At 35.5% G+C, this 144179-nt stretch overlaps 2 protein-coding genes, 1 non-coding gene and 1 pseudogene across 5 annotated transcripts; 3 read left to right on the top strand and 1 right to left on the bottom strand.

Annotated features, from left to right (window-relative positions):
- The first annotated feature begins 31671 nt into the window (after window positions 1-31671).
- LOC131176121 (small nucleolar RNA R71) lies at window positions 31672-31778 on the top strand. The gene has a single exon (XR_009146249.1). It is a non-coding gene; the product is annotated as a small nucleolar RNA R71 (small nucleolar RNA).
- Window positions 31779-63716: 31938 nt separating this feature from the next.
- Window positions 63717-75891, top strand: LOC110655840 (protein root UVB sensitive 1, chloroplastic). 3 transcript variants are annotated; one of them, XM_058140480.1, is made up of 8 exons: window positions 63717-63840; window positions 63951-64752; window positions 64860-65135; window positions 71577-71633; window positions 71828-72026; window positions 74066-74181; window positions 74293-74493; window positions 75227-75891. In XM_058140480.1, the coding sequence occupies exons 2-8, from the start codon at window positions 63973-63975 to the stop codon at window positions 75509-75511; spliced, it is 1914 nt and encodes a 637-aa protein (XP_057996463.1). In that variant the 5' UTR covers window positions 63717-63840; window positions 63951-63972; the 3' UTR covers window positions 75512-75891. The 3 variants fall into 3 exon arrangements, with proteins under 3 accessions (XP_057996463.1, XP_021668001.2, XP_021668003.2); XM_021812309.2 differs by having other exon boundaries at window positions 63724-64752; window positions 75227-75523; window positions 75605-75891; XM_021812311.2 differs by having other exon boundaries at window positions 63725-64752; window positions 74314-74493.
- Window positions 75892-76563: 672 nt separating this feature from the next.
- Window positions 76564-109887, bottom strand: LOC110655839 (CLP protease regulatory subunit CLPX3, mitochondrial). The gene is made up of 15 exons (XM_021812301.2): window positions 108844-109887; window positions 108153-108214; window positions 94692-94789; window positions 94460-94539; window positions 94026-94076; window positions 93242-93316; window positions 93073-93150; window positions 80911-80967; window positions 78794-78864; window positions 78579-78678; window positions 78295-78399; window positions 77624-77686; window positions 77429-77551; window positions 77151-77309; window positions 76564-76715 (listed from the first exon to the last, which is right to left on the bottom strand). Exons 1-15 carry the CDS (start codon window positions 109834-109836, stop codon window positions 76641-76643), a joined length of 2190 nt encoding a protein of 729 aa, XP_021667993.2. The 5' UTR covers window positions 109837-109887; the 3' UTR covers window positions 76564-76640.
- A 2483-nt stretch (window positions 109888-112370) lies between these two features.
- Window positions 112371-112940, top strand: LOC110655789 (cyclin-dependent kinase B1-1-like; annotated as a pseudogene).
- The last annotated feature ends 31239 nt before the right edge of the window (window positions 112941-144179 follow it).

Here is a 144179-nt window from a genome sequence, read left to right as displayed (position 1 = left end):
ACTTGTGCAAGTTGTTTGACTTGCTTATGGTCATTTCTGGGCTTTGGTGTCTTCATAAGACTTGTAGGTATGGGTCTTAACTATTCATGGTTAAAATTTCAGGTCAATTGGACCTGTTTTGAGTGAGTTATGGCCTAAACACTCACTGCTGCCCAATTGGTCATTTTTCAGGTCCTAATTGCACCTAATCCGAATTGGTCATTTTCTTAGGTCACCTTGCAAGCAGAATTTTGGTATGTTTTCTCAATGAAAGTTGGCACATTTTGTGCCTAGTTCCACCTCCAATTGGTCTCATACCAATTGAGGTTACACATTTAAACTTATTGGCTAAAATGTACACTGCCCTTGGTTACTTTGCTTAACACACATCAATTACACACATTTACCTTGCAATTTGTTTACTTCTCTACCAATCTGTTTTGGTACATTACCAAAAGCATATTCTACTTTACACTAACATTACTTTGGGCAGATTACAATTACCCTCAACACACCAAATATAATTCACATTTACAAGTTCTAAGTACCATTACATTCACACCTAACCATTACAAATCTTACATACACTTTACAATATCAATCTCCATACATATCCATCAATCCTTCTAGGTCAATATTCTGCCTACACTTCCATGAATACATACATTTACTCAAGTGTTCCCAAGCTGCCGAAAATTGTCCTTCAACATCAAAGTGCCCTACAATTTACCAATTCCCATCCAAGTGCATAAATCACCATATATATGTGAAATAATTCACTAGGATATTAAATCACCAAGATCAACATTATTTCTCATCAATTATATGCATAATAAATCATTAAATGTGTGACCCCATGGCTGTCCAAAAATGGCTATCTCAATAACTATTTAAACTTTAAAATTTCCTTCACCAAACTAACACCCATTACATGAACATAAAGTTTAACAAAGGAATTCTCAAAAATGTAAACTTACCTTTGATTGTAACTTGCTAAACCTTCACCAAACTTCTCAAATTTGGTATCAATATCTTCCTTGTGATGTGTAGACCATTTTTGATGAAGGAACTGAAGTGATTAGAAGTGAAATGAGTGGTTAGATGAGCTTGCATGAAAAATGGCCATGGTGGTTCCCATTTTCTTCAATTCGGCAATGTTTATGAAATGAGGAAGATGAACATTCTGATGGGTTTAGTGGACTTACATCAGCCACATTTTATGTTTAATTTAATCCTTTAGTGGTCCACTTACTCATTTAATTATATAATAATGCTTAAATGTGTTATTTACACATTTTTCACTCCATTTTTGGCTATTTACTTTATGTACCACCAAATTAATTTTTTATTTTATTTTCTAAGTGTAATATTATTTATTTTTAATGGAAATTTAGGTCAAAAGACACTTCGGGATGTCAAATGACCATAATGCCTGCTCAGTGGCATTCAGATTTTTCGGTATTACCGGGTTTTATCTGTTTTTCGATTTCTCACTTTTCTTTGTACTAATTATTTAATTTTTCTTTAATCTTTCTAATGAGATTTATACTTTAATAAGGGTCTATTTATGTCCTAAAAATGTTTTCCAGGGTTCCCCGCAGTCCAGGGCTAGTCAACGGTCCACGCCGTGACTTCCCGGTGCGGTCACCCATCACTAAGTTTCCCGGTTCACTTACTTGGTTACATTTCTTTGCTATGATTTTTCCTTTGTTTTTCTTGTATTTTCTTTTCTTGTATTTCATTATTTTATGTCTTCTCACTCATATCGAAGTGTAGTTCTAGGCATCCTAGCTGTCCGGACAACACTGGTCACCGGAACAGTAGAACGCACTACCAAACTTAGGGGTGTTACAATTCTCCCCCCCTTAAAATAAATTTCGTCCACGAAATTTTACTCAATAGCCATCTTACAATAGTCATATGTTTATTCTCTCCTTTCTATACGATTGTATAATCTTCTTTTCCTCAAATTTGTATAAGACTTTTAACAATCTAATACAACGTTTAATTTGTTTGTATAACACCAATCTCCTCTTACTATTGTGCTGTCTAATATTTCAGTTCATGTTCCTTCTTGAATGACCCTTGAGGTCATGTTAGAATGATTTATCTAGTCGTTAGTCCTCTGACCATTCTAGTCAATAGTCTTCCTCATTTGTAATATTTCTTTGTTATATATGAATCAACTGTTCAAATCTCTACTTCCATAACTCTTTTTATCTGTCAATATTCTATAACTTACTTCCTTTTGTACTGAACTATAACCTTTCGATATTCTAACTTTTGGAGTTTTAGATCCCTAAGTAGGATTTTCAACTTAATTCCATCAATAAAATTATGTCCTGGCATAACTATACCAAAACAGATGCCGTTGGCAACTATTCTCATCTAGGTGTACTATCGGGTAGTACGTAGCTCTACACAATAATCTCAAGTCGATCAGAATCTGCGACTACAAGATAAACATCAAGAACATTGCATAGTTACTACGATACATCCCAATAGATCAAACTTTGCTATCTTTTATTCTTTTTGAATTCACTGATATTCGAATCTTATTCTGATTACAATATCCATTAACAATTTCTAACAGTAACCTCCTTGCCCTCATCTAGAGCAATTCCATTACTGCATCTTACTTTTACGTCCTCTTGCCTTACATTAAGTAGGCTCACCAATTAGCTTTATAATTTATGGTGTGTTAGAAAATACTTTTCGCCGATAAACTCTTTCAAAACTAATTTCACTTATTATCACAATCCTTATCTCAAGGACTAATCACTAATGCATCAAAATTTATTCCCTTGTAAAGGAATAACAACATAACATGTAGTTCTAATACAAACATAAAAGTATGCAAACTCCAGGTCAAACAATACATATATATATCTTAGTTGCTAATTGAGAAAGTACCAGCAATGATGTCAAAAGTCTCGATCTCTTTTACGTCAGTATAGCATATACTCTAGTTGAAGCATCACCTGCTTTTGGCTGATTCACGATGAGTCGACTTCTAGGTGTACTACCCTACCTCTACCTTTGCCTCTACTAAGCGATGGTGAACTATTTGGGGTAGAAACTTGGGTTGATCCCTTTGGTGTAGTAAATGATCGAACGACTGGATTTACACAATCCCTAGCAAAATGACCAGTCTCTCCACAGTTAAAGCATGCTCCTACGGCTCTATAACATAGCCCACTATGTGGTTTACCACAAGTTTCACAAAGTCGATCTGACAGCGCATTTCTGGGTTTCTATTGAGTTTGCTGATCGGATCGAGGAGGGTTCTGTACAAAAGATCCATCTCTAACGTACTTCTTACTATCTCTGTCGTATCCCCCAAAGTTTTTCCTCTTTCGGTGGGACCACTAGAACTCTGTTCTCTTGACTTTCCCTCTTTTACGCCTCTCCGATTTCTTTTTCTCAGGGGCCACTTCAGATTCAATTCTTTGTAATTCTAGTGCTTGAGAAATAAGTTCAGAGAAGTTGTTATGTTTGAATCCGACCTCTTGTAATCTGAGACTAAGCTTCAAGTCGGTTTCAAACCTCTTACATCTCTCCTGCTTGGTAGAAAGTAGACTTCTTGCATAATGGCTTAGGCGGAGAATTCCTTTCATACTCACCACCGATCCGCCTGCTTTTGGACATAGGAATTCTTGCAGCTTCTGGTCTACATAAGCATCGGGGACATATTTTTGCCTGAGTTCCCTGAGGAAGTCATTCCATGTTAGCACTGTAGGTTCTACCAGACTGTGGGGAATGGTTTTCCACCAGTCATAAGCATCCCCCTGTAGCAAAGATACTGAGTATTCAAATCTAAGCTCCTCTGTGCAGTGCAGTTTCTTGAATACCCTATCCATCCTCTCTAACCATTGTTCTGCCTCTAGAGGATCTACTGTCCCCTTGAACTCTGTAGCCCCATATTTCATCAATTTATCATACTGCCTTGCAGAAGACTGTGGTTGTACCACTGGTGTCTGTATTGGGACTTGAGTAGGCACATTACCAGCCATTTGTTGGGACATTGCAGCCATCTGCTTTGAACCGAGCAGAAAGCTGCATCTTGTAAGGCTGTGTCTTTGAACCACTAACATTATGTACGGCTGGGGCATCCCTTTGCACCTCAGCCTCTATAGATTGATCGACTAAACGATCACCCTCTTCCATAGTCAATGCGAGGATTCTAGACCTCCTGTACAATAATACAAGGAGATTTCCTCCCGTTAGTGCATATTTATAATGTAATGTACTGTATGTATCAAACAATGATATTGAGCAGTTGTACTGTGAAGAAAGAATATTCAAATAACAAGTGAAAACAGAATTTAAAAACTTTGCTCTGATACCACTAAAACATGTCACACCCTACCCCTCTGTAAGGCATGACATGATCCCGTAGTATACCTGATGAATTACCAACTCCGTCTACTGATAACCCATTAAATACACTACAAGGGATTTTAAAAACTTTTCTTACTTCTTTTACAGTGGTGAGCACTATTTACAGGTGTTAAAGACTTTGGTGAATCAAGTGAAACAACTAACTCATTTGATTTTTTGGAATATCTCAGTAAAATTTTGGCAAGGTGCCATTTGTATTTTGGACAAAGCAGTTCTTGAAAACTCGTAAAAAGCACTTCAAAAATTTTCCAAATCTCAACTCCAATACATTTCTCAACACAACAATTTATCAACTCAATTCCATAGAAATTTTTCAAAGTCTGAGATAAGGAAATATAATACAAATTTTTACAAGTCAAATAACTCATAATTAATTTACAACTTCAAGGTACAATTTGAATTTACAACTGCTCAAAACCAAAAACAAAATGTACATACAGTGTCATACATTACAGTACAAAATGCAAAATATTGGTATACTCATTATACCAGGTAATCCCTCACTGGATGTATTAGCAGCCTAGTCTGCTGCTCTGCTCTCTACTGCGACAATAATAAAGCTATCATTTGAGACAATGTCTCAGTGGTGCACAACATTAACCAAATACAATTTTAATTCACAATTCATAAATCATATCAATAGTGGATACTTAAAACCATAGTTAAATTCAAGACAATGAATGTCATAAGGAATTTAAACTCCAATTCACAAATTATCAAAATTCATAATAACACAATTTAGTCAAATAGTTTAAGAATACCGTATTGCCAATTCATACACAATTTGATCAAAATACTTAATAACACAGTGTTGCCGATCAATATCACAATTTAAGCCAGGACACAATTTTTCCACACATGCCGTGTTGTACACCACGACAAGACATACTCACCCCAATAATCGAAATCAATGAGGGAGGAAGCTAGCTATCTAATGAGTACTCATCCATACTCACCTCGGTGGGAAGTCAAAGAGGGGGAACATAATCATACTCACCCTGCATCGATAAGTCAAAGAGGGAGGAATAATCACACTCACCCCATTAATGGAGGAGGAACATAATATCCGTGTCATGCCAATTGTGAGTCAAAACAATTCCAAACATTTTATTCAAATGATCTGTAAGAATCCAATAAATTTCCAAAGTTATAATTTCATTCACAAAATGGCAACACAATTCGTAATTCACTTCAATTTCCACAAAAACCATTTACAGTGCTTTTCAATCAATAAGTATCCATCAATATCATTCAAACAATTTTTCACAGTTTCAAACCATTCACAATGTTTTTCAATCAATAAGTGTCCATCAAACACATTTCCACGATTTAAAACAATAACATACAAATAGTCAATATTTATTTCAATTGAAAAATTCAAGAGAAATAGTTGTTGTGCATAAACACAATTTAAAACAATAATGTACAATAGTCATAATTCATTTCAATTGAAAATTTCAAAAGAAATAGCCGTTGTACACAAACCTCTGATATTTGTCTCCTGGTCTTGACTCAGTATTTCTTTCCCTTTTGCTGAGTCCTTGTTAACTGAGAAACACAATTTGAAGTGTTTCAGTACCAAATTAAACTGTCTCTATCGATGGTGTTTGGTAAATAATGCACTGAACTCAATTATTCACTTAATCACCTAATATACCGACCCTCGTTGTGTTTTAGGTAAATTAGGTTTTAGTGTCGTTAATATGTCACATTCGATAGGGTTTTAGGTTTGGTACGTTTTACCAAAGTCATTTCCTTGTTTAGTGCATTTTAATGCAAATTGCTGGATTCCAGGACACTGGTTTGACCTAGCCGGACGATCTAGTTCCCTCGGTTTTCGGGTTTTGGTCAAAACTACAAACTTGTAGATCTATGTCTTATTGCACGCGGGGCAAAATTTCAGGTCAATCCGAGTTAAGTAGACCAAGTTATGGTCATTATACTATTGCTGGTCAATTGGTATCAAATTAGGTCAATTTGGTCAACTTTGGTTCGGCCAGTTTTTGGACCCGAACTTGTGCAAGTTGTTTGACTTGCTTATGGTCATTTCTGGGCTTTGGTGTCTTCATAAGACTTGTAGGTATGGGTCTTAACTATTCATGGTTAAAATTTCAGGTCAATTGGACCTGTTTTATGTGAGTTATGGTCTAAACACTTACTGCTGCCCAATTGGTCATTTTTCAGGTCCTAATTGCACCTAATCCGAATTGGTCATTTTCTTAGGTCACCTTGCAAGCAGAATTTTGGTATGTTTTCTCAATGAAAGTTGGCACATTTTGTGCCTAGTTCCACCTCCAATTGGTCTCATACCAATTGAGGTTACACATTTAAACTTATTGGCTAAAATGTACACTGCCCTTGGTTACTTTGCTTAACACACATCAATTACACACATTTACCTTGCAATTTGTTTACTTCTCTACCAATCTGTTTTGGTACATTACCAAAAGCATATTCTACTTTACACTAACATTACTTTGGGCAGATTACAATTACCCTCAAAACACCAAATATAATTCACATTTACAAGTTCTAAGTACCATTACATTCACACCTAACCATTACAAATCTTACATACACTTTACAATATCAATCTCCATACATATCCATCAATCCTTCTAGGTCAATATTCTGCCTACACTTCCATGAATACATACATTTACTCAAGTGTTCCCAAGCTGCCGAAAATTGTCCTTCAACATCAAAGTGCCCTACAATTTACCAATTCCCATCCAAGTGCATAAATCACCATATATATGTGAAATAATTCACTAGGATATTAAATCACCAAGATCAACATTATTTCTCATCAATTATATGCATAATAAATCATTAAATGCGTGACCCCATGGCTGTCCAAAAATGGCTATCTCAATAACTATTTAAACTTTAAAATTTCCTTCACCAAACTAACACCCATTACATGAACTTAAAGTTTAACAAAGGAATTCTCAAAAATGTAAACTTGCCTTTGATTGTAACTTGCTAAACCTTCACCAAACTTCTCAAATTTGGTATCAATATCTTCCTTGTGATGTGTAGACCATTTTTGATGAAGGAACTCAAGTGATTAGAAGTGAAATGAGTGGTTAGATGAGCTTGCATGAAAAATGGCCATGGTGGTTCCCATTTTCTTCAATTCGGCAATGTTTATGAAATGAGGAAGATGAACATTCTGATGGGTTTAGTGGACTTACATCAGCCACATTTTATGTTTAATTTAATCCTTTAGTGGTCCACTTACTCATTTAATTATATAATAATGCTTAAATGTGTTATTTACACATTTTTCACTCCATTTTTGGCTATTTACTTTATGTACCACCAAATTAATTTTTTATTTTATTTTCTAAGTGTAATATTATTTATTTTTAATGGACATTTAGGTCAAAAGACACTTCGGGATGTCAAATGACCATAATGCCCCTGTTCAGGTGGCATTCCCGATTTTTCGGTATTACCGGGTTTTGTCTGTTTTTCGATTTCTCACTTTTCTTTGTACTAATTATTTAATTTTTCTTTAATCTTTCTAATGAGATTTATACTTCAATAAGGGTCTATTTATGTCCTAAAAATGTTTTCCAGGGTTCCCCGCAGTCCAGGGCTAGTCAACGGTCCACGCCGTGACTTCCCGGTGCGGTCACCCATCGCTAAGTTTCCCGGTTCACTTACTTGGTTACATTTCTTTGCTATGATTTTTCCTTTGTTTTTCTTGTATTTTCTTTTCTTGTATTTCATTATTTTATGTCTTCTCACTCATATCGAAGTGCAGTTCTAGGCATCCTAGCTGTCCGGACAACACTGGTCACCGGAACAGTAGAACGCACTACCAAACTTAGGGGTGTTACACAGCAAGTGTAAGTGATATTGAAGTATGATTATGTTGAAGTGTATGTGCAATATTGACATTGAGATATGTTGAATTTGGGTGGATGTAAATGTTGAAGTTTAATGGTGTATTGTGTGCCTTGTGCACTTGAGTATTATGCCCAGAATTCTTGCTGGAATTGTGTACAATATATATAGAAGTGCCATGATTAAATGTTGAAGTATTGGGAGGAGGAGGATTGTCAAAATTGGAAGTGTGATGTTCAAATGCAGGTTGTGTATGTTGGCAGCACCTAAATCAAGTCATAAGTGCAAAACTGTGAACCCAATTGGTATGAGGCCAATATGGGGTGAAACTAGACACTAAATAGGCCAACTTTCATGTAGAAATGTTGCCAAAATTCTGCCTAGAAACTGACCTTAAAAAGTGATCAAATCCGGATTAGTGCATTTAAGGCCTGAAAACTAACCATTTGGGCAGCAGTTAGTTTTTAGGCCATAACTCACTGAAAACAGGTCCAATTGACCTGAAATTTTGACCATGAATAGTTAAGACCTATATCTACAAGTCATATGAAGACACCCAAGCCCAGAAATGACCATAAGCAAGTCAAAAAGCTTGCACAATTTCGGGTCCAAAAACTGGCCGAACCTAAAATGACCTAAAGTGACCAATTTTGATACATTCTGTCCAGCTTTAGTAAATTGACCATATCTTGGTCTACACAACTCAGAATGACCTGAAATTTTGCCCCGTGTGTAATAAGACATAGACCTACAAGTTTGTAGTTTGGATCGAAACCCGAAAATTGAGGGAACCAGGTCATCCGGCTAGGTCAAAATAGTACACCGAAATCCAGTAAATTGCAATAAAATGCAATACACTTGGAAATGAAATTGGCAACATATACCAACACTAAAGGGCTATAAAATGTGACATATTGATAACATTAGAATTGACTCACGTAGAGTGCATCAAGGGTCAACATTATAGGTTGACTAATGAAATGAACTGAAGGGAATAGTACCAAGAGAAATAGGACCTTAAGCTAGACAAATCTATCACAGAAAAATTGAGAAATTAACCAAATTTTGCACCAAAGGTGCAATCTGTCCAGCTTTAGTAAATTGACCATATCTTGGTCTATACAACTCAGAATGACCTGAAATTTTGCCCTGCGTGTAATAAGACATAGAGCTACAATTTTGCTTCTTTGACCAGAAGCTAAAAACCAAGGGAAATAGGACTTTAAGCTAGACCAATCTAGCATACTAAAATCGAAAATTGGTAATTACATAAAATGATGCTTGAAGTGATTTGGCAATGAATGCCAACTTGTGGAAAAGGGTAAATTGCCTTATATTGACAACATATTGAATTGTAAATTGTGACATGTTGATGTTAGAATTAACCTATCCATGATGCATAAAAAGGTCAATAATTTTATTGACCAGTGAAAGGCATAAAGATGTATAAACCCTATGAATAAAGAATTAAATATGTAATATTTTAATATGCCCTAATTTGCCTAGTTGACTAGTTTGGATAGGTTGGCATGCCAATAGGATTCTGACAGCTGTTCTGTAAATGACTTTACGTCATACTGTATTTTATGGCTTATTATGCCATACTATGATTTTAATAGCCTATGGCTATACAGATTGTGTTATTGTACTCGGCTTAATGCCTGATTGATTATATGGCTTTTTAGCCACACTATTTGCACACCGGGAGATACTTTGTGACCGATGGTGTGACGGCCCGAGGTACTAGGTACCCAGTGCTAGTATATCCGTTTATCCAGTCTGGCCAGTGTATAGGCTACACGGGCAGTCAATTAAAATATTATTCAATTCTAGCAATTAAGTTAAGTTAAGTATAATGAAATTTCAGTATAATTAAATTAAGTATTGAATGAATGAGTAAAAGAGATTAGCAAAAGAAACATGACAAAAATATAAATTATAGAACCGTAGAGACTTGAAATACAATACAGTTAGAATAATTTGTATACTTGGTAGTATTACTGAAAAGTTATAAACTAAGCACTTCCAAAGAGGAACAAACTAGTATATGAGATCGTTGATGCTAGAAATACCATACCAAATTAAATTGATTCCTGAGTATCTGAATTATGATTTATTTCTTTCTTTATTTGTATATATTATTTCTTGTTATACTATTGCACCACTAAGCAGAAATGCTTAGCGCGATGGAATTGCTTCCTCGCACAGGTACTAAAGGTAAAACCAGAGACTGTCGACTGAGATTTTTGGAGTCCAAATCTGCAGAAGTGTCATAAGGGTTCAAGATTGTCACCTCCTCAGCAATGCATGTAGATAGGGCTCATTTTATACATGTTATGTATATTGTTCATTCCTAGCACATTGTAAATTATTTGTATATCTTGTACAAAATAAACTCATGTAATTAACCTATGAATTATGGAAGCTACTCAAAGTAAGTATTTTAATATGTTAATTGAATTTGAGTTATAATGAGATTGTACTTGTGAATATTGAGATGTTGAAAATCTGATGAGATTTCTGAGAAATCTGGATACTGTATTGAGATACATTATGTTTGAAAAATTTTGAGACTATTAAGTTTGAGAAATTGAGTATATATTGAAATTATTTTTGGCAGGTTCAGAAGAACTGTTAGTCCAAATTACAGTCAGCACGTTGTCGGATTATCGTTAAAATTTTTGAAATTTCCAAATTAGTTAGATTTTGATAAAAGTAAAAATAGCCTAAACCTTAAATAAAGTTTTTGAATAAATAAATCAAGAACTATAATGAAATCAGATAAGATCAGGTGCTCCGGCACGCAGTGTAGCACGCCTTGCTCGGCTACACTGTAGACGGGTGAGGGGTGTTACAGAAGAGGTATACATTATGGGAGACTCACAACTGGTCATTAAATAGCTAACTGGAGAATACAAGTGTAGCAGTGGCAGCTTTTTCCTTGCCCATTATTTTATTGCTATTGTACAAATTTTGGACTATTTCAAGGAAGTTTTGCTCACACATGTGCCAAGGGAAGCCAACTAGGAAGCTAATGAGTTGGCTCAACTTGCTTCTAGCTTGAGAATGTCCTAGGAGCTGACACACAAGATGATTCTAGTAAGAAAGAAGAAACATCGTTCCATAGAAGAAAGAGGTATGCTCATTGATTTATTTAATACTGACCTGGTTGTTACAGATGACTGGAAATCCTTGTTAAAGAGGTACCTAGAGTCTCCATTAGTTAAAGTACCCCATCGTATCAAAATCCATGCTATAAATTATTTGTTGCTTATAGGTAAATTTTTACGGAAGGGCTTTGATGGCTTATTGCTCAGGTGCCTTAGTTCTCCTAAAGCTATGAGAGTGATGCAGCAAGTGCATGAAGGGATCTATGGTGCGCACTAGGCAAGTATCAAGATGAGATGGCTCATTAGGAGACACTGCTATTATTGGCCAAAGATCCTCAAAGACTTCATAACTTATGCAAAGGGTTGCTAGCAATGCCAAAGATATGATGTAGTGAAGAGGATATCAACTAAAGAGATGCACCCTATCCTGAAGCCATGGCCATTTAGAGGTTGGGCTATCGACCTCATAAGTAAAATTCATCCACCATCTTCAATGGGCCATACTTTCATTATTGTTGCTATAGACTACTTCACCTAGTAGGTAGAAGCAATACCTGTAAAGAAAGTGGAACAAAGTGACATGATTTAGTTCATCCATACTATGCCTAAGCCAATGGGTAAGTAGAAGCATCCAACAAGGTCTTGATTGGCATCTTGGAGAAGATGATTGACTGAAACCAAAGAGAGTGGCACCTACTCTTATTAGAGACCTTATGGGCATATACAACCTCTGAGAGGGATGTAACACAAATAAGCCCTTTTCCCTTAACTTATGGGCATGATGCAGTACTCCTAATGGAGGTAGTAGTTCCTTACTTAGAGTCTCTTTGCAAAATGGCCTTACTCTAAATGAATACACTCAGGCTATGGCCATGGAGTTAGAAGACTTGGATAAAGGTTGGATGTAGGCATTCAATCACATGGGTGCACAGAAGAAGAAAATATCAAGGTTCTACAATAATAAAAAAATAAAGAGGCAAAATTTTCAACAAAGAGACCTAGTCTGGAAGACTGTGTTAATTATTGGTGCCAAAGACATGCAGTTTGGTAAATGGTTTCCAAACTAGGAAGGTCCTTCCCAAGTGCATCAGGTACTCAGACGTAATGCTTATTGGTTGGCAAGTCTTACAAAAGAATCACATAAGAAGTTAATCAATGGCAAGTACTTGAAGAAATATTTTCTTACTATGCGGGAAATGAAAAACAAACAAATAGAAGAAAATAATTAGGGCCAACTCACGACCTTATCAAAAGCCAACACCATAGCTAGCGTAAGATTCATGTGTAGACAATGTAATTGAAGCCGACATAATGGCTAGATATTCAATGTAATCACATGAAGATAAGATAGGCTTTGTAATCAAGGTTGGCTTTTGGGCCACTTGCATCACATATAAATAAATAAGGCTAACACATGGCTTATTATTCATAGCATAACTGTCAAAATTAGTGATATCATAAAAAAAAAATAAATGTACTATAACTATAATTAGTACACTAGTTCATAAAACCAAGAATCAAATAACGCTGAGAAAGATATGCCACACAGTGTGCCGGAACACCAAATCTTAACTCATTGATATTTATCATTTCAAAATTTATTTATTTATGGGTCACTAAGTGAAACTTATGAAATTGATATCATTTACATTATTTATTGAAATTTTAAATTTATTGAAGGTTCTGAAGATTTTTCAGAAAATCCGGCAAAGTGTCGACTAAAAATGGAGAAAACAGTTCTTCGGAACCTGTGGAAAACGCTTCCAAATATTTTTCCAATCATTCACAAGTCCAAATAATCAATATTATCTCAATATTTCTCAACAATTTTCATTCATTCAATCCATATTATAAATAATTTAATTTGAACTCTTATGAAGGCAATACTTAATTTTCATTAATTTACAATATAAAATGATACAAGAGTTTATAATTTACATGATAACATAAAGACCTAAATACAAAATACAATTTACAAAAATACAAAAAAGAATCTTAGTGCCCTACCAAAATACATTGCGGATGAAAGGTGACACAGGACACTGGCAGATCTGACTCTCACCCAGTCTGAGGTCTACTGGGCTCACACTCCGTGTCTCCTGTACCTATGCATGGCAAAAGCAACGCGCTAAGCAATACTGCTTAGTGGTGCCAATAATAAAATAACTAGAATGAAATAAACATGCAGAGTGTATACTGACATTTTATACAGATTGAGTTTTTGGCAATTATTTGTAGTAATCTGATACTTTTTATATTAATTATTTGATTAAAATTTGGTAAGATATATTTTGATTGCCCAAGTAACCTATACTAGTTGACTGGACTGGATAAACGGGTAAACTGGCACTGGGTACCAAGTACCTCGGGCCGTCATACCATCGGTCACATTGTGTCTCTCGGTGTGTAACAGAACAACTAATAAGTTGTAATAATTATGAGGCATGAAACCAAGTATAGTAATCTCAATCAAAATAGCCAAAGGCTATTATATCGCAGAATGGCACATAAGGCTATAAAACACAGAATGGCATGAAGCCATATGCAGTACTGCTAACAGAACCCTATTAGCATGCCAACCTATCCAAACCAATTATTCTAGGCATACTAGGGCATTTTACATAGTTAATGATTTAATTATTTATTTTTGTAATGTAGAGGTCACTATTCACTTGAGTATTTTGGTTCACAAAAGTGTTGGCATTGGTTGCCAATCAATAATTAAAACCAATAGGAAATAAATCAAAAATTTTAGTCTTGGGTGCTAGAGTTCACTATTCCATTAGGCAATTCTACAATGAGAATTTTGTAACGGCCCGACCCACTAGTGATATTGTCCTCTCTGGGCCGAAGCCCTCATGGTTTTAAAACGCGTTACTAGGAGTTACGAACAGCCAACTTTATAAACCCAGCATCTCTCCCGTGTTTTACCGATGTGGGATTTGCCTAGGGTGTTACAATCCACCCCCCTTATGGGACTCAGCGTCCTCGCTGAGGTTTGCCCCACCATCGCCCAAGGTTGCACGCAAAGCGGCTCTTATACCACTAAAACATGTCACACCTTATCCCTTGTAAGGCATGACATATTTCCGTAGCATACCTAATAAATCACCGAACTCCACCTACCGATAACCCATTAGTTATGCTACAAAGGATTTTAAAACAAACCATAGCTTTTTATCTTATCAATTCTTTTGCGGAAAACTATATGAGAATAGTTGAAATTCCATGTAAACATTCATTGGAAATAATGATAAACTAAATATTACAAAAGTTACATTTTTATAAGTCTCAAAGTAAAATGCAAAATAGTTACAAACTCAAAATGTGATAGCAATGCAATGCTTTTAAATACAAACCGCTCAATGTCCGTACATCCATGCATATAGGTGTAAAATACATCAAAAGGAAATTACAGGGGTATAACTACAATATATACCCACAAACAATACCAAAATGCTGCTTTCAAGTCTCTCACTCGGCAGCCTTCTCGTTTCCCTTACCTGCGACAGCATAAAGAAGCTATCGCTGAGTATATCACTCAGTGGTGCACAACTAATAACTTTAAAACTTAAGGTAAAACACAATTTGTCAAAGCATAATAAATCACATTTTTCTTAAGCATGAAAACTTCACAATAGTTCTAAGTTCATAAGAGCCATTTATTGGAATAACATTTCAAATGAGAAATCATACTTCATAAATCACAATTCACAAAGCATTAGTGTTGCCAACATCAACACGCAGTTCAGGCCATGACACAAAATTTCACGATCAGTGCCGTGTTGTACACCACGACAAAGTAATCTCAACCTCACTAACCGTTATTAATGAGGGAAGGGCTAGCTAGTTAATGAGTACTCATGTAGTCTTACCCCACTAACCATTATTAATGGGAGATATAATCAATATCAGTTATAAAACCCCAAGTAGCCGTTACTACTGGGGAGTTCCAAAGGGACTGTCATGCTAACTGTGGTTTCAAAATAACTTTCAAGAGTTTCTAAATCAATAATCACGTTTGCAAAACAATAACATATTCAAATCATCATAAAACCCATAAAAGGGATGGCAACACACAAATTCCTCAAATACAAGAGAAAAACATACCTCATTCAAAATAAACTCATTTCAAATCAAACTCATTCAAATAAACTCATTCAAATCAATTTACGAAGCTAAAACAAAGAAAAAGGTTAGTTGTGCACAAACCTTCAATAATTCTCCTTCCTTGTTACCTACTTCTCCTTGTCCGTTCCAACTTCTTTTTCTGCTAAAAATACACAAATAGAATACCTCAATACCAATCTCAATTGCTACCAAGAACTCATTACATGCATGTCTAATGCATCCCAAGTTAGCTTTGAAAATTTTAGAATATTTTGGTTTTGGGACAGCTTGGTGCCCCAATTTTTGAACCCAATTTGTACCTAGTTTTGATCATAATTTGGTGAGGTGTTCTTCATGAAAATTGTTCATTTAGGTCTTAACTTTATTTTCCTTTTTTAATCACCTAATTCGGATCTGTGTAGCTCAAGTTATATCTAAAACACAATTACTGTTCACGTCACTGTTCATGTTGCAGATTTAGTTCTGGCAGATTTATCAATCCAACTTCATTCAGCAATTTGATCAAGTTAAGTCCATAATTTGGTCTAATGTTCTTCATATGAAATGTTCTTCATAGGAAATGTTCTACTATGTCTTAGGTTTCCATCGGTTCAAGAATCGCCAAAATTGAAATTTTCTAGAGAGAGTTATAGCCTTGCAAAGTTTACTGTTCATTTGGTCAATTTTAGGTGCCCAGATTCTGGCAGATTCGGTGACCCAAATTCGTTCCGCAATTTGATTGAGTTAAGTTCATAATTTGGCCTAACATTCTTCATATGAAATGTTCTAATATATCTTAGGTTTACATCGGTTTAAGAATCACGTAAATTAGTGTTTTCTAGAGAGAGTTATGGCTGTTTAAACTTTACTGTTCGCGTTCATAATTCTGCAGGTTCCAGAATTTTATCTCCCATTTCAAGGCTCATTTCGGGTAGCTTAAGGTCATTTTCGGGGCAAGATATCTTCATGAAAATTCTAGCCCTATGTCTTAAGTTTCATTTCCAATTGGTTTCATAACAATTGGAGTTGTGTAGCTTAAGTTATGGGCTTCCAAACACACTGATATCAGTGTGCAAAATTTTGCCTTAAGTTCAATTTTTCATTTCTTCAATTGCTTCCATTAACCAACATCAATTCACATTTAATTCACCCAAAATGACTTTAATTTAGCATTGACACATCAATGGCACTTCCTAGCACAAACCCCACAATTTTTAAACACCAAAGTTTGTAATTTTCCCTAATCCTACCATTTCATTACTTCCATTCATCAACCCAATGTCAATTCAAACTAAATAAACCTCAAATGATCATAATTTAAGACTACACACACCAACTTCACTCTCTAGTATCAAAACCCAATTTCCCCATGAACCCTAATCTTCCATAATTCAATTTATGCAATCCCATGAAATCTTACTACTTCTAATTATGCATACTACTTCACTTTAACTTAGATTTATCATCAATTTAACTAAAAATACATCAAACCCTAATTTTTCTCCCATTTGGCCAAAACCCTAGTTTATGTTCCATACATGTTTTCTTTCATTTTCTTATGAAATTTCATCATAAATTAACTTCATTCCAAGTTTATACAACTAATCTAATATGAAAAGAAACTTACCTCTTGTTGATTTCTTTCCAACTTCACTTTTCTTCCAATTCTTATTCTCCTTGCTTTTAATCTCTCAATCAAAGATCTCTTTGATGTTTTCTTTTAGTGGGCTATGGAATTTATGAAGGGAATTTAAGGGAATTAAAACTTGGGAGGGGAAATCAATGAGGGGAAGAAGTGGAAGAAGAAGAGAAAAAGAGAGAGAGGAAGAGAGAGGAGAGGGTGGTGGCATCTTATGAAAAAAAAAGAAATGAAGAAGACAATTGTCTTCTTATTTATATATATATATATATATATATATATATATATATATATTTATCCCCAAAATTAGTTTATTAAAATTATAAATTTTAATTGTGTCATAAGGATAATTAAACTTAAATTTTTATTCCTTTTTTTTTTTTTACATTTACACTTAATTTTTCCTTTTAATTAAATAATTAAATTTAACTATCAAAAGCCCATAAGTCTTTTATTTTAATTTTGTCATAATGGAAATGAAAGTTTAAGTTTTCATTTCATAAATTTTCCCTTATATATTTTTACTTGAATTTTTCTTCAATTTTTACCCCATAATTCAATTTATTAATTTCATTTAATTTAATTGACATTTTGGTCAAAAGTCAACTCTTGAGGTGAATTGACCAAAATGCCCCTCATCGGGTCATAATCCTTCTTTTTATAATACGCGATGAGTCCTTAGCTTTTTTGTTCACTAGAATTTTTATTGTGTCTATCTCAATTAATTTTCTATTTATTTTTTGTCCTCAAGGTGTCTTTGAATAGTATTAGTCACGGACCAAAAATGGTACTATTCATAACTCGGAGGTTCGGGTGTTACAAATTTTGCCAAATGTTCTTAATCAAAGTTGTTCCTTTATGTGTCTTATTTAATTCTCTTTTCGAATCACTCCATTTGAAATTTTCTAGCTAAAGTTATGCTAATTTATTTAGGACTGGCCGGATTGGCATCTACCCAAAATTTTTAAGCAAAAATGGTTCTGGCAATTTTGATACCCTGACTTTGGTTAGCAATTCAGATGGGTTATGGTCAGAATTTAGTTTGGTGTTCTTCATGAAAGTTGTTCTAAATTGTCTAAGCTTTTCATTGATATAAATTTCAGGTCAATTGGACATTTCTACACCGAGTTATGACCATTTGAACAAAAACTGTTCATTTGGTCATTTTGCCCAGGCAGAATGAATGGTACCAGGATTTGGTCAATTTTTAGGTTAATCTATTGTGATTTTCTGAGTAGGGTTCCTTCATCAAAGTTATGCCATTATGTATCTAATTTCATGTCCAATTGGCCCTGCACCAATTGAACCTACACAACTCCAGTTATAGCTGTCCAAATCTACTGGACTCACACCTAGTCCTGCAGGTCACACTAGGCAGCATACCTAACTTCAATTTCCATAGCACAAATCCCTTCATTTCCTAATCACACATAGCCAAATGGTCACTAATTGACCATTAGAACTTCCTTTCACCAATACATGAGCAAAATCTCAAATTTATGCCTAAGCCCTAACTCTATCATTTCAATTCTTCAAACACATACAATCAATGGATCAATTCATACTCCTAATGATGCATATACAAAGTTTAAAGGATTAATTGACACTAACCTTTGTTGGAGAGTTTCCCTAGATTACAAAACTTCTTGATTTTTCTTTCTTTTTGCTGCCTCAAGCTTGCTCTAGTTGGAAGGAGGAGTTTTAGTGAAAGGAGCAAGTGATTTTGGGGGGGTGTTTATAAAGAAAATTTAGAAAGAAGGAAAGTCATCAATGGAGATAAGAGAGAGAGAGGAATTCGATTGAAGAAGGAAGAGAGAAGATAGAAGATTTTTCTTTTTATTTTTACCCCATTTAACTCTTTTTAAATTGATTTCATAATGCTTGTTATAATTTGATTGGTGGAGCCCTTTTAATCACATAATTCTTATGCAATAAATCCATTTATTTCTTTTTTTTCTTCTTTCTATTCATTTTTAATTAAATATTTAATAATATTTATTCACATTTTATGTCATATAATTTATTTACTTAATTGGACAAGTTGGTCAAAAATCATCTCTGAAGACGAAATGACCAAAATGCCCTCCGTTTGGCTTAACGAGCTAAAATCGTGTGTACCGATCGATTTAATTTTCCCTGTGTTTTCTTAATAATTTATTGTCATTGAAACCTCAATAATCCTTCCTTGAAATCCCAAAAATTATTTCACAGGGTTTCCCCCAGGTCTAGGGTTGCTAACGGCCTTCACCGTCACTCCCGTTAGGGTTACTCATCGCTGGGGCTACGGCTCATTTAACCTTAGTGCATTTCATTTCTAAAAATTTTCCTTAATTTTTTTTTATCATTATTTGATTTATTTATAACTCCTCACTCTAGTCTAATTATAATTCCAGATATTCTAGCTACCTGGACCGACATTGGTTATCGGAACAGTAGAACGTACGGACTAGCTAAAGTGAGGATGTTACAGCTCTTTCTCTCTAATAAAAATTTTGTCCTCGAAATTTACCTGATGCAAACAGTTGAGGAAACTGCTACCTTATCATCTCTTCACTTTTCTAAGTTGCCTCCTTGGTATTATGGTGCCTCCAAAGCACTTTCACCAGTGGAATTTGTTTATTTCTCACTTCCTTCACTTCCCAAGCTAGGATCCGTATGGGTTCTTCTGCATATGTTAAGTCCGGTTGAATTTCAATCTCTTCCATGGAGATAACATGTGAAGGGTCTGAAGGGTATCTTCTTAGCATAGACACATGGAACACATTGTGGATTTTATCCAGCTCTGGCGGTAAGGCTAGTCGATAGGCCACTGGTCCCACACGTTCAATGACTTCATATGGGCCAATGAACCTATGGCTTAACTTAAACTTTCTTCCAAACCTCAGTACCTTCTTTTACGGTGAGACTTTGAGAAACACTTTGTCGCTAACTGCATACTCTATCTCTTTTCTCTTCAAGTAGGCATAAGATTTTTGTCTATCTGAGGCAACCTTCAAATTAGCTTTGATTAACTTTACTTTCTCCTCAGTCTGTTTCACCAGGTCTGGTCCTACCAGCTTATCTTCGCCCAATTCAGTCCAACACACTAGGGTTCTACACTTCCTCCCATACAGTGCTTCATACGGGGCTATTTGGATGCTAGCTTGATAGCTATTGTTATATGCAAATTCTGCCAGTGGGAGGTATCTATCCCAACTCCCCTCAAACTCAATGACACAACTCATCAGCATATCCTCAAGGACCTATCACATAATTCACGTTGTTACTATCATTTCAATTTATTATTTGTAAGAATTCAATTAGTTTTTAGGTTTACCTGGATTACTCGTTCCAACTGTCCATCCGTCTGAGGATGAAAAGCCGTGCCAAAGTGGAGTTGTGTGCCCAAGGCTTCTTGCAACTTCTTCCAAAATCTCAATGTAAACCTTGGGTCTCGATCAGATATTATGGAAAGTGGGATTCCATGCAGTCTAACTATCTCACTGAGATACAATTCTGCTAGCTTCTCCAATGAGTAGTCAGTCCTAACTGGCAGAAAATATGCTGACTTCGTCAATCTATCCACTATCACCCACATTGCATCATGCTTCTTCTGGGTGAAAGGTAGACCACTGACAAAATCCATAGTAACCTAGTCCCATTTCCATTCAAGTATGCTTATAGGCTGTAGCAATCCTGATGAAACTTGATGTTCTGCTTTAACTTGCTGACATGTCAAGCACCTAGTAACATAGTCAGCTATATCCTTCTTCATACCAGGCCACCAATAATGAGGCTTTAGATCATTATACATTTTTTGGCTTCCCGGGTGCATAGCATAAACACTGGTGTGTGCTTCTTTCAGAATACTAGTCTTCAATTCCCCATCATCTGGTACACACACTCTTCTTTTGTAGTACAGACACCTATCGGTTTTAACCTCATAATCAGTTTCTTTCTCCTCTGAGATTTTACCCATAATAGCCATTAATTTTTCATCTACCTTCTGCCCATCTTATATCTGCTGTAGCAGGTTTGGCCTCACTTGTAACTCAGCCAAAATAGTTCCATCTTGAGCTAACGACAAACAGGCATTTAGTGATCTTAAAGCTATGATGGACTTTCTGCTCAAGGCATCAGCAACTACATTTGCCTTCCCAGGATGATAGTCTATCACACAATCATAGTCCTTTAAGAACTCAATCCATCGCCTCTGTCTAAGGTTGAGCTCCTACTGGGTTGGCAAGTATTTTAGACTTTTGTGGTATGTATAGATGTAGCACTTTTCACCATACAAATAATGCCTCCATATCTTCAGTGCGAAGATAATTGCTGCTAGCTCTAGATCATGAGTAGGGTAGTTCTGTTCATGTGGCCTTAACTGCCTAGAAACATAGGTGACCACTTTTCCCTCTTGCATCAAAACACACCCTAATCCATTATGTGAGGCATCACTATAGATCACGAAGTCCTTTCCCAACACCGGCTATGTTAACACTGGTGCCTCTGTCAACATAGCCTTCAGCCTCTCAAAACTGGCTTGACACTTGTCGTTCTAACCAAATTTCACATTCTTTTGTAATAACTTGGTCATTGGAGCAACTATGAGAGAGAACCCCTTCACAAATCTTCTATAATATTGTTTGCCTGGTTTTACAACCCCGCAAGTGCATGGATCGCTAACAAGTATTGTTCCCACAAGGATTTTTTTTGTTGAGCAAGTACCAATCTACACAGCAATTTTGACTGTCTAGGCTTTCGAATGTTTAGGGAGTGAAGTTGTTAACTTTAAACACTAGAATGGTAAACTTAAAATGAAGTAATCTATTTTTGGAACAATTCTGGAGTTAAGATTTCACACTTGAATCTTATTAGGGATGTTATCTCATTTATTTACTAAATTGAGGATCATTTTCCTTAATGGAAATTAGCCCTAAGTTATCTTAAATCCTCTCTCAAGGCATCTAGGGTGTATTTTAATTAATTCAAACCCTACTTTCGTGGCTATCAAATTAACTAAAATCCTTTAAGACCTTTGACCAATTTTTAGGTTCCATAAAAGTATCAGCCTATGTCTAGGTCAGAATTCCTAGGTTCAAGATCTTGATTTTCTAATGTTAATCTTCACCTTTCAGTCCTTCAATCAACATCTATAATCATGTCTAAGTGGGTACCATCACATAGCATGCATTAGGATCACAAGAAATTAAATCAAGAAATGAATCTCAAATCCAGTAAATAAAACCTAATGTTCATCCATAATAATAATTACAAGCATTACTCTCCTAAATCCAGAATAAGGAAACTACTCACTCATGGTGAGTTCAGCAAAAATCATGATAAAAAGTAAAGACAGTAAAAAGAAAACCATGTAAAGAAATAAAGCAATAGAAATCTGTCTAGGGAGATGAAACGAAGGAACCGAAGATAGTTTGTAGCTTTGATCTTGTGGAGCTTCAGCTGGAAAACTTCTTTTGGTACTGATGCAGAGCACGACAGCAGCAGCCTTCAGCAACACTCTCGATGATCGTCCCTTTTTTCACCCCCACCTTTTGATGTTTTCTTTTCTATTTATATTAGTTGCTCTAGGGTTAGGTTGCTTTGAGTCCAAAGGGCCTTAGGAGTCTCGTTTTTATCCGAAAATAGGAGGGAAATTCAAGTTATAAAACTGGCTGCAACATAGTACACGGCCTGTGTGTCACTACATGGGTCCAGCAAAATAGGGCCGTGTAACTTGCTGGAGGAGAATCGTGCAATCTTGTTTTGGCACAGAAAGTTACACAGGTCTGTGCCAACTGCATGGGCCTGATTACACGACCCGTGTACTTGTGTTTCTCATCGATTCTCTTGGCTTTCTTCTGGCACACGGGTCTAGGGCTTGGTTTATACGACCCTTGTACTTTGTATCAGCAGTAATTCTCTGTCTCTTGACTCCTCTAAGCTTTTCTTGCACTCCTATACTTCTGTAGCTTCACCCAAACACCTGAAATGATGCAAAAAACATGGAATTAAGGGCTTTATAATAGAAATTACTAAAACTATTGAAATCAACTATTATGTATGAAAATGCTTGCCTAAATGCTATGAAATAGTATGCAAATGTGCTTAAAAACATCTATACAATTCAAGTATATCAAATACCCCCAAACTCAAACTTTTGCTTGTCCTCAAGTAAAGCAAAACTCTATTTCAAAACACATTTTCGGGGATACTTAGGAATACAACCATCGATTTAATAAGCATAGAATTGAACTTCTCAAACCTTCATACCAATTTCCCTCTTTCAAGGCATAAGGGTTCTAATAGCTACCTGTTTGGAACTTCACCTCGTTTCATGGTGTTTCGACTAATTATTCTTCTACACAAGACCATTAATAAGCCACAAACAACCTGATTTATCGGGATAGAATTAAGAAACACTAACTCCCCCAAATCTGCCTCTTTCGTGAGTAATTGAGATGAAGTATTTCAACTCCAACTCCATAGGCATATCTCAATTTTCTATCTCCACTAATGTAGCATGTGCTTTTTCAAAAGATCAAAAGGTCTTTAAAAGGGTTCTAATGGGGTTAGAGGGATAAACTTGGTTGCTAATGAAAAAGTTTTTAGGGAATGCAAATATGAGGATAGCATGTATGCATAAAATCCAAGTATACTGAGTTTGTTTCTACATATTTTGCATGGAGAGGAAAGGCTTTTGGCTTTTTATATTGCCAAGCATGCTTCCATGATACTTATCTTGAGACTTCTTTTCTTTTGCCTTTTTGTCCTCTCCCCCAAACTCATTGCTTTTGCTGAGTTGGAAAGGTAAATTTTTCTTTAGTTTCAATTGCACACTCGCATTCTTTCTTAAGTTCCACATCCTCTCTTCATTTTCTTTATGCATTTTTCTTCCTCAAAAGGGTATGGTAGGTGTTTAGGTTAGGGGCTAGGTAAATAACATGGGTAATCAATAAATTTCAAGGGATGAACATAGGCTTCAAGTTGGCTATAAGGGATATACATTTTAATTAGAGGTGGCTAAGGCTTAGTGAGGCTATATCAAAGAATGCCTTAATCATTTCTTCATCAAGCATATGCTAGGATTTCACCTTGATAGGTCCAAGAGATATGTTCTAGAGCTAGTGAGGCAATTTTTAAGTTTGCTAGTGTTTTAAAAATTGTTCTCCTAATTTTACAAGTTCAATGTGATAAATTAATTGTTATGAAGAGGTTTAACTAGTCTAGTTCCATTAAAGAGATTAGTTTCTTCACAAACAACATGTTAGAATCCCTTTTTGCCTATCTAGATACTTTTATTCCTCTATCCTGTGGAGTCCAATTGTTAGCTTACTAAAAATTTGGTTATAGTGCTAAGTTTCACAATTTAAAATCCAAAAATTTTCAAAAATTCTCGAAAATTTTGATACACAAGAATAATGTAGCTGAATTTAAACAATGCAATGATGTGCATGTAATGATATGCAAGTGCAAATGTATTCCCCCAAACTCAAATTAGACATTGTCCTCAATGTTAATATAATGTGCAAAATCAGAGCAAACGTACAAAAATTTTAAGGAAGTATATTATTTATTAAGCATGGCAAATTTTTGAACATGAAGCAAATAAAAAAGACCTATGGTTGCAAGTTAGGACTAGGGCATGTAAGATATTACAATAAAGATCCTATCCTATAGTCCTAGCTCTAAAAGGCCTCTGATGATGATGATGGTGATGCTGGTGATCCTTGCTCCTCTTCCTCCTCATCCTCTTTATCTAGTTTGTCCATTAGCATGTACAGCTTATTGTGTGCTTCTTGGAGGCTGTCCTCGATAGCTCGCATCCTGCCGTATATTGTGGTCTCCATGCATTACAGGTATGCGAGGACCGGATCTGTCGGTGGTGGTGTGTATGGGGGCACTTGAACAGGGGACTCTTCGAACATCCGCCCTTGCCCTTCTTCTTGAGGCTGTGAAGTCTCACCAGGTCCTTCTCTTGCCTCGCCTCTCTGAGAGATGGTGTTTCCTTTGGCATCCACCAAGTAGCATTTGTTGCCTACCTTCTTACATATCCCCATGGATATGCAGATAGTTTGATCAATTCTCGATGTTCTAGTAACAAAGCGCAGTCTGTGATGTCCTGGAACGAAGCCGAAGTGGAGGGCAATGGTTGTGACAAGGCCTCCAAGCACAATATGCCCGGTAGACTGATGGCAAAGGCATCGGAGATGGTTGCACAAGAAGAAGCTGGTGTTGCACTGCTGTCCAGTTACCATGCACCACAAAAGAAGAGCTTGTTAGCTTTGACAACCCTAAGGCTATCTCCACGGCCCATGATAGTGTGGGCCGCGAACTGATGCATATATCGCAGTGCTGGCTCTATGTTCAGTGTAATGGAATCCCAGAAGTTGATGTTGTTGTACAGCATACGGTTCCTTGGGATCTCTTGGTGGCTGGCGCTGTCAAAGCCAAAGATGGCATTGAACTCGTCTATGTTCATTACCCGGTCGACACCAAGGAGGTGAAACTCAATCCTGTCCCTGTCCTCTCTGTCGATAGGCCATAGGGTGGCCTTGAAACTACCCAAAAATTCCATCGTGGTGTCTTTGTAGGCTGGGAATTGGAGCTGGGTGAACCTTGTCCACCTAATGCTGTCAAGTAGCCCATTGATTTCATCTTGCAACCCGATTTGCTCCAAAAATGGAAAATCCATGTATTTGGTGGAGGATATTTTTCGAGCATGAAGTCAGGTGCACATTACTTTATGGGCATCATCTCGAAATCCCCAAGGAATAGAGATTTCGGGTTGTAGAGTAGGTTATGGCTGTGGTTACAGTAGAGGAGGAGCTTATTGAGATGGTTGGGGAGTGGCTACCCTCGTTCTTGGGCGTTGGGTTGGAGGCTGGGGTGGAGAAGGTGAAGATTCTCCTCTTTGCCTTGAAGAAGAGCAGATCCTTCTCGCAGATCTCTTCTCAGGAGCCATGGATGAGTTTTTGGGAAGGAGAAAAATAGGATTTTTGGTGAAAGGAGATGAGATTTGAGAGGTTTTTATAGGTTAGGAAGGGAGGAGATGAAGAGTTTTGTGTTTATGAAGGGTTTTAATGCTAGGGGTTCATTTAAAGAGCTGTTAGGACTCTTCATTTCGCACATTTTGCACCCCAGGAGTCACGTCTGCGATGAAATACATGGGTCGTGTATCACTACACGGGTCCCGACATGTAGGGCCGTGTAAATTTCTGTCCGAAATTTTTGAAATCTGTCGTAGTACACGGCCGTGTAAATGAGCTCTGGGACCTGTGTAACTTTCTGTTTCTCGAGTTTCTTTACTGGATTTGTTACATGGCCAATGTAAAATACAAGGAGCCCCGTGTAACCTTCTATCTCTTAGTTATTCTGCTAGAGGTATTACATGGTCTGTGTAAATTGGGCTATGGACCCGTGTAATTTTCTGTCTCCCGAAGGGTTGAGATTGCATGAAATTTATGGATTTTCAAAACGTTACACGGGGCATGTAAAACTAGTACATGGCCCGTGTAATTTTCTGATTTTTCAAATCTTTGGCAAATGAAAAGTTTTATCATCACAACACATGAAATGGATGTAAAGCTGAGTAATAGAGCTACTTCCCTGGTTTTCTCCAAATTCCCTTTTGTGGTTTTGACTTGGTGATTCCTTCCCTCTCTTGATCTCTAGTTCCCTTTCCAAGAAATTCCTACAAATTGAAATGCTAATGAGTATAAAATAAAAATTCAATATGGAAAAGGAAAAGAAAAGGAAAGTTTAGAAAAATTTTGGGTTGCCTCCCAAAAAGCGCTTGTTTATAGTCTTTAGCTGGACTTTGCTTGTTTATGGTCTGTCTGTAGGAGGATTGAGAGTGCAATTGACTCCGTTTCTATGGTTCTCCCTGAAAGTAAGGCTTCAACCTCTACCCATTGACCTTGAATACACCTGAGGTTTCGCTCTATACCTCTACTGCTCCATGTGGGAAGACTTGGATGAACTTGAAAGGTCCTGACCATCTTGATTTCAGCTTCCCCAGAAAGAGTTTCAATCTAGAGTTGAATAAGAGTACAATATCTCTTTCTTTTATCTCTTTCCTTGCTATGCGTCTGTCATGCCATCTTTTGGTTTTATCCTTGAAGATTTTGGCATTTTCGAATGCATCCTGTTGGATTTCTTCCAACTCATTCAATTGTAAGAGCCTTTTCTCACCAGCAGCTTTGAGGTCGAAGTTTAAGATCTGAATTGCCCAGTAAGCTTTATGCTCAAGTTCAATAGGGAGATGACATGATTTTCCATAAACCAGGCAGAATGGTGTTGTGCCAATTAGGGTTTTATATGTAGTGTGATATGCCTAAAGTGCATCATCTAATTTCATGCACCAGTCCTTCCTGGATCTATTTACAGTTTTCTCCAGAATCTACTTCAGTTCCCTGTTTGAGATTTCTACTTGACCGCTGGTTTGAGGATGATAAGATGTGGCCACCTTATGAGTCACTCCATACTTTTTCAGTAGTGTTTTGAATTGTTGGTTGCAGAAGTGACTTCCTCCATCACTGATTATTGCTCGTGGTGTGCCAAATCTTGTGAAAATGTTTTTCTTAAGGAACCTTATGACCACTCTAGCATCGTTGGTTGGTGTCACAATTGCATCTACCCATTTTGACACATAATCAACTCCAACCAGAATATACTTGTTTCCATGGGAAGCGGGAAATGGGCCCATGAAGTCTATTCCCCATGCATCAAACAATTCTATCTCAAGTATACCATGCAGTGGCATTTCATTCCTCCTTGAATTGTTACCTGTTCTTTGGCATTGATTACAACATAGCACAAAGGATCTTACATCCTTAAACAAATATCGCTAGTAAAACCCTGCTTGTAAAATTTTTGCTGTTGTTATTGAGGTGCCAAAATGTCCTCCATATAGTGATGAATGGCAGTGATAAATGACACTTTCCATATCTTCCTCCGGTATGCATCTTCTTATCAAACCATCATTACATCTCTTATACAATAGAGGTTCCTCCCATAAGTAATATCTTACATCATGTAAGAATTTCTTCCTTTGCTGGTAAGTCATGTTTGGAGGCAGTATCCTGCATATAAGAAAATTAACAAAATTAGCGTACCATGGAGCCTTGGAGAATGCAAGTAATTGCTCATCAAGAAATGAATCATCAATTAGCAAATCTTTGAAGTCCTCTATGTACTCCAATTTTAGTCTGGAAAGATGGTTAGCTACTATATTTTCGAATCCCTTTTTGTCCTTTATTTTAAGGTCAAATTCTTGTAGGAGTAGGATCCATCGAATCAGCCTTGGTTTTGCTTCTTTTTTGTTCAAAAGGTATCAGATTGTAGCATGATCTGTAAATACAATGACTTTTGACCCAATGAGGTAAGATCTGAACTTGTCCATTGCAAACACCACTACTAGGAATTCCTTCTCTGTGGTGGCATAATTGATTTGCGCATCATCTAATGTCTTGCTAGCATAATAAATAGCATGGAGCTTTTTATCCTTTCTTTGTCCGAGCACTGCTCCAACTACAAAGTCACTCGCGTCGTACATCACTTCAAATGGTAGCTCCCAATTTGGTGGCTGCATTATTAGTGCTGCTATCAAGGCTTCTTTGATCCTGTTAAAGGAAACAAGGCAATTTTCATCAAAATCAAAGGGAACATCTTGACTTAACAACTTAGTAAGTGGTTTAGCTATTTTGGAAAAGTCCTTGATAAATCTTCTGTAGAATCCTGCATATCCCAAAAAGCTTCGCACTCCCTTGACTGATGTTGGTGGTGGCATGTTTTCAATGATCTCAATTTTTACTTCAATTCCTCTTTCTGATATCAAATGTCCCAGAACTATGCCTTCCCTTACCATGAAGTGGCATTTTTCCCAATTTAGGACCAGGTTTGATTCTTCACATCTTAGCAACACCTTAGATAAATTAGCTAGGCAATCATCAAAAGTAGTTCCATAAATGGAAAAATCATCCATAAAAACTTCCATGATATCTTCAATATAATCAGAAAAGATAGCCATCATGCATCTTTGAAAGGTAGCAGGGGCATTACAAAAACCAAAAGGCATTCTCCTATATGCAAATGTTTTATAGGGACAAGTGAATGTTGTCTTTTCTTGGTCTTTTGGGTGAATAGGAATTTGAAAGAATCCAGAATACCCATCTAGATAACAAAAATAGGAGTGTTTTATCAATCTTTCTAACATTTGGTCAATTAAGGGAGAGGGAAATGGTCTTTTCTGGTGGCACTGTTCAATTTTCTATAGTCTATGCAAATTTGCCAACCAGTGACTACTCTAGTAAGGATTAGTTCATTGCTTACATTTTGGATAACAGTTGTCCCACCTTTATTAGGAACTACATGTACTGGACTAACGCATTTACTATCAGAGATTGGGTATATGATACCTGCATCTAATAGTTTTAAAATTTCTTTCTTGATTACTTCTTTCATGTTTGGGTTAAGTCTTCTTTGGTGTTCGATTGTGGGTTTACTGTTTTCTTCCATGGGTATCCTATGCATGCAAATCGAAGGATTGATTCCCTTCAGGTCTTCTATCTTATATCCTATGGCTTTGCTATGGATACTAAGTTCTCTTAGTAATTTTTTCTCTTCTAACTTAGACAGGCTAGCATTGATTATAACAGGATATTTAGAATTTGAGTCCAGAAATGCATACATTAGTGAGGAGGGGAGAGGTTTAAGCTCTACCTGTTTGGCATTTTCCTGGAGCTTACCTTCGGTTTGTTCCTCCTTTAACTCCTCCATCTCGAAAGCTTTAGCTAATGGTAGGGGTGGATGAGCTGCTAACTATTGTACACAGGCTATTATTTCTATATTTTCATCATCCACTATGTGGCTGTGCATAATACATGCTTCAAAAGGATCATTAGGATGTGTCTCATGAAATTCCTTTTCAACATATTCGTCAATTGTGTTAACTTTGAAGCATTCATTAGGTTCAAATTTGTGTTTCATCGTGTCAAACTAGTTGAACTCCACTTCTTCTTCTCCTACTTTGAGAGTTAGTTGCCCATTTTTGATGTCTATGATAGCTCCGGCGGTTGCCAAGAATGGTCTTCCTAAGATGATAGGAATTTTAACATCTTCTCCATCTCAAGGACAACAAAGTCCACTGGAATGAAGAATTTGCCTACTTTGATAGGAATGCTCTCCAGTATTCCTACAGGATATTTAATAGATCTATCAGCCAATTGCAATGAGATTGTTATGGATTTTAGTTCCCCGATCTCCAGCTTTTTACATATTGATAAAGGCATTAAACTGACGCTTGTCTCAAGATCACAGAGAGCCTTATTTATTTTCTTGTCACCAATGAGGCAAGGTATGGAGAAGCTTCCTAGATCTTTCAATTTTGGATGTAGTTTGTTTTGCAGTATGGCACTACATTCCTCTGTTAAAGCTACTGTTCCATAGTCTTCTAGCTTTCTCTTCTTTGACAGAATTTCCTTAAGAAATTTGGCATAGGATGGCATCTGAGAAAATGCTTCAGTGAAGGGGATGTTGATGTAAAGCTTCTGTAAAACTTCTAAAAACCTCTCAAACTGCTTATCTAATTTGGCTTTCTAAAATCTCTGAGGAAAAGGTAGGGGAGGCTGGTATGGTTTTGGTAATTTCTTTGTCTTCCTTGCTTCCTATTCCTGATCTTTCTTAGCTTCTTCCTCCTTTTTCTCTGCTTGGTCTTTAGATTTTTCTATGGTTCCCTCTGTTGGTTCTACCTCTGGTTGTACTAGAGTTCTCCCACTCCTCAGTGTAACTGCCTTACAATGCTCCCTTGGGTTCATTTTTGGTTGGCTAGGCAGTTTGCCAGCAGCCTTACTTGAAGAGCTTGCTTGTTGAGCGATTTGATTTTCTAGCATCTTGTTGTGAGTAGCAAGTTGGTCCACTCTGGAAGTCAGCAGTTTAATCAATTCAGTTTGTTGTTGTTGAGCTACTAGGAACCCTTCCATCATAGTTTCCATAGTCATTTTCGATTCAGGTTGTTGGTGCTGGAGAGGTAGTGGTGGCTGTGCAAAGTTTTGACCTCTGTTCTGAAATCCAAGGGGTGCTGGTGGTTTGTACCCTTATTGCTTGTTTATTGGCTGGTTCTGCTGATTGGACCATGAGAAATTTGGGTGGTTCCTCCATCTAGGGTTATAAGTATTTGAATATGGATTGTTGGGCTGCCTCTGGTTAAAGTTTCCTCCATTATTCACATAGTTCATCTGTTCTGAGGAGGGTTCATTAAAATTGTTCTATTCTGAACTCATGTATCCTCCTCCATAGCTGTCTTTAGGTTGACTGTTTGTACCGACTGCATTGGCTTGCATCTTTTCGATTTTCCTTGTGAGATGATCAAATTGACCATTTATCATGCTTAGGGCATCTACTTCTAGTACCCCTGTAGTTTTCCTTGCATTTCCTCTTTCATTTGACCACTCATAATTATGGTATGCAACCCTTTCTAGAAGTTCAAGTGCTTGTTGCACTGTTTTCTCCATTAGATCACCTTCTACAGCTAAATCAACTGTGCTCCTTGTAGAGGGTAGTAACCCATTATAGAAATTTTGCACTAATAGCCAATCTTCTATACCATGGTGTGGACATTCCCTCTGTAGGTCTTTGTATCTTTCCCATGCATCATAGAGTGATTCTCCTTCCTTTTGTCTGAAGGTGTTGAGCTCAAGCCTCAGTTTTACAGTATTTGCAAGTGGAAAATATCTTGCTAAAAAAGCTTGAGAGAGATTCTTTCAAGTAGTGAACGTTCCAGCTGGTTGAGAAAGTAACCATTTCCTTGCTCTGTCCCGAAGGGAGAATGGAAATGCTCTGAGTCTTATTGCTTGATCAGACACTCCATTCATCTTGAATGTATCACATAGGGCAAGAAAGCATTGGAGCTGGTAGTGTGGGTTTTCTGTAGGCAAACCTGCAAACTGGGTTTATTGAATCATTTAGAGCCGTGCTAGTTTTAATTCAAAGTTATTGGTTTCCACTGTGGGTCTAGTGACACTGGGCTGAAATCCTTAGACAGATGGAGCTCCGTAATCTCTCAAGAGTCTTGGTCTGTCATTATTATCGCCCATGGTTGGAATTTCAGGATCTCCTTGACCGTGCTCTTGATGTTTCCTTTCCCTTCTGATGGCTTTCAGAGTTCTGTCTATCTCCGGATCACAGTCCAATATTTCTTCTTCTGGCCTTGTTCTGGTCATATACCAGATTGAGCATCTAAGAGAAAAGAAGAAAAATATAACCAGTAAAATAAAATTATATAATAAATATAATTGCCTAAATCAGCTTAATTGCCTATCGCTTGATATCACTATAGCCAAAGGATCCCCGACAATGACGCCAAAAACTTATTTGCCTAGTTTTACAACCCTGCAAGTGCACGAATCGCTAACAAGTAATAATGTGATAAGTAGAGTATCGTTCCCACGAGGATTTTTTTTTTTAGCAAGTACCAATCTACACAGCAATTTTGACTGTCTAGGCTTTCGAATGTTTAGGGAGTGAAGTTGTTAACTTTAAATACTAGAATGGTAAACTTAAAATGAAGTAATCTATTTTTGGAATAATTATGGAGTTAAGATTTCACACTTGAATCTTATTAGGGATGTTATCTCATTTATTTATTAAATTGAGGATCATTTTCCTTTATGAAAATTAGCCCTAAGTTATCCTAAATCCTCTCTCAAGGCATCTAGGGTGTATTTTAATTAATTCAAACCCTAGTTTCATGGCAATCAAATTAATTAAAATCCTTTAAGACCTTTGACTAATTTTTAGGTTCCACAAAGGTATCAGCCTATGTCTAGGTCAGAATTCCTAAGTTCGAAAAACAAATCTCAAATCCGGTAAATAAAATCTAATGTTCATCCATAATAATAATTACAAGCATTACTCTCCTAAATCCAGAATAAGGAAACTACTCACTCATGGTGAGTTCAGCAAACATCATGATAAAAAGTAAAGACAGTAAAAAGAAAACCATGTAAAGAAATAAAGTAAGAGAAATCTGTCTAGGGAGATGAAACGAAGGAACAGAAGATAGTTAGTAGCTTTGATCTTGTGGAGCTTCAGTTGGAAAACTTCTTTTGGTACTGATGCAGAGCACGATAGCAGCAGCCTTCAGCAACACTCCCAACGACCGTCCCTCTTTTCACCCCCACCTTTTGATTATTCGCAGGGTTTGCAGAATAATCCTCAAATGTTCATCGTGTTCTTCCCTGGTCTTGGAATACACCAGGATGTCATCAATGAAGACCACTATAAACCGATCTAGATATGGATGGAAGATACATTTCATAAGGTCCATGAATGCTGCTGGTGCATTTGTTAGCCCAAATGGCATCACTAAGAATTCATAGTGCCCATACCGAGTTCTAAATGCAGTTTTAGGCACATCTACATCCTTTACCCTCAGATCATACCCTGATCTGAGATTAATTTTTGAAAATACACTGGCTCCCTTCGACTGATCAAATAGATCGTCAATTCTGGGCAACGAATATTCATTTTTCACAGTTACTTTGTTCAATTGCCGGTAATTAATGCACAATCTTAAGGTCCCATCCTTCTTTTTCACAAACAGCACTGGAGCTCCCCATGGTGACACACTGGGGTGTATGAATCCCTTATCCAGTAACTCCTGCAACTGGATTTTCAGCTCTTTCAATTTAGTGGGTGCCATTCTATAAGGAGCAATAGAAATTGGTGTTGCACCCGGCATTACCTCAATAGCAAATTTGACTTCCCTTTCTGGTGGCAAACTAGGCAATTCTTTAGGAAACACATCTGGGAAGTCTCTTACTTTGGGTATATCACACAGGTCTGGCTTAGCCTACCTAGTATCAACCACGTGTGCTAGGTAGGCTTAACAGCCTTTTCTCATCAATTTTTTTGCAACTGTGGCTGAAATGACATTGGATAGGAAATCTGTCCTTTCACTTACGACTGTGATCTCAATACCCTCAGGAGTTTTCAATGAAATCCTCTTCAATCTATAGTCCACTATTGCCTGATGACTTGACAACCATTCTATTCCCAAAATCACGTCAAACTCGTGGAAGGGCAATTCAATTAGGTCTACCGAGAATTCATACCCTTGAATCCTCAACGGGCAACCTTTATACACCTTATTCACTACCACACTGTGGCCTAATGGATTAGTGACTAGAATGTCTTGGTCACTTTCCTCTACTGAGATTCCCCTCTCTACGGGTAGCTTAATGTAGATATATGAATGGGTAGATCCTGGATCCACCAATGCATGCACAGGAAAAGTGTAAAGGAAGCACATACTGGGGCATCTTGCTCCTCCTGGGCTCTCACGGCATAAGCTCTGGTAGGTACTCTGGCCTCTGGCATCTCGACTGACTCAGATGCAAGCCTCTGTAATGGACCAGCTGCCTCAGATTTACCGGACTTTCTACCCCTTTGAGGTGCGACGGCAGGCCTATCTGCTTGTGCTGGGGCAACTGTAGCAGTCCTCTTCTGACAGTTTCTAATCTGATGTTCTGTAGACCCACATCATAAGCAAGCACTAGTTACTCGCCAATACTCCCCCTTATGCCACTTCTGCCAGTATGGACAGGCAGAAGATGCTGGGGCTGGTCCCCTGAACACCATCTCTGGAGAGCTGCCCACAGATGGGGTGGACTGGCCTCTCCTCGGTGTGAACTATGGTTTGGGCTCCTGAGACTGACCCTGACCTTGTGGTGTAGGAGGAACCTTAAACTTTTTACTAGGAGCAGAGGATAAACTGGACTGACCTGGACCTCTCTTCTGCTGTCTTTCCCTTCTGTTTTGCTCATTTATTCTGACTCTTTCTACTTTCAATGCAGCATCGACTAATTTGGCAAAATCTGTAATCTCCAATGCTATTATCATGGCCTTAATATTGTCATTTAGCCCTTCTTCAAACCTTCTGCACCTCTCAGCCTCTGTAGGAACTATCTCCCTCCCATATCGGCTTAGTCTGACAAATTCACTCTCATATTCTGCCACTGATAGTTGCCTCTGCCTCAGACTGATAAATTCTCTTCTTCTCTCTTCTTGGTACACCTTACTGACATACTTCTTTCTAAACTCTATGAGAAAAAAATCCCAGGTGATCTAATCTGGCTGTACCTCACTGGATACTATGTCCCACCACTGGTATGCATCATCTTGAAGTAGGGACACAACACCCTCCAGGTTCTGCTCTGGGGTGTAGTGAAGCTGTTTCAGTACTCTTCCAGTTCTATCAAGCCAATTTTCAACTGTCATGGGGTCATCCTCCTTCTTCTCAAAGAAATCTATAGCCCCATGTTTTCGTAGCTTTTCTAGATGGGACTTCTGTGGTGGTGGCAGAGGTTGTGGCTGTGGTTGTGGTGGTGGAATTGCCCCCATCATTTACCGGTAAAATTCAGTCATTTGTTGGAATAACGCAAACTAAGGTTGGGCAGGTGTCACAACTACTGGTGGAGCAGGTTCTCCCCTGCCTCCTGATTCAGCCCTTGGTGGAGCATGACTCTCCACCTCTTCATCAACTGCTTTTTAAGAAACAGGATCCATATCCTAATCAAAATAAGAAAACAAACAAATCTGAATCAGTGTCACCTCAACACTTACATATGTAATGCAATGGTATGCACTCTATCTAGGCCCAGAAATACCTAAACTGATGCTATGATACCACTAAATGTGACAACCCTTATCCGTCTACACTGTAACCGAGCAAGATATGCCACATAGTGTGCCGGAACACCATATCATAACTCATTGATATTTATCATTTCAAAATTTATTTATTTATGGGTCACTAAGTGAAACTTATGAAATTGATATCATTTACATCATTTATTGAAATTTTAAATTTATTAGAGGTTCCGAATATTTTTCAAAAAATCCGGCAGAGTGCCGACTAAAAATGGAGAAAACAGTTCTTCAAAACCTGTGGAAAACACTTTCAAATATTTTTCCAATCATTCTTAAGTCTAAATAATCAATATTATCTCAATATTTCTCAACAATTTTCATTCATTCAATCCATATCATAAATAATTCAATTTGAACTCACTTTTATGAAGGCAATTGTTAATTTTCATTAATTTACAATATAAAATGATACAAGAGTTTATAATTTACATGATAACATAAAAACCTAAATACAAAATACAATTTACAAAAATACAAAAGAGAATCCTAGTGCCCTACCAAAATACACTGCAGATGAAAGGTTACACAGGACACTAACAGATCTGACTCTCACCCATTCTAGGATCTACTGGGCTCACGCTCCGTGTCTCCTGTACCTACGCGTGGCAAAAGCAACGCGCTAAGCGATACTGCTTAGTGGTGCCAATAATAAAATAACTAGAATGAAATAAACATGTAAAGTGTATGCTGACATTTTATGCAGATTGAGTTTCTGGTAATTATTTACAGTAATCTGATACTTTTTATGTTAATTATTTGATTGAAATTCGATAAGATTTATTTTGATTGCCCAAGTAACCTATACTAGTTGACTGGACTAGATAAATGGGTAAAGTGGCACTAGGTACCAAGTACCTCGGGCCGTCACAACATCGGTCACATTATGTCTCCCGGTGTGCAACAAAACAGCTAATAAGCTGTAATAATTATGAGGCATAAAACTAAGTATAGTAATCTCAATCAAAATAGCCAAAGGCTATTATATCACAGAATGGCACATAAGGCAATAAAACACATAATGGCATGAAGTCGTATGCAGTACTACTAACAGAACCCTATTGGCATGCCAACCTATCCAAACCAATTATTCTATGCATACTAGGGCATTTTACACAGTTAATGATTTAATTATTTATTTTTGTAATGTAGAGGTCACTATTCACTTAACTATGTCCACTCAAAGGTTGACTTTTTAATTTATAATAGATTTATTGAATCTAAGTTCACCAAGATACCACATTTTAGTTCACAAAAGTGTTGGCATTGGTTGCCAATCAATACTTAAAACTACTAGGAAATAAACCAAAAATTTCAGTCTTGGGTGCTAGAGTTCACTGTTCCATTAGGCAATTCTACAATGAGAATTTTGCCAAATGTTCTCAATCAAAGTTGTTCCTTTATGTGTCTTCTTTAATTCCCTTTTTGAATCACTCCATTTGGAATTTTCTAGCTCAAGTTATGCTAATTTCTTTAGGACTGGCCGGATTGGCATCTACCCAGAATTTCTGGGCAAAAATGGTTCTGGCAGTTTTGATACCCTGACTTTCGTTAGCAATTCAGATGGGTTATGGTCATAATTTAGTTTGGTGTTCTCCATAAAAGTTGTTCTAAATTGTCTAAGCTTTTTATTGATATAAATTTCAGGTCAATTGGACTTTTCTACACTGAGTTATGACCATTTGAATAAATACTGTTCATTTGGTCATTTTGCCTAGGCAGAATGAATGGTACCCAGATTTGGTCAATTTTTAGATCAGTCTATTGTGATTTTCTAGGCAGGGTTCCCTCATCAAAGTTGTGCCATTATGTATCTAATTTCATGTCCAATTGGCCCTACACCAATTAAACCTACATAACTCTAGTTATAGCTGCCCAAATCTGCTGGACTCACACCTAGTCCTGCAGGTCACACTAGGCAGTCCTAATTTCTTTAGGACTGGCCGGATTGGCATCTACCCAGAATTTCTGGGCAAAAATGGTTCTAGTAGTTTTGATACCCTGATTTTGGTTAGCAATTTAGATGGGTTATGGTCAGAATTTAGTTTAGTGTTCTTAATGAAAGTTATTCTAAATTGTCTAAGCTTTTTATTGATATAAATTTCAGGTCAATTGGACTTTTCTACACTGAGTTATGACCATTTGAACAAACACTGTTCATTTGATCATTTTGCCTAGGCAAAATGTATGGTACTCTTTTTTAGGTCAGTCTATTGTGGTTTTCTAGGCAGGGTTCCTTTACCAAAGTTGTGCCATTATGTATCTAATTTCATGTCCAATTGGCCCTGCACCAATTGAACCTACACAACTCTAGTTATAGCTGACCAAATCTGCTAGACTCACACCCAGTCCTGCAGGTCACACTAGGCAACATACCTAACTTCAATTCCCATGGCAGAAATCACTTCATTTCCTAATCACACATAGCCAAATGGTCACTAATTGACCATTAGAACTTCCTTTCACTAATACATGAGCAAAATCTCAAATTTGTGCCCAAACCCTAACTCTACCATTTCAATTCTTCAAACACATACAATCAATGGATCAATTCATACTCCCAATGATGCATATACAAAGTTTAAAGATTAATTGACATAACCTTTGTTGGAGAGTTTCCCTAGCTTACAAAACTTCTTGATTTTTCTTTCTTTTTGCTGCCTTAAGCTTGCTCTAATTGGAAGGAGGAGTTTTAGTAAAAGGAGCAAGTGATTTTAGGGGGGTGTTTATAAAGAAAATTTAGACAGAAGGAAAGTCATCAATGGAGATAAGAGAGAGAGAGGAATTCGGCTGAAGAAGGAAGAGAGAAGATAGCAGATTTTTCTTTTGATTTTTACCCCATTTAACTCTTTTTAAATTGATTTCATAATGCTTTATTATAATTTGATTGGTGGAGCCCTTTTAATGACATCATTCTTATGCAACAAATCCATTTATTTCTTTTTTTCTCTTCTTTCTATTCATTTTTAATTAAATATTTAATAACATTTATTCACATTTTATGTCATATAATTTATTTACTTAATTGGACAAGTTGGTCAAAAATCATCTTTGAAGACGAAATGACCAAAATACCCTCCGTTTGGCTTAACAAGCTAAAATCATGTGTACTGATCGATTTAATTTTCCTTGTGTTTTCTTAACAATTTATTATCATTGAAACCTCAATAATCCTTCCCTGAAATCCCAAAAATTATTTCACGGGGTTTCCCCCGAGTCTAGGGTTACTAACGGCCTTCACCGTCACTTCTCGTTAGGGTCACTCATCACTGGGGCTACGGCTCATTTAACCTTAGTGCATTTCATTTCTAAAAATTTTCCTTAATTTTTTTTTATCATTATTTGGTTTATTTATAACTCCTCACTCTAGTCTAATTATAATTCTAGATATTCTAGCTGCCCGGACCGACATTGATCACCGAAACAGCAGAACGTGCGGACTAGCTAAAGTGAGGATGTTACACAAATCTTAACCTTTATAGGTGTGGTCAGCTCCCTCAAAGCCTCACCCTCAAATAAGATCACACCCCTATTTATCATGTGATCAACTAACAGCTCATCCTCCAGCCATATGAAGGAAGCCTTCTCTACCTTCAACTCTGTGATCTCTGCCTTCAGGCGAGATATCTACTCCTCTAGGTCAGCCACCTTGCCCCTAATGGCTTTCACTCTATCCTCCCTCCCCCTGGCCTGGACCATGTAAGATTGAGCCTTCTGAACAAGTTTCCTGAAATTACAGTGCCTGGTGGTAAAGGCAGTAATAGAAGCAAAGAGTACTGCAAAAGATTGAATTTTCTCAGCATAGGTAGGCAGGATTTCAGCAATCTGTGTTAAGGCATCTTAGAGCAGTGTGCTTGCTCCAATAATGGTGGACAGAGTAGAAAGCAGTAAAGACTTTTGCTTCTCTGTATGACAACAAAACTCTATAGATAGCAAGTAGCGTAGTTGGTTCTTGGTCATTATGACTATACTATCAGATGGCCTAACTATAAGGTGAACACTGGAGCTGCCAGAGAAATAAGCAAAAAATGAAAATTCAAGATCCTAAAGAGGATTAACTATATCAGCCAAGGGGCTGGCTCTGTAACTTGAAATAGTAGAGCAACTAGGGGTAGAAGAAGTCACAAAGCTGAGGTAGCAAGTACTTACAAAAAGAAAGATAAGTACCAGCATTTCCAAAGTCTACTAACTCCTACACAGGAGAAGTGGGAGAAGGTTAATTTAATGAATAGTAAGTACATACCTCAGGAGAAGTGGGAGAAGGGATATCTCTTAGAGAATCATCATCATTTCCAAAGTCTACTAACTCCTACGCAGCATGATTAGTCTTAGAGGTGGTTGGGCCTTGTACCTCTCATGAGTCCTAAAATGTCCTTTAGAAGAAGCATCACTCATAGAAGATGTGTCAGCTCTTGAAGGTGTCCTTAGGTCAGTATTACTAGTGTAAAAAATTTCTATTGGAACTGTAGGGGGAGCCTGAGGCTTCTAGGCCTTAGGTATGTGATAGCCCTAAGACCTAACAGGAGGAAACAATAAACTTCCCTGCTACTTCTTCTAAGGTAGAGGAGACTTCCTGATTTTGGGCTTGTACCTCTTGGCTGATGCTCTGGTCTTTTTGGATGGAGGAAGCTGTGACTAGGAACTTTTCACTTCCTAGAGGGAGGTGTAGGTCTGGAGGAGGTTGCCTTTTAGGATGTAGCAACGAAAGGAGTAAAGAGAGTACATGGTAGGGAACTTAGAGAAAGTAGCAGAGGTTAGTAAAATAACAAGTATAACAAGATAAAAATAGTAAAACAATAGGTACCTATGGCCAAAGGTCTAACAATGGCATCATAAAACCTAGAGGATAACCAGCTCTAAAAAGTGTGACAAAAAGGGTCAACAGCCTTAATAGAAATCATCTGGCACACATTTTGCGGCTGTTTTGGCCTATAATTATATCGACCCACATCTGTTAGAGATGATAGACTAATTCTACTACCAGTGACTGGGTTAGCACGAATAAGGATGCGAGAGAGAATACCCTGAATGAATCCCAGTTGTTAGCACCAAAGGGAAGGCATGTATAACTCTAGTCCAGGCTTCACTATGCCTAAACGAGTGCCAAAGGAGGTACTAATGTGTAGTTGCCAGATAGCAATGATAGAGGCCTAGTGGCTAATAACATCATCTGTAAAGGTGACTTTAAAATGGATGAGCCAGGTAGGAAGGCCAGTAAACTTAAGGGCCTTAATGTCATTAAAAGGAGTGAAGCCAGAGAACTCAAAGCAGGTAGTTGGACCAAGAACCTTAGTACCTAGTTTTCATCCTAGGGGCAAGCTAGAGAAGCAACCCTTCTATCAAAGACACTATCAATAAGGACTGGTGGAGTGTCTGCCAACTTAGGGAAGTGGGAGAATAGCCATAACTGCCCAATCCAAAAAGCACCATTCACCTTGCTTAGTAGCGCATTTTCTAATACCGTGGTATATAGAGCTCAAAAAATAAAAGATAGTAATATGGTACTAAGGGCACAAGGTTGATCCAGGGTGAGAGAACAAGCTAGTGGTGGGTACTAAACATAGGGGAGCCTAGAAGAGTGGTAGAAGATAAATATGCAAATCAAGCACCAAATGAATAAAGTGTGGTCAAGTTTGCTGAATCTGGTATTATAGTCAATAAAGGCTCCATAAGAAGTGAATCTGTCCAGTTTTTTATATTTAAAAGGCAACTCTGTGAAAGAGCTAGGAACGTCATTACCAATAATAGGTAAGCTTGTTAGGACATTAATATCCTTTAATGTGATAGATAATAGCCCCGTTGGTAAGATTAAAGAGTTGTAGGATCAGGACTATAGCCTCAAGGAGCCAGTTTGTAACCCAGGATAGAAAGTTGGGGCACATCTGGTTAGCTTGATGAAATCATAGATAACAAGAGCTTCTAAGTATGAGAAAAGTGGGGTTGGAATCTATCTATCCATGCTTCCCAACTAGAAGATTACTTTGGTTAGGATTCGATGTCACCTAGACAAGGGAAAGACTATAATTCACTATCAAGAAAGAGCTTTTGGTAGCTCCCTAAAGGGAAAGGAGATAGTGGAATGTCAAGTGAGAGAGCTAGTAGCCCTTGCCATAAGACCCTGCAAGAAAAAAAAGTAAGTAATGCCAAGTACCTGGGTAAAGAATTTGTATTAAATGAGGTAAAATAGTAGAAGAACCTAGTACTTACTGAAAGAGGACTGGAGGGTGGAATAATCTAAGTCCTTCTAGAGTTGGTACCTATAGGTCCCGAGGCACTGGTAAATGCAGATTCTAAGGTGATGGTACCTGGTGAGATGAAAATCAGACAGAGTTTCCTCTATAAAATGGACATCCAGTTCTTTAGGTATGAATTAATTGTCACAATCAACGATAAAAACATAACCTGTAGAAAGTTCACATATACATTATGTTCAAAAATTACCTCTAGTATTTCAAGAAAATAAATTGGTACTGGGCATGGGAAAGGCTGGTGGAGTGTAAACTCGCAAGGCAGTAGAGGTAGCGCTCAACCTAGGAACACTACTACTGATAGGAGAAATCTGTGGTATCATTAGTGGTACCTGCGAAGCTACAGGTACCTATAAAATGATAAGTACCTGGGTACCAGCAATACTTATAAATCAGAAGGAGAGTTTAATGCCATCTGTACAAGCACAAAGGAAATATCAAATGTGCATTCTTAAAACAATAATCAAGTACCAACATGCAAATTCAATATATAGTACTTAACAAATGCAAATAGTATAGACGTACCGAGCAACCTACTGTAACAAGTGCAAGTATCTACAAAATTCTCAAATCCGAGAGCAAGTAACAAAACCCATTCAAGTATCTAACTACTCAATGGCAAGATTAGCACCCAAAGGAATGAATGGTTTATTACCTCAAAAATCGAATTGACCAAAAACCCAAAAGCAATGAAAGAGATTGTCATGCAAAGAAGGAGATTAAATCTAGTAGGTCGGTAACAAGGAACTTTAGTTAATGCCAAAGTTACACCATTGATGATAGGTAGCGATGAAGGTGAGCGTTAGAGCCATCAGAGGAAGTCGAACGTTAAAAGAAATCGATAGCCAAATGGAAATGGCAAGGGAAAGACATATGAGGATGGGACTTCGGACCTTGGCTTGTGCTAGCAGTAAGGAAGATGACTAGCTATTGTCGATAGCGAGAGGCAAATTAGCAAAAAGAAGAGTGATGATCTAACAACATTGAGGTAAATATAATAGGGCGATGGGGGAACGGTGTGCTGATGAGATAAACCAAAATGGGTAGCTAATGAATGACCGATGATCGATGATTATGCAGTTGCACGCTGAAAAAAGCTTGCTAGCAATGAATGGGAGAAAGAAGGAAAGTATGAGTTTGTGAGACAAATAATTTTCTAGTTGATAATCGTAATTAATGAGTTTAAGAGTAGAGAAATAAAGGTAAAGTGAGAGAGAGAGTTTCTTTCAATTGCCATTAATGATATACTATGGGAATCGTGATTTGCAGTAATTAGAATTCTATAGGAAATTGGACTCTTATGGGATTAAGCCAATTTAAATTTTAAATCCCTAGGAAGTCCATAAGAGATTCTGGATTATTTTGAACAATAAAGAGATGATCCAAGTCCTGTTCTTGTCCACCTAGAATGGCTTAAATAGCCAATCCAAGTGAGGGGGCAATTATTTGCGTAAAAATTAATTAATTTTTTTTTAGGTCTAAGAATTAATTAAATTAATTTTTTGTGAAATTAATTTAATTAATTTTATTTTATTAATTTAATTAATTAATTTAATTAATATGTGGCCTAAGATAATTATTAAGTAAATATCTGGGAAGTTACTGGATGATTGTCTGAGAGAAATAAGTTAATAGCAATTCCAAGAGGTACTAAGCAGTTTCTAACTGCTAGTAACAGTGTGATAAGGTGTCTTCCAGAGTCTTTCTAGTATATGCAAGGAAAACTATAAGAGTCAAATATGCAGCAACGTAAAGGGCCCCAACTAACCAATTCAACATTAATAACAAACTTCAGTAGTCTATCTATCTTTAAATTTATCTGTCTTTTAATTTTTCATGCTTTATATTTATTTTTCAAGCCTTGTACTTAATTTCCAGTAATCAATATAATTTTTGTTACTATTACTATTCAATCTAAAGTGAGAATTTTTTATGAAGCTGCGTTCAACCTAATCAAGTTCCCACAATTGTTTGAAAGAAGTTAGAGAAGCACATAACTGATACACTCAGTATCTGGCATGCCCGTATTACCTAAGCTATTAGCCAGCCAAGTTGTTTTCCAAGTAAACAAATATTTTCCTCTTTTCTATTCCCGCTATATTTCTAAGGGTAAGCAGAACTAGATTCAAACTAAAAAAAAAAAAAAAAAAAAAAAAACAAATTAATTTAATTTGAAAATTTGTTTAAGTTTTCTTGATAACTTGGTTCAATTCGGTTTTTTACTTTAAGAAATTTGGTCAATTTGATTTTTTAAAGAAAAAAAATCAATAGAACCAAATTGAATAATTTATTTTTTTAATTAATTATTATTATATCTCAGTTTAGAGTTAAAAATAACAAAAAATATAACTAAAATTGATTACAAAATAAGCCCAAAAAAAAAGGAATTATTCATTGCCTTTTTCGTATTTCTATTTTTTTTGTTAGTAAGGGATTGGGAGAGTGAAGACTTGAACCTGGCTATGCCATGAGAGTAATATACTTTCAACTACTGAATTAAGCTAGGCTATGTAATTTTTCACATTTTTATTAGATAAATTTTCACAACTGTCCTTGTACTTATACGATTGTTAATATTACAGTTCCTTAACTTAAAAATTTAATATAAAACTCTCTTACTTTTAAATTTTGTACAATAAAATTCCTCTGACTTCCAATCACTAGTTTTCAATTAAATATTGACATGGAAAAATCCAACCTAGTGCTTAATCAACATTTCTTTCTCCTCTCTCATGCCACCTGTAACAAAACCATCATTTATCTTTACTAGTTGTAATACCATTATCCTTCAACTTTGTCATTTGTTACATCATTATTGTTTAAAACCACATTCCCATAATTCTATCTAATATAGATATACCATTGAATTTTTAATCTTAATTTGTCTATTAAGCAACATAATTTTTTAATATTTTTTAATTTTGTTAGTATATTTAATTTGTTTACATTTTTTTATTATAAATAAAATATTATTAAAAAAAATAAAGACTAATTAACAATGGTTTCTTTATTTTTTTTCAATGGTTTCTTTATTTTTTTTAACAATATATTATAATAAAAAATGTAAAAAAGTTAAATATACTAGCAAAATTTTAAAAAAAATATTAAAAATATATTGGTTAATAGACAAATTAAGATTAAAAATTTTAATTATGGTATATCTATATTGAACGAGATCATGAGAATATGGTTTTAAACCATGTTACATTGATTATTATGCTACATTAATGTAAAGTTGTGAGATAATGGTATTACAAATGATAAAGTTGAAAGATAATGGTGTTACAAATAACAAAGTTGAACAACAATTGTGTTATAACTAATAAAGTTAAAGGATGGTCTTGTTACACGTAACATGAGAGAGAGAGAGAAGAAAAAAATACTGACTAAACGCAACGTTAGATTTGTCTACGTCAGCATTTAACTGGGAAATTGGTGATTAGATGTTTCAGAGATTTTACAGTGCAAAATTTAAAAGTTGAAAGAGTTTTATGCTATATTTTTAAATTAAAGGATGGTGATATTACAATCATATAAGTCTAGGGATAGTTGCTAAAATTTATCATATTTCTATTAAGATTTATTCATTTCATATTTCTATTAAGTTTTATTGTTTTGTTAATGGCCTAAATCATTCTTTTGCCTAAACATTTTTTCTTTCTTAATAGAATTTTGCCTTTGTAGGTTTGTTGACTTCATTTTGTCAAATGAATTGACATAAAAATTTAAATTGCCACTTTGAATTTTTTTTTATTTTGAAATAATATGTATAAATAAATATTTAAATAATAAAAAGTATAATAAGTCCTACGTTGTAATCATTTGCACCACCCAATAGTAAAAAAAATAAGACATGTGACCATCTTCGGCCAAAGTCAAAAAGGCTATATGATGTATGGTTGAGTGTGAGACTACTTGAGTTCTGAATTTGATGTTAGCAAAGTTAAAAGTTTTTATTGGAATAGGGTACACGCCATTTTTTTTCATTCTCTCGCTTTCCTCTCTCTCTTTTTTCTTTCTAAAATTTTCTTTAAATTCTTGCAAGATTCTGAGTGATTATCAACAGATATTTTTGTATTGGTTATCCTCTTTTACTTTTTTTTTTTCTAATAATTTTTATTGTGTTTTTTCAATAAATTTCAAATTTGCATCATTTTAAAATGAATATGTGTACTTAAATATATTCTTATTAATAGATTTTGAGCTTTTGTTCTTTTCTTTTTATGAGAATCCATTGTTTCTTTTATATTATATAGTTGTTGGGTCTAGTATTTTATTATTTAAGTACGAATGCACTATGAGGTATTGATTTCCTCTCTTTTAGGATATTAAACATTGGTTATTACTAAATTAGACTCATAGAAAGATCTTAAGATTGAACAACGGTATATCACCACCAAATGAAGTATACTTTTCATTAATTGGCTAATTTAAATTATTCATTAACATGATTATTCAAATTAAGATCATTATTATTTTTTATATGAATAATTTATTTATAAAATTGTAATAGAATGAAGTTTTGTACTTTAAATTTATATTGTGTCCTCATTTAATGAATTTTTTTAAAACAAAATTATATTATGTCTTCATTTAGTAAAAACTTTTTTTTAAGCTCTCTGTGGAATAGAGAGAGAAATGAAATAAGGAGAAATTCTTAAATAAATAGCCTATCACGCAATTGTAGATCAAATTAAAAATTAGTTCATGTCATTCATAATTTAAAAATAATTAAACATTAGATTAATATATAAACTAGCTATCAAATTATTTAAAAAAAAAATCTTTTTGCACACCTAAGATTTTATTATGGCATATTGTACTCTGAATCTTTTATTTTTTAAGTTATTGCATTTTTAAATTTTATTTTATAACAACCAATAAATACAATTTGCTTAATTTAATAATGAATATGTCACACCTTACCCCTCTATAAGGCATAACATGATCCCGTAGCATACTTAATGAATTACCGACTTCATCTACTGATAACCCATTAAATACATTACAAGGAATTTTAAAACAATTTTACTTTTTTTTTAAAGGTGGCGAGCACTTTTATCAGGTATTAAAAACTTTTAATTAACGTTTAAAGACTAGGTAAATTTTTTGACAAATTCTATTTTTTCACAAATTTTGTAAAAATTTCGGCAGAGTGCCGGCTGTAATTGAGAAAAACAAAAAAATTTGACATGTAGAAAACACTTTCAAATAGTGCACTTCATCAAATCTCAACCACCAATAATTCAATTCAACACAAATCAACTCAATCTCCACAATTCAGAACAAAATTGTCATCTCAAATATTTCAAATTAATTTATACACATTGCATTCAAAATAAATAATTTACATTCACAATTTAATTTACAGATATAAAAATTCAAAAGATAATATTATTACAATTTACTGTACAACTGCTCAATTTTACATTAATACATATGACACTAAACTATTTACATCAAAATAAACTATAAGGGTATCAACAAATATCCATACAAAAATCTCCAAACTGTGCTCCTCTCTTACTGTAGCAGCTCACTATGCTGCTATACCCTTTTTCCTATCTGCGGCAGCAAAATTAAGCTACCGCTGAATAAATTTTACTCAGTGGTACACAATAAAATTTAAAATACTGTAAATAAAACATGCATTGACAAATCGTAATTCAAACATTTTACAATTATGTTTCACAATTTCAAATCATATTTTAAATATTTCACAATTTAATTTCACAATTTTCAAAACTCATTATAACACAAATTTAGTCAAACAATTTAATAAACACAGTGTTGCCAATCAATAACAAAACTTAGGCCATGACACAAAATTTTCAAACTTTGCAGTGTTGTACACCACGATAATGCAAACTCACCTCTCTAATTGAAATCAATGAGGGTGGTGGCTAGCTAGCTATATGATTACTCATCCAAACTCACCTTAGACTGGCAAGCCAGAGAGGGAGGAATATAATCAAATATCAAACTCAACCCCACAATTGGAGGAGGAACATAGTAAGGGACTGTCATGCCAAGTGTGAATCAAAAACAATTTCAAAATCATAGCATTTAAATATTTCATATAAACAACAAATCACATTTTATCTCAAATTTTTCATTTACAAAGTAGACAACACAATAATTTCCAAATAAAATTCCTCAGTCCAAAACAATTAAAAACTATTCTTATTACATACTAAATCAAATTTCAATAAGAAATACTTAAATAAGTTTATTGTGCACAAACCTCGTACTTAGTCTTTCCTTATTTCACTCCTGTAGATTCCTTTCCTCGAAAAGCCATTTTTCTACTGAAGCACACAATTAAGATGTTTCAATATTTATTCAAATTATATTTAACCATAATTTTAACACTTAAAATTTACATTTAAACTTTACTTATATAATCCCATAAATTGAGTTCTTTGTGTTCTTGACTACGGTGGTTACTATTCATTTGACTATGGAGTCAAAATATTGACTTTTCCATACTAAATAGGTGTACCAATTTTCATTAAACCCACATAACACATTTTGAGTGCCTAATTTGTTAGTCTTGGTTGCCATTTCAATTCCTAGGTCTCCTAAGAAAATTTTCAATTTTTCAGTTTTGATCCCTTATTTTGCACTGTTCCATTGGTCTGGTTACTGTAGGAATTTGGCTAAGTGTCCTTCATCAAAGTTGTTCCTTATTGTCTTATCTTTAATTGCATTTTTAAATCACTCCATTTTGAGTTTTGTAGCCCAAGATATGATTATTTTTCTAAGGCTGGCCGGATTGGTATTACCCAGAATTTCTGGGCACTTTATTAATTCTGGCAGTTTTGGACAATTAAATTTGGGTAGCAAAATGACTTAGTTATGGGCAGAATTTGGGTTGGTGTTCTTCATCAAAGTTGTAGTGCTATATCATACATTTCCAATGCCACAAAAATCAGGTCATTTGGACCTGCCTAGCCAAAGTTATGGCCAAATGAACAAGCACTATTCATTTGATCATTTTTGTACAGTGGCAGTGCACAATATCCGGATTTGACCTAATTGTTCACTATCTAAATGTCATTTTCTAGGCATGGTCTCTAAATAAAAATTGTGTCTTTATGTGTCTAATTTCATTCTCAATTGGCCTCACACCAATTGGATTAGCAAAATCTCAATTTTGGTCCTTGAAAAGGACCTAGGTCAAACTGCCAGATTGGAGCCCCTAACCAATCCGAATTTGACTTTACTTCTATCCATTCAAACACATCTTAATTGGTCCCAATTGACCATTTCTAACCTCAATTAGGGTCAAATACATATACTACCAATTTTTTGTAAATTTTTCCCCAAACCCTAAGTTCCAAGAACCCTAATTTAACCAATTCATTCAATTAATGGAATTAAAGTGCAATTCCCACATCTACACACTTAATTTAACTTCTCTAACACTTTAATTCCATCAAATCCAAGCAATCTCTATTCCCCTTAAGGCTGGCTGAAAATCCCACTTAGTCCTCCCATGATGATTTTGTTTGAATTTAGGTTAAATTCTAAGCTAATTGAACTAAAAACATAAGTATTAAACTAGAATTTTAATTTAAATCACTAACCTCAATCTTTGATTTTCAACCCTTCAATTCTTCCCTTTTCTCCTTTCTTTTTCTTCTTCAATCTTCTTTTCTAGTTGAGATAGTAAGTTTTTTAGGGTTTAGGGTTGGAATTTATGGGACAAACCAAGTTATTCAAGCTTAAAAAGCTTGTTAATAGAGGAAACCATGGAGAGAGAGGGACTTGGGGTTTTGGCCAGCTGGTTGGGGAAGAAAGAGTGAATTTTTTTTTTCATTTTCTTTGTTTTTAAGTCTATTTAAACTTAATTTGACTTGGTCAAAAATTAGGATAATTAAAATCTTATTTTGACATCATATGTGATGTCACTAAAGTGATGTCATAATTCAATTTTTCATTCTTTTTCTTTTTCTTTTATTTTTCTATTCTTCTTTAATTTAATTCTATATTCCAAAATTTTCATTTCTTCAATTTTATTGGACAGTTAGGTCAGGAGTCACCTCTAGGGGTGAATTGACCAATTTGCCCCTCGCCGGTTTGATCCGGTTTGCAAATAATCCGGTATTTCTTCTGAAGTTCTGACCTAATTATTTGACCTACTTATCAGCTCTTTTCTGTGATTTTCTCTTTTCTACTAGGTTCGCAATAGTCCTTAGGACCGCGGCGTCATAATTTCCCGTTCAAAATTAGGGTTATGACTGACCTCGCAGTCATTTCTCGGGAAGGTCACCCATCGCTGTGACCCTCAGCTCATTTAACTTTTTATGCTTTGTATTTCTTACATAGACTTCACTATCTGATAATTACTATTTATTTTCATTCAGGGCTTTTCTAGATGTCTTAAACATAATTCTAATCCTCTTAATTGTCCGGATCGACACCGATCACCAGAACAGTAAATTACACATAACTATGCATATAGGGGTGTTACAATTCTTCCCCCCTTAAAAGAAATTTCATCCGCTAAATTTTTCCCAATATCCATCCTAAAATAATCATACGTTTGTTTTCTCATGTCTTCATATATTTTCATGTAGCTTCATAATCTAAATAATGGTCCATAACACCTTAATTAAATGTATACATTTATTTCTCATTTGCTTCACCTCATGTGCTAAGATCTTTACAAGTTTCCCCATTATACATTGAATTTAAATTCATTTCACTTTTTAGAGGTAAGCGATTCTGTGTGCTAATGAATCCACTCTTTCTAGGACTTTGTGACGTCCTATAGAGTGAGAACTTAGTTTTTCTCCTTTCTATATAATCGTATAATTCTCTTTCCTTTAAGTTTATGTAAGACTTTTAACAATCTAATACAATATTTAATTTATTTGTATAATACTAATCTTCTCTTACTATTGTTCTGTCTAATATTTCAATTCATGTTTCCTTATAGACTGACCATTGTGGTCATATTAGAATTATTTATCTAATCATGGGTCCTTCGACTATTCTAGTCAACAATCTTGCTAATTTTCGTAACATTTCTTTGTTACATCTGAACCAACTATTCAAATTTTTACTTTCATAACTCTTTTATCTATCAATATTCAATAATTTATTGTATTCTAGGAGATATCTCTTGCTAGCAAATTCTTCCAAAACTAATTTCAAAAAGACTAGTCACTAACATATCAAAATTGATTTTTATACAAGGGACAGCAGGAAGGCAAGCAATGCTGGCATTAACATAAAAGTGTGCAAAGCCCGGGTCAACCAATATATATATATATCTTAGTAAAACAAATTGAGAAAATACCAGCAACAATGACAGAAGTCTCATCATTTTTCCTCTACCGCATAGTATATACTCTAGCTGGAGCATTACCTTGTTCTGCCTGATTCATAGTACTCTGACTTCCAGGTGTACTACCCCTACCTCTGTCTCTGCCTCTATTAACTGATGGTTAACTCTTTAGGGTAGAAACTTGGGCTGATCCTTCTGACGTATTAAATGATCCTAAATGGCGTGGACTTATACAATCCTTAGCAAAATGACCAGTCCCTCCACAATTAAAACAAGTTTCTATGGCTCTATAACATACCCTACTATGTGGTTTACCACAAGTTTCACAAAGTCAATTCGACAACGTATTTCTAGGTGTCTGCTAAGTTTGCTGATCGGATAGGGGTGGTTTCTGTCCAGAAGATCTACCTTTACCCGATTCGCGTGAGCTAGATCCTCCAAAATGTTTTCTCTTCCCCGAACTACTTTCTGTAGCTTGACCAGTAGCTTTTTTTGCTTTCTCTTTCTCTTGTGTGTTCTTTTTAATTGACCCTTCCAACTCAATCCTTTCAAGTCCTAAAGCTTGTGAAATCAATTCAGAAAAATTTTGGTGTTGGAACCCCGCCACTTGCATTCTCAAAGTAGGCCTCAACCCGGCCTCAAAACGTTTACATCTGTCTCTAGGAGTGGTAAGCAGGCTTCCTGCATAATGACTCAATCGAGAGAAGTCTCTTTCGTACTCTGCTACTGTTTTATCCTCTTGCTTTAAACTCAAAAACTCTTGTAGTTTCATGTCCACATATGTGTCGGGGACCCATTTTTGCTGAAATTCCCTAAAAAAATCTAACCAGGTGAGGACTGGAGGCTCAACTAAGCTGTGGGGGATGGTTTTCCACCATTCATAAGCATCCCCTTGTAACAAAGAAACAATGTACTCAAACTTTAGTTCTTCTATACAGTATAACTTCTTAAACACCCTTTCCATTCTCTCCAACCATTGCTCAGCTTCTAATGGATTCATAGTTTCCTTAAATTTAGTAGCCCCATACTTTATTAGTTTGTCATGCTGTCTGACTGGAGGTGGTGATTGTGCTACAGGGGCTTGTGTCTGGGCTAGTGTTGGTAGGTTCCCAGCCATTTATTGAAACAACGTAGCCATCTGCTGTGCAAACTGAGCAGGAAACTGCGGTGCTTGAGGAGGAGCTGGAGTGGCTGACCCACTCACATTTTGGAGTGCTGGGGCTTCCTCTTGTGCCTCAACCTCAACAGATTGTTTTATGGAATGATCTCCTTCTTCCATTCCGATTCCAGAAATTTTCTACTTCCTGATAACAAATACAAGGAGGTTGACCTTCATTAGTTCATATTCATGATGTAAATATGTCATATGTATCAATTTAGGACACTTGAGCAGTTGTACTTATCAAAGGAAATATTCACATGCATAGTCAAAATTCATTTCAAACCATGCTATGATACCACTAAAACATGTCACACCTTATCCCTCTATAAGGCATAATATGATCCCGTTGTATACTTAATGAATTACTAACTTCATCTACTGATAACCCATTAAATACACTACAAGGGATTTTAAAACAATTTTACTTCTTTTTGAAGGTGGCGAGCACTTTTAACAAGTATTAAAAACTTTTAATTAACGTTTAAAGACTAAGTAAAAATTTTGATAAACTCTATTTTTTCACAAATTTTGTAAAAATTTCGGTAGAGTGCCGGCTGTAATTGAGAAAAACTAAAAATTTTGACCTGTAGAAAACACTTCCAAATAGTGTACTTCATCAAATCTCAACCACCAATAGCTCAATTCAACACAAATCAACTCAATCTCCACAATTAAGAACAAAATTGTCATTTCAAATATTTCAAATTAATTTATACACATTGCATTCAAAATAAATAATTTGCATTCACAATTTAATTTACAGACATAAAAATCCAAAAGATAATATTATTATAATTTACTATACAACTGTTAAATTTTACATTAATACATATGACACTAAACTATTTACATCAAAATAAACTATAAGGGTATCAATAAATACCCATACAAAAATCTCCAAACTATGCTCCTCTCTTACTGTAGCAGCTCACTCTGCTGCTATGCCCTTTTTCCTATCCGTGACAGCAAAATTAAGCTATCGCTGAGTAAATTTTACTCAGTAGTGCACAATAAAATTTAAAATACTGTAAATAAAACATGCATTGACAAATCGTAATTCAAACATTTTACAATTATGTTTCACAATTTCAAATCATATTTTAAATATTTCACAGTTTCATTTCACAATTTTCAAAACTCATTATAACACAAATTTAGTTAAACAATTTAATAAACACAATGTTGTCAATCAATAACACAACTTAGGCCATGACATAAAATTTCCAAACTTTGCCGTGTTGTACACCACGACAATGCAAACTCACCTCACTAATCGAAATCAATGAGGGAGGTGGCTAGCTAGTTATATGAGTACTCATCTAAACTCACCTTAGACTGGCAAGCCAGAGAGGGAGGAATATAATCAAATGTTAAACTCAACCCAACAATTGGAGGAGGAACATAGTAAGGGACTGTCATCCCAAGTGTGAATCAAAAACAATTTCAAAATCACAATATTTAAATATTTCATACAAACAACGAATCACATTTTATCTCAAAATTTCCATTTACAAAGTAGACAACACAATAATTTCCAAATAAAATTCGTAAAGCCAAAACAATTAAAAACTATTCATAGTATATGCTAAATCAAATTTCAATAAGAAATACTTAAATAAGTTTGTTGTGCACAAACCTCGTAATTAGTCTTTTCTTATTTCACTCTCGTCGATTCCTTTCCTCGGAAGGCCTTTTTTCCACTAAAGCACACAATTAAGATGTTTCAATATTTATTCAAATTATGTTTAACCATAATTTTAACAATTAAAATTTGTATTTAAACTTTACTTATATAATCCCATAAATTGAGTTCTTTGTGTTCTTAATTATGGTGATTACTATTCATTTAACCATGGGGTCAAAATGTTGACTTTTTCACACTAAATAGGTATACCAATTCTCATTACACCCACATACCATATTTTGAATGCCTAATTTGTTGGTCTTGGTTGCCATTTCAATTCCTAGGTCTCCTAAGAAAATTTTCAATTTTTCAATTTTGATCCAATGTCTTGCACTATTCTATTGGTCTAGTTACTGTGGGAATTTGGCTAAGTATCCTTCATCAAAGTTGTTCCTTATTGTCTTATCTTTAATTCCCTTTTTGAATCACTCAATTTGGACTTTTTTAGCCCAAGATATTGTCATTTTTCTAAGGCTGGCCGGATTGGTGTTACTCAGAATTTTCGGACACTTTATTAATTCTGGCAGTTTTGGACAACTAACTTTGGGTAGCAAAATGACTTGGTTATGGGCAGAATTTGGGTTGGTGTTCTTCATAAAAGTTGTAGTGCTATATCATACCTTTCCAATGCCACAAAAATAAGGTCATTTGGACCTACTTAGCCCAAGTTATGGCCAAATGAACAAAAACTGTTCGTTTGGTCATTTTTGTACAGTAGTAGTGCACAATATCTGGATTTGACCTAATTGTTCACTATCTAAATGTCATTTTCTGGGCATGGTCTCTAAATGAAAATTATGTCTTTATGTGTCTAATTTCATTCTCAATTGGCCTCACACCAATTAGGCTAGCAGAATTTTAGTTTTGGTCCCTAAAAAGGACCTAGGTCAAACTGCCAAATTGGGACTCCTAACCAATCCGAATTTGACTTTACTTCTGTCTATTCAAATACTTCTCAATTGGTCTCAATTGACCATTTCTAATCTCAATTAGGGTCAATTACATAAATTACCAATTTTTTTTTAAATTTTCCCCCAAACCCTAAGTGCTAAGAACCCTAATTTAACCAATTCATTCAATTAATGGAATTAAAGTGCAATTCCCACATCTACACACTTAATTCAACTTCTCTAACACTTTAATTCCATCAAATCCAAGCAATCTCTATTCCCCTTAAGGCTGGTTGAAAATCCCACTTAGTCGTCCCATGATGATTTTGTTTGAATTTAGGTTAAATTCTAAGCTAATTGAACTAAAAGCATAAGTATTAAACTAAAATTTTAATTTAAATCACTAACCTCAATCTTTGATTTTCAACCCTTCAATTCTTCCCTTTTCTCCTTTCTTTTTCTTCTTCAATCTTCTTTTCTAGTTGAGATAGTAAGTTTTTGAGGGTTTAGGGTTGGAATTTATGGGACAAAACTAAGTTATTCAAGCTTAAAAAGCTTGTTAATGGAGGAAACCATGGAGAGAGAGGGACTTGGGGTTTTGGCCAGCTGGTTGGGGAAGAAAGAGAGATTTTTTTTTTCATTTTCTTTGTTTTTAAGTCTAATTAAACTTAATTTGACTTGGTCAGAAATTAGGATAGTTAAAATTTTATTTTGACATCATATGTGATGTAACTAAAGTGATGTCATAATTCAATTTTTCATTCTTTTTCTTTTTCCTTTATTTTTCCATTCTTCTTTAATTTAATTCTATATTTTGAAATTTTCATTTCTTTGATTTTATTGGACAGTTAGGTCAGGAGTCACCTCTAGGGGTGAATTGACCAATTTGCCCCTCGCCGGTTTGATCTGGTTTATAAATAATCCGGTATTTCTTCTCCTAACCTAATTATTTGACCTACTTATCAGTTCTTTTCTGTGATTTTCTCTTTTTCACTAGCTTCGCAATAATCCTTAGGACCGCGGCGTCACAATTTCCCATTCAAAATTAGGGTTATGACTGACCTCGTAGTCACTTCCCGGGAAGGTTACCCATCGCTATGACCCTCGACTCATTTAACTTTTTATGCTTTGTATTTCTTACTTAGACTTAACTATGTGATAATTACTATTTATTTTCATTCAAGGCTTTTCTAAATGTCTTAAACATAATTCTAATCCTCTTAATTGTCCGAACCGACACCGATCACCGGAACAGTAAATTACACATAGCGATGCATATAGGGGCATTACAGAATAATTTAATATTTCACATTGTGATTTAATTATTTTTCATTGATGAATTTCAAAACTTATGTATATTAATTATAAAAATAACAATCGTAGAATGTAATATGTCAAAATAAAAATTTAGTGTGTAAAATTTCAAAATAAAATATCATGTGTAAAATATATTTTTTTCCTAATAATTCGGGAGCAATAAGTATTCAATCTTAAAAATTAAATAACATATTTATCCATAATTTAAAATTTTATCTAAAAATAAATTTTGTAAAAGCCTTTTTTTGAATTGTTTAAGTAACTAAAATCTAAATATAAGAAAGCTATTGAATAAAAAGTAAAAAAAAAAATGTCATTTACTAAATACATTTAAAAAAGACTAAATTATTAAAGACTAATTCAAATTTCAAATAAAGAATTAACTTTTAAACATGTTTTTCTTATATGTTTTTCGAAACAAAAGGATAAATTCCTTTTTTTTTTTTTAAGTACAATTGGTTTTGATTGGAATTGAAATTTGAGACGTAATAATTTTAGAGACAACTCAAATATCACTAAATAAAAGTTTATCGGTAAATTACTTTTTAATTTATATATTTCAAAAATCTTTATTGATTAAAAATTTTTTAACATTTGATTCCTTTAAATACTTTAATCTTTCTTTTTATTTTAATTCATCTAATCATTAATGATTAAAAATAAAGTCAAAATACTTTTATGGAAATTAACAATTTCAAGGATGTTTTAAATTTTTTAAAATAGAAAAATGAAACTGTTAATAATTATAAAATTTAGAGACGAAATAATAATTTATTCAAAACTTTGTCTCTTAATTGACTTGGTTAATTGGAGAAATATGATGAAATATATATATATATTGAAAAAATAATTGTAAGGACTTTGATGAAGTTAAATTAAATTTTAAAGAGTTTTTAATCTATTTTATAAAGATAGAGGGATGAATCTGCACTAAATTTTTTTTAAAAAAAAAAAGAAAATTATTTTTTCGTCTCTGAAGTATTGCATAATTAACACTTTTGTCCCTTTATTTTTAAAATCAAATGGTCATGTCTCTAAGATTTCTTGTATCCAAAACTTAGTCCTTCTGTCCATATTTTTGTTAGGTCAAAGGGTAAAATATGGTTAATAGTGAGAGAGACAAGTTTTAACCTCAATATACCATTACCTTACGTAGATAAAAATTGGAAAACACTTAAACCCCTCTAATTTTCTCATGCAATTTCTTCTTTCTCGCCATTTCTTCTCAGACCTTGCCATTTCACATATACTATGAGTGCTTTGGTTGGGTTTTGGAATGGTAAACTGTAAAATATTAATTGCAAAAGTGGGAAAGGGCTAGAGTAAGAATTTCAAAATCTGCAAAAAACTCTAACAAGCCCCTATTATTACTACAGGGAGAATAAGGGTGGCACTTTTATTGCCTGGTGTGAATATAAAGATTCAACAACACCTCAAACTAATGCCACAATGAATACCTCAAAAGGAAGAAATGCATCGCTTGCCCAATTCGTGAATGAGTTGTAAGAGGAGATACCAAATTTAAGGAAGAGATTACGAAGATGAAGAGTGATTTGAAGAAAGTAAAGGAAGAGCGAAGAATTATCACAGAGAAGCTTGATAGGATTGAGATGATTGTAAAGAATTTGAAGACAAGTATTTGGGAGCTGATTATTTTTACTGGTTGTGATAGAAATGAAAATGGCTTAACTATTGTAGTGTTAGTTTTTGTTGTTGTTTCTTTCTTTCTTTCTTTCTTTCTTTCTTTCTTTCTTTTTTTAGGTTGACGTAATGGAGTTGATTTATGCCTACTTGGTTAGGGATGTGATAAAAAGTTACAGAATTACGTTGAATGGATGAACATGCATATTGTGTTGAATGTGAGTTTGTTGTGTGATAAAAGTTAAGGTTGCAAGTGAATAATGAAAGTGCAGGTAGGAGTGTGAAATTAGTCGGTTTGGTTTCAAACTGAACAGACAGAATCAAAAACCAAAATTCAAAAAAAAATTAAGACTGAACCAAACCAAAGTATATGTGATTAGGTTTATCGGTTTGCCCACTTCTCTCTCACAATAACAGAAGTAACACAATCCCTAACAATTCAAAGCTAGAAGGAAAATTTTGTTGCCCATTTTCTCATCTCAACAACATAAATCACTACAAATCACAATTACTTTTTTCTAGATGAATTACAATTACTCTAATTCTTATACAAGTTAAAGAATAGTCTAAGATATCTCCTATAAAAATTAATTTTATTATTTTGGAGTTGAATGCCTATGACAATGAGTATGCACATGCTTTGATAAAAAAATACAAAAATAAAAAATAAAAAATAAAACACACACAAACACGCTCACAAATGAGCATTATAGATGAACCTGAACTCACCAAGCATAATATTGAATATACAATGACTTTAGGGTCATGAATGGCCTTCAAATGAAGTAAGGTATAGAATAAATCAACATTAAACCATAATCAACAAAATAAAACCTGATAATTTTAACAAAATAATACAAAACCCATCTAGTCAAGCAAATTAACAAAACCTATTATTCAAACTTCAAACAAAATCTAATAAATTCAATAATCAACCACAAAGATTTCAACAATCAAATTTCCCCAAAGCAATAATAGTCAATAGAGAAAATAAAGAAAAAGAAGAAGATTTCATATGATAGTTGTGGTGAGGCATCGAGCTTAGGCACATGCAGTAGACAACGGTAATCTGATCTTCGTGAGGTGAGAGATCTAGTGGTTTAGTCTTCGTGAGAAAGGAGATTTGCTTGAATGCTAATGGACGATAACAATGGGTGGGTGTATAGGCTTGAGATCTTTTGAAGGTTGAAGCAAAGGGCTAGTGGATGACAGAACTAAAAGGATGAGAGAAAGGAACTGAAGGCTAGAGAGAACTGAAGGCTAAGTTCTTCTGAGGAACAGAAGATTTGATGAAGTGTAATGGATTGAGTGACAGACATCTGAGAAAAGGAATTGAGAATATGGGCATATATATATATATATATATATATATATATATATATATATATATATATATATCAAGTCTAAACAACATAGCATAAGAGCTCGGTTTGGTTTGGTTTTCTTTAGGTTTTTACTATAATAATCGAACCGAACCAAAACCATTAAAAATTCATAATTGAACCACACCGAGGGATCGAAAAACTGAATTGACTTAATTCAATTTAATTTTTTTGTTACTTCTCAAGCCTAAGTGCAGGTGTTTCTATTGGTAAAGGACGTAAATGTTGTGTTTATTAAAATTTGAAGGACAAAAATGTTGTATTTGTTTAAATTGAAAAGACTAAAGTGTTGTTAAAAACTTGAAGGTGATGAGAGAATGTGGGGATAAATTTTAGTAACTATTCTTGAATTTATATAGTTGTAACACTATAATCCTTCAACTTTAAAATGTAACATAAAACCCCCTTAAACTTTCAAGTTTTACACAGTAAAATCCCTCTGACTTTCAATTACTAATTTTTCAATTAGAAACTAACGTGAACAGCTCCTACATGGTGCTTAGTTAATATTTCTCTCTCCTCTCTTATGCAAAGTGTAAACTTATTCTCTCTACACGTAAAAAATTATTCTATTTACAAAGAGAATAATGATTCAATTTACACATGGCTTGAGAGAGAAAAAAGAAATACTGATTAAGCTTCATATTAGAACTGTCCAGGTCAGCGTCTAACTGAAAAATCGATAATTGGAGTTTAGAGGGATTTTACTGTGTAAAATTTAAAAGTTGATGGGTTTTTATATTACATTTTTAAGTTGAGGGATTATAATGTTACAATTAGATAAGTTCAGGGACAGTTGTCAAAATTTATCCGAGAATGTGGCAAATTGAACTTTTAGTGATTTTGTTTGTGGATTATTCCTACAGGTTTGGACCTGTAGAACAAGAAAGAATATTGGGTGGGTTTGGTTTGGGCAACGTCTCTGATGCTTAAGCAGTTTGGGTAATGAGTAGATTATGGAATTGATTAGAGACAACAATGTACCTGACTGAGGAGGCTTGAGCTCTTTATATAGGCATCGGGTAGACTCATATTTAGATAAGTAGTGTGATAATATTAGATTCCTATTTTAGAGAAAGTCCAACTAGAGTGAGATTAAAAATCTTTAATAAAGTGGGATACTTATCTTCAGTGGATAATGTTTGTATTGGATTAGGATTCGGGTATTTTAGAGTGGTATTATATCACTAGTTCCTCCCTTGAATACGAATCTTTAGATTTAATATCAGATAGTGTGTTAAATAAAAAAAATTTGACCATGTCATAGAGCCTTTTGAGACTTTTTGGGTGAACCATTGCCTTAAATATTTTTGCTAGTGTACTATTGCCTTAAAGGGTAGTAGATTATTGCCTTGAAAATATTGAAGTGGTAAACCTTTGCCTTTATGGTTGGGTAGTCTAAAACCTTAATGTGGCGACTTTCACCATGTTAAGTAGCTTATTTGACACCTTAATGGCAAACTTATGTCTTTGGTCACTTGTTGATGCCTCTTTTGGCGAACTTATGCCTTTTGTGGTTTTCAATGCCTTTTAGGACTTATGCCTTAGATGGTTTGTTGATGCCTCTTTAGACAGACTTTTGCCTTAGGTGGCTTGTCGACACCTTTTGAGATAGACTTATGCCTTGGATGGCTTGTCGATGCCTTTTTGGGTAGACTTTTTTTCCTTATAAGGCTTTGTTTATGCCACTTGCATAGACTTGTGCCTTAAATGGCTTGTCGACGACTCTTTAGGCTGTCTTGGGTGGCCTATAAATGCCTCTTTAAGTGGACTTATACCTTTGATAGCTTGTCAACGCCTCTTTGAATTGATTGAAAATAAGGGCCTTCATATTTAAGGAAGACTTCTAAAGTAACACGTGTCAACGCCTCTTTGAATTGACTGAAAATAAGGGCCTTCATACTTAAGGAAGACTTCTAAAGTAACACTTGTACTATATTGAAATATTTATGCATGCATGTGCATACAAAAATTTAATTTCAATGAAAAGCTAAAGCCTATATCTTTATTCAAGATCAAGGGGGACATTAAAGCAGGAAAATTTACAAGAGTAAACTCTAAAATGAGTGTATATACCCCAATAACTAGTTATTTATCATTAATGATAATATTGGACTAAGTAATTTAAACCAATTAAATTTATATAATTGTTCTCCATTAATTCTAGAACGTAATTTTTAATATTGAAGTAATCACTTAGAAGAGGAATCACAATTTTAGTTCTACAAAATGAATATTGAATAATTTGAATAAAACTAAAATCTAATAATTTTGAAGCAGACAAATGAAGGACCACGAGAGAAATGGAATTTTTAATGTTGTAATTGTACAATAAAATTTATATTAAAAGAATGTTATGGCAATTTTGTAAGATAACTAAAATATGTCATTCTTCACAATCATCATGGTATTATTCTTAAAAATTCAAGGTAGGCAAACCTTTGGTATTTTTGTAAATATTAAGAGAATTCATGGTTACAATCTAAGTGTACAAAGAATGGCGATTTGGTAATCATATGGTGGCATTCTCCGTATGAGGAGGAAAATTAACAACCATTCTTTCATTAAAAGAAAAGGCACACTTTTGGAATTATATCCAAATCAAAGCTTTTCTTTGCAAATTTTTGGCTAATAGTGGTCTGTAATTTTCAAGAAGTCGGAGAGAATGGCAATTCCTTAAATATTGCTAGAAGATTGGCCACTTTGGCAATTCCTTAAATATTGCTAGAAGATTGGCCACTTTTCACCTAGTAAATCGATGGCAAAAATTGTAATTTTTAACAAGACTATAGTTTCATTTACAACAACAAACAATGGCATTTTTTAAGTTCTTAACAAAACCAAAGTCAATTATTTAAGTGAGTGATTGGTGGCAAGGATTGTAATATTATAGCACAAATTTTACAGTGACATAATTGTTGGCACTTGTAGCATGTAATAACGGCACTCCAGTAAATTTTAATAAAGCAAAAGTGAGATCCACTGTGATCAATCGTCTTCTTTGGACACAAATTCATGTAGAACTAATTTCGCTTATACAAAGACCATGCTTATGATTCGTAAACAACTGGACATTGTCGGGCAAGACCACCGCAACCCCTTTCTTAACTAGGGCCATTCAGGTCACAAGGTCCATAATGATTATTCTTGTTTGCTTTTGTTTAAAATTTTTAGCTTTAGACAATTCTGTTGGTCTCGAACAAGAGAGCTCGTATGAAAAGGAAACTGTTTTTCAGAGTCTATTGTTTTGAAATTTTAATCAATTGTTATAGATGCTTAAGATTTATAAAAATCAGACCTTATTTTGGTCCATATATTTTATTTGGATTGCATTTGAATAAGATAGGATAGAGAGAAAGGTGAACCAACAAACCTTGAGATATTTTCAAGAAATTCTTTAGTTGCGACTACCGATAAAGATTTTTAGACTGGGTAGTCACAAACCACAAACCACAAACCATCCACTTTATTCGGTTAATATAAAAAGTATGTGTGAAGGACACAACTTCTTGTGACATTTTCCGACAAAAAACATCACTGATGCTGTTTGTGGATTTTTTTTGTGGGTCTAGACTTGCAAGACAAGAGAGAATACCAAATAAGTTGGGTAACCTTTCCGATGCTTAAAGTAGTATGGGTATTTTATAAATATAGATATTTTTAAATGATCAAAGTGTAATTCTTGGTTTAAAAGATCATTAATAAAAAAAATCTTTTAAAATACTTGATAGTATGAATAATGTAAAAGCATTAAGTAAAAAAATATGATTAAAGATTGAGCATGTCTAAAATATATATATTGAGTATATTATAGAAAACAATGTAGTTGACTGAGAAGGTTTAAGCTCTTTATACAGGCATCGGGTAGACTCCTGTTTAAGCTCTTTATATATGCATTAGGTGGACTCCTGTTTAGATGAAGAATGTGATAATATTAGATTCTTATTTTAGAGAAAGTCTAATTAGAGTGAGGCTCAGAATATTTAATAAGACGGGATACTTATTCTCAGTGAATAGTTCTTGTATTGTATTAGGATTCGGGTATTTTGGAGTGATACTATATCAATTGGGGTTTCTATATTTTAATAGGGGAAATTTTAAAATTTTATTGTCCACCAACGGCTCATAAGGATGAAAAGACTATAATTTGGATGGTAGATTTAATTTTAAAAATAAAAGGACAAAAGTGTTAATTATTATATACTTTAATATGAAAAAGTAAGTTTTTCAAAAAAAAAAAATGAGGGGTGAAAATTTTAATAATAATAAAATATAAGGATTAAAAAGTAAGTTAACCATTAAAAAACTGAGCGAAAACTGAAAGCGTGTTGGCTTTGTCAATTGGTGCTGAGGCTTCAGAATTGAGTTGAAAACGCCTGGCAAGCGCAGCTGCTAGATTTGATGCTCATCTTAAATTGCTTGTAGAGAAGCCTCTTTCTCTCCGTAAGTTCCAACTTTAATCTCTTCAAATACTTATTTTAAGCCTTTCTCTCGTTAATTTCTGCGGAAAAAAAGCAAGACTTACCTTTCTTTGTTGTTATTCCACTAAGAAGAAGGAGGAGAGGAATAGATAAAATGGGTTGCACTTACAGTCCCTTGTTCCTTCAGAGAAGGTGGACATCTACTTCCGTCACCATCAGTCCATCACCAACTATTCTTAACAGTAGCAATAATAATAGAACCTCCCTTATGCCATCATTGACTCTTTTTCGTCTTTGTCCTATGTCAAAAACCCTTCAAACTGATGCTGTGCTTCGCCTCAAGGGATCACTGGAAACTAGTGCCAGTTGTAATAAGGAAATAACAATTACCAGAAGAAACCCCTTGCCTTTCAATTTTCCCTTGGAGAGTGGTGGTGGTGGTTGGAATAATAACAACAATAATGATAACAATAATCCTGTTGATCCATGGTGGTGGAATGATGGTAGTGACTCTTCAGAGAGTCATTTTCCCTTTGTCTGGTTCTTATGTTGCTCTGTGGTTTTCTGGTGTTTTATCCACTTGCACTTGGCTTCTTCAGCACTTGCAAGAACAACTCTCTCTCCAGAGGAAGAAGAAGTTGTCGATTTGAAGGTTTGGGAAATTAAAGGAAGCAAGTGGATCAGGCTCATTCCCGATCTCTTCAAGGCTGAATTTGTCGTTGCTCCATCATCATCAGGACCATCACATGATGATAAATCACCATCATGGTTGAGCGCTGGGGGGAATTTATGGCTACAATGTAAAGCTCTCTTCATTCGCCTTATGCTTCCTGAAGGATTTCCCATCAGCGTTACGCCTGATTACTTGGATTACTCACTTTGGCGGGGCATCCAAGGTGTTGCCAGTCAAATAAGTGGCGTTCTCGCCACCCAGGTATATACCATTCTTAAAATAGTAGCTGTATTTTTCTTTCCATTTATTTCCTTTCACTTGTGGTGCTGCAGTTAATTTTTTTCTTTTGCTTTTTAACACCTAAGTAGGCATTGCTTTATGCTGTTGGATTGGGGAAAGGGGCTATTCCAACTGCAGCTGCCATCAATTGGGTCCTCAAGGATGGAATTGGGTATCTCAGCAAAATCATCTTGTCCAAATATGGGCGCCATTTTGATGTCAATCCTAAAGGATGGAGGTTGTTTGCTGATCTTTTGGAAAATGCTGCCTTTGGATTGGAGATTTTGACTCCTGCTTTTCCTCATCTCTTTGTTTTCATTGGTGCTGCTGCTGGAGCTGGGCGCTCTGCTGCTGCTCTTATCCAGGTATTTCTACCTACAATATCTGGACCTGCCATATAATTACTTTCATGGTAGCCTGTGTTTACCATGAATTTTATACTACTCCTATACTGTGGTTGTAGTTAATCTGGGCATAAGAGAAAGAGAATATTTTGCCAGAAGAAAAGAAGGCAATGCTTTGAATTTTTAACTTTCTGACAGTTGTTCCTTCTGCTTTTTACTCTGCTTTTGGTATATGATTTTGCATATTAAGTGAAATTCCAACTTTTGCCAGCAAAAAACTTTGTTTTGGCTCTTTTTTTCAGCATTCTTATATTATTTTTTTATATCTGAGTTATATGCTTATATGGTAGAGTTTAAGAACACAACAGGAATCAAATTCACAGAATTGATAACAGAACAAATTGCAGCAATGCAATGGCTCTTCTCATTGAATAACTTGCCGTGTTTATACAATGCTCAATAATGAAAATAGTTCATGTTCCTCTCTAGCTGTTCTACCCTTCCCTCCATTCTGGTTTTGTTCATTAGTGGATCTGGCACGGTGGACCAATTTGGTGAATTTTAAGAACATAACAGGAATCAAATTCACAGAATTGATTATAGAACAAATTGCAGCAATGAAATGGCTCTTCTTATTGAATAACTTGCTGTGTTTATACAATGCTTAATATGAAAATAAGAAAAAAGATTACATTCACAAAGGCTCCAGGTTCTTAGACCCAAACAAAGAAAATTTGCCCCAGGAATACTCCCTCTACAAAATTATGCAGACTCCCCCTAATTCTAATGTTCTTCTATTTATACTTTTTCCTCCCATACTTGAAGCACGTGTCCTTTGATCCGTCATTCCCTCTAACCATTTTCTTCATGCCTTCTATTAGCTCAATAATAAGAATCTGCTGTTCCCCACTTTTCCTTCCATCTGCTCTTTTGCTCCTTTGAGAATATGTTACGTATCAAAGGAGGAAGTATAGAATGAATAGTGAGTAGTTAGGAATGTTGAGAGTTAGTGAGGTAGTGAGTTAGCTTGGAGGTATGTTTTGGGGGAATTAGGAGAGAGGTCGTTACTAAAGTTGTTGAGCTGTTGCAAGCTGTTGTAACTTCTCCCAGTAGTAGCTTGGTTACTAAGCTGCTATATAAAGCTCAGTAGCTATTTCTTGTATTTCATTCTGGAACAATAGTCAAGAAATACAGCTCTCTATTCTTCTCTTCTTTCTACCTCTCCTTCTAATCTTTCTCTTCTTTTCTCTTCTAAATTTTCTACAATTCTTTGTTAGGGATTCTTACCCTATCATTTGGTATCAAAGCTTGCCGAGAGGAAATTGAGTGGGTGTTCACTGCATTGTTGTTGCAATTACGACCTGGTCTGTGGTGGTTAGTCCGGAGATGGTTAGGGTTGCGGAATTGGAAGAAAGATTTAGGGTTATACAAGAGAATGTGGATGGAAAATTTAATTCAATAGAGGAAAGATTCAATGGTATAGAGGGAAAATTGGATCGGGCTTCTGCTGATAATGATGCATTAGCGCAGGCCATGAGGGCCTTCATGAGTGTGTGAAATACTCTGAAGTGTATAAAGTTCTTTTGGATCAAAGAATTGGGATTACAAGTTTATTTTTTATTAATAGGGTTGATGCTTGGTTTCACGATTGGAATAAAGGGGCAAATCATACTTGGGAAGAATTTGAGAAGGGATTGTGTGGGAGATTTGGGGATCTTGGATTGGAAGATATTGTAGAGGAATTTATGAAGTTGAGGCAAGAAAATTCTTTAGATGAATGTTTGGATATTTTTGAGGATTAGAATGGAGAGAGTGATGCCTGATTTGGGGGAAGCCTATTTTCTTTCTGGGTTCATGGGAGGTCCTAAAGATGAAATAAGGTTGATGGTGAGGATGTTGAAACCTGCAACTTTGGCAGAGGCAGTAGAAGTAGCTAAATTGCAAGAACAGATGCTAGATACTAAACATTTACTAAGACCTATACCTCTAATTTTGTTTGAAGCACTACCAATTACAGTTACAATTTTGCTTATTCCGATTCCAAAAATTCTCAAGCATACCCTTACCCTCCAAAACCTCCTATTATAGATTCACAAAATAAAACCACCATTTTCATAACTACTGCCAATGAATCTAATTTTATACTGGAAGTTCACCATCTGTTAACCAAAGTATCAATAATTCCAGCTTTTCTAAGCCTGCTACTCAGTCCACTGCTACTACTAAATATCAACCAAAACCTTGTTATAAATGTGGAGATAGTTATTTTCCTGGTCACCAATGCAAACCTAAAACCCTAACAACAGTTCATGTGTGTGAACAGGAGGAAGGAAATGGGGAGGAAGTATGGCATGAGGTACTTGAAGAGATGGAAGAAGTGAATGAGGAAGGGGAATTAATGCTGTTAGTACTTGTTGTAGAGAGTTGTGATGGAGTAGGCACAATTAGAGTGCTGGGGGTTCATAAGAACAAGGAAATAATAATACTAATAGACACTGGCAGCAATAGTAGTTTTATTGACAGAAAATTGGCTGAGGAATTGAATCTAGATTTGGTTCAGACACCTGAAACTGCCATAGCTGTAGTTGATGGTAGGAAACTAAGCTGCAATCATCAGTGTAAGCCTTGTAGTTAGAAAATGCAGTCTTATAAGTTTCAGTTTGGCTTTAGAATTTTGGAATTGGGGAGTTTTGATATGATTTTGGGAGTAGATTGGCTAAAAAGCTTTAATCCAATATTATTTGATTTCAAGGCTTCTAAATTTCTTTTAGAAAGGAAGGGGAAAAAGTGGTATTGCTGGGAGTAGGGAAGGTAGGGTCAACACCTGTTTTATGTTCTGTTGAGAGTTTCTTTCAGAAGAAAAGGATGAATTTCAAGTCCCCACTACTGTATGTACTGAATTCTTCAACAACAGCAGGTGCTTCATCATTTGACATTCAACCTGCAGCTGCAGGAGAAGGGGCCACACTTATCTCTGAGGAGAATGATAAATTGCAGTTACTGTTGCAACAATATAATGAGATATCTCAAGAACCTCATGAGTTGCCACCATTTAGGAGGCATAATCATGCCATTCCTTTGCTACTCCATACTCAGCTAGTTAATATCAGGCCATATAAGTATCGACACTATCAAAAGGCTGAAATTGAGAAGTTGATGGTGAATATGTTGTCTTCCTTAGTCATTCAGCACAGCACCAGTCCATACTCTTCTCCAGTGTTGTTGGTAAAAGAGAAGGATGGGACATGGAGATTCTATATGGGTTAAAGAAGACTAAATGATGTAACTGTAAAAGATAAGTTTCCTATTCCCATTATTGATGACTTGTTGGATAAATTGGATGTGGCTAAATATTTTTCCAAAATTGATTTGAGAGCAGTCTATCACCAAATTAGGATGAATCCTGAATATATTCCTAAAACTGCTTTCAAAACTCATCATGGACACTTTGAATTTAATGTCATGCCTTTTGGACTCACCAATGCCTCTGCTACTTTTCAGGAACCGATGAAACATATCTTTCAGCCTTATCTTAGAAAGTTTGTATTGTTTTTTCTTTTTTTGATGATATTCTGATTTATGGTAAGGATTGGGATTCCCATCTTTTACATTTGGAGGAGGTATTTGAGATAATGCAAGAACAACAATTATATGCAAAATTATCTAAGTGTTCAGTTGGGCAAACAAAGGAAAGTATTTTGGCCATATTATTACTGCAACAGGAGTTTCTACTGATCCTAAGAAGGTGCAGGCTATGTTACAGTGGCCTGTTCCAGTTTCTGTGAAGGAATTGAGGATTTTTTTGTGCTTGACTGGATGCTACAGAAAGTTTGTGAAAGGGTATAATATAATCAGCAAACCATTAATTGACTTGCTTAAAAAAGCCTCTTTTCAGTGGAGTGATGCAGCCCACGAAGCTTTTGACACTTTGCGAAGAGCCATGGTAGAAGCTCTAATTTTGACATTACCAGATTTTAGTTTACCATTTGTCATTGAAATTGATGCAAGTAGTTGGGGAATGGGGGCTGTACTACAGCAACAAGGTCATCCTTGGGCCTACATTTCTAAAACCTTTGGGTCTAGAAGTAAGGCATTGTCTGTGTATAAGATGGAGCTATCAGCCATCACTTTTGCAGTCTCAAAGTGGCGGCATTACTTAGAGCAAGGCCTGTTTTTCATTAAAACTGACCATGAGATTATTAAATATTTGCTTGAGCAAAGGCTACCCACTAATTTGCAGCAGAGGGGAATTTCCATGCTCATGGGTCTTGATTACAAAATTATTTACAGAAAGGGTGTAGAAAATAAAGCTGTTGATGCCCTTTCTAGGAGACCTGATAGGGATGGCAATTCTGCTATTATTTCCTCCTGTGCACTTCAATCTGCCATCCTCCCTACTTGGATGACCAACCTTATCCATAGCTATGATGGTGACTCTAAAGCTATTGCTATAATACAATAGCTCTCTTTGCATAGTTCAACTGCAGATTATCAATCGAAACAAGGGGTCCTTTATTATCATAGCAGACTGTATGTAGGTAGTTTCACTGATTTGAGGCATCACTTGATTGCTTTGTACCATGACAGTCCTTTGGGAAGAGAGGGGGTGGGGTGTTTGTTGGGGGCGCACTCCGGGGTGAATGTAACTTATTTGAGGTTAAAAAGCACTTCTTTTGGCCTAGTATGCTGAAGGGTGTTTTGGGGTGGATTAAACAATGTGATACCTGTGCTAGGTGTAAGGTAGAACATTGTGCCACTTCTGGGTTGCTACAACCTCTACATGCACCAACTCAGACTTGGCAGCATATTTCGATGGATTTTATTGAGCATTTGCCTAAATATAAAGGTAAAGATACAATCTTAGTGGTTGTTTATAGATTCACCAAGTATGGTCACTTTATTCCATTAACCCATCCATATTCTGCTTCTACTGTGGCCAAGCTATTTTTGGATTAGATTTTAAGTTGCATGGAACTCCTCAGTCCATTGTTTCTGACAGAGATAAAATCTTTACTAGTTTGTTTTGGAACGAGTTGTTTAAGTGTTTGGGAACAACACTGGCATTTAGTACAACTTACCATTCTCAATCAGATAGTCAAAATGAAAGACTTAACCAGTGTTTAGAAGGATATTCAAGATAAATGGCCCATTTGAAACCCTCTACTTTGTGTACTTGGCTTCCTCTTGCAGAGTGGTGGTGCGATTCCGCTATTCATAGTGCTATTAAGATGGCACCTTTTGAGGCATTATATGGTTATTCACCATCATTTCTTCCACTAATTGCTGTGGATTCTCCTACTGTTGGGACTGTGGACAGCTTATTGCAGGAAAGGGAGCTACTAGATAAGTTGTTGAGGGAGAATTTATTACTAGCACAGAATAGAATGAAACAGCAGGTGGATAAACAGAGGTCAGAAAGACAATTTGATGTGGGGGAATGGGTATATTTGAAGTTGCAGCCTTACAGACAAGCCTCAGTATCTGTTAGGCACTCCTTGAAGCTGTCTCCGAAGTACCATGCGCCTTATCAAATCATTGCTAAGTATGGTACAGTAGCTTATAAGCTACTACTCCCCCCAACTTCCTCCATACATCTTTTATTCCATGTTTCAATGTTGAAGAAGAAATTGGGGATTAATGTGACTCCATTAGTTGATCTGCCAACTATGAATGAAGAACAAGTGGTTGTGGCACCTGGGCAAGTTCTGCAAACCAGAACCATTAGAGATCAGTAGACTGTGCTGCAAGGGTTGATTAAATGGCAGGACTTACCTTCTGAAGATGCAACTTGGGAAGACCATTCTTTTATACAGGCTCAGTTTCCTGATGCTATACTTTCTTGGGGACAAGAAAGCTCTAAAGGGAGAGGAATTGTTACGTATCAAAGGAGGAAATATAGAAAGAAATAGTGAGTAGTTAGGAATGTTGGGAGTTAGTGAGGTAGTGAGTTAGCTTGGAGGTATGTTTGGCGGGAATTAGGAGGGAGGTGGCTACTAAAGTTGTTAAGCTGTAAAGTTGTTAAGCTGTTGCAAGCTGTTGTAACTTCTCTCATTAGTAGCTTGGTTACTAAGCTGCTATATAAAGCTCAGTAGCTATTTCTTGTACTTCATTCTGGAACAACAATCAAGAAATACAACTCTCTATTCTTCTCTTCTTTCTATCTCTCCTTCTAATCTTTCTCTTCTCTTCTAAACCTTCTATAATTCTCTGTTGGGGATTCTTACCCTAGCACCCGAAATGTGCTTGGGCCAGGTGGGCTTGCTTAACATTCCTATCATTATAGCTTAATAAAAAGTTATGGCATTTGCACATTTGGATATTTTTTTTTTTTTTTTGTTTTTTAAATGTTGTCATTTCCTAAAATGAGATGGTCTGTTTAATATTGCCTGCAATCCTAATACCACTTTCAGTTTTAACCTGATCTCATGATATAGAGTTGCTCAAATTTGACATAATTTTTAGGCTGCTACAAGGAGCTGTTTCTATGCTGGTTTTGCTGCTCAAAGGAACTTTGCTGAGGTATGACAATGTCACTTTGGATTATTTTAATTCTGTAATGCAGTTGCATTTAAGAGAGTACAGGAGTCTCTTGCTTCCTTGGTTGGCACACAGTTGGATTCATGTGTCATACTTCTTAGTTGATGCTTAACATGTTCTCAATTACCTTGATACCCTTCTACGCTGGTCTTTCTAAAAGCAATTATTAATTGTAGGTAATTGCAAAGGGTGAAGCTCAAGGAATGGTGAGCAAGTTTATAGGCATCATGCTTGGTATAGCACTAGCCAATTGCATAGGCTCTTCTACTCCCCTCGCCCTTGCTTCTTTCAGTGTGGTGACATGGATCCACATGTTTTGCAATCTGAAATCTTATCAATCAATTCAACTGAGGACCTTAAACCCCTATCGTGCAAGTAATTGTCCATTCTCTCTTTTATCTTTTTTCCCCAATTGGAGTAGTTTCTTAATAATGTTCTTACTGCTTTGCTAAAAGAAATGAATTATTATAGAAGGAAGTGAAGTAAAATCATAGGCAATAAGTCACTGGCTTGAAAATAAAAACACTTGGACCGTTATGGCTATGACGCAACTGACATGAGAAATTTATTGGTTTTATTTCATTTAGGTCAGGGATGTACAGCACTGTACTTAGACATGTAAATGGATGCACCGGCAATGTAACTTGAATGCCATTATGCTGATAAGCCCTGTCTGGTAACCTAAATGCCTAAGTAGCAATGTTGTTCCTCCAAAAGTACCATCTCAGCTGCTTCCCTTTCTTTAGGTTGTCAGTAAATTTGTTAACTATAGCTTTGTTTTGAAGAATGATTCAAGTAAAAACCTTCTGGGAGAATGTGGTCAGATGGAGTAGAGCAAGTTAATCACTTTTGACAATTTCTATCATACAAAGGACATGGAGAGTGAGGAGGATGTTTCTCAAAGAATTAAGGTAGACTGAATAGAATGGTGAAGTGCAATGAATGTTGTATTTAACAGCAAGGTCATTAAGTTGATGCAGGAATTCTAAAAAACATCAATTTGTTTAGCAATGATGAATGATGGTTGATGAAAAAAACTTTTCAAAAAATGAGTCTGGTAAAGGATAGGGAAGCTGAGATGATGTGTTGAGATATAAGGAATTAAGGATTGGTTGAGAAATGAGTGCATTCATAAAAAAGTGGAAGTGGCATCCATTGAGAATAAATTGTCAGAGTGGGGCATGAGATGGTTTGGCCATTTCTAGTGTTAGACTATTTGATGTACTGATATTGATAATTGAACTCATGCAAGTCATAAAAGAAGATGAGCGGTAAAGTAAAACAAGGGCTGTTCGAATGCTTTTTAGCATTCCCTACACCTTATGGAAAATATAGCTTCAAACTGAATAGTGCAAAGGAAAATGATCTATATAACTAATCTTAATTAGTTTCAGTTGGGTGGCATAGTTGAAGTCACAATTTGATGTACAATATTACTTCATCTCTGCAAGGTTGACCCGAAACGCTGTCTTTTAGCTGCTGATTTCTATTAATTTAAAACAGAACAAGACAGGGTCATTGATGTTTACTTGTTAACATAATTTGAATGTGAGCTCTTCATAATGTTAAAACTTGTCATGTCACAGAGAATACACTGTTGATGTTGTCATTGTCACATATTTATTCAGACCTGGACTGGTCATTATAACTGAAAAAGAAATAGGCTCTAAATACATGTGTATAACTGTGTATATCTTATAAAAAAGTATCATAGAATGTTAAACTAATAATAAATTTGAGAATTTGCATAGTATACATATAAGATTAAATTATTTATTTTTCTTTTTAATCAGCTTTTTAATTCACAATTTAATACAACTATTAAAGCATGAAAAGTGTGTTTCGCTTTATTTTTTAAAATTGAAATCTAGTATCTTGAAAGCTTAAAACAATTAAATATCTTTTATCATCATGAATAAAATTTTAGTTTTAATTTAAAACACTTTTTTTTTAAATGTTCGTTCAGTTAAAATTTACCCTTTCTATTTTATTTTTTGTCGCAATATGTATAAGCAAAGTTGAAAACTATAAATTATTTACTTATAATTATAGTATTTACTGATGATATAGAAAAAGGCAAAATATTGTATTTTAGTTCAAGTAGTTAAGTGTAGTCAGCAAATGATCTCACAGCAATTCTAGGTCAAGTGTTTGGCAGCATTAGGAGTTCCTCTTCTTAATGTCGAGGGTTCAATTGAAAATCTTGCAAACTGTCAAATTCTCATAGATTATTTTATTTTATTTTTTTATTATTGGATGAAATGGTGTCTTCTGAAGCTATTCCATTGCCTTTTCCTACACCAGTTCATCCATTTGAACTCTGACTGGAATATTTTGATTCTCCCTATCCTCATTATTATCATCATAATCATGACATGTAATAGAATACATTTTTTCTTTCATTGTTTTATCAGGTTTAGTTTTTAGTGAATATCTTCTCAGTGGCCAGGCACCTCCGATCAAAGAGGTTAATGATGAGGAACCACTTTTTCCAACTTTGCCATTTCTTAATATAAATTCTATGGACAAAGTGAGTTGCTCTATTTGAGAGTTTCAAGTTACTTTTTCTGATATAATTAATGATGCTTCAGTCCTGAAAAATTACAATTATGTAGATTAAGAGTCATATTTCTTTTCATAGTGCAATGGATCTCTATTTCAGCACCCACAGTCAGCTGTACTATCTTCAGGAGCAAGGGATGCAGCTGCTGAAATTGAGAAGCGGTTGCAGCTTGGCTCAAAGCTTAGTGATATTGTGAAAAACAAGGACGAAGTGCTTGCACTGTTCAATCTGTATAGAGACGAAGGCTACATTTTGACTGAACACAACAGAAGATTCTGTGTAAGTGTGCTACCTCATTATTTTGAATCTAAATTTTTTGCTTGCACTCTCAGAAACAACTGAAGGAGCAGAGTAATACTAAAGGTTAATTGGGTTTCTTTTTATGACCTTTATGCGTTGTTTGTTTCTTTTTTGTCCCACACTCCTTGATTCTTTTGTTTTGTCTCATCCTTATTTTTTCTTGATCTCTTTGATCTTTGTCTGTGATTTCAGTAAAAAAAGGGCCCAAATCATTACTTCAAAAGGCCATTTTACAGGCTTTCTTCGCAATTTTCTTGTTTCCAAGATCATTTCTTAAAATCAAAATTTATTTGTGTTCTTGCAAACTTCACTTTTATGGTCCCCTTCTTCAAATGAGTAAGATCCCATTTAGGTAAAAAATGAAATAGAATGAAAAGCAATTAATCTTTTTGGAGGAACTCTCAGTAATTTGTTTTTTACCTTTTTGTGTGTGTGTGCGTGTATGGTGTTTCTTATGAATGGAGAAGGTGGTGAGTTACCAAAGAAAGCCTGTTGTCAATTAAAGGAGATATGAACACCCAACTTCTGATTCGCATGGCATGCTGGTGTCCAAAGACAATACTATCCATTTAAAACTTAGAAAGCAAATAAAAAAAGGAAGGATTGTTGCGACTTTTGTTGCTTTTATTTGAGAGAGAAGTTTTTAATACAAGGCATTGAGCTTACTAGTGTTTATTGTCTGTTGTATGTTTGAATTATTGGCTGGGATCAGGTAGTGCTTAAAGAAAGTTGTTCAGGACAAGACATGCTCAAGGCACTATTCCAAGTGAATTATTTGTACTGGTTGGAGAGAAATGCAGGACTTGAAGCAAGTGGTACCTCTGCTGATTGCAGAGCAGGGGGAAGGCTACAAATATCTCTAGCATACACACAATGGGAATTCAGCCATGTCAAAAGCGACAGTGTATCAATGGGTTGGGTTACTGACGGACTTGTTGCAAGGCCTTTACCAAACAGGATATGTCCAGGTAATGTGGCCTCCTCAAAAGCAAGCTGAGGAGATGTCAAGGTGAGTTCTATCGTAAAACATAAGCGTGAAAACAGGGAAAGGATTTTTACTTGCTGATTTGTTGGACTACACTTCCTGCAGCAAAATGCTAAACATCACCGATTCTCATACAACTGAACACCGATTCAACCAACTATGATTGAAAAGTTTCAAAAGGATAGGTGAGCAAGGTACTGAACACAGAAGTATATTTTTACAAATTATATTCACATGTCAATCATCAATAGCGAGAGAAGGTCCTTGCAATGTGACTTTTGGTTAGATTTAGTAATTCTAATACTATTTTTATTGCTAAGTGAAATGTTTTTGATGCTGTAATTGAATTTTGAAATAATTACATGAGTATATAGTTCTGATTATTATTGTTATTGTTTTTGTTAGAAGTGTTAAAAATATCGTGTACAATTGAATATAATTGGTTACAAAAGTAACTGTAAAAAAAAACTACTTCAAATAACTTTTACTAACATAAATTGGGAATAAAAATTATACTTAGAACTCGACAAAAGCAGGAGATGATCAAGTACATGTTATGAACTGACTCTCTGCTACTCTGACAATCCATGGCATGATTTTGGGTTAGATTACATTCCAATGATACCTTGATAAAAGTTAAAATATACTGTAAGATGCCTTTACATGTATTTTCCTCTTCATCTTTTATAATATATATACATATATGTATTTACAATCAGGATATTTTTTACTAGCTTTTGAATACCAAGATTAAGCTATCATATCGACTTAGTATATTTAAGATAAATAATTTAAAAAAATGTCCAAGTTACATTTTTTTTTCTCATCCAAAGCTGTATAATTGAATTAACCTCCTCAATGCTCATACTTCTAGAAGAATGTAACTAATTCCCTGACAATTGTGATTCTATTACATCAATTTTTCTTGTATCATTAAATAAAGTAATAAAACATGCAACCTAATGAGCTGATTAAACATATTTGGGCCCGGTTCAGCTTGAAATACATTATTTTATATATTAAAAATTAGTATATATATATATATATATATATATATATATATATATATATATATATATATAGTCAGTATATTTTTACATGTAAAAAATGGAAACAATGACTGACTACTGTATAGTAAATGTTACATGCTTATGGCTCTCGATGATACATCCGATTCAACTTCTTGCAACTCTGCATCAGGAGCCTCAGAATTTTCCTACAAGCATATAAGCATGGGTTAAGTAATTAGCCGCCAAGGAAAATATTGTACACAAAACAACCGGATTAAATTGATCCTACTTATTATCCTTAAAACCAAGCTGATAATTCAACACCAAAATTGCACCTTACAAGTTAATTTGAAGAAAATTCTTGCTTATAACAAGTCTTTATTATCACATATGGACCAAACCAATGATCTTGTTGGATTTTGAATTTTACTTCCCACTTTTGTTTTATTCTAATACAGCCTTTTGAATTTGATTCAAAATGCTGCAATATCATTGGCTCAATTTATTACTCTCTGTAGGCACGAAAATCCTAATTTGATTAAGCATTTGCATAATGATCTGTGAATGACCTCTAATATTTTATTTTATCTTAACATCCAGTTCAAACGAAGTTTATGGACCAAACTATGTATAATATATACCGCTGTTTCCTTCAACTTATATTCTGCAAGGAAACGCTCCAATGCACAATCTCCACAAAGAACTTTCCCACCACATCCAGGAGCATTCACTGAACCTACAGACTCCTCATCAACTACCACTGCATCCACTCTATCACCTCCTGTTTTCACATCAGGAATCTGAAATATGCAAGCAATGAAATGAGTTAATAAATATCTGTGACCAATAGCTTGGTGTTGCCAGTATATCTTTCTTTAAGTTTTACCCCCTCCAATTAAGCTTTGAGAGTCTCGCATACCTCATACATGGCTTCAGTTAGAATACTCTCTAGTATGGCTCTTAAACCCCTAGCACCAGTATTCTTAGCCATTGCCTTTTGGGCAATCAATCTTAGTGCTTTTTCTGTAAAATGTAGCTTCACCTGAAATATAACTTTCAATGCTCAGAGACAGAAGAGAACAAGGAAGGGATACAGAGAGATATAGCATCATACAGTATTCATGCTAAATAATTTCTTGTACTGCTTGCCTAGAGCATTTTTTGGTTCTGTGAGGACCTGTCAACCAAAAATAAGAAAATTATACAAGAGAAGATGTTGTACATGCAAAGTTCTAATTTGTCTGGCTTGCTTACTTTCAAAGTGAAACAGAGAATGAAGCACATAACATGCCCAAGGCATCAGATATAAGATGTAGGCATGCACATGACAGGGTGGGTGTAATCAGGGTCTCCATGTTCTCTAATTGTGGCCAAAAACAAACCATTTCCATTACCATTTAAAATTTGGAGTTTTACAAAGGTCAAATAGATATTAATGACATAAAAAAGTATAACATAAATGGAAAACATGCTCTTAAACTACTACTTTGCACAATGATGAAATCAAAAGTCAATGAGGCTTGTTAAGCAAAGAGGCTGCTAACTAGGTTAATACATTTTTAGGTATGCAATCTAAAAGTTGACATTATTAAGTGCTACATTTACGTATAAATACTAGTCACAGGACTAAATCTCTACAATCAGTTAATGAAGTATCCTCCAATATTCTGAATGACTGGCCCAAGCATTCACAAACAACCCAAATCACACAAGTATTCATATGCAGCCACAAAGACATGATAAGGGAAAAAATCTAACAATTATATCAGTGGAATGAAGTATTACCTGCACAAGTTGGTCCTCGGTGAGAGCTAACAAGCTAACTAATATAGGAAAACGACCAACAAACTCTGGTATAAGGCCATATGCTACAAGATCAGCACTCTCAGCCTGCAATGTATAAAATAACTCTGGTTAGTATATGGAAAGGATTTTCCATCCATAACTTCTTTCCTGCTAAATAGCCAACATGCTTAAATAAGTTCTATTAGGGGAAAAAGGAAGGATATAAAAAGGAGTTGCAAGTTTTAAGTTCCCATTTGACAGAGTTAGACAATCTCCATTCTTACAGATTCAAGCAAAGATGATGTGACTGCAGCATTAGTTACTCCACCTGCTCTCATGTTAGCACGAACAGGTGCTCCAAATCCAATTGAGGAATCTTGCCGTCTGATAAAAATCACAAAAAGTATCAACTTTCAAGTTTATAATGCCCTGAAACACAAATAAGTTATATTTCACAGAATTTCTGATGGTAACATTATTAGAATTTTGAAGAGATTACCTCTCTGAAACGGTCTTATCAAGATCCACGAATGCTCCACCAACTATAAACAGGATATCCTTTGTATCTATCTGCATGATATATGTTCATACATGTAGAAATTCAAAAACAAATTTGCAAATTAACAGAAAACTTAGAATAGCAAATATTTTCATATTATGAAAATGACAATTAAAATTGAAAAGTTTCCTGGTTCCAGGAAATTTCTTTTATGAAATATGAGTTACCAATTAAAAACACACACACAAAAAAAAAATTGTCAACTGAATTATAAACAATGTGGTTTTGGTCTTTTAGACCAAAATTTTCAATTGAAGTAGTTATAGTTACCAAATAATTAGAAGCAAACTAACTAAAGAAAAAAAAAATAATAATAATAACAATAATAATAACTCATCATGAGTGAAATGGGATCACTTGATTTGTCGACTTAGAACACGTTCCTCCTCCTCCTTTTTTCATTCTTTGTATACTAACATTCTTCGATTTTGTGCCGAGCTGAGTGAAATGGGATCACTTGATTTGTCGACTTAGAGCACATTCTCGAGTGATTTGGCACTCGCTATCTAGGTCACGAAAACCATGAAGGTTAAGCGAATCTAGCAACTATGGCCAAACATTCTGACTTAATGTAGTTCTAAATCATTTAACCAGTTGAGCCCAAGTCATAATTATTCTACCACTCCTTGTATTTGTCAACTTGAATTTACTTGTTCTTCCACAACTACACCACCCTAGGTCCACACTCCAAATTGAACATATCCAAACAATCTAGACAACCCTTGAATCATGTTTTCCTTGCAGGGATTATTAAAGTATCAATTTAAGCCAAAAAAATCCAACTTTCATGCTTTTTCAATTTTTATCTAAATCTCTTAATTTGGGTAATTTTACCCACAATCTCAGACTGCAAAATTAGTGTCAATTCTATCCACTAGTCAAAATTGAAATTAAAAAATATTTTAGTATTCAACAAATAAAAAAATAGTTTTGTATTTTTTTTTCTCTCCCTTACTCCCACTCTCTCTCTTCCCGCCCACCCAAAATAAATTAATAAGAAAACCAAACATCCTTATCTTTACTTCACCAATCCATTTGAAGTATCTTAAAAACCCATAAAATCTTAAAAACTAATTTCTATATTTCTAGAGTTCAAAGGAAAACCCCTCTCTTTACTCTTTGCCCTTCCCAAAACCAATCAATTTTCACAAAAAAATGTACTACTCAAACACCTAGTCAAACAATTATGGCCCTCTCTCTAACCCAAAAGCTGAGTTCACCACCTTCCTTCTTGTTGCCACCTCACCCACATCGAAACCCTAGATTATGATTTCTCCAATGATGGCAAGATTGATCACTCCTTCCAGCATGTTTCTCATTTGTAGCTTTATAGTTGGGAAATTCTTTGGTTTACTACAAAGGATATCAGGCATTATTCTGTTGCTATTGTTAATGATTTGTTGGAGAGGTTTAATTCATTTGTTGTTGGTGTTTGGGATGGGTCTACATTGGTGCTAAAACGATTCATTGGGATTATTCTTATGAGATGGGAAGTTAAGGATATTTTAACTAAGCTTATATGGTTATGATATTTTGATAAAATTGAGGATTTATGGTGGGCGGAGGTAGGGTTGTGCACGTATGCTCCTGGTTTTCCCGAAGCGAATGAAAAACGAAATAAAAAAGAATCAAAATTGAAAAATAACCATTAATGTAGGAACTGAATTGTACTGAATCATTGTTATTTTATTATTTCAGTTTGGTTTAGGTTCTTCATTAATAATTGGTTGGACCCATACAAGAACTATATTGAACCGAAGAATCGATTTAGACATATGTTTTCCTATTATTTTTAGATATATTATATAATTTCAATATAATAATATATATTTATATGCAATTAACATTATAATATGTGTGTGTGTGTGTGTGTGTGTGTGTGTGTGTGTGTGTGTGTGTGTGTGTGTGTGCTTGTGTATATATACAATAACAAGCATACATAATTAAAAGATGCATATCTGGAACCCTAAGAACATTAACAAATTAATGATAACTTTCAAAAAGAAGCAATGCTATCATCGCTAAATGAAATCAACAAAATATTTTGGGGTTGTTACCTGTATGTTATCACCTCGAGGATGCTTCCTTGCTCCCTTCTCAGGAACATTCACTATCTGAACAAAAAGAAAACCATACTTTTATCTCACAAGAAAATATCATGAAAACAGTTCTAAAACTAATTCCAAAGAGAAGTTTTCCTCCACAAGAATGGCAATAAACGCTCAAAGGAGCAAGAGAGTACACCAATACACATAATTGCTAAGAAAAGCCAAGGTGTGAAAACTAGCATAAACATGTGAATGTAATTAACACCAAAGGGTGACAATATGTCAATATCTTTGGCCTTACACTTGTACATGAAGAAATTCTTCATAAAAATAATATTTACTAAAAGCACAAATGGCAACAAACTCTTAAAGAAGAAAGAGTAAGAGAATGCACCAATATACATAAGTGCTTAAAAAGGCCAAGTGTTAAGTTTTAGAAAGAGAGAACAAGAAGAAAAAGAAGAAGATAGGAAAGAACATACAAGCTACATCTTTCATTCACTTCACTAGTTTACATAATACATATGCTTCCATATTATATAATTCAAGTTACAAGATATAGTTCCTGTTATGGAAAGTCAATCATTATATTATTTCTGTGTATATTCTGTATTCTGTATTCCTATTTAGGATTTCTTATTTAGGATTTCTTCCTAATTAGTATAACACAATTATAGGAATCAATTGTATATAAATACCCATGTACAGATTAATTGAAATCAATGAGAATCATCTCTTTCTACATCTCTTTCTACATGGTATCAGAGCAGGCCATCTAGGGTGACTATTTGTTCTCACCACCCACCAGAGAGACCTTGGCCGCCAACGCTTCGATTCCGATCAACATTGCGTCGCCTCAATCCCCTCATTCCACCACTGTGTGTCGTTTCGATCCAAAGACACCATTAAAGGACTTCGAGGTTTGGCTCTCGATCCTATTTGGTATTTACTTGTTTTGTGATTTTTGATTATTTTGTTGCTTTGAGAAGTTTGGTTTAGCGTTTTGGTTTGTTTCTTTGTCTCAACAAATGGCGGATAATAAGAATGTTATTTCGATGTGATTCGATGATGACTAAGATCACGGAACACAAACTTAATGGTTCAAATTACAGAGTGGAGTAAGACGTTAGGGTCTATTTGCGTAGCATTGATAAGGATGATCACCTTACTAAAGATCCACCTCGATGATACACAACAAACTTGGCTAAGGAGGACGCTCGGTTGTTTTTGCTTGAACTCGATTCACGGTGAGGTAATTAGTTTAATTAATCACTTTGAATTTGTTAAAGAATTGATGGATTACTTAGATTTTCGATTCGGTAAAGGGAATATCTCCGTATTTATGATGTTTGTAAGGCATTCTACCTTTGAGAAAGAGAATAAGTCTCTCACGGCTTATTTTATGGATTTTAAGCGGGTATATGAGGAACTTAATGTATTGTTGCCTTTTAGTTACGATGTGAAAGTTCAGCAGCCCAATGGGAGCAATCTGTTATGAGTTTTCTTGCAGGCCATCCTTCAGAGAATGAGACTGCTAAATCTCAGATTCTTTACACTTCTGAGATTTCCTCTTAGCAAGAAACATTCACCCGGGTCCTTCGAACAGAAAGTACCCAATCTTCACAACTGCAAGAGTGCTCTTATTAGCGTAATCCAAATGGACAACAGGTAATAGAAGAGGAAGTAGAGGAGGAATTACAGCAATGAAGTAATCGTAATGGAGGCTAGTTCTAATCAGGACTCAAGAGGAGTCATTTGTTATTATTGTCATGAGCCCGCCATACAAAATATAATTGTCCGCACTTCAGAGGAAAAATCAGCGATCACAGATGGCAAATATGGCGTGAGAGGATTCTACGGTATCTTCCTCTGAGAAAACTGTTTTGGTATCTGCAGAAGATTTTGCACAGTTTTCCCAGTATCAGGCATCTCTAAAGCCTACCAGTTCCCCTATTACTGCGATCGCTGAGTCAGGTAAATCCACTACATGCCTTGTGTCTTCCTCATCCAAATGGGTTATTGATTGTGCACAGATCACATGACAGTAATTCTAGTCTTCTATCCGCTTCTAATCCCACTTCCTCTCATTACTTTAGTGATGGTTCTACTTCTTGTGTCATGGGTTCTGAATCGCGAATCCGACTCGTCAATTTCTTTGTCATCCGCTTTGTGTCTACCAAATTTCTCTTTTAATCTACTTCGTTAGTAAACTTACTCGTACCTTAAATTGTTCTATTTCCTTTTTACGATCGGTGTTTGTTTGAGGATCTTACGACGAAGCGATTATTGGTAGAGGGCGTGAGTCGGTGGTCTCTACATTCTGGAAAATCATGTACCGCGTCGCTTGTTTGCTCCAGCCATAACACCTCTTGAAGCTCATTGTAGATTGGGTCATCCTTCTTTGTCTACCATGAAGAAGTTGTGTCCTCGATTTGATCTTTATCGACTAGAATGTGAGTCGTGTCAGTTTGCAAAACATCATCGTTTGCCTTCTGTGTCTAGAGTCAATAAACGGGCTTCATCCCCTTTTGAGTTAGTTCATTCTGATGTTTGGGGTCCTTGTTCTGTTACTTCTAAAACTGGATTTCGTTATTTTGTTACTTTTGTTGATGATTACTCTCGTGTTACCTGGTTATATTTAATGAAGAATCGTTCTGAGTTGTTTTCTATCTTTTGTGCCTTTTGTAATGAAATCAAAACTCAATTTAATATTTCTGTGCGCATATTAAGAAGTGACAATGCTAAAGAATATTTTTCAGCACAATTTCAGTCTTACATGACACAAAATGGCATTCTTCATCAGTCTTCCTGTGTGGATACCCCATCCCAAAATGGCGTGGCCGAAAGAAAAAATCGGCATCTTCTTGAGGTAACTCGTGCTCTTCTTTTTCAGATGAAAGTTCCTAAACACTTTTGGGCGGATGCAGTTTCTACGGCATGTTTTTTGATCAATCGTATGCCGTCTTCTGTCCTTAATGGGGATATTCCTTATACTGCTTTGTTCCCTACAAAATCTTTGTTTCCTGTTGAACCCCGTATTTTTTGTTGTACTTGTTTTGTACGTGATGTTCGTCCATGAGTTACTAAATTGGATCAAAAGTCTCTCAATTGTTTCTTCCTTGGTTACTCCCGTATCAAAAAGGGTACCTGCTTTCTCTCCTACACTTACTCGTTATCTTGTTTCTGCAGATGTCACATTTTTTGAGTCCACTCCATTTTTTTCTCAATCATCTGTGTATGAGAGTCAGGGGGAGGAGGATGATATCTTAATATATACTGCCCAATCAATGTCTAGTCCTCTCTCACAGCCTGTTTCTTCTGTCTCTAGACCTACTCGGCCTCCCGTTGTTCATGTTTATTCCAGGAGATTGGAGATTACTGACTCAGATCCTCCACCAGCTACTTCGTTGGGAGATCACTCATCGATCATGATTCTGATCTAGATTTACCCATTGCTCTTCGTAAAGGTAAACGTTCATGTACTTACCCTATCTCTTCTTTTGTTTCTTATAATCAATTGTCTTCTTGTTCTCGGTGTTTTATTACTTCTTTAGACTGTTCCTATCCCTAATTGTTGGTGAGGCAATGTCTCATCCTGGTGTCTTGCTATGAAAGAAGAAATGGAGGCTTTAGATGCTAATGGTACATGGGAACTGTTGCCTTTGCCTTGGTAAGAAAGCTATTGGTTGCAAATGGGTATTTACTGATGAAAGGTAAATCTGATGGTTACGTGGCTAGGTTAAAAGCACGCCTTGTAGCAAAAGGATATGCTCGGACATATGGGGTTGATTACTCGACACTTTTTCACTGTAGCTAAACTTACTTACATTCGCTTGTTTATCTCTTTTGCAGCTACATATGATTGGCCCCTGCACCAATTTGATATCAAGAATGCTTTCCTTCATGGTGATCTTCATGAGGAGGTGTATATGGAGCAACCACCTGGGTTTGTTGCTCAGGGGGAGTTGGGTAAAGTTTGTAGGCTTCGGAAGTCTCTTTATGGCTTGAAACAAAGTCCTAGGGCCTGGTTTGGGAGATTCAGTGAAACAGTACAGGAATTTGGTATGCAAAAGAGTAAGTGTGATCACTCAGTATTTTATAATCAACTGAGGCTGGTCTAATTCTCGGTAGTCTATGTGGATGACATTATCATCACTGCGAGTGACTCTGCAGTATTTCATCTCTTAAAACCTTCCTCCAAACCAGTTTGACCAAAGACTTGGGATTATTAAAGTATTTTTTGGGTATTGAAGTTATGAGAAGTAAGAAGGGTATTTTCTTGTCTCAAAGAAAATATGTCATCGATCTATTGACAGAGACAGGAAAATTAGGTGCTAAGCCTTGTAGTGCACCAATGACTCCAAATTTACAAATCATAGGGGATAGTGAGTTGTTTGAAGATCCAGAGAGATACAGGAGATTTGTATGAATATTGAACTACCTTTCTGTCACTCGTACTGACATTGATTATGCCGTTAGTGTGGTAAGTCGTTTATGTCTTCCCAACTGTTGCTCATTGGGAAGCCTTGGGACAAATCTTGTGCTATCTGAAGGAGCTCGGAAGAGGTTTGTTATATGGTAATCATGGGCATTTGAATGTTGAATGTTTTTCGATGCCGAATTTGGATCTAAGGTTGATAGGAGGTCAACTCTGGATATTGCGTTTTTGTTGGAGGAAATTTGGTGTCTTGGAAAAGCAAGAAGCGAGTGTAGTTTCTCGATCTAGTGCTGAATCCGAATACGAGCCATGGCACAATCGGTATGTGAGGTAATGTGGATATTTCAATTACTAGATGAGACAGTTTTAAGACCCCCAACTGCGAAATTGTGGTGTGATAATCAAGTGCTCTCCATATTGCTTCTAATCCGGTATTTCATGAGCGGACCAAACATATTGAGATTGATTGTCACTTTGTTCGTGAAAAGATTCAACAACAGATCATCTCAACAGGACATATCAAAACTGGAGAGCAGTTAGGAGATATTTTCACAAAAGCTCTGAATGGAGCTAGGATTGACTACATTTGTAACAAGTTGGGCATGATTAACATCTATGCTCCAACTTGAGGGGGAGTGTTATGGAAAGTCAATCATTATATTATTTCTGTGTATATTCTGTATTCTGTATTCCTATTTAGGATTTCTTATTTAGGATTTCTTCCTAATTAGTATAACACAATTATAGGAATCAATTGTATATAAATACCCATGTACAGATTAATTGAAATCAATGAGAATCATCTCTTTCTACATCTCTTTCTACAGTTCCAAAATTAATTCTAAATCCCTTGAATTATGGAGACAGGCAGGCAACTCATTCCCTAAAATAAGAAGTAATATTCTCTTCAAATTAAGGAAAATCTTATCAATTCTAACACTCCCCTTGGAAGAGATCTTTCTAAAATTATGGAATCAAAGACCCTTTTAAAAAATATATATAAATAAAACAAAAATGCAACTACTATAAATAGAGGGTGGAGTTTCTTTGAAATCAAAAGTGGGCAAAGTGCTAGAGGAGTTCCTCTGATTTGGGCGACTTTGCACTCTAGTGGAAGCAAGTCCAATTAGCAAAGCTCGCCAAAGATGGCGCCACCCGTTTGCGCATTGGGCTTGAAAGAAGAAACGACATGTGAGAACACATGCTTGTTGTTCTGATGACGAGCTTCTGGGTTCAGGCTGCTGGCATGCAGTGCTTCTTCTGGTGTGGTGGGTGAGACAAAAGGGATCCAAAAAATGGATGGGTTAGGTGAGAGACTTTCTTAAGTTTGTCTGTGATTTCATATCTGATTTTTGAAAAACAGAAAAATGAAATAAAGGAAAATAAAACCAGAGAAAGGACTTTAAACCCTAATGTCTGATGAAGGATAAGAAGAGAGCAGGGACTTCAGACCCTAGACTCTGATGAAGGTGAAGAAGAGAGTAGGGAGTTTAACCCTTGGCTCTCAAATCATGAAGAAGGAACAGATGAGTAATAGCTTTGGACTAAAACCCACAACTTTGGGAATCAAACCCACAACTTTGGAACTCAAACCCAGAAAAAGGAAAATAGCTTTTGGGACTCAAACCATAACTTTATGCAGAAGGAGGACACTAAGAAAGGAGAAACCCCGAAATTTTATGTAGGCTTTAATACCACGTTAATTTTTGGAAAGAGAGAACCACAAGAAAGAGAGGAAGGAAAATAAAACCAGAGAAGGGACTTCAAACCTTACAAGCTCTAATGAAGGAGAAGAAGAGAATAGAGACTTCAACCCTTGGCTCTCAAATCACGAAGAAAGAGAAGAAGAAACAGATGATTAATAGCTTGGGATTAAAACTCACAACTTTGGGACTCAAACCCAGAAAAAGGAAAATAGCTTTTGGGACTCAAACCCATAGCTTTATGCAGAAGGAGGACACTAAGAAAGGAGAAACCACCTCCCAAAATTTTATGTAGGCTTTAATACCATGTTAATTTTTAGAAAGAGAGAACAGCAAGAAAGAGAGGAATGAAGGGAGAAAGCACACAAAGACTACCATGCTAATTTTTAGAAAGAGAGAACAACAAGAAAGAGAGGAAGGAAGGGAGAAAAGCACACAAAGACTGCATCTTTCATTCACTTCACTTGTTTTCATAATACATAAGCTTCCATATTATATAATGAAAGATACAAGATATAGTTCCATAAATTACTCCTACATCCCTTGAATTATGGAGACAGTTCATTCCCTAAATTAAGGAGTAATCTTCTCCTTAAATTATGGAAAATCTCATTAATTCTAGCAGCGTGAAAACCAGCATAAAAATATAAATATAATAAAAATATAAATATAATTAACACCAAAGGATTATAGTATGTCAATATTTTGGCCTTGCACTAGTACCTGAAGAAATCCTTCATAAAAATAATTTCCCTACTAAAAGCACAATGTGATAACGACAATCTGTTCCTATATATTTCTTGCCCCTAAATTCTGTAGTTCCAACAGCAATAATTAACAAGGAATGTGAACCATAGATACTGGATTCCTGTTTGTCAATTAAACCCAAAAATTATAATAGGACTCACAATGTGCTTGGGTTAATAAAATTACATAATTCACAAAGGCGTAACCTGTATCTTTATCAAGACTTATATTATACCTTTAAATTGTTACAAGACATTTCCCTTCTAGATGTGCCAACTCAACAATTTGATGTATTGTGTAATTGCAAAGCATATAAATTTCAATTAGAGGATACTATAGTGCAATCATTGCTCCTTCATCATGCATCAATGAAATAACATATCCTTTCTTCAGCTTAACAAAAGACAAAGTTTGATAAGGAAAAACCAACACTAATCAATATCTATATTCATCCATATATATTTAAGCATGGATGTTGACAAAAACATAGTTAAGACAACGAGGTTAAATTTGCAATTTTTATTTATGACTATTTAAGTAACGAAAATTATAATAATGTGTTAATCTAATTTTAAATCATTTAGAGTGATACAAAATAAACTTTCAAAAGTACTAGTGTAATGTTCATCAATATAGTGGAAACGGAAAATCCTGTAAATCTCTATCAGGGGAACTACACGTCAATCATTAATCTGTTTTTATAGATATTTATGCTATTTCATGAATGTTTATGAATAAATATAATTTTCAGTCACGCCATTACCATCATTAATAGTAGAGCAATTCAGCTAGTGAAATTGTTAGACTTGGCCAAAAGATCTCTCCACATCTAACAGATGGTTCAACCTTGAGATTTCATATTTCCTAAGGCTAAGGCTAAACCTTGCCAAAAACAAGCTTGAGCCTAAGCCCAAAAGAGTAAAAAATAAAAAATAAAAAATAAAAAAATGAACACCTCTTCCAATAAGATTCAAATGGAAATTCAAAAAGTTGTCTATTGAACCATTCGACAAGTCAATATGTACATCAATGGAGAATGATTCATAATATAATATATTGACAAACATTGATTGGTATTATTGTTTCTTTTTGTACTTTCATACAAGTCATTATCGACAGAAATTTAATATGAAAATAGAAATTATTGTTAAAATATTAATATTAATATAAATAATTAAATATCTTTTTTTGCTAAAATTCTTATGCAGTTTTTGCAGTCAATACTGCTATGTTTTAACATTGAATTAGAACATCATGTCTTTGATTTACATAGCCAACAAAAAGTTTTAATTGCACCATTTTTCCAATTTCAAGTACTTGATTAAAATTATAAGTCAAGAGACTAAGGGTATATTTGGAACTGTTGTTTGAATTGCAGTTGAGAAAAGTACTACCTTGAATATGTTAATTAAGGACCATTAAAATTTATTTTTAAGTGAAATTTGACATATTTTAGTTATAATAACTTTAAAACAGCTAAATAGAGACTACAAACTACTTTTTCTAACATCTAAAATGGTGATTTTTCCAAAACATTTTTGAGACTCAATTCTAAACAGGCTCTAATTGTGAAAAGTAAAGTTTGAGAATCAAATTTATATTTTCGGCCTATTTGGATGAATAGTTAGAGTTAACAATAGCGTTTGGACTCCTAGTTGCTTGTTCAGAGAATTTTGTAAAATCAACACTAGAAAATCATAATGTTAGCAGATCCAACCATAACTGAAACGCTAAAGTTGGGATTTATAGTTTTTAGCATTTGGGTCTTTAGTTTCAAGTTACCAATAGCTAATTGCACTCGTTAAACCAAACAGATCTTTAATGCCTTCTCATTTAGATCATTGGGATTGTCATCCTTGCCAATAGCAGTCATGGCCACTATCACCATCTTAGTTGCTTCTACCAATTAACTATCACCACCATACAAAAAATAAAAAAACCACCATTGCCACCTATGCCATCACCACCACTAAAAAGAATATCGCTTTGCATTTTTGGTAATAGCAAAGACAGAAATCATATATCTACTATACTGTAGTAGGGATGAGCACTATCCGATTCAAACTGAATTATCGAACCAAAACCACCTTGATTTAGAAATTCGGTTTGGTTTATTCAATAATTCAATTCAGTTCAATTTTACATTTTAAAAGACTCCATTTATTTAGTTTAGTTTGGTTTTTATACTCCAAAAAAAAAATCGTATAAACTGAATTAAATCGTATAATATAATGCACTTTTATTTAAGAGCTTGATAAAAGAGACATATTAAGTTAGGGTTTCATTCTTCTTCCTCTCATTCATGTGTTGTAGCTATCCTCCACTTCCCTTTCTCTCATCATCGCACCTTCCCTTGTTTACTCTTTCCTTTCTCGTCCTCTCACTCATGTGTAGCCGTCATACTCTTATTCCCTTTCTCTCATATTTGCCCCCTTCCCTTGTTTGCTCTGCCCTTCTTTCTCCTCGTTCCTTTCTTCCTTTCGCTATCTTTTTCATGTAGCACTAGAAAGAACAAAGGCAAACAATAAGGGAAAAGAGAACTAATTCTCAAATTGCATTAATCGCAAATAGTTATCATATCAAAGCCTGTTAATAGTAATAGAAACCCTCAGTCCTTTTTATAGAGTTCACAATCCTAGTCAAATTAGGTAACTCTAATTCAAATCTAATTAGGAATACTTAAGAAGATAAACTGAAAAATAATAAGCCTAATAAAAATAAAATTCTTAAACAATAAAAATTCTAAATTTCCTAATTTTATAATGAACATAACTCCTAAATTCTATCTTCCCCTGCTACATTATTATTTGATCCTCTCAAAAGCACTGTATCAATGGCTATGCCTACTTCAACACCTATTGCAAGCTTGACCAGTGGACCTGCGCTCTATGCGGAATCCTTAATGGGCTTTCCTTTTGTACAATTGCCCGTTACTCGCATCCTCAATTTTGCGTCAAGACAATGTCCTTTTTTATTGATCATGAGTTGCCTAATAAGTGATTTTAAAGCTGTGGTCTACAATTTGTTTTGATGTTGGAAGAGTTTTGAGAGAAAATAAGGGAATTTTTCTTTGGTGTTCCAAAACATTGTGTTGGCATGAATTGATTGTTTTTCCTAATTATTATATGACAATGAATTTTGATTTCCTTGCTTCTCCTTATATATTTAGTTCGATAATTGTGGTGACAATCAAACTTCAAATTGGCATTAAATTTTTTGTTAATTGAGGTTCCTGCTTCTTTGCTTCATACGATTCGATTTGATTTCCTGTCCCAGCAATTAGAATTTATGGGGTGAATAACAAATATATCTGAATCGTTACAGAATCTTACGATTCGATAGTGAATTAGGTAAATCAATATAAATCGACCTATTCGGTCGATTCCTTTTCTAAAGGGTTGTTAGACCCTAAAACTTTAAAATTTAAGATTTCTCTTCATTTTTACTACGAAAAGTGCGTATAAAATCTTCCCCTTGCTATTTTTCTTCCACTAACCATTCTTTTCCCACTCCTTTTTTTTTTGGTTAATCTACTCCTGTAACCATACTTGTCAAATTATAATACTCAACTCAAGTCAACTAAACCTTTATCCCAAAACTTTATTAGGGTCGGCTATATGGATTCTCTTTCTCCACTCTAAATGATTTTGGGTTAAATCTATATTTTATATTAATATATTCTAACCTTTTAATTTAACCTAATATCCTTTTTTATTATTTAATTATTTAATCAAATTTAAATAACCGTACAGTCATACGATCGGCCATGTTATATGATAGTGAGTGTTGGGCACTGAAGGAGTCGTATGTATTTAAGATAAGAGTTGTAGAAATGAGAATATTAAGGTGAATGAGTGGTCATACTAGACTAGATAAAATCCGTAATGAGAGTATTAGAGAAAAGGTAAGAGTGATGCCAATTGAGGATAAGTTGAGAGAATGAAGATTGAGATGATTTGATCATGTGAAGCGTAGACATACGGAGGCTCCAGTTAGATAAGTAGAGCACATTAAGTTAGAGGATAGAAAGAAAAGAAGGGGTAGACCTTAACTGACTTGGAGGAGAGTAGTACAACATGACCTAGAAGCATTACACATTTCTGAGAATTTAACCCAAAATCGTTTAGAATGGAGAAAGAGAATCTATATAGCTGACCCCAAATTCTTGGGATAAATGCTTAGTTGAGTTGAGTTAAGTTAATCAAATTTAAATAAGAGTTTCAACACATGCACAATGAAAATCATTGTCTGCAATTTAAGAATTCATAATTTATAACATAAAACTATATGAGATAATAAGAAAAATTTGTTATATTATAAAGCATACTTCTAATTAACTAAGCGATAATTCTATAATTATAAAAACATGTTATTGTGATATATTGTTTTTGCTTATTCTTTAGAACATATATCATTTTTAATTAATTTTTCGAATTTTTGTCAAATCTTATGATTCGATTCAATTTTCGATTCACAAAATGAAGATTTCAATTCTCAATTTAACAACTCCGTACATATTGTATGCTCCTAACTTGTTATAAATATACTCAATTCAAGTCTCTCAGAGAGTTTAGTAAGAATGTCAGCTAATTGGTCATTCGAACTAACAAAACTAGTAGCAATACCTCCAAACTTTATTTTTTGTCCAATAAAGTGACAATCTATCTCTATGTGCTTCATCCTCCCATGAAACACAAGATTAGAACCGATATGTAGTATAACTTGATTGTCACAAATCAGCTACATTTGTTCATCACCTCCACATTTTAACTCTAAAGAAGCTGCTTTAACCATATAAAATCGCATGTAGCTAAAGCCACCCACTACTCTTCTTCTTCTCCTTCTTCTTTTTCCCTTTAATCTTTTGCTGAACAAGTGAAATGGGATCACTCAATTTGTCAACCTAGAATGCGTTCCCAAGCAATTTGGCACATGTGATTTGGGTCGCAAGCCCAAGGGGGTTAAGTGAATCTAGCAACTATGGCTCTAAGAATCCCTAATCCCTATTATGTTTTAATTAAAAACCAACTGAACTGAATCAAATTAAATAATACTAGCTCGGTTTGGTTTCTTTCTTAGTTCAATTCAGTTTGCTTTCAAAATTTTCTCTTATTTGGTTTTTGATTCGATTCGGAACTGAACCAACCGTTTGCATATTGTCACATCATAATAGAATCCAAAATGCCATAGTAACTTTTGAAAAGCAAAAAATATGATCAAATCTTAAAATTTCCACAATCAGTGATAATCAATCATTCAGCAGTATAGAAATGAGTTACTCACAGTTCCTTCTAGCATTTTCAATAATGCTTGCTGGACACCCTCACCTGAAACATCTCTGCTAATGTTTAAACTCTCAGCCTGCAAAATGATCACAATTAAGAAGAGCTTGGACAAAAAGAACACCTAGATATTAAATTACCTGGATGACAAGATAGAAAATTCAGAGAACCTTCTTAGTTATTTTGTCAACTTCATCAATGTAGACTATCCCTTGCTGAGCTGCTTGCACATTGAAATCAGCAACCTAAATGCCAAGAAAGCACAAACGCAGCATGTGCTTGAATGATAGTTATAAAAAGAAATTGCTTAATGACTAAAAAAGCTAAAACCTTTTCATGAATTATCAATTTTAGCACATCCTATTAATTTTATCAATTCTAGCCCCTATCTTTAGCATTTCTTTCAATTTTAGCAATTCGATTCAAATTGATACCAAATGAAAAAATTCACAAATTATCAATTCTAGATGATTCTTTTAATTTTACAAACACATTAAGACAATGCAGAAATTGTATATGAAATGAAAACTTGTGGGAACTTCATAAATCAATTTTTGCATATGCGAAACATACATGATCTAATGATTCATGGAGTTCCTGCTAGTTTTCATATTGATACTCAAAAGTTAAATTAACTTTGTTGAAAGGGCATAGGAATTTTGCATGCTTCTCTCTCTCTCTCTCTCTCTCTCTCTCTCTCTCTCTCTCTCTCAAACACACGCACACAAACAAGCATGTCAGAGATACAGTATGCATAACAGAGGTTTTATGGGTATAAATGTTATCCAAATGTAAAAACTGGAAATAAAAGTTAATGTACAATACAAAACAACACATTTTCCAATAGAGCAGTAGAAATGAACTGTCTACTGAATATCCAGATCAGCACCAAGCATATAAAGCTCTGTGATTAAGCATAAGAAACAACAACAAGAAGCCAGAATTTATATATACCACAAGTAGTTTATACAATATGGACTCAACATCTTCACCAACATATCCAGCCTGCAAAACAAATAATAGCTATTTTTAATTGGACAACATGGAATAGAAAACATCATCTGTAAAGTGCAGCCATGGACAAAGATTAATTCAAATGGAAAGAAACAGCAATCATGCTTTGCTGATTCACTTTACAGTGTTAAACACTATTATTAAGTGAATTCCAACCATTGCACTATCGAGGTTCCGATTCCAACATAACTTGATAACATTTAATATAAGACACCAAGCATGACAGGACACCAAAAGATAAGGAAATAAAAGAATTTGATCAAAAGTTGAACTTAAAAGTTAAAAAAATTCTACTTGGATGTTCAACACTAACTGAGAAATAATGTGGTACTTTCTGTGATTCATGATGAGACATTAATTTAAAAGAGACTTGCCTGAGTTAAGGCTGTCGCATCAGAAATGACAAATGGTACATTAACAAAGCGCGCTAGTGTTTTTGCAAGCAATGTCTTGCCTGTTTCACATGCAAGTAGAACAGAAAGTCTGGAATTATAAATTTGAAGCTTAAGAGAAAGGCTAACAATATAACAATGCAGGAAGTGCTGGTTTATATTGCTTTGCTAGTTGCAGGAGGTAATACATTTTAAAAAAGTGAAGAGACCACACCTGAGCCAGTTGGGCCCATCAAAAGAACATTGCTTTTATCTAGCTCCACATTAGAATCATCGTCCATTGCATCTGAAATTCCTGATTCTGCTTCGGACCTAGTGTCACAATGAAGAGGTCGCATTTTATACTAGCATTGTTTCACAAGTCCATTAATATGAGAAAAATTAGAGATCATATTGTTTCAAAAAAAAAAAAAATAGAGATCACATTTTGAAACCACTGAAAATATGTTGCAATCAATGGGAACAAATGATCATCATCAGCAAGAACCTATGGATCAATAAATGTGGAGGTTGAAATATGAAAAGTTAAGTGATGCAGTGTTGGAAGAGAATTAAGTTTCAGAATTATAGGCATTGTAGAATTAGGAAGTTTAGAGTTTTATTATCTAGGAATTTTATTATTAGTACGAATGTAGAGTTTTACATTGAGTGGATAACAAAGGATCCGAATTTATGGAAAGATCCAAGTGTGTTCAAACCCAAGAGGTTCTTGGAAGGGGATGGAGTTGGCATGGACCTGACAGGAACTATGGCCATGATGAAGATGTTGCCGTTTGAGGCGAGGCAGAGCACTTGCTCGGGCCTTGCTCTTGCTATGTTACACATAAACCTAGTGTTTGCCAAGATGGTCCAAGCTTTCAAGTGGTGACCCACACCCAATGGCCCTCCTGGCCCAACAAAAATTAAAAAATTTTTACCTTCACTATGGTCATGAAGAATCCTCTCAAAGCAGTCATAATGCCTAGGTGAAAGAAATAAAAGAACAAATGACAGATCACGTAGATTTACTCCTACAGTGATGAGCTGAAGCAAAGAGAGACGAAGGTGGAATAGTAGAAAGGGTTACTGAAACTTTGCAAAAATTAAATTAGGGTTTATTTTGAATTAAATTACATTATCACCCTTGGTTAAAGAGTTAACTAGAGTCAAATTTTGTTTTTTTATTATTTATTGTGTCAAGTGAGGCCCACACATTTACAATAAAAAAAATCATTTGATTTGCCACCTAGGATGGGGCATACTCCTCCCAAATCCAATTTGAATTGTGGATAAAATTTATTCCATGTTGGAACATTGGTCAATTTTTCCAAATTCGAAACCATTGGATTAAAACACTAAAGAGCGAAAAGGTTTGGACTTTTAGTGTGCTTAGGTCATTTATTATTATTATTATTATTTTAGTTTAGTTTGTTTAAGATTTCTAATTAGTATTTGATGAGGGTCTCCAATCCTAATGTAATTAGTTTGCAAAACGCAATAAATAGGACCCTATTGAGATTAGAGAGAATTGAAGAATTTCTGGATGTATTTCACAGTGTTACAATGATTCAAATTTATACACAAAGGCTATAGCCTTAATAGGAAAGAAAATCAAAGCTAATAAATACAAATATTCCTAATATCACTAATTTGCATTCTAATTTACAGCTAATACATTAATTAAGGGATTTTAACACATTCTAATTTATAGCTAATGCACTAATTAAGAGATTCCAACACTCCCCCTCAAGTTGGTTCATGTATGTTGCACATGCCCAACTTGCAAACTAGGGTATGAAACACCTTACAACTTAACCCTTTAGTGAACACATCAACTAACTAATCTTTCGAACCTACGTAAGAGACACTTAAGGGACCATCCACAATTTTTTCTTTTATGAAGTGTCTATCAATCTCTATATGCTTGGTCTGATCATGCTGAACTGGATTATGAACTATACTGATTGCAGCTTTGTTATCACAAAACAAAAACAAACCATTAGCTTCAAACAATTTTAATTCTTCCATCAACTTCCGTAACCACAATAACTCACAGTTACCTTGAGTCATTGCCTTGAATTCGGCTTCTGCACTGGATCTAATGTCACATTTTGCTTCTTACTTCTCTAGGTGACTATATTACCACCAACAAAGGTACAGTATCCTGATTTTGATCTCCTATCATCAAGAGACCCAGCCCAATCTGCATCTGTAAAGGCTTTAATCTGAAGGTGACCATGCTTTGAGAAAAAAAATCCTTTCCCAGGTGTAGATTTTAGGTATCGCAAGATGCGAAAAACAACCTACAAATGAGATTTACGAGGATCATGCATATACTGGTTCACTAGACCAACTGCTTATACTATGTCCGGTCTAGTGTGCGAAAGATAAATTAGTTTGCCAACTAACCTCTGATATCTCCCTAAATCCACTGATTTTCCAACTCTAGCTTGCAATTTATGATTGGCCTCAATAAAAGACTCTGCCGATTTACAGCCCAGCATTCCTGTTTATTCCAACAGATCCAAGATATACTTTCTTTGAGAAATAAAGATTCTCTTATCTGATCTAACAACCTCTATTCCAAGAAAGTACTTGAGCCTTCCCAAAACTTTGATTTCAAACTCCTGTGCTAGGCACTCCTTTAAAAGAGTCATTTCTTCCTTATCGTCACCAATTACCACAATATCATCCACATAGACAATAAGTAGTGTGATTTTGCCACCACGATGCCTCATAAATAAGGTATGATCAGCATTGCTTTGGCAGTATCCAAAGGAGATCATCACTTTACTGAACCTATCAAACCATGGTCTAGGTGACTGTTTTAGACCATACATAGCCTTTTTCAATCTGCAAACTTTCCCTCTGGTCTTTTCATCCTCAAACCCTGGAGAAATTTCCATATACACTTCTTCTTCTAAGTCACCATGTAAAAAAGCAATTTTAACATCAAACTGCTGCAAGTCCCACTCAAGATTCGCTGCACATGACAACAGAATTCTGATGGTATTCATTTTAGCAATAGGAGCAAAGGTCTCTTAGTAATCTACTCTGTACATCTGTGTGAAGCCTTTTGCTATCATTCTGGCCTTATACCTCTCAATTGAACCATCTGCTCTATGCTTTACAGTGAACACCTACTGGCATCCAACTGGCTTCTTTTCCAGTGGGAGCGTAATCAGTTCCCATGTCTCATTCTTTGCCAAAGCTTTCGTCTCCTCCACCATAGCTGCCCTCCATTTTGGATCGAGGCAAGCTTTCCTCCAATCCTGAAGGATAGAGACAAAGAAAACAGACAATAGAAAGGCTCTGTAGGATGGAGACAGAGAATTATAGGAGATGAATTAGAAATGGGATGTTTAGTACGGGTCCTAACACCTTTCCGAAAAGCAATAGGAATATCAAGATCATTATCAGAAGAAAGAAGAACAGACTGAGAATCAAAATTAGACTCATCAGGAGCCAAAGGAGACTCATCACATACCTCAAGATGTCCAGGAATTGAATCCAGGGATTCCGATTGATCAATAGTCTTCTGCTCGATGGCTATATCTGTCTTGTTTCGTCGAGTATATGTTCTCAAATCTGGCCTTTTCAGTCTTTCTCGAGATTTAGGTCTCTCTTTGAGTTTCATTGTTAGGTATAGGCTCTAAACCCAAATTCTTCCCTTGAAATTGAAGGTTGGGAGATGATGAGGATGAAGGAAAATACACCTCTTCCTTCCTATGCTCCCCCTGAAGAGGTGGATGCAAATAAGATTCAAATTCCCAGAAGGTAACGTCCATACTCATAAAGCATTTTCGTGAAGGAGGATGATAACACCTATATTCCTTCTGAGTGCTAGAATAACCAACAAAAACACATTTCAGGGCTCGGGGTTCTAATTTCCCACTATTAAGCTTATGAATAAAGCAAACACAACCAAATACCTTTGGAGGAATGGTATATGAATTTTTACCCTGCAAAACCTCTAAAGGACTCTTCAACTCCAATGTCCGAAGAGGCATCCTTGTTAATAAGATATGCAGCAGAAAGAATAGCATCCCCCCAGTAAGGTTTAGGAACATTCGTGGTAAATATAAGAGACCTTGCAACCTCAAGTAAGTGTCGATTTTTTCTCTCAGATACCCCATTTTCCCATGTGCCTTCAAATACTCCTGAAAGACTCCATCATATATTCTATACCATTATCAGTTCTCAATATTTTAACATGAGCATCAAACTGTGTACTAATCATTTTATGCAACTGCTGGAAACAAGAGAAAACTCCATTTTTCCCTTTTATCAAATATACACAAGTTAACCTACTACAACAATCAATAAAGGTCACAAACCATCTGTAACCCGATAAAGACACAGTTTGAGTAGGCCCCCTTACATCAGAATGGATAATCATAAAAGGAAATAAAGTCTTATTATTTATTACAGGATAAGATTGTCTAGTATGTTTAGCAAACTCACAAGCATCACATACTAACAATTCAGTTTTGCATTGTTTAAACAGAAAAGGATAAAGTTTTTCTAACACAGTAAATGAAGGATGTCCTAGTCTCCTATGCCACATGATAATTTGTTCCTCTGCACCCATAGATTGCCCTAACATGGCCTGGCCAACATAATCATTCAAGAGATATAGCTCATCTTGCAGTCTACTACTACCAATCGTTCTCCCTGTCGTCAATTCCTGAAATACACAGTGAGTTGGGAAAAATTCAATTTGCAGTTTAGAGCTTTTGTGATTGAACTGACAGACAAGAGGTTAATAGGAAAACTAGGCACATGTAAAACAGAACTAAGACTTATATTAGGGGTGCATTTAACAGAACCTGTTCCAGAAACACTAGATAAGGATCCATCCGCAGTGGACTTTTTCTTTTCCTGAACATGGAGAATAGGATATGAATTTATTTGAAGAGTCTGCCATATGTTTGTTTGCTCCAGAATCTATAACCCAAAAAGAATTATTAAGATTGGCAAGAAAAGCATTACCAGAGTTGACGAAGTTAGAAGAGGCAACTGTGGTGGATTGCGATTCAAGTTGTGATAGCAAACGCCTTAGAGTCTGTACCTCTTTCATTAGAAAACATCTCAGTGGTGGTAGTATCTTCAGACAGATTCACAGCCTCAGATACATTAGCTTGTGGTCTAGTAAAGCCCATTCTTTTTCCTCCACGCCCTTTAATGAGGCGTCCATGCAATTTCCAACAGTGTTCCTTAGTATGCTAGTTTTTTCCACAATAGTCACAATGTAGTTGATACTTATCTGATGAACCATGTGACTGTTCACGTGAGAAATTAGCAACTAGCCCTGCCTTATCAACAGACATAAAATGAATCATGGCACTCCTGCTCTCTTCCTGCTGAACATAAGAGTATGTCTTAAGGTAGGTAAAGGATCCTTCCCAAGCACTTGGACCCTAATTTGATCATATTCCATATTCAACCCAGTAAGAAAATCATAGATCCGCTCTTTCTCAACCAACTTCTGAAATTTAACAGCATCTTCAGGACATGAAGCGTAAAAGTCCTGGTAAAAGTCCAATTCCTGTCATAGACCACTCAATTCTGCATAATATTGAGCAATAGTTAGCTCACCTTGTTTCATACCATGAACCTTATTTCGAAGCTCATACACTTAAGCATCGTTCTCAACTTGTCTGAGAAACTGCACTCCAAATGGCAGCTGCATTATTCAACAATAAATACCCACGAGCTATATGTGATTGCATGGAATTGATAAGCCATGACATGATAAGAGAATTTTCTGACTCCCATTGACTGTAGGTAAAAGCAGACTTTTCTGGTTTTTGCTTATCTCCAGTAAGATAACCCTGCAACCTTCTAGCTTCAATAAAAAGGAGACACGATCTAGACTATGCAAGATAATTTATCCCATCAAGTTTTACGGGGCTAATAATTAATGAGGAATTTTCAGTTGTAGTAGTCATTTTCCCTTCAACTACTGAATTTTTTGCATCAGACATGATTCAGAGAACTGATTAAAAAAATAGTAGGCAAAAGACAAATACCCAAAAACAAAATTGCAAACCAAGAGATAGGAATGGGCTGAGTAGAGGCGCGGTACACTAGGGATGTCGTCGAAAAAAAAAAAAAAAAAAGTGCAGCCTGGAAAAACTAACCAGGAACAGGCTCACTCCCCAGCGCGTGTACACAAGGTGGAAACCTTCTGTCGGCGCGTGGGATCATGCACCTCACCGGATGGCGGCGAGAATCCAGGCGAGGACCAGCGATGAGGTTCTCTTCCTTCCTAAAGGGGCGGTGACAACTACCTCCCTCAACAGACCCGCTTTCAAGGCTTACCCACACAAACCCTAACTATTTCTCACTATTTTCTCTCTGCAAAAAAAAAAATAGCCAGATAAAATGGATAAAGCTCTGATACCATATTGAGATTAGAGAGAATTGAAGAATTTCTTGATGTATTTCATAGTGTTACAATGATTCAAATTTATACACAAAGGCTATAGCCTTAATAGGAAAGAAAATAAAAGATAATAAATATAAATATCCCTAATATCACTAATTTACATTCTAATTTACAGCTAATACATTAATTAAGGGATTTTAACACATTCTAATTTACAGCTAATGCACTAATTAAGGGATTCCAACAGACCCTTAGGATCTTTGTATGTTAGATTTGATTATGATTGTTATTGACAATTAAATAAAGTTAATGAGAATTTGTTTCTCTAGCGAATTTTCTCTTCGTTCTTGATAAATAGTTTCTCTTGATCTCTTTATTGTTCCTATTCAAAAAGAAAAGCATCAAAACCCAAAACCCCAAAATGGACCCATCGCAAAAATTAGCTATTGTCTCTTCAGGTTCACCACCCTCACAACATCAATCCACCACATTGCCAAGAGTCAAACAACACAAATTCAACTTCTTGAAGATAGCCATAGCAGTAGACCCAGTCACATTAAAATTGGACCCAAATCCAAAACCCAAATGATTCGACCTCCTCCCGGTGTCAAAGGTCTTCCAAGATCCTTGTTTGCCACCTTCAACACTTCCCAAGGCAATTTGACCATCAAATGTTGACTAGAATACGAAATCCGAATGGGTCGTCTTTCAATTCAAGATGCAACCCGCTTGAAACTCAATAGTTTCCAGCATTTGCTCCTCCCCCACAACTCATCAACTCTTGTAGACTCTAATGCTACAACTTCAACATCCAGAAGCTTCTCAAAGTATAAGATCAGTTGTGTTGGTCAAGACACGAAGCAACTATGGCAAGATCAATGTCGTGACACTATCTGGAGCATCGCCTACTGCCATCGACATGGTTTCAAATAACATCTGTTATTTACAGATTTTAAAGAGCGCCATTATGCATGAGGCCGTTATTTACAGGCAAACAGGTACTTGCAAGTGTAATAGCCGTTACGGCCGTTACCGATCATTAAATAACGATAATGGCCGTTACTTTAAAGATTTCTCTACCATTTTTTCACATGTGCACAGTGTTTTGGCGCCCTTTTTATTGTCTCTGCATACAACACTTTAGTAGCTGCTATTTGGCTTCAATTTCTCTAAAATTTTCACTCAAAGTTTCCTCATTTCTTCATACAACATCTCTCCTTTCATTGTTTTCAAAGAATCTTAGCTAAGATTAGTAGATTACTCTATTCTCTAAAGCTAATTCTTGAAAAAAGACTAAAAGAGGTAAGTTATTTATTGTTTTATACTATTTATTTTCATTATGTGCTGTTTTTTTTTTTGTTTTGTTTGTTGTTTTGCATATTTGTTGAAAAAATTTAATATTTATATTAGATTTGTTGTTAACTTAGTAGTTTGAAGGGTTAGTACGCCCGATCTATAGGTTTACGTGTTTTTTGTAATTATTTTAAACTATTTTCAGAATTAATTTTAGGTTTTACATTATTAATTATAAAATAACATAAAATGAAATTTAGGCTTCATTAATATTTGCTTATGCTATGTATAAGTTTAGAGTTGAGAATATAAAATTTTGGCTTCATTAAAACTTAAGTTTAAATTAAATACTTATCTTAGTTATTATAGGTAATATTTAATGGATATGTAAGTGTAAATTTCATAAAAAATATATATTGTCATTTAAAAAAACACTGTTTTAAATTAAAAATATATATATTTTTTAACTTATTAATTAATTTCATTTCATATGTCCAAATTTGATGTTAGTACTTAATAATAGTACTTGTATTGTTAATATGGTATAAGTGACTTATGACACTATATTTATTCAAATTAACTATATCTCATTTGTTGAACAGTGAGATTGACACCTAGAATTTGAAAATGCCTCAAGGAGTTTCTGCTACTGGTAAACCAAGTGATGACATTGGATGAAAGTTTACCAACCCAACATGAAAAAAAAGGAGAAATAACTTGCAATTTCTGTGGAAAAAAAAATAATTGGAGGAATAACTAGATTGAAGTTACACTTGGCTAATATACCAAGTCAAGTTGCTGATTGTCAAAAAGTGTCATTACAAGTAAGGAAAGACATGGCAAATATGTTAAAGGAATTTCAAGTTACCCAAAAAGACAGAGAAGAAAGAGAAAATTAGAAGAATAAATAATGAATATTAACAGAGCAGAGTCAGATGATGATGAGGAAGAGGATATAGAGTTAAAAATGGCGAGACGAGAAAGTCTATGGCAATTTGATGAAGATGCATTTCCAAGGAGAGCTGGTGCTCATTTTGAAGGTGGTGGTAGTAGCTGCCATGATGCTTCCCACCAAGTATTAGGCTAGTAGGCTACTATTCGTGAAAGGGGTAGAGAAGCTACAAGATATGCAAAGGCATCAACACCAACTACCCGATTAGCTACAGTTGAAATTGAGTTGGAGAAAAATAAAGCGCAATACAAGCAGCCAAAATTAAAAACAAAATGGATGAAGACACAAAAGGTAAAGCTCCTCAAAGCTTTTGGCAATTTCGTGATTCACAATAGATTGCCTTTCAGTATTGTGAAGTCACCTTAGACCAAGCCACTTCTTAAAACAACTGCTGAAGTAGGGCCTAATGTATCTCTATTAAGTGCATATGAGATATCTGAAGTATATCTGAAAAATGAACACAAAGAAATGAAGAAATATATTGCTTCATTTGAAGGGATTGAAAAGATAGGGAAGTGACCATCATGTGTGATGGATGGAGTGGGCCAACTCGAATAAGCATAATAAATTTTCTAGTATATCCAAATCTCCCCTCATCAGAGTCATCAGAGCAACCACCATACTTTCAGCAACCCAATTTGAGCAATCCATTTGGTATGAGTTCCTTATTCAGCTTCAATCCACCACAATACCACCAATATAGTCAAGTTGATGATCAAAGCTCTTAAAGTCATAATTAAAGTCAAGACCAACAAAAACCTCCAAGACACTCATTTTGGTGGTAGTAAGATTTTTTTTTTATTATTATTATATGTTGAGAAAAGGGAGATTGAGGTGGTTTGGTCATGTGAAGCGTAGACATACGAAGGCTCAAGTTAGACAAGTAGAGCACATTAGGTTAGAGGATAGAAAGAAAAGAAGGGGTAGACCTAAACTGACTTAGAGGAAGGTAGTATAACATGACCTAGAAGCATTATACATTTTCGAGGATTTAACCCAAAATCGTTTAGAGTGGAGAAAGAGAATCCATATAGCCAACCCCAAATTTTTGGGATAAAAGCTTAGTTGAGTTGAGTTGAGTTTTATGTCTATATCTAGTATTCTAGATTCTAATTCTGTATTATCTACATAATTATTTTAGCCTATAAATTGTGTAAAGCTAATGATATCTAAAAATGATAGGCTTAATGTCTTTATTAGGTGCATTTGTGCTTACTATATAATTGTGTATCTTAATTTTACTTGTATCTACCAATATATAGTCATTTTACGAACATTGAAAATTAAAAAAAAAAAAATTTACGTAGCGCCAGGTGTTACCATTATGTTACGGTCGTTATAGGCCTGTTTCCGTTACCCGTGACCACGACCGCAATTTGAAACCATGGTCGTCGACCCTATTCTTACTGTTAGACCAGTCATCTAATGCTCCAACAACCCAAATTCAACGGGTCGGGTCATTTACCTGTTTTTGTAACTAGTGAGTTCATGTGCTTGCTATGAACACAGAGCACAAACCTTTTGCTTTCCTCGTTGACATCGGCAAGCTCCATTTCACCCTACTGTATATTGCTGCGTCAGCAATCAATGCCATGTTATCACTGCCATCTTAGCACCCGTTAGCAAAATTTTGACAATGTACGTCTTTGCTAATTTTGAAGTTCTTTCAATGTTCTGAGTCCAATTCTGACATCTATTTTGGATAAAAACGACTACCAAAGGCTACAAATGTGAGTTTTTTTTAGTGAGGTATGTTTCTTTAATTTGAATATCATGTTATTAACTCATATCAAGAGATTACAAGATGAAGTTGATTAGTACAAAACTAATATTGAACAACTACAAGATGCAATTGATTCCTATAGAATTGAATTGGCAAATCTTAAATAAATATTATGGGTATTCCAATGTTTATTATGATTTATATTATAAAAATCAGGACATTTCAACAAATTTTACAAGACAGAAAGAGAATATTGAGATATTAAACAACTCTTACAAGTCAAGGAAAAAGAACATTAAGCATGGAAGAAATAATTTGTGATTTCAAGTGTGGAAAAATTGAAGCACATATTGTTGAGTTGTTAAAAGTTGAATTGAAAGCAAAGCTTGATAAGATATCAACAATTGTCCAAGAACTTAGAGGAGAACTTAAAGAAGTAAAGTAAGAAACTAATGAAGCCAATCAAGCCATGGAGACTTTCAAGACTTCAATGAATATAGAAGAAAATTAAGACAACCAAGCCATGGAGAATCCAACGATAATTGAAGATAATCAAGCCAAGAAAACAATGGAAGTTGAAAATTTTCAAATTCCCTTGTTCGTATTGAAATAAAGAGACGTTCAATTTTTTTTTCTGACTAAGTTTATTTGTTTTGAAGAAAAGAATGGAGCTCTTCGTTTCAACCTTTTTGCCATCATCCTAAGAAGATTGAGTCGCTTATTCTCCAAATTTGGTTTCTAATTCTTCTGCACTTTAAAACTCAAGGTCCAGTTTTCTCCAACCAGAGGAGAATGACGCTGTATTGGAGGAGAACTATGTTTAGGAATAATAGTCATATAAGAATTAGGAAGTTTAGGATTTTATTATTATTATTAGATTTATTATCATTATTATTATTTTAGTTTAAGGATGTCAAGTTTAGGAACAATTCAAGTAAGGTCAGAAGAAATAGTGTAGCTCGAACAAAGTGGTGGGAGTTCAAAGGAGTAAAGCAAGTAAAGTTCAAAAATGAGCTTCTCGAGTCCGAAGTATGGAAACTGGATATGGAGGCCAATGATATATGGATACAGATGGCATCAAAGATTAGAGAAGTAGCTAGAAAAGTACTTGGAGAATCTAAAGGACATGGACCACCCTCAAAAGAGAGATGGTGGTGGAATGAGGAATTACAAAAGGCAGTGAAGAGAAAAAGGGAATGGTATAAGAAATTACCTAAATGTAATAATAATGAGGCATATGAACAGTATAAGATAGCAAAGAAAGAGGCAAAAAAAGCAGTTAGTCAAGCAAGAGCACAGGCCTTTGAAAAGTTATATGAGAAACTTGGAACTAAAGAAGGGGAGAAAGATATTTATAGATTAGCAAGGAGGAGAGAAAGGAAATGTCAAGATCTCAATCAAGTTAGGTGCATTAAGGATAAAGAAGAAAAAATGTTAGTGAAAGATGAGGACATTAAAGAAAGATGGAGAAATTATTTTAATGATCTCTTTAATAATAGTCAAAATGGTAATAGCGTGAATATAGATTATAGAACAATAGAAAAGAATGTGAATTATACTAGAAGGATTAAATCTTTAGAAGTAAAGGAAGCACTTAAGAGAATGAAAGTGGGTAAAGCCTGTGAACCCGATGAAATACCAATTGAAGTGTGGAAGTATTTGGGAGATATGGGAGTGGCATTGTTAACTAAATTATTTAATAAGATTCTAAACTCAAAGAAAATGCCTGATGAATGGAGGAAGAGTATTTTAATACCTATTTTTAAAAATAAGGGAGACATACAGAGTTACTCAAACTATAGGGGAATTAAACTCATGAGCCATACTATGAAGTTGTGGGAGAGAGTTGTGGAGCATCGACTACGTCATGATACTTCTATCTCTCTCAATCAATTTGGTTTCATGCCCGGTCGTTCAACTATGGAAGCGATCTTTCTCATTAGAAGCTTGATGGAGAAATATAGAGATGTGAAGAAATATCTACACATGGTTTTTATTGATTTGGAGAAGGCTTATGATAATGTTTCAAGAGAGGTCTTATGGAATGTGTTAGAACAAAAGAGGGTATCTATTAGGTACATACAAGTATTGAAAGATATGTATAAAGGAGCAACTACTATTGTGCGCACAGTGGGAGGGGACACGAGATTTTCCGATCTCAATTGGATTACACCAAGGATCAGCCATAAGCCCTTACCTTTTTACATTAGTTTTAGATGAACTGACGAAACATACACAAGAGAGTATTCATTGGTGCATGATGTTTGCGGATAATATTGTTCTGATAGATGAGACACGAGAAGAAGTCAATAGAAAACTAGAACTTTGGAGAAGCACTCTAAAGTCAAAGGGTTTTAAGTTAAGTAGAACGAAGACAGAATACATGCATTGCAAGTTCAGTGAAGGCCAAACTGGTGATAGGGAAGGAGTTAGTTTGAATGGAGTGGTACTATCCCAAAGTAATCACTTTAAATATCTAGGCTCAGTCCTTCAAGTAGATGGGGGATGTGAGGAGGATGTTAGTCATAGGATTAAAGCCGGATGGTTGAAGTGGAGACGTGCCACGGGAGTTTTATGTGATCGTAAGATTCCCAATAAATGGAAAGCAAAATTTTACCGTACAGCCATGCGACCGGCTATGTTATATGGTAGTGAGTGTTGGGCACTGAAAGAGTCGTATGCATCTAAAATAAGAGTTGCAGAGATGAGAATGTTAAGGTGGATGAGTGGCCATACTAGACTAGATAAAGTCCGTAATGAGAGTATTAGAGAAAAGGTAGGATTGGTGCCAATTGAAGATAAGTTGAGAGAAGGGAGATTAAGGTGGTTTGGTCATGTGAAACGTAGACATACGGAGACTCCAGTTAGACAAGTAGAGCACATTAGGTTAGAAGATAGAAAGAAAAAAAGGGGTAGACCTAAATTGACTTAGAGGAGAGTAGTACAACATGACCTAGAAGCATTACACATTTCTGAGGATTTAACCCAAAATCGTTCAGAGTGGAGAAAGCGAATCCATATAGCCGACCTTAAATTTTTGGGATAAAGGTTTAGTTGAGTTGAGTATTATTATTTTAGTTTAAGTTTGTTTAGAATTTCTAATTAGTATTTGACTATGGATTCTAATCCTAATGTAATTAGAATTGCAACTCTACAAATGGGACCCCTAGGATCTCTACATAAGTACATTTTATTGTGATTATTATTGACCATTAAATAAAGTTAATGAGAATTTGTTTCTCTAGAGAATTTTTTTTCTTTGTTCTTGAGAATTACTTTCTCTTGATCTCTTTATTCTTCCTGTTCTACATCAGTATGGAAGTAAGTGAAAACTAACCCTTTCTGCAAAGAGGCATGGTAAATCCTCTTATAGTGGTTGTAGACAGCCACAGAAAGCACCTGCAACACAATCATGAACCATTGTTCACTACTCTTAAAAGATTAAACAACATCCAAGATTAAGCTAATTTAATGAATCTACACAAATCATCACAAGACTAAGGGTATAATTTTGCAGTTGATGTTATTAACCTAGAATGACACATTGCACAGAACATGGTTGCTTTTCAATTTATTAGAACTATCAGCTTCTATATATGGTAGACCAAAGTACCATTTCTAACAACTGAGCAAATGCACAATAACGATATCATGTTGACAATGCCCCACAAAAAAAAAAAGGTCAAGTAAAGATTCATAAAATCAGTTCAAAATGACAAAGCAAGAATAAAAGTAAAATCATTGAGTAGATATCAAGCTGATTTACAACTAAATTGAGGCATACAAATTCAATGAAGGACAGGATATGATTGTCATGCAATTTGGAAGCTGTACCAACCAACATGTGCTAATGCATTGTGAGAAATCATAAACTCAGCACAAATTATCTAAAAAATAGCAATGCCTTAGATTTATGTTAATCAGAATGCCAATTTGGTCACATATCAACTCATGACACTGAAATATAGTATTCAGTGATAGAATATTGATATAAATAATACAAATGATATAAAGTCGGAAGAGCAAACCTTTTTGGCTCTGTCTTGACCTATAACGAACTTATCAAGTCCCTTGCAAATCTCCTTTGGCGTGGGCAAATCCTTCCCCAAATTAGATCCACCCCATCCAGCAGTCCTTTCCCCTCCTCCAGCTGGTCCAGTGGCTCTAATCACATTAACCCCGGGAGCAAATGGCGGGCCAGGTGGAGTATGAACTGCAAGGACATTCTCACCAGGGGGCGGCCAATTCTCAGGTGGGTCCCCTGCGTAGGTCCTGAGAGTATCCCAAAAGGAAGCCCTGAGTCCATTGGTGTAATCCTCCTGGGAATCCTCAGCGGCGTTATTATTGGATTGTTTGGAGGAGTTTCTGTTCTTTGGTTTATTGTTACTAACTCTGCCAATTTCAATAAAGCTACCCTGAAGAGGAGCAATCTTGTAAGGACGAAAGTAATAGGCGGTTTTACAACTGGGGCAAAAATTAACGGCCTGATGGCTGCTGTTATCACTATTAGGTCCTCCACGATTGGAGTAATGGTGATTGGGATTCAAATCAAGATTAGAGGAAGGAAAGTGGCGATTAGAGAAGAGGAGATCCATATGCTTGGAACAGCGAGGGCAATTGGTTTCGGCCCTAATTTTACGAATATCAGAATCGCCATCATTGGAATTACCACCGCCGGAGCCAAAGCCATGGTTCCAAGTGTATCTCTCTTGAAGTCCGATAAGCGACTCTCTCCGGCGGTTGCATCCAACGTTGAGATAGTTTAAATGGTAAGAGATTGTGGAAAGCTGAAGGAAACGGTGGAGAGAGCGATCAGGACGAGAAAAAAGGAGAGGAATGCGTGTGAGCTTCTTCCATCTTCTCATTGCAGACATGACTAGAAGAAACAATGAAAGAAAAAGGACGAGACCTATGGAGAACAAATTGAAGGAGAAGAAGAAGAAGACAGTTAATACAGAAATATAGAATAAGAGCAGTGGTTGAAGAATTTGCAGGCAGAGAGCGTTTATCGGAGGAAACATGGAGAGAAAACTTTCTTTCCTATTTGTATTAGCTTATTCTCCAGTCTTAAATGTAATTTTGTTTTTAACTGCGCCCTGCTTGTGCTTGCTTCTGCTTTCCAATTTTTAATAGTTTGACCGGGTTAGTTTACTTCAGGCCTTCACCCATTTTTCAGGGGATTGGGGATTATGTAAACATTTTGTAATAGGAAAATTTTATAATTACTTTTTTTAATACTAATATTCATTTTATAAATAACTCTCCTTACATTAATTAATAATTTATTTAATAATAAAAATAATAAGAGTGGTATATTTTATAGTTATTTAGTTTGAAAAAATAAGATGATTTAATTAAATTTTACAATTTATCCCATTAAATTTTTATAAAATGATAATAATCAATCATGGAAAATTTATTAATTTAATGAAAAAAATTCTCCACATAAAAGAGTGTATATAATAATTTTTTTAATAATGCTAAAAAATATTTTAATAAAAATTAAATAGGGCATACCTATTTAATATTTTAATTTAATATTTATTATTTTAATTAAAATTTAAGATATTGTAAAAAATGATAATTTAAAATATTGAAGAAAATTTTTTTTCTTTTAAATTAATACTTTTTTTGCAATTAATTATTTTATGTAAAAAATAATATTTAACAAAAATTTAATAAAATAAATCATAAAATTTTATTAAATTACTTTATTTGTCATAATAAAGTTTTGTTTTGAATTAAATAATCATATAACACCCGAGTAAATAAAGTGAAGAAGCAATAGAATAATCATTAAAAAAAAACACTTTTTCTTGTGAATTTCATATTTTTTTTAAAATATATTAACATTTAAACCATGTGCCTGCAAAAATATATTTTTGATTTTTTTTTTTAAATTGTTAGCCTAAAAATATTAAATTTAGAAAATTTTTTCTTAAAATTTAATATTTACACCTTTAAATTTTAGCATTTGTCTCTTAAAATTTTGAATAAAATAAAAGGACAAAATTATAGATGTTCTCTGATATGTAGTTTTAGAAAAAAAGTAAATTATAATTTAGTTTCTGAAGTTTAATAAAGTTTACATTTAATCCCTATATATCTAAAACCAAACAATTTAATTTTTTAGATTTGATGAAACTTATAATTTAATCTCTCCCATTAAAATTTCATTAAGTTATCATTAATTTTAACAAAAATAATTAAAATATCATTAACTCTATTTTCAATCCGAAAATAATTTAGTATTTGAGATTTTATTTTACTAGCAATTTAATCACTGAGATTTTGTTAAACCTATAAATTAGTCCATGTAGTTCTAAAACTAAGTAATTTAGTCCTTAATATTTTAATAAACTTATAAGTTAGTCCCTATTGCTAGAATTACAATATATATATATATATATATATATATATATATTAATTATTAAAATAATAATGACATAAATAGAATTTTACAAACTTATATGTGCCTATTTATATATAGTTATAATTTTTAAGGATCAATTTATAAAATATATGAATGATTTTGTAATTAACCAAAATTTTTAAAGACCTTAAAGTAATTAATCCATATTTTAATCATTTAAATTTAAATTTTTTTAATTCAATGGGACTCGCATTTTAAAAATATATGGACTAAATTATTAATAAAATAAAATTTTAAGGACTAAATTGTCAATAAAATAAATCTCAAGGACTAAATTATTTTTAAATTGAAAATAGAGATAAGGGAATTTTAATTATTTTTACTAAAATTAATGGTAACTTAATGAAATTCTAATGGCAGAGACTATGTTACAGGTTTATCAAATCTTAGAAACTAAATTATTTGATTCTGAAAATACAGAAACAAAGTTGTAGATTTTATCAATCTCAAAGACTAAATTATAGTTTACTCTTTTAAAAATCAACTTAAAATTTGCCTTTTGTCTTTTTGAATCACAACCCATAAAAAAGAGAATAAAATAGAAATAAATTTAGAAAGAGTTAAACAAAGTCAAACAGAAAAAAGATAAATGATCAATAATCAAATCCAATAATGGGATTTGACAATAAAATTAGTAATTTTGTATTTGTATTTAGTTTCTTTTTTTTTTATTTTGAATATAAAATATAAATAATATTTTCTTATAATTAATCAAAATTGAAAAATTATTATTAGAAGTATAATTAATAATAAATCATTAAAATTAAAAAATATAAAAATTATTTTGCATTTTCATACAATAAATTAAAATTAAAATGGTAAACTTATAAAAAAATATTAAAAGGTAATTAAGCAATTAATGAACAATGAAAATTTTTTAAAAAAACTATTCATGCATTAGTGTGGTGTGTGTTTCAATTTCTTTATTTTTGGGCTAAAGTACCACTTCATTTGCATGGCACAAATTTCACATGTATTTTCATTATATTTTTTGGCAAATGACCAATTTTAACTCTTTAACTAGTACCTAATAGTTATTTTAGCCTAAAAAAAAATTCATTCAAATATGCACTAACATTTTAATTTCAGTTAAATAAACCTCTTACATTTCCTAGAGAGAAAATGGATAAAACCATATGCCACCTTATCACTCTTAAGAAGACTAGACTAAAGATGGAAGAGGAAGGAATATCTCTCACCTCTTTTTTGTGAGATCTCCTTATTTTTTATGCTCTATCAATTTCTTCATGTCATTTGCCTCCTTTAAATGGACTATATCGATATTAATGCCTCCACTACCACTAATGATAACAAGGAAAATTTGATTTCAAAGTCAAATCTCTACTTGGTCTTTGAGTACCTCGATACTAATATTAAGAAATTTATCAATTCACACCGCAAAAGCCCTAATCCTTAGCCTATCTCTCCTGGTCTCATTCAAAGCTTCCTTTTTCAACTGTGTAAGGGCATTGTTGACCTCGGGCTTGGCTGTGCTTTTACTATCTCCTCAAGAATTGCACCCATAAGATTGTCAATTGTTAGTATGGGGCTCCCAAGTTCTTGCTCAATTCCACGCATTACTTTACCATCATCACTATGTGGTTTATTAGTTGCATCTTCAATAATCTCAATTTTCACGCTTTTTATCTACAGTATCAAGGATCTCCAAATGGTCCATTTAGTAATGAGTAGGGTATTTGTGGATTTGTGAATTTTTTTTATTGGTTTTTGTGGATTTTATGATTTGTCAATGGCTTGTGGATTTATGGTTTGTAAATTATATATATTGTTTATAATACGAATATATAATTTATAAATTTTGGAGATTTGGCTTATGGCCAAAACTCATTCTTTCTTATTTTCATGTTTCTTAGTTAGTTTTCCGTAAAATTATTAGGTAGTCTAAGCAAGCTTAGATTCAAATCCTAAAAGTTTCAACCTCAAAACAAAGCATTTGAATCTTTAACTATGCGAAAGTCTGATTGTCCCTCAGAAGGAGATATGTAGGAAGTTTAAGTATGCGTAGATTTAAATCCTTAAAATTCATATCATATTCAATTACACCGTAAAACTCAAAATGAGCAAGTTTTAGTCCTTAAACACAATTTAGGGCACTATTGTGACCATAAGAAGCAAAATGCATAAGGAAGCAACATCTGGGTAGCTTGTAAGGCGCAAAATGCGCAAAGTATAACAAACTGCATTTCAAAACTATGAGAAGGTTTGATTCTCCCTTAAAAGGAGATATGTAGGAAGCTTATGAAAATCTTAATGCAAAGTTTTAAAACATATGATAAATCACAGTCACTTATTACAGTTATGGAATTGTTAGTCTCAGTGTGACACCCCTTACCCGTCTATGGTATAGCCGAGTAAGATATGTCACACAGTGTACCGGAACACCCTATTTTATTTCAATCATTTTTATCTTCCTTATTTATTTCTTTCATAGTTATGAAGTACAATTCATTTAAGTCATTTTTTGAAATTATAAATTTATTTGAGGTTTCGTAAATTTATAGAAAATCCGGCAGAGTACCGGCTAAAAATGGAGAAAACAGTTCTTCGGAACCTGTGAAAAACACTTCCAATAAGTTTTCAATCATTCCCAAACTCCATTTTATCAACAAAGTCTCAATATTTCTCAAATATACTTCCATTTCTCATTCATTCATTTCACATGATATTCATCTACAAGTCATAAAGAAATACTCAAATTTTCATTTATAAAAACAAATTTTCACTAATTTTCACTATTTACATTAATATCAAAATATATTACATAAGTCTCAATTGTACATGAGAAAATAAAAGTTAATTACAAAATACCAAAATGAAACCTAGTGTCCTACCAATGCACTGAAGTCGGTGAGGTGACACGGAAACTATACAGAACTGTAGATGGTCTCACCCATTTTGTAGTCTATTGGGCTCTCTGTCGGTCTCTCCAGAACCTACGCATGGTAAAAAGCAACGCGCTAAGCAATAATGCTTAGTGGTGACAATAATAAAATAAAAAGAACTAAAAGTAAATAAATATGCAGTAAATGTATGGATGTCTCATGCACATAAATTTTCGATAATTATTTGTGGTCTTATTTATTTTGTACTCGTTATATTCATTATTTCATTAAATTTATCAACTTTCATTTTTTGTTGCCCAAGTAACCTATACTGGATGATTGGACTGGATAAATGGGTAAACTGGCACTGAGTATCAAGTACCTCGGACCGTCACACCATCGGTCTAATATGTATCTCCCGATATGCAAAAGAACAACTAATAAGCTGTAATAAACATTAGGTACAAGGCCAAGTATCATCACAATGTAAGAATGGCTAAAAGCCATAAAATCACAGAATGATATAATGTCATGTGCAGTACTGCTAACTGAACCCTATTAGCATGCCAACCTATCCAACCCAATCTTATTAGGTGTACTAGGGCATGTTACACTTTTAAATTTTACAATTCTTGAAATTGAAGTTTAAGTGTTACTATTCATTTCATTAGTCAACTAAAATGTTGACTTTTGCATAGACAATAGGTACATTGGTTCTAATATTCCCAACATACCATAATTTGCATTCTCAAGTTGTTGGTATTGGCTGCCAATACCATTTCTAAGCTTAGTGTTAGTTATTCACAATTTTCATATTTCAAGCATTAAGTTTACTGTTCCATTGGTCATTTGTACAGTAGGAATTTGGCAAAGTTGTCTTCATGAAAGTTGTTCCTTATTGTATCTAGTTACATTTCTTGTTTTGAATCACTCTATTTGGAGTTTTGTAACTCAAGTTATAGCCTAAAAACCATAACTGGCCGGATTATAAATTTTCCAGGTTTTCTGGACAGAACTAAATCTATAGTGTTTTATACACTAAATGCAGGTCAGTTTTTTAGCATGTTATGGTCAAAATTTGGGTTTAGTTTCTTCATAAACGTTGTAGGTCTATGTCTCATCTTTCTGCTGGTAAAATTTCAGGTCAATTGGACCTTTCTAAGCTGAGTTATGACTAAATGAATAAATACTATTCATTTAGTCATTTTGCCCAGGCAGAATGCAAGTCACCCAGATTAGGGCAATTTTTAGGTCAACTTGGTTTGGTTTTCTGGGCAAGATTTCTTCACCAAAGTTGTGCCATTATGTGTCTAGTTTCATGTCCAATTGGCCTTGCACCAATTGAACCTATACGACTCCATTTATTGCTACCCAAACCTACTGGACTCACAACCAGTCCTGTAGGTCACCAAGGGCAGCATGCCTAAGGTCAACTCCAACATCCATACTCACTTCAATTCCTCCTCACACACATTCAAATGGCCACTAATTGACCATTACAAGGTTAACATACCATTACATGAGCAAACCCTAATGTTGTTCAAATGTCCAAGTTTTCAAGTTCATTCATGCATAATCCTTACATTTCACTTGCACAAACATATTCAATCACTCATCTAATACTAAGGGCAGCTCATAAACACTTTGCTATCAAGCAAATTCATCAAACCCTAACTAACCGTAGCTACTGAAATTATAAGGGTGCATACACACACATCTTTATTTTGTTTTCTTACATTTCCTACTCATTTCATGCCATCAAACATGAACTAAACCAAAAGTAACAAGAGTTTGGACACTAACCACTTGGAGCAGAATTTCAAGCTAACCAAACTTCCTTTTTCCTTCCTCTTTTGGCTGCCTAAAGGATGTTCAAGTTGCAAGATCAATTTTTTGTGAAGCTAGGTAGTGGTTTCAAGGTGAGATGAGGTGAGGTTTGAAGCTTTGGTGGAGCTTTCATGGAGATTTGGTTATGGGAGAGGGAGATGGCTAGTTGAGTTGTAGGGAAGAAGGCAGATTGGTTTTTAGTTTTTTTTCCTTCATTTAATCCTCTTTTAAGTGGTCTTTAATAATTTGTTGAAATTTGATTGGTTAGAAGCATTTTAATTACATCATGCTTACTTAAGCATAATGTAATTATTATGTTTTCTTTCATTTTTCTTTTTCCTTTTTTTCTACTCATTTTCAATTAAATTTTTAGTAATATTTATTTACATTTCATGTTATAATAATTATTTACTTAACTGGACAAGTAGGCAAAAAATATCTCTGAAGACGAAATGACCAAGATGCCCTCCATTTGGCTTAACAGACCAAAATTGTCTATACCGATTGAAAAAAAAAATTTCTAAGCATTTTCTTGGTATTCTAATGCCATAAAAACCTCAATGACTCTTTTCTGGAGTCTCAATAATTATTTTATGAATTTTCTCCTAGGTTTAGGGCTCCTAGTTGCGAGGACCGCAACTTCCCACTGGGTTACCTATCCCTAGGGCACCGGCTCATTTAACTTGATTGTATTTTATTTCTAAAATTTTTTCTAAATTTTTCTTATTAATATTTGAGTTAATTATGGTTCCTCACTTTAGTTTAAATATTTTTCCAAACGTTCTAGCTGCCCGGACCGACACCGATCACCGGAACAGTAGAATTTACGGAGTTGCTACAGTGAGGGTGTTATAACTCTTCCCCTCTAATAAAATTTTCGTCCTCGAAATTTACCTAATGCAAACAGTTGAGGGAATTATTACCTCATCGTCTCTTCACTTTCTCAAGTTGCCTCTTCGGTGTTGTGGTGCCTCCAAAGTACTTTCACCAGTGGAATCTGCTTCTTCCTCAACTCTTTCACTTCCCGAGCCAGGATCCGTATGGGTTCTTCTTCATATGTCAAATCTAGTTGTACTTCAATTTCTTCCATGGAGATGAAATGTGAAGGATCTGAGCGGTATCTTCTTAGCATAGATACATGGAACAAATTATGGATCTTGTCCAGCTCTGGTGGTAAAGCTAGCCTGTAGGCCACTGGACCCACACGTTCAATGACTTCATATGGGCTAATGAACCTAGGGCTTAACTTACCTTTTCTTTCAAACCTTAGTACCTTCTTCCACGGTGACACCTTGAGGAACACTTTGTCGCCAATTGCATATTCTATTTCTTTCCTCTTCAGGTCGGCATAAGATTTTTGTCTGTCTGAGGTAACTTTTAGATTGGCTTTGATTAGCTTTACCTTCTCCTCAGTTTGTTTCACCAAGTCTGGCCCTACCAATTTATCTTCACCCAATTCAGTCCAGCACACTGGAGTTCTACATTTTCTCCCATACAATGCTTCATACGGGGCCATTTGGATGCTAGCTTGGTAGCTATTGTTGTATGCAAATTCTGCCTGTGGGAGTTATATATCCCAACTTCCCTCAAACTCAATGACACAACTCCTCAGCATATCCTCAAGGACTTGACATATATTTCATGTTATTATTATCATTTCAGTTCAATATTTGTATTTGTATTAGTTCAATTAGTTTCAATTGTTTACCTAGATTACTCTTTTTGATTGCCCATCTGTTTGAGGATGAAAAGCTATGCTGAAGTGGAGTTGTGTACCCAAGGATTCATGTAACTTCTTCCAAAATCTCGATGTAAACCTTGGGTCTTGATCAGATATGATGGAAAGTGGAATTCCATGCAGTCTAACTATCTCATTGATATACAATTCTGCTAACTTCTCCAGTGAGTAGTCAGTCCTAACTGGCAGAAAGTGTGCTGACTTCATTAATCTATTTACTATCACCCATACTGCATCATGCTTCTTCTGGGTGAGAGGTAGACCACTTATAAAATCCATGGTGACCCGATCCCATTTCCATTTAGGTATGCGTATAGGTTGTAGCAAACCCGATGGAACTTGATGTTCTGCCTTAACTTGTTGACATGTCAAGCATTTAGTCACATAGTCAGCTATGTCCTTCTTCATACCAAGCCACCAATAATGAAGCTTCAGATCATGATACATTTTTGTACTTTCTGGGTACATAGCATAAATACTGGTGTGTGCCTCTTTCAGAATACTGGCTTTCAATTCCCCATCATCTGGTACACATACTCTTCCTTTATAGTATATACACCTATTTGCTTTCACCTCATAGTCAGTCGCCTTTCCTTCTGAGATTTTACTCATAATAGTCATTAACTTTTCATTTACCTTCTGCCCATCTAAAATCTACTATAGCAGGTTTGGCCTCACTTGCAACTCAGCCAAAATAGCTCCATCTCCAGCCAAAGTCAAACGGGCATTCAGTGATCTCAAAGCTGTGATGGATTTTCTGTTCAAAGCATCAACAACTATATTTGCCTTCCCAGGATGATAGTCAATATAGCACCTTTTGGGTTGGCAAGTATTTCAGACTTTTGTGGTCTGTGTAAATATAGCACTTTTCACCATACAAGTAGTGCCTCCATATCTTCAGTGCGAAGATAAGTGCTGCAAGTTCTAGATCATGGGTAGGGTAATTTTGTTTATATGGCCTTAGCTGCCTGGAAGCATAGGCGACCGCCTTCCTCTCTTGCATCAATACACATCCTAACACATTATGAAAGGCATCACTGTAGACCACAAGGTCCTTTCCTGACACTGGCTGTGTTAACACTGGTGTCTCTGTCAACATAGCCTTCAACTTCTCAAAACTGGTCTGACATTTGTCATTCCAGTCAAATCTGACATTCTTGTGTAATAACTTGGTCATTGGAGCAGCTATTAAAGAAAATTCCTTCACAAATCTTCTGTAATATCAAGCTAGCCCCAAGAAACTTCTGACCTCAGTTGTATTTTTGGGAGGCTTCCATTCCATCACTGCTTCTATTTTTTTGGGATCCACTCTAATCCCATTAGCTGACACTATGTGTCCAAGGAATGCAATTTCATTCAACCAGAAGTCACACTTGGACAACTTAGCACACAACTTCTTTTCTCTTAGGGTTTGCAGGACAACTCTCAAATGTTTATCATGTTCTTCCCTGGTCTTGGAATACACTAAAATATCATCAATAAAGACCACTATGAACTGATCTAGGTATGGATGGAAGATACTGTTCATAAGGTGCATGAATGCTGCTGGTGCATTTGTTAGGCCAAAGGACATCACCAAAAACTCATAATGCCTATACTGGGTCTTGAATGCAGTCTTTGACACATCTGCATCCTTCACCCTCAACTGATGATACCCTGATCTGAGATCAATTTTAGAAAATACTCCTGCTCCCTTCAACTAATCAAACAGATCATCAATTCTAGGCAATGAATATTTGTTCTTCACTGTCACTTTATTCAACTGCCAGTAATCGATGCATAACCTCAAAGTCCCATCATTCTTCTTTACAAATAGCACCAAAGCTCCCCACGGTGACACACTGGGGCGTATGAACCCCTTATCTAGTAACTCCTGCAACTAGATTTTCAGTTCCTTCAATTCTATGGGTGCTATCCTACATGGAGCAATAGAGATTGATGCTGTACCGGGCAGTATCTCAATAGCAAATTCGACTTTCCTTTTTGGTGGCAAGCTAGGCAATTCTTTAGGAAACACATCTGGGAAGTCTCTTGCTGTGGGTATGTCACACAGATCTAGCTTAGCCTGCCTAGTATCCACCACATGTGCTAGGTAGCTTCACAGCCTTTTCTCATCAGTTTTCTTGCAACTGTGGCTGAGATGACATTGGACAAGAAATCTGTCCTTTCCCCCACAACTGTAATCTCATTACCCTCAGGAGTTTTCAATGAGATCCTCTTTAACTTACAATCAACCATTGCCTGATGACGTGACAACCAGTCCATTCCCAAAATCACATCAAACTCATGGAAAGGCAATTCAATTAGGTCTACCAAGAATTCATACCCCTGAATCCTTAACGGGCAACCCTTGTACACTTTGTTCACCACTACACTGTGGCCCAATGGATTAGTGACCAGGATGTCTTGGTCACTCTCTCCTACTAGTATCTCTCTTTTTACAGGTAGGTTGATGCAGATGTATGAATGAGTGGATCCTGGATCCACCAATGCATGCACAGATGTATTGTAGAGGGACAACGTACCCCTGATGACATCCGAGGCATCTTGCTCCTCTTGAGCTCTTATGGCATAGGCTCTAGCAGGTGCTCTGACCTCTGGCCTCTCTGCTGGCTTAGATGCAGACCTCAGTGATGGTCCCACTGCCTCAGATTTACTAGACTTCCTACCCCTTTGAGGTGCAGGACCAGGTCTGTCTGCTTGTGTTGGAGCAGGTGTAGCAGTTCTACGTGGATAGTTCCTTAACTGATGCTCTGTTGACCCACACCTTAAGCAGGCACCCATCACTCTCCAACACTCCCCCTTATGCCATTTTAGGCAATGCGAACATGCAAAAGATGCTGGGGCTGGTCCCCTAAACCCCATCCCTAGAGAGCTGCTCACTGATGGTGTGGACTGACCTCTCCTAGGGGTGAACTATGGCCTGGGCCCTTGGGACTAACCCTGACCTTGAGGTTGACCTGAACTCTGTGCAGGTGGACCTTTAAACTTCTTTCCAGGCGTAGGAGATGAGCTAGACTGACTCGGGGCCCTCTTCTGCTGTCTCTCTCTTCTAGTTTGCTCACTTATTCTAACTTTCTTAACTTTTATTGCAGCTTCGACTAACTTGGTAAAGTTTGTGATTCCCAAGGCAGTGATCATTATCTTTATGTTGTCATTTAGTCCCTCTTCAAATCTTTTACACCTTTCAGCCTCATTAGTGACTATCTCCCTTCCATAATAGCTCAGTCTGACAAATTCCTTTTCATACTCTGCCACTGTCAGCTGTCTCTGCCTCAGGTTAATGAACTCTCTTCTTCTCTCTTCCAGGTATACACTAGCCATATACTTCTTTTTGAATTCTGAGAGGAAGAAGTCCCAAGTTATTAGTTTTGGCTGTACTTCACTAGACAATGTATCCCACCATTAGTAGGCATCATCTTGCAGTAGAGATACAGCAGCTTCTAGATTTTGCTCTGGAGTGCAGTGGAGTTACTTTAAAACCCTTCCTGTTCTGTTCAACCAGTTTTCGGTTGCAACAGAATCATCTTCTCTCTTGCCAAAGAAATCCACTGCTCTAAATTTTCTTAATCTTTCTAGATGTGATTTCTGCTGTAGAGGTGGTGGTGGTGGCATTACCCCGGCCATTTGTCTGAAAAAATCAGCTATTTGCTGGAACATGGCTTGTGGAGGCTGAGCAGGTTCTGCTGGAGCTAGTGAAGCAGGTTCTCCCGTACCCCCAGTCTCAGCTGCTGCAGGTGGAGCATGACTCTCCACTTCCTCCTCAACTGCTCTCTGTGATGTGGGGTCCATATCCTAATCAAAATAATAAAGACAAACAGATCTGCATTAATGTCATCTCGACTCTTACAAATGCAATGCATGCATGGTATGGACTCGATTTAGACTCAGAAACGCCTAAACCGCACTCTGATACCACTAAATGTGACACCCCTTACCCGTCTATGGTATAGCCGAGTAAGATATGTCACACAGTGTACCAGAACACCCTATTTTATTTCAATCATTTTTATTCTTCCTTATTTATTTCTTTCATAGTTATAAAGTACAATTCATTTAAGTCATTTTTTGAAATTATAAATTTATTTGAGGTTCTGTAAATTTATAAAAAATCCGGCAGAGTACTGGCTAAAAATGGAGAAAATAGTTCTTCGGAACCTATGAAAAACACTTCCAATAAGTTTTCAATCATTTCCAAACTCCATTTTATCAACAAAGTCTCAATATTTCTCAAATATACTTCCATTTCTCATTCATTCATTTCACATGATATTCATATATAAGTCATAAAGAAATACTCAAATTTTCATTTATAAACACAAATTTTCACTATTTACATTAATACCAAAATATATTACATAAGTCTTAATTTTCCATGAGAAAATAAAAGTTAATTACAAAATACCAAAATGAAACCTAGTGTCCTACCAATGCACTAAAGTCGGTGAGGTGACATGGATACTATGCAGAACTATAGATGGTCTCACACAGTCTGTGGTCTACTGGGCTCTTTGTCAGTCTCTCCAGAACCTACGCGTGGCAAAAAGCAACGCGCTAAGCAATAATGCTTAGTGGTGCCAATAATAAAATAAAAAGAACTAAAAGTAAATAAATGTGCAGTAAATATATGGATGTCTCATGCAGACAAATTTTCGATAATTATTTATGGTCTTATTTATTTTGTACTTGTTATATTCATTATTTCATTAAATTTATCAACTTTCATTTTTGGTTGCCCAAGTAACCTATACTGGATGATTGGATTGGATAAACGGATAGACTGGCACTGGGTATCAAGTACCTCGGGCCGTCACACCATCGGTCACATATGTATCTCCTGGTGTGCAACAGAACAGCTAATAAGCTGTAATAAACATTAGGCACAAGGCCAAGTATCATCACAATGTCAGAATGGCTAAAAGCCATAAAATCACAGAATGGCATAATGCCATGTGCAGTACTGTTAATTGAACCCTATCGGCATGCCAACCTATCCAACCCAATCTTACTAGGTGTACTAGGGCATGTTACACTTTTAAATTTTATAATTCTTGAAATTGAAGTTTAAGTGTTACTATTCATTTTATTAGTCAACTAAAATGTTGACTTTTGCATAGACAATAGGTATATTGGTTCTAATATTCTCAACATACCACAATTTTCATTCTAAAGTTGTTAGTATTGGTTGCCAATACCATTTTCTAAGCTTAGTGTTAGTTATTCACGATTTTCATATTTCAAGCATTAAGTTTATAGTTCCATTGGTCATTTGTACAGTAGGAATTTAGTAAAGTTGTCTTCATGAAAGTTGTTCCTTATTGTGTCTAGTTACATTTTTTTTTAATCACTCCATTTGGAGTTTTGTAGCTCAAGTTATGGCCTAAACACCATAACTGGCCAGATTGCAAATTTTCTAGATTTTCTGGACAGAACTAAATCTACAGTGTTTTATACACTGACTGCAGGTTAGTTTTTGAGCATGTTATGGTCAAAATTTGGGTTTGGTTTCTTCATGAACGTTGTAGGTCTATGTCTCATCTTTCTGCTGGTAAAATTTCAGGTCAATTGAACCTTTCTACACTAAGTTATGACCAAATGAATAAACACTAGTCATTTAGTCATTTTGCCCAGGTAGAATGCAAGTCACCCGGATTAGAGTAATTTTTAGGTCAACTTGGTTTAGTTTTCTAGGTAGGGTTTCTTTACCAAAGTTGTGCCATTATGTGTCTAGTTTCATGTCCAATTGGCCTTGCACCAATTGAACCTATACAACTCCATTTATGGCTACCCAAACTCTTTGGATGATAACTTGATCCTGCCCGCAGTCACCAAGCGACATGCCTAAAGTCAACTCCAACATCCTTACTCACTTCAATTCCTCCTCACACACATTCAGATGGTCACTAATTGACCATTACAAGGTTAACATACTATTACATGAGAAAACCCTAATGTTGTTCAAATGTCCAAGTTTTCAAGTTCATTCATGCATAATCCTTGCATTTCACTTGCACAAACATATTCAATCACTCATCTAATACTAAAGGCAGCTTATAACCACTTTGCTATCTAGCAAATTCATCAAACTCTAACCAACCCTAGCTACCGAAATTATAAGGGTGCATACACACACATCTTTATTTTGTTTTCTTACATTTCCTACTCATTTCATGCCATTAAACATGAACTAAACCAAAAATAACAAGAGTTTGGTCACTAACCACTTGAAGCAGAATTTCAAGCTAACTAAACTTTCTTTTTCCTTCCTCTTTTGGCTGCCTAGAGGATGTTTAAGTTGCAAAATCAATTTTTTGGTTAGCCTTTCTTACACACACCACACATCTCTTTTTACTCTCTTCTTCTATCTTTCTTTTCTATTTTAGTTTACAAAGGTAAGAACAAGTAAACGACATGAAATAAACATGTAAAACATCTCATTCACATCTCTTTTATGTACTTATAAGTTTCTAAGTCATAATTCATATTTGGCTTAAACATAATTTGAGGGTAAGCTTCCATATTCTATATTTGGTTCTGGGATGAATTATTACTGCCTAACTTAAAAGTAATAGTTAGAAAAGTATTCTCAGTCCCAAAGTATTTTTCCTAGAGTCTACATAAAGTATTGTGGAACTTTCATGTTTAGCTCATCATGATCTGTGTAACAACCCAAATAAGGGGCCGCTACCAGCGTTAGGGATTGGGTTAGCTTAAGGCTGCCGGAACCCCTAGCAAGTCTAAAAACCTATTAAACATAAACATTTTCATAATATCCATAATTGGAGCAAATTGTGTCGATCACATTTGGAAACTTTCATTAGAACATATTACATAATCCTTAAAAAAATGGTTATGAATTTAAACCTTCCATAGGAATAACAAAGTGTGACTTCTACATTCATACATTGGAAATCACAAGTATGCTTAAAATTATGGTAATATACATACATACTTTACTTAAACAAATATTAATACAAAACTTTTACTATCAAGCACAGTATCTATCCATTAATATTTTACATGTCCAATCTAGCAACATAAAATATACATAACATAACAAGTCTAAGGCTCCTCCTATTGCTAGCTTCCCAAAAGCATCTCTATTCCTGCAAACCTGCATTTGGGGTTAAGGAAAAGGGGTAAGGTTCTAAAAACTTAATGAGTAAACTAACCAAACATACATGAATTATCTTTCTCTTTTCATATATATGCGATGCCACATTCAAAAGAGTTTTCACATCATAAATATTTCACATAAGATGGACTTGTCACCAGTGGTTTCCCAAATCTAATGTGCCCAGCTGATACAAAGGCTCCTCAGAACTTCTGCTTAAATAAATAGTGAGCCAGGGATTTATTAGGCCTTATCTCGTCATATCACCACATATCATGCATGATCATATTGTAGCACATAATATATCCATATCATGAGGGAGGCCAGTGGGTCATTTAAGGTTCATCAAGCATGAGCAATAATTATGCAAAAATGCAATATATTCATATTCTAGATACATACACCCTAATAACAATGAAATGATGTATGTAGATGATCATGAATTTAATTTAAATAAATCACATTCATTAAGGTTAGTGTTACTCGCCTCTTGTAGCCTATTAAACATCTCACTCAAATGATAGGTAACCATAGTTCTTTAGCTTCCCGAATTCTTCAAGTCTAATCCCATAAACATCAAAACTTAAGAAGTTATTTGAAGCTCTAAAACTCTAGGCATACATCAAACAAACAATTCTAGGTCCTTTTGGATAGTAAAATCATGTTTGGAGCCTTAAAACTAAAGGAGAAATAAGGCTGACAAAACCAACTTTGGCTACCAAAGTCTTAGACTTTGGCTGTCGAAGTCTTGAGCCTTAAGAGTCTTTTTAGTCTAACAGTGACTGCGACTGCTAAAGTCTTAGATTTCAACTGTTGAACCTAGAGATTTCCTTGATTTTCTCGGTAAACTACATAACTTTAGCTACCAAAATAATGGTTTTTAGCCGCCGAACCTAGAAATTTCTAGAATTTTCAAGTCGAAAACCTATAGCAACCCACTTAAAACTTCATCAAAACTCAAGCCCAAGCTCTAAAACATAATCCAAACATCACAAGACATAACTAGAGCCTAAAAGAACTTGAATTCAAGCTCAAAGTCCACATGCATTCATCATAAACAAGAATTCAAAGTTCTTCCTAACTTTAAACACAACATTAACAAGAAATTCTTAAGTTCATCTAAGGAAACTAGCCATACAAGGCCTATAAACACTTAAACTGGACAAAACTAAGAACAACATATGATGTAGCATTAAGAACACCAAAACCCAATATGCAAAACAAAACCCTTAACCTTACCAAGTGTAACACCCTAGGCAAATCCCACATCGACAAAACACGGGAGAGATACTGGGTTTATAAGTTGGTGGTTTGTAATCCCTAGTAACGCGTTTTAAAACCGTGAGAGCTTCGGCCCAGAGCGGACAATATCACTAGTGGGCTAGGCCGTTACATTTCTGGTATCAGAGCCGCTCCGCGTGCAACCTTGAACGATGGTGGGGCAAACCTCAGCGAGGACGCTGAGTCCCATAAGGGGGGTGGATTGTAACACCCTAGGCAAATCCCACATCGACAAAACACGGGAGAGATTTTGGGTTTATAAGTTGGTGGTTCGTAATCCCTAGTGACGCGTTTTAAAACCGTGAGGGCTTCGGCCCAGAGCGGATAATATCACTAGTGGGCCGGGCCATTACACCAAGCTCAAAATCTCCACTAAGCATACATGCATCAGCTCTCACGCAGCCATACCAAGATTAAACTTCTTAAACCTCACATGCGAATAAAACTATACATAAACACACTTAGATTCTTCTAAAAGATCAAAATAAAGAAGGATTATCTCTTCTTCCTTTAAGCTTAAGAAAGAGAAGAATTGCTGGATGAAGTCTTCAATTCACCCTTAATCTTGAAGTGTCTCAAGGATTATAAGCCTTTAAATGCACAATTGCCCTAACAAAAACTCACTCCTACCATTGCATGTAACAGTAATGCAGAGAGGGAGAGGAGATTTGACTTTCTTTGAAAAAATCAAACCGAGTGAGCTATTTGTTTATCAAAAGGACTTCTAGCTACCGAAAACCTATCTTTCAACTGTTAGAGTTCATTCTATCCAAAAAGACATTTGTACAGTAAAAAAGAACTTTGGTTGCTAAAGTTCCTTCTGTCCACAAGGATTACTTGATTTATTTTCTTACCAAAAGCATACACTTAACCCACATATAACCTAGACTCTTAACCATTAGATTCATGCATACATATACACCTTATCACCATTGCCTTGTCCGTAAAAACTCAAGTTTCATGGGAACTTCCCTTCAATGATAGGAATTTCAATATCGAAAAATGGTAGGTGTTACAATCTGATTTATAGTTTGTGAGTTATGATTTTTCAAAGTTTTATATCTAATTGCACATGATTCTACACATACCAAAACTTTGCAAAGGCCTAACTCGATAAAACTTTCACCTTTTTAGGTGATTCTTGTAAATTTTTTATAAAATCGGTGGAAAGAATTTGGGCACATTTAACAAATCACAACTTTAAAATTCAATTTTATTTTTTTAGTAGTTTTTTTTGTTTTTTGTTTTCTAAGTTAATATATGATGTCTTAGGTACCTTTACATAAAATTTCATTAATTGTTGAGCATGTTTATTATTTTTTATGTAATTTTCTTCTTTATTGCCTTTGAATAGAACAAAGGTAAGATTAAGGAATCTAATTTTTTTTATTTAATTTTTTCCCTTCTTATTTGATTCAATACTAACTTGTGTGATTGTTTTATGGTGTCCTTAAGACCTTTAAATCATGGCTTTGATAAGAAAAGATGGTGGCTAGGGTTAAGTGACAACCCTAACTGAATGATGGGTTAGCATAGGATTTCCTTTCCTTTTTTGTTCTTACTTAATTTGCTTTTTGTTTGCTTATTTATGTTTATTATTTTAGGTAGCTTATTATTATGGTAAGTTTATTAACATGCTAAGTTTATTAATATGATAAGTAAATTAACATGGTAAGTGCCTTAAACATGGTAAGTGAGATTCCCCTCTCCAACTAAAGCAAGTGAACACCAAAGATGGCAAGTTAGAGCTAACAATTATAAGGTAACCCTAGGAGCAACAATGGTGGGCCGAAGCATATAAAGGAGACCAAAGCCTTTTGCATAAGGTATTAGGCCAAATGGGCCATGTAATAGGGCTTTTTTTTCTAATTTAAAGGGTTGAACTTTTTTCTCCTCCCTTCCTTTATTTGGTTGTAGGATTTGGGATGTTATCTTTTCCCCTCCCTCGCTTTCTTTGGATGATTACTTTATTGTTATTTAAATCATGCATGTAAATTGACTAAGTAATTAACTCAGGGAAACTTGGTAAAATTAAAATAGGAAATGCATTTGAGATACATGGAAAGCATGCTTAGGGGTTGTATTATTCATTATTGTCTTTCATATGTGTAAACTAACCTAAAGGATGTAATAAACTCAGAAACATGATTAATTAGGGAATTATGTAAATATGGTAATAATTGTTAACATAGCAACAAGGTATTAAGTAGGGCTACAAATATGCGCATGTAATTGATATTGTATACTTAATTGAAAAAAGTGTGTGTGGGACTTAGATCTATACATTGTATAACTAAGAACCTTTATAAGGAAATAATAAGATAAGCTATAAGAAATACAAGTAGAGGCTAGCTCTTGTTTTAAGGTAAGTCCAGGTAGAAAGGGTGCCTAACACCTTTCCTCTTCTATACCCATTACCCCAACCTAGGCTATTGGGCTCATAGTAAGAGAAGGGCAGTGTATTTGTACAAGGAGTAGAGTCGTTGCCCATGTCCCTTTTGAATTTTATCCCAATTATCATTCAAGTAGTGACTCCAATCAATCCTCCATCTTCTCGGTATACTGCCCACATTGGTCAAATACATACTAAATTCACCCCTGACCTTTACAAAAAAAGCTTAGTGGCACCCTTATCTTTAAAAACATCTTATCACACACCTTAGCTTTCATATTTTGCAAATAATCTAACCTTGTAATCTTCCTACCAGAGATTGTGTGAAATATGAGTTGACATGTTCAAATGGTGCTAATGTGGATAAGTTTAGGTGAGAAATGTATTAAAATATATAGTGTGTAAAATTAACCCTAAATCAACTTCTTATTATAAAATTCTTAATTTCCCAAGACACTCCCATTTATTTGTAGATTCTAAAAACCACAATATTTGAAAGTAATTCTTCATCTTCTGCACTTGCTTGTTAATTTTGTTTTCTTCTTTCTCAATATCAGGTGCATAGTAAATCAAACAAATCTCCTAGCCCAAGTTAATATATCTTCCAAATTTAAATCTCCCAAATCAAATTACATTCCATTTCAATAGAATTTGGGTTTGTGTTGTTTCTTGAAAAGAAAAATTTAATTAAGTTTGCTATGAGTGAGATTATGAGGGAGTAAGTAATGATGAAAATGTTAGAGAGTAATTAGAATTAGTGGATTTTAGTGCTGTGAAGAGGGACAAAGATGTTGAGGTCTCACGATGGCCAATGAAGGATCCAAGGGGTGAAAAAGTGGCTTTGAGGGTGAAAGGAATTAAGGGGAGCAAAGGGTAAGGAAATAGGGCTTGTGATGATGTCTAGGAAGAATAGAGTTGTGTGGAGGAAGAGAAATGGTGGATAGAGGCAGTAAGGAAGTGAAGATGGGTTATGATTATGATAATGGGCATTGAAGGAGGGATTGCCAGACTTGGACGGAAGTAGAGGGACACTAGCATGGAGCAGGGAATGAATGGAGTGGTGCCTACCTTAGAATAACAGGAGGTGGTGGAGCAAGGATTTCGTTAAGGAAAGAGTTTATTAGTATTAAAGGAAAGGGAGGTGTGGTTTTGGGGAAAATGAGGGCAGCGAGGAAATGAGGTCATTTTTGACAAATGGTGGGTGGGGTGTAGTTTTAAGGAAAAATTTTACCATTGTGCTTTTTTTTTTCTTTTAATTTTCCATGTCGTCATTTTTTTTTTACGTCTCACTTGCTAAAAAGTGCATTCATTCATGCAAATTGTTGACTAGGATTGCAAGGCTATGTTAAATTCCACTTTATGTAAGTTAAGCTGTGAGATAGAATGTTTTAAAAGTTTAAGGTGATACTAAACTCTTTTTTTTTTGTAAAAATCAGAGGTGAATTTATGTAATTGACATTTTTTCATAACTTAAATCTTGGAGCCCTTTGATGGCTTTATGCTTTTACAAGTGACAATGCACAAAAGCACTTGTTTATATTGAAGTGTGATTACTAGGGTGAGCATTTGGTTAACCAAACTGAAACAAACCAAATTTTCAACTAATCAAATTTTTAATTGACTCTAAAAATATTAACTGAAATGAATCAAAATTGAAAGAAAACTGAAATTAACCGAAACAAAAAATATTCGATCGATTATCAGTTATAATTGAATTAACCAAAAAAATAAAAAATAAATTTATAATATTAATTATTTAATAAATTATTAATAAAAAATATATTTATAATATTTTTTATAAATATATTTTTTATTTATAAAAAATAATAAATATGATTTAATATTAATAAGATAATAATTAAAAGTTAAACATTATTATAAAATAATAAAATAATAATTGTAAATAATATATTATTAATAAATTATAAGTAATATATTAATTAATAGAAATTCAATTAGTTTGATTATCAAATCTAAAGTAACCGAACTGAAAACCAAAAACTAAAAATTTTTGATATTACTAACCGAATCAAACCGAACTTACTATTACCGAAATAATTGAATTTTATTAGTTCGGTTCGGTTATAACCGATCATGCACACCCTTTAGTGATTACATATTGCATTACTCATATGGATCTAAATTGACGGCACTTAAATTGAAAATTAAATGTTATTATTGATTTTCAATTTCATATACAAAGAGAAAATCTATAAGCATTTGTAAAATTAATTTTATGTCAACAACAACGACTTAGCCTTAATCCCAAACTAGTTGAGATCAGCTATATGAATCCCTTTTCACCATTCAGTTCTGTTAGACACCAAATTCACCTCAATATCAAAAACTTGTAAATTCCCTTCACATCATCTTAAGCCTACCACTCCCCCTTCTCATAAATTCTCCGACTAACTTATCATATTTTTGTACTAGGATATTTGATTCTCAGCATTTTACATAATATATAAATTTTTTGTCAAATGCAATTTATTATTTCATTAATCATTACCATGAGTTTTAAACTTAAATAGGTAATCATAGAAAAGGAAGGTATTATTTTTAAATGATAATTAGAATCCAAAGAATTTCTTGACCTAAAATTTATATATTTATAATGCAAAGAATTGCTTAATCAAAGCTCTCATATCAAATTTGATAGTTGTAACTATACTAAAAATTCAAGGCTTTGCATGTACTTGTATTTTAAGAATCTCTCTCTCTCTCTCTCATTGTTGTTCATCACATGGTCGATTCATCTTTGAAAGCCCATAAGACATTGAAGTTATTTCATTACTATTGTCAAATGGCCACGGATCAACATGAATCATGAAAAAAAAATCGAGTCATCCATTGTTGATTTTTTCAAAAAACTTAACCAAATATGGCAAAGTTGGTGTTAGTTGAAAACTCTAGGGACGATGAGTTAAATGTGACCATTGATTGGATGATTTATGCTAAAAATAGCTGAAATCATTATTTGAAACTTATGATTCTCCTCTTTCTTGTAACGCCAATGCTACTTTAAAAAATCTTAATAGTGAAGGGGTAATTATGACAATAATGAGAGGGAAGGGGGACTTATGTAATTTGTTAGCTTCAAAAGGAGGGTGGGCTATGGAAAATATTGAGGAGAAGAGAAGTGGTGGGGTGCGAGAACAGAATGTTGAGAGAGAGGGTTGGTGAGAGGTAGAGAGAGAAATTAAAATTCTATTATTATTTTTTAATAAGAAATATTTTTTTTAATCTCAATTTTGATCAATGAAATAAAATTATATATAACTGTAAGACACTTTATATTTGTCACTGACCCGCAAATTTAATTGATGCATTTGTCACTGTCGCAAGGTATTTTGTGGTCGCCTGGATGAACACTCACTGAAGTGGGAAAAGTGAGGAGTCACCACTTTAATTTTGAGGGAAATTAAAGAAAACCATTCATGAATGTAAATGAAAAAACCACTTTGAAAACAGAGATTCTAGGTTCGGGGTCCACATACGGGCAGGGAAGGTGTTAGGCACCTAGCATCGTCCCTTAATGAGGGTAAACAAATTTAATGTTATGCTCTTTTATAAATTAAAGGGTAATTAGGGGGATGGGATGGTGATAATGTTAATCCTTCGCGCAAAAATAAAGGAGTGTTTGATATATCACTTATTTAGGATTGCCAAGAATACGAGTTCATGAGATGGCCCTATAGTGAATAGGTATTCGGATAAAGTTGTTTTGCGTATTGGAGTTTTTGTTAATTTTGGATTTCACTAAAAGAACTCGGGGTAGAGCTTCCCCCGATCTCTAGATATGTTTTATTAAAAGTTTCAAGCAGATGATTTCGGATAAGAACTCTCCTCCGAACTCCGCGTATTATGAGAATCTGGTAAGAACTCTCCCCTGACCTCTTAAAGTATTAGTTTTAAAGATTCGTATTGGAGGATCTCGGATAAGAACTCTCCTCCGATCTCCTCGTTTTGTTTAAATTTTGGATGAGAATCAGGTAAGAACTCTCCCCCGATCTCTTAAAATATTTGGTTTAAAGATTTTTAGTGGAGGATCTCAGATAAGAACTCTCCTCCGATCTCCATATATTTATTAAAATTTTGATTGAGAATCGGATAAGAACTCTCCTCCGATCTCTTCAAGTTTGTAATTTTTGAGTTTTAATGAAGGATCTCGGATAAGAACTCTCCTCCGATCTCCACATATTTTGTTTGAATGAGGATCGGGTAAGAACTCTTCCCAGACCTCTTAGAATTTAGTTATGATCGTATATCGTAAGAACCTTAGACTAAGGGTTCTGGCATCCAAAAACGCCGGGAACCCGAACGAGGCTTCTTTTAACCCGTTGATACCTTATAACTAGGTAGGGGATACCTGACAGAATTTTACCGATCTCTTTTGTGATCGCCTTACCAGTACCTTTTGATAGACAATGTTCGATTTCTTTCACTTACTAGTCTGGGATCCGATCTTACGTCGATCCCCCACTATACCAAGCTATCTCCTGAGCTTGTTTAGTGGTTCGACTTCATAACTTTTCCTCCGATTTATTATCCAAACTTTAATTATTTTAAAGAAACTCTCGTGTTAAGATACAGCTACCAACATTTTATCAAACTACCTACACATTACCCATAACCAGAACAACTACATTTGAAGGTAATAAAGGCTAAGAACAAATATATAACATGAACTGATGAACAAAAAGGTAGACTCAAGAGAATAACCACCTTCGTGGGGGTCTTTAACATAACATAAACTTGACGAAAATTACATGGATGAAAACAAAGAAAATAAAAATGAGCACTTGATAAAGCAACGGTCTAGCCACTCACCTGTAGGGAGTTGAATCTATTGAACTAACTATGGAGTCGCAAGTATAGCAGAGCTGCGTGCTAATAGTCTAGGGACTAATGCTTGCCTTGAAGTAAAGAATACCAAGTTAGAATGCAGTCGAGCGGAGGAGACAGTAACCGGGTTGGTATGAGATTGAGCTTGGAAAATAAAAGATGGATATAAAGATGATGAAGACAGAACTAAAACTGAGAGATGGTATCATAGAGTAATGAACAAACTGAAAATGAAGAGTTTCAGTGTCCAACACTCCTTCAATGGAAATACTTTAGAAAACTGGTTTCTGAAGTTTCTCTATTTTGGAAGCTTAAAAATACCAGAGTAGCAAGACTGAATCAAGTTTCAGAGCCTTTGCCACTATAATCACCACCCTTTTTCTCTTTTTTTTGTCCCCCCATCCAGTTTTTTCATACAGGTATTTATAGGGAATGGGTGCTTCCAATGAAAGGTCAGGATTTCTTCTGGGGAGATGGAAGGTTTGGATTTAAAAGGACATGATCTGATGCCTGAGAATTGAAGAGAATCAGAATGGACGGTTGAGATCCTATTCAGAATATTTGTCCTTTCTCTTTTCTAATCCAACGGCTCAAAATCTTCTTGTCATGAGAGATCTGAGGGTCGGGAATAAAAGGCGCCGGTCTTGTCGTCTTCTCTTTGATCCAAGGGTTCCGGGCTTGTCCTTACAAGCAAGATCAACGATGGAGATCGAGATGTACAAGATTGCCATGACATATCCAGGCACCTGTCAATAATGTGGGCGATTCTGCAAATGAGGCGTGCGGTGGAGATTTGATCTCGTCTGCAATGCTTTAACTACCTCGGCTCTGATTATGACGACAGTTATTGAAAGTTGTCTCATCCTCTCCTTGCTTTCCGATCTCCCATCCCTTCTGATCTTTCATCATGACCTTTTCTGATTTCTCATATCAGGCCCTTCTCCCGATCTCTCCGATTCCAGAATCTTCCCCTCTATCCGAGTTGCTTTAGTCAAAGCATTTAATCCTTCAGTTACCGATGCATCTGCTTTGATTTCCGTTAGTAATAAATTCTCAGACCCCCTATATATATATGCCTCAGCGGGGAATTTCTCCCACATTCCATTTCTCCTCCTTCCATTTCTCTCTTCTTCTATTCTAATTTCTCCAGTAACATTCTGGCCATGGTGACTGCTTTTGATCTTTTTCTGACTATTCTCTTAGCTCCCCAACTGAAAATTTACAACCCCGGTGATCGAAAAATCATTATAACCACATCTGATGACAGTGAGAGAACCGGACTAATTTACCAATCAAGATCAAAAATATCGATCGCATCGATCTCGAGTCGATCTACCGATATAATCGATGAACTGATTTCGGGCGAGAAGACTGCTAATTTCCCTCTTAACATCGGTGACTGCCTCTTGAAGTTCATTTGGCTCCTCACTGCATCGGGCGTCCCGACTGCAGCTCGATTCTGGTCGATGACATTGACGATGACTCCTCATCGTCATGAGAGTCATAGTCACTCCATCTGAGCTGTACATCTATTCGATGCCTATGGTTGGCTTTCTGATCAGACACATCTTTTGATTCAGCCACGAGACTAGGCTTTGACATAGGTCCTTACTAGGTAGAATGTACTGTCAATTTCTAGAGATCGCCCAAATGATGTAATCCGACCTTTAAAGGTTGTAATCCGATCTCTTGAGATCGCCCAAATGATGTAATCTACTCTTTTGGAAATGAAATTTTATTTTGACAATTATTATTTTACTATTATTGCATTGGTTATTTTTCGATCTCTAATGTGCATATTCGATTTGATTCCTAACTGAATAGCCCTAAGCCGATCTGTAATTCTGAACATCTTCCTTAATCTGCCGATCTTTAACCAATCGATCTCCCCTTATTTATTTATGGAGTTTCTAGAATGTTCTTGCGATGTGTCAGAAAAGCGGGCAAATTCCGCTAACCGATGCGCTGCTTGGGACACTGTGAGCATTGAATGCTCAGACGAGTATAAATAGGGGGAAAGGTCAGTTAGTTGCTCCTTTATGTTATTTTCAGCACCTCGCGAGTGATTCCAAAACTCTCTTGTTTCTTCAAGTTCTTCCGACACCGATCACACTCTGGTAAGGGTTTTGATCTTTCTTTTAGTTAAATTTTTTCCATTTCTTTGCAAATAAGAGGCGCTGAAGGTCAAAGAGTGGCAAGCCCTCCTTCTGTCCACGTCTCGTGGTCATCAAATGAAGTTGAAGTGGTCGGACCAGGTGGGCGATCTGAACCTCCTACGACCTCCATTTTAGCCCGTGGTCAAGCGGCACCATCAAGACGAATGCATTCCTCAGGGAGAGAAAACCTTCCCATGGATGAGTTGCCGTTAATCCTCCAAGAAACCGATCTGTAGTCAATTAGCCAAGAATACAACCTTCGAACCGATTCCTTCAAGCTTATCAGATGCCATGGCGATCTCAGAGCTTACCACTCTTTCGAGGAAAATGATGTGATCATGGTGTACGAAGAGCAATTAAAAACTGGGCTTCGGTTTCCCCTTGACGACTTCTTCAGGGATGTCCTGAAATTTCACCATGTCTTGGTGGCCCAAGTACATCCGAACTCATGGCGGATCCTGGTAGCCTTCAGAGGCCTTTACTGAGCTAAGGGACTCGATCCTACAGCGAAGGTGTTTGTTGAGCTACATAGGCTCACTCGTCGAAAGGACGATGAGTACTGGTTCTTTCAGGCGAAACCGCACTATGGGCTCTTTACCGATCTGCCCTCCTCGCTGAAGAACTGGAAAAATAGCTTTTTTATATTGAGGAGCAAGATTCCGAACGGTTTCGAAGGTTTCCCCCGAAGCTGGCAATATCTGGTCCCGCCACTTTCGAAGCATGTCACTCTGAGTAGGGATGAGGGCGCCATGGTAATGGAGCTAAAGGATTAGGCAGCCACTCAGAAGTTCTCCTATTTAGATGCGGTGATGGCCGAACTGCACCACTGGATGATGCGGCTGGTTACCAGCGAAGAACATGGGCTTCAGCTCTCTAACTTTGGCCCTAGTACTTTTTACATCTCTGGTCTCTGGGCCTTAACAAACTCACTGACTTTTCTTTGTGCAGGTATGGCGGGCAGCGAGGCTTCCAAAGAAAGCCAAAAGCATAAGAGGGAGGTCTCCAAGAAAGTGCGGGAGATGAAGCGCGCTGAGGCCTCACAGACGCCAAGGCATGATTTAAGAGAGGTGCTGGGAGGCTCATCCTGACCCTCGGGACCGTCGATCCCTGAAATAGAAGTAGTCCAGTCTCCTCCTCGATAAGAAGAACCAGCGCTTCCACCTGCTTCTTCGAGTGCGGAAGGTGGTCCTTCCCAACCTACTACGAGGACCCTTTCCCGCGATGCCCAGGTCCTCATTCATTCCTTGGAGAAGAACCGATTTGTATGGGAGAATCCGGGTTTGGCAAAGGTTCTGGGAGCTTCCATATGCTTCCAGGAGGATCGGCACAAGCTGACCCAGGGCAACATCGATGATCTCCTAGCCCAGATGATGAGCTTGAGTGTGGAGAGCTTGGTGAACCAGCATATCATTAGGGAAAAGGCTCATCATTTGAGGCAGGAGATCCAGAAGGTGGGCCAGGATATAGCTTTCGCCCGAGCCCAACTTTCATCCGCCCGGGACTATATAGCTAAAATTGAGGGGCGGATGAAATTCTATGAGGATAAATTGGCCGAGCAGGCTCATGATCTTGAAGAAGCTCGGGCGCTTCGAGCTGCTGATGTCCTTCTCCTCACTGAAGAACTTAAAGTGAAAGAAGAAGAGGCAGTGACTAGGGAAGCCAGTGCTTACATGAATGCCCACGGGGACCTTTTGGCCAAGCTCAGGAGGCGTTATCCTGAGCAGGACTTTTCTTGGATGGTGGACCTGGCTCCCCAAAACGAAGAGGAGAGCGAGGAGGAGGTTGAGGGAGATAGAGAGGGTGAGCGAAATGTAGAACAGGCTGGGGGTGATCCTCCAGCCGAATGACTTGTATTTTTTTTTACTTTGAAATGAAATGAAATTCTCTCTCTTGTTCAATGACTTGATGAGATCAAAAAGTATCTAAGTTGTACAAGCGCTTGATTGTTTGAACATATTAGAACACCAAACTTGAAAGCGATTATTAATCTATGTATGAGAGGTCGAAAAAAAAAAAAACATTGTAAGCATGAGATCGGCTTAAGCCGAGAACAAACACCGAACGGGACTTAAGATTATTAAAATTGGAAACCTGATTTGAACACTTAAGATCGGAAGCACCATTAAACCGGATTGAAACCTTAACTTTATTAAACAATTATCCACAATATTTATAAAAGGGAGATCGAAAATAAGACTGGATGGCACGAAGAACTAATGTTGGTTTGATTTCATTTGACGAGAGATCGGAAATGTGATTGACTGGCAAGGAGACTTGATAATTGGTTTGAGAGATCGGTAATGAATTGAACGACATGGGGACTTGGTGTTGGGTATCGATTTCAAAGTCCATTGATTTCGGGGATCGGCCAAAATATGGTGTTGACAATTGCCCCTCTTTACATAATTTCTATTGAAGGGAATAAAATTTTCTCGTGTAGGAATTATGTAAAGATTCAGACTAATATTTTGGGTGATTGGGTATCAAAACGTAAAAACTCAAAATTAAAGTTAGGAAACTAAAACCAACTTAGGTCAACAACTCGGAGGTTTATAACAGAAATTAAATGCTGAAAATTAAAATTAACTTAGATCAAGGAACCAGAGGTTGATAGCAGGAATTTAAATGCGAAAAATTAAAATCAACTTATATCAAGGAACCAGAGGTAGATAGTAGAAATTTAAATGCTGAAAATTAAAATCAACTTAGATTAAGGAACTAGAAGTTGATGGCAGAAATTTAAATGTTGAAAAATTAAAATCAACTTGGATCAAGGAACTAGAAGTTGATAACAGAAATTTAAATGTTGAAAATTAAAATCAACTTGGATTAAGGAACCAGAGGTTGATAACAGAAATTTAAATGCTGAAAAATTAAAATTAACTTGGATCAAGGAACCAGAGGTTGATAACAGAAATTTAAATGCTGGAAATTAAAATCAACTTGGATCAAGGAACCAGAGGTTGATAATAGAAATTTAAATGCTAGAAATTAAAATAAACTTGGATCAAGAAACCAGAGGTTGATGATAGAAATTTAAATGCTGAAAAATTAAAATCAACTTGGATCAAGGAACCAGAGGTTGATAACAGAAATTTAAATGCAGGAAATTAAAATCAACTTGGATCAAAGAACCAGAGGTTGATAACAGAAATTTAAATGCTGAAAAATTAAAATCAACTTGGATCAAGGAACCAGAGGTTGATAACAGAAATTTAAATACTGAAAATTAAAATCAACTTGGATCAAGGAACCAGAGGTTGATAACAGAAATTTAAATGCTGAAAAATTAAAATCAACTTGGATCAAGGAACCAGAGGTTGATAACAGAAATTTAAATGCTGGAAATTAAAATCAACTTGAAATCAACTAGGATCAAGGAACCAGAGGTTGACAACAGAAATTTAAATGCTGAAAATTAAAATCAACTTGGATCAAGGAACCAGAGGTTGATAACAGAAATTTAAATGCTGGAAATTAAAATCAACTTGAATCAAGGAACCAGAGGTTGACAACAGAAATTTAAATGCTGGAAATTAAAATCAACTTAGATCAAGGAACCATAAGTTGATAACAGAAATTTAAATGCTGGAAATTAAAATTCTTATAAAGCAAGCCTAACCTGACACGAGTTAATGGAAGACGATTAATGGAAGACGTGTTGCAAGACTTGTTGGATCCGAAGTGTACTTAACAGGATGAAGCCTAACCTGGAAATTAAAGTTCTTCCGCGATGAAGTGTACTTAACAGGATCCGAAGATAAATGATTAATGGAAGACGTGTTGCAAGACTTAACCCATCATTTTCCATTTCTTACTCACTTCCCAGGACTTTCTTTCTATTCTTGACTTCCTTATATTGCGGAAAGCACCCTTGCGGGTTTTCACTTTCCCTTCTACCCATCTGATTAGAAGCGCCCTTCCAGGTTTTCACCTCCAGTTTTTTTTTTTTTTTTTTACCATTTCCTGCAAATCTCATAGCAAAGTACATAAGGTTATCAATATCCAAATCCTAATCTTATGACAAAATTTCAACGGATTAATAGCGCACAAAATAAAGATGTAGAAAAAGGCAGCATTAGAGAGTGAGTATACGAGAAAGATAAAGCAAAAGGATAAATTAAAAATGCAAATGTGTGAAGAAGATAGATTAAAGTGAAAGGATGACTTTATTATGGCTTGAGAGATAGAGGTACAGTTTCAAAGAAAAAGGGTACAAAGATAGATCTCACAGATTCCTTGTAGTTGACTTCGAAGTCTCTTAACTGCCATTACTTCGAGTATTCTGTTGACGAATATTCATACCGTGGCAGTTTACTTTCTTCCTTGGTTCAGTACCCCTCCTTATTTCTCCATTTTTCGGTTCTAAAGGTGCCCTTTCGGGTTTTCACCTCTTTCGCACATTTTGTTAGGAGCGTCCTTTCAGATTTTTACCCCCACCTTTTTTTTTTTTTAAGCATAATACCTTTTGACAGTGTCAGCATTCATGGGTCTTGGAAATTCTTCGCCATCCATATGGGTCAAGATCAGGGCCCCACCAGAAAATTCCCTTTTGACCATGTAGGGTCCCTCATAGGTTGGTAACCATTTACCCCGGACATCATTTTGATTCAGAAGCACCTTTTTCAGGACCAGGTCTCCTGGTTGAAATTCACGCGGACGAACGCTTTTGTTAAATGCCCTAGCCATTCTTCTCTGGTATAACTGCCCATAACACGCCGCCGCTAGCCTTTTCTCGTCTAGCAAATTCAATTGGTCCAACCTCGACTGGATCTATTCTGACTCATCAATTCCTGATTCCTTCAAAATTCTTAGGGAAGGAATTTCTACTTCAATAGGCAGAACAGCTTCCATCCCGTAAACCAATGAGTATGGAGTTGCCCCAGTTGACGTTCTTATAAAGGTCCAGTATGCATAAAGAGCGTAGGGAAGCATATCATGCCAATCCCTATAGGTGACTGTCATTTTTTGGATGATTCTCTTCAGATTTTTGTTTGCGGCTTCCGCTGCTCCATTCATCTGGGAACGATATGGTGAGGAATTGAGATGTTGAATTTTGTATTGGTCACATAAACTTTGAACCTTTGGACTATTCAGATTCTTAGCGTTGTCAGTGACGATTTCACTGGGCAGGCTGTGTCGGCAGATGATATTATTTCTGAGGAATTTAAGGAATGTGTTCTGCGTGATGTGAGCGTATGATGTCACTTCGACCCATTTTGAAAAATAGTCAATAGCTACCTGGATAAATCTATGCCCATTGAATGCCTTGGGGTTGATGGGACCAATCACATCGATGCCCCACATTGCAAAAAGCCATGGTGAGACGAGGTTGAACAATTGGTGAGGCGGAACATTTATCGGATCTGCGTAGATCTGACATTTATGACACTTTCGAAAGTACTCGATGCAATCCTTCTCCATAGTAGTCCAGAAGTATCATCGTCTCATGATTTGCTTAGCCATCATATGCCCATTAGCATGGGTTGCACAATTCCCCTCATGAGTCTCAAAAAAGATCCTCCTTGCTTCTTTTGCTTCTACGCATCTCAACAATTCGCCGTTGGAGCTCCTTTTGTATAAAATTTCGCCACTAGGGAAGTATCCCAAAGCTAATTTGCGGATCATTCTTCTTTCGTTTCTGCTTGCCCCTGGAGGGAATTCTCTGGTTTTGATGTAGACCTGGATGTCGTGATACCAAGGTTTACCATCTGTTTCTTCTTCGATCATGAAGCAGTATGCCGGCTCACTCCTTGCTTTGATCCATAATACCTGAGTCGTCTGCCTTTCTTCCATTTGAGCCATGACAGCCAGGGTGGCTAAGGCATCCGCAAATTGATTATTGTCTCTACTGAGGTGAGTGAAAGAAATTTCTTTGAACTTCTTGATCAACTTCAGTAGGTACTTCTGATATGGGATTAACTTCGGATCCTTGGTTTGGCATTCTCCCTTGACTTGATAAATGATCAGAGCCGAATCACCATACATCTCCAACTTCCTGACTTTTATTTCGATGGCAGCTTGTAAACCCATCACACAGGCTTCGTATTCCGCGATATTGTTGGTGCATTCAAACCTTAACTTGATAGTTATCGGGAAGTGTTTTCCGTCAGGGGATACCAGCACGGCTCCGATTCCATTACCAGACAAATTGACAGCTCCGTCAAAATACATTTCCCATACATCAGCTGGTTCTTTTTCCTCGCCGTCGACTTCGTTAACATGCTCATCAGGGAATTCAAAATCCAAGGCTTTGTAATCTTGGATGGGGTTTTCCACTAGGAGATCAGCGATTACGCTACCTTTCACTGCTTTCCGGGTCATGTAGACAATGTCATATTGAGAGAGTATGACTTGCCATTTCGCTATCCTCCCTGGCACGAAAGGGCTTTCAAACACATGCTTAATAGGATCCATCCTGGAGATGAGCCATGTCTTATGATTCAACATGTAGTGTTTAAGCCGATTTGCCGTCCAGGCTAACGCGCAACAAGTTTTCTCTAGGAAGGAGTACCTTGACTGGCAATCATTGAACTTTTTGCTCAGGTAATAAATGGCCCTCTCCTTTCGACCAGTATCATCATGCTGCCCTAAAACACATCCCATTGAATTCTGTTGGACTGCCATATATAGAATCAATGGTCTTCCTGCCACCAGATGAACCAATATCGGCGGGTTTGACAGATACTGCTTAATTTTCTCGAAAGCCTCTTGACAAACTGAATCCCATTGAGTAGTGTTGTTCTTTCGGAGTAGTCTAAAGATAGGCCCAACTTTAGCAGTGAGGTTGGAAATAAATCTCGAATTGTAGTTCAGCTTCCCCAGGAAACTGCGCACCTCCCTCTCTGTTTTTGGGGATGGCATTTCTTGAATGGCTCGAACTTTGTCTGGATCTACTTCTATTCCCTTCTCACTCACTATGAATCCCAACAACTTCCCAGATCTAGCTTCGAACACACATTTGGCAGGGTTCAATTTTAGTTGATACTTCCTGAGTCTCTCGAATACTTTCCTCAGTACCTGCACATGGCTTTCTCCTTCCTTGGATTTGATGATCATATCATCTACGTACACCTCCACTTCCTTGTGCATCATATCGTGGAATACTGTGACCATAGCGCGTTGGTAGGTAGCGCCAGCATTCTTCAAGCCAAATGGCATGACTCGATAACAGAATACCCCCCACTAAGTGATAAAAACAGTTTTCTCCTTATCTTGTTCATCCATGGGGATTTGATTGTACCCGGATGCCCCATCGATACATGAACATCTGCCCAATTCTGCAGCATTGTCTACTAGCACGTCTATGTGTGGGAGAGAGAAATCGTCCTTTAAGCTTACTTTATTAAGATCCCTGTAATCAACACACACCCTGACTCTCCCGTCCTTCTTCATTACCGGGACGACGTTAGCTATCCATTGAGGATATTTGACTACTTCCAGAAACCCAGCATCATACTGCTTTTTGACTTCATCCCTAACTTTGAGTAGCGTGTCAGGGTTCATTCTTCTTAGTTTCTGCTTTACTGGGATCGTCCCGGGTCTAAGCCGATCATATCGTCATAGCTCCATGAAAATATGTCCAAGAATTCTTTGAGTAAACTAACCATATCTTCTAATTCTCCACTCCCCACAACCTTAAGTTCCCTTTTTATTTCTTCTGTGCCTAAATTTATGGTGTGCGTTTCGTCCCCACAAGGCACTAGGGAAGGTTCATCTCTTTCATCCCTTTCTTCTGCGGGTTCCTCCTCAGAATCACTTGAAGTAATGGCAGTTATGGGGATTTCAAAATTAACCGGAGGAATTTATGAGTCTATTTAATTATTAGGTGTTAATTGATGAATGGTCCTAAAGAAATGAAAGTGGAATATATTATAAGAATGGATTTCAAGAAAAAGGAAAAGAGAATTGGATGTAAAATGCACTATTAATTCATTAATATTTGTATCATAAGAAAAGGGACCATTTACAGTATTACACTTGTCACCATGGACGAAATGGTCAAGTGTAAATAACCAAAGGTACTTTACTCGAAATTGAGTACAGAAATGTCCTCTGCTGTCCAGTTGTCCAGTTCTTGCCCTTCAGCCATTGGCGAGATTAGGGCTTCATACAAGAAATCAAGATGGATGACATCAACGGATGGTTCGTCGGGTGATTCTTCAGCTTCCATTAGATTTTCGATGACCGGCTTAGTGAAGACATCTATGATCTTCGGGACAACCTTCATTTTTCTGACTTTCTAGTCGAATCTCTGATCTCGAAGGATATTTCTCATCCAGAATCGTCCATCCATGAGGGCATCTTCCTCATAACCCAAGTTGAAATGGCCAACCTTCTGGATGGCCAGTATAGGTTCGATAATCCCCTGTAATGTGGCGCCCAATCCCTTGCCCTTTTCATAACTGCTCTTAAGCATTACCTTCGCCACCATAACCGTGGCCCCTTCATTTCTCAAGGTGATTTCTTGCAATTCAAGAGCCTAGAAAGAGCTTTCCAATGATTTCTCAACTGCTTCCACATAAGGAAGTGATTGTGGCTTGGTGACCAACATGGCTTCCTCCCCTTTCACAGTGATGATTTTGCTGTCCATAATGTATTTAATCTTCTGGTGTAAAGTCGAGGGTACGGCATTTGCTGAATGGATCCATGGCCTCCCTAGCAGCATGGTGTATGCAGGTTCAATGTCCATCACTTGGAATGTGACGTTGAAAGTGCATGCCCTGATTTGAAGT

This window comes from Hevea brasiliensis, chromosome 18 (genome assembly GCF_030052815.1).
Source record: "Hevea brasiliensis isolate MT/VB/25A 57/8 chromosome 18, ASM3005281v1, whole genome shotgun sequence".
NCBI lineage: Eukaryota > Viridiplantae > Streptophyta > Magnoliopsida > Malpighiales > Euphorbiaceae > Hevea > Hevea brasiliensis.
The sequence above is the reverse complement of the archived record's forward strand: the minus strand, read 5'-3'. Positions and strand labels throughout refer to the sequence as shown.

Coding starts and splice junctions, on each gene's coding strand:
- LOC110655840 (XM_058140480.1), top strand. CDS start 63,973: ATGGGTTGCACTTACAGTCCCTTGTTCCTTCAGAGAAGGTGGACATCT. Junction 74,182..74,292: donor ATATAAATTCTATGGACAAA/GTGAGTTGCTCT, acceptor TTCTTTTCATAG/TGCAATGGATCTCTATTTCA. Junction 74,494..75,226: donor AACACAACAGAAGATTCTGT/GTAAGTGTGCTA, acceptor GGCTGGGATCAG/GTAGTGCTTAAAGAAAGTTG.
- LOC110655839 (XM_021812301.2), bottom strand. CDS start 109,836: ATGTTTCCTCCGATAAACGCTCTCTGCCTGCAAATTCTTCAACCACTG. Junction 108,215..108,843: donor GTCAAGACAGAGCCAAAAAG/GTTTGCTCTTCC, acceptor ATTGTGTTGCAG/GTGCTTTCTGTGGCTGTCTA. Junction 78,865..80,910: donor CTCGAGGTGATAACATACAG/GTAACAACCCCA, acceptor TATATCATGCAG/ATAGATACAAAGGATATCCT.